The 101,097-nt window shown below is 46.3% G+C and overlaps 1 protein-coding gene across 1 annotated transcript; it reads right to left on the bottom strand.

Annotated features, from left to right (window-relative positions):
• Positions 1–23,860: 23,860 nt before the first annotated feature.
• On the bottom strand, positions 23,861–72,172 carry LOC140716541 (class I histocompatibility antigen, F10 alpha chain-like). The gene is made up of 8 exons (XM_073029358.1): positions 72,049–72,172; positions 63,882–64,142; positions 29,622–29,894; positions 27,593–27,856; positions 27,227–27,331; positions 25,242–25,286; positions 24,951–24,998; positions 23,861–24,404 (listed from the first exon to the last, which is right to left on the bottom strand). The coding sequence occupies exons 1-7, from the start codon at positions 72,098–72,100 to the stop codon at positions 24,952–24,954; spliced, it is 1,047 nt and encodes a 348-aa protein (XP_072885459.1). The 5' UTR covers positions 72,101–72,172; the 3' UTR covers positions 23,861–24,404; position 24,951.
• Between the last annotated feature and the right edge of the window lie 28,925 nt (positions 72,173–101,097).

Below are 101,097 nucleotides of genomic sequence, written 5' to 3'. Positions count from 1 at the left end.
TAAGTGTGTCAGCGAGGGCATAGAAAGTGTGTCAGGGTGGGAATACTGTAAGTGTGTCAGTGAGGGCATAGTAAGTGTGTCAGGGTGGGAATACTGTAAGTGTGTCAGTGAGGGCATAGTAAGTGTGTCAGGGTGGGAATACTGTAAGTGTGTCAGTGAGGGCATAGTAAGTGTGTCAGGGTGGGAATACTGTAAGTGTGTCAGTGAGGGCATAGTAAGTGTGTCAGTGAGGGCATAGGAAGTGTGTCAGGGTGGGAATACTGTAAGTGTGTCAGTGAGGGCATGGTAAATGTGTCAGGGTGGGAATACTGTAAGTGTGTCAGTGAGGGCATAGTAAGTGTGTCAGGGTGGGAATACTGTAAGTGTGTCAGTGAGGGCATAGTAAGTGTGTCAGGGTGGGAATACTGTAAGTGTGTCAGTGAGGGCATAGTAAGTGTGTCAGGGTGGGAATACTGTAAGTGTGTCAGTGAGGGCATAGTAAGTGTGTCAGTGAGGGCATAGGAAGTGTGTCAGGGTGGGAATACTGTAAGTGTGTCAGTGAGAACATCGTAAGTGTTTCAGGGTGGGAATACTGTAAGTGTGTCAGTGAGGGCATAGTAAGTGTGTCAGTGAGGGCATAGTAAGTGTGTCAGGTGTGGAAATGTACTTTCCTTGTCGTAACAAAATGGCATTTCTCCCCAACAAAATGGAACAACCTTTTACTCGATGACAGCAAGACCAAAGAGCTGATTATTGACTTCAGGGGAAGGAAAGCAGAAATCCACCAGCCAGTCCTCATCGGAGGGTGAGAGATGGAGAGGATCAGCAATGTCAAATTGCTTGCTGTTATTATTTTGCAGGACCAGTCTTGGGTCCCAGATATGGGTGAGCAGTTAGCGCAGTTGAGGTCTCCGTTTGCAGTATGTGGGAAGTCAGGGTGAGCACAGCTGTCCCTGATGACTAGACCTGCAAAAGGTGCATCCAGCTGTAGCTCCTGACAAACCGTGTTAGGGAACCGGAGCTGGATGAACTTTGGGTCATTCGGGAGGCAGAGGTAGAAATAAACAGGAGTTTCAGGGAGATAGTCACCCCTAGGAGTCAGGAGACAGGTAGTTGGGTGACTGTCGGGAGAGGGAAGGGGAATAGACAGGAAGAACAGAGCACCCCTGTGGCCGTTCCCATCAACAATAAGTATACCGTTTTGGATACTGTTGGTGGGGATGACCTACCAGGGACAAGTTGCAGTGGTTGCGTCTCTGGCAGCGAGACTGGACCCTCAGCTCAGAAGGGAAGGAGGGAAAAGAGGAGAGCAGTAGTGATAGGGGATTCGATAGTTAAGGGGACAGATAGGAGGTTCTGTGGAAGAGATCGAGAATCCCAGACGGTCTGTTGCCTCCCTGGTCCCAGGGTCTGCGATATCTCGGATCGAGTTCTCAGTATTCTCAAGAGGGAGGGTGAGCAGCCAGATGTCGTGGTCCATGTAGGGAGCAATGACGTCGGTAGGAAGAGTGAGGAGGTCCTGAAAGGTGAGTTTAGGGAGCTAGGTGCCAAGTTAAAGGACAGGACCTCCAGGATAGCATTCTCAGGATTGCTACCAGTGCCACGTGCAGGTGGGTTTAGTAATAGTAAGATAGTGCAGATCAACACGTGGCTGAAGACATGGTGCAGGAGGGAGGGCTTCAGAGTTATAGATAATTGGGCAGTTTTCCAGGGAAGGTGGGACCTGTTCCGGCTGGACGGTTTACATCTGAACTGGAGGGAGACAAATATTCTTGCCGGTAGGTTTGCTAGAGAGGATCCAGTGGATTTAAACTAGATATGAGGGGGGAAGGGAACCAGAGTGTAGGAACAGATGTATGGGAGAAGGAAGAAAAAGAAGACAGTAAAGTTCTTTGTACTTTTAGAGAAAAACAGAGAGGAAGAGGTGGAGAATTTCTTAAATGCATTTATTTTAATACTAGGAGCATTGTAAGAAAGGTGGATGAGCTTAGAGCATGGATTGATACATAGAAATATGATGTTGTAGCTATTAGTGAAACATGGTTGCACGACGGGTGTGATTGGCAACTAAATATTCCTGGATTTCGTTGCTTCAGGTGTGATAGAATCAGAGGGACAAGAGTGGGAGGTGTTGTGTTGCTTGTCAGAGAAAATATTACAGCGGTGCTCTGGCAGGATAGATTAGAGGGCTCGTCTAGGGAGGCTATTTGGATGGAATTGAGGAATGGGAAAGGTGTAGTAACACTTAGAGGGGTGCATTATAGACCACCTCATGGGGAGCAAGAATTGGAGGAGCAAATTTGCAAGGAGATAGCAGATATTTGTAGTAAACACAGGGTTGTGATTGTGGGAAATTCTAATTTTCCACACATAGACTGGGAAGCCCTTACTATAAAAGGGCTGAATGGTTTGGAGTTTGTAAAATGTGTGCAGGATAGTTTTTTGCAGCAATACATAGAGGTACCGACTAGAGAAGGGACAGTGTTGGATCTCCTGTTAGGGAATGAAATAGGTCAGGTGACGAAGGTACGTGTTGGGGAGCACTTCGTGTCCAGTGATCACAATGCCATTAGTTTCAATATAATTTTGGCGAAGGATAGGACTGGACCCAGGGTTGAGACTTTTGATTGGAGAAAGGCTAACTTTGAGGACATGTGAAAGGATTTAGAAGGAGTGGATTGGGACAATTTGTATTATGGGCAGGATGTAATAGAGAAATGGAGGTCATTTAAAGTTGAAATTTTGAGAGTACAGAATCTTTATGTTCCTGTTAGGTTGAAAGGAAAGGTTAAAAGTTTGAGAGAGCCATGGTTTTCAAGGGATATTGGAAACTTGGTTAGGAAAAAGAGAGATATCTACAATAAATATAGGCAGAATGGAGTAAATGAGGTGCTCGAGGAATATAAAGAATGTAAGAAGAATCTTAAGAAATTAGAAAAGCTAAAAGAAGATACGAGGTTGCTTTGGCAAGTAAGGTGAAAATAAATCCAAAGGGTTTCTACAGTCATATTAATAGCAAAAGGATAGTGAGGGATAAAATTGGTCCCTTAGAGAATCAGAGTGGACAGCTATGTGTGGAGCCGAAAGAGATGGGGGAGATTTTGAACAATTTCTTTTCTTTGGTATTCACTAAGGAGAAGGATGTTGAATTGTGTAAGGGAAGGGAAACAAGTAGGGAAGTTATGGAAACTATGACGATTAAAGAGGAGGAAGTACTGATGCTTTTAAGGAATATAAAAGTGGATAAATCTCCGGGTCCTGACAGGATATTCCCTAGGACCTTGAGGGCAGTTAGTGTAGAAATAGCAGGGGCTCTGACAGAAATATTTCAAATGTCATTAGAAACGGGGATGGTGCCGGAGGATTGGCGTATTGCTCATGTGGTTCCATGGTTTAAAAAGGGTTCTAAGAGTAAACCTAGCAATTATAGGCCAGTCAGTTTGACATCAGTGGTGGGTAAATTAATGGAAAGTATTCTTAGAGATGGTATATATAATTATCTGGATAGACAGGGTCTGATTAGGAACAGTCAGCATGGATTTGTGCATGGAAGGTTGTGTTCGACAAATCTTATTGAATATTTTGAAGAGGTTACGAGGAAAGTTGACGAGGGTAAAGCAGTGGATGTTGTCTATATGGACTTCAGTAAGGCCTTTGACAAGATTCCGCACGGAAGGTTAGTTAGGAAGGTTCAATCGTTAAGTATTAATATTGAAGTAGTAAAATGGATTCAACTGTGGCTGGATGGGAGATGCCAGAGAGTAGTGGTGGATAACTGTTTGTCAGGTTGGAGGCCGGTGACTAGTGGTGTGCCTCGGGGATCTGTATTGGGTCCAATGTTGTTTGTCATATACATTAATGATCTGGATGATGGGGCGGTAAATTGGATTAGTAAGTTTGCAAATGATACTAAGGTAGGTGGCATTGTGGATAATGAAGTAGGTGTTCGAAGTTTGCAGAGAGATTTAGGCCAGTTAGAAGAGTGGGCTGAACGATGGCAGATGGAGTTTAATACTGTGAGTGTCGTGGTTTCTCGTGCCCCACAAATGACCAGGAGACGCAGAAGATTCTTCAAGAAGGGTTAAACTTTAATTTGCAAATCAAAGCTGAGACAGTCATTGAGCTAGTCGCTGATTGCCCACCGATCCTTGGACATAGCATTTTTTATAGCAATCTCCTGGTTTAGTTGCATTAGCATATCCAATCGGTCTATAGTTGCGTATCACAAGTACATCCACCACTATTGTTTCTACCCATTGACTTAATCATGTTCTAATCTACATCTCTTAGCTACCTCTCATTAACACACCATTGTCTTCTACATTCTTAAGATTTCATTCTCCTACTAAATTGGGTACATGCATAGCAAATAGCAAGTTTCAAAGCTGACTACATAGTTTTGGTTACACAGCAAACAATTTCAACTTTTATACTCCAATATATCCCCCCTTTGAGACCCAGAGGGTCTCACACAGAGAAAAGACTAAGAGTCTGCGCACAAAAGCCCCAATAAACTCAAGCACTTATTCCCAAATCTCGGGTTAAACTATAATTTTCTGCGCCAAGACCTCAAAGTATTCTCTCCCTGTTACCCTGGGCCGCTGAGCCAAAAACCTGTCCCTTTGTACCTGAGACAGGGAAAAAGACTCAGCAGCCCTTACAATCTACTCCCACACTGTCGTTTTGCTCCTGTTCATCCTGCAGGTGTTGTAGGCTGTAACGATACATTTTCGGTGTTTCTTTCTCCACTAAGCTTGCTTCAGTAATTGCCACGAGCATTGGAAATTGTTTGGTTGCAGCACGCACTACAAGAGATTTGAGACAAGGAAGAAAACAGCACAGCAGAAGCGCACAGCTCAACAATACAATACTGACAGTTATTGCTATTTTAGTCAGCCGTGCTCCCCATCCTCCGAGTCTACTTTCCAACCAATCAAAGAACTGATGTTCAAATCCTGCATTCTGTTTGACCTCCGTCCACAGATTCTTTAATTTATTCATTGCTCTGGTGAAAGACCCTTCTGGGCTAGTATTGTTCGGTATGAAAGTGCAGCATTGTTCTCCAAACATTACACACACCCCCTTTTTTCTGCCAAAAGCCAATCCAGTACCTGTCTGTTTTGCCACGCTACCCTGCTAGTTGCATCCAGCTGTTGCCCTAAGGCCTCCAGTGCATCATCGGTGTAGTTGATGAATCTCTGTTGATTATAGTATATATAGTTTATCCATTCAACATTTTTGCTTACCCCTATCACAGGTATGATAGCTTCCCAGCCTGCATCTCATGCGGTGTCAGGCATGTCATTCGATTAGTTTGCATGCGGTAACTCATCAATGCTAACGGTAAAGCATCGACCCAATTAAGTTTAGTGTCTGCACAAATTTTGTTTAGTTTGGCTTTCAGGGTTCCATTAATTCTCTCTACCATGCCCTGCAACTGAGGGTGGTATACACATCCAAACCTCTGCTTTATCCTCAGCGCCTGTAGTACCAGTTTGACCACTTTCTGGATAAAAGCTGAACCATTGTCTGAGCTAACTTCTGTAGGTATTCCAAACCCTGGAATCACTTCATTTGTCAAAAATTTTACCACTGTCTTTGCCCCTTGATCTCTTGAAGGTACCGCCTTCACCCATCTGCTAAATCGATCAATTACTACCAGCATGTATCTTTTCCCTCTCACTGTCTTTATCATGTCTACGTAATCGATCACTAAATGTTTAAATGGTCCTTCAGGTACAGGAATGTGACCTATTGGGGTTGTAATTCCCTTCCGAACATTATTCTGTGCGCATACCTCGCACTGTGACAAGACAAAGTCCACTGAAGCCTGTAAATAAGGTGACCAAAAACCATCCTTCTTTATTTCCCTTATCACTGCCCCCCTTGCACAATGGTCCATCCCATGCGTTTCTGAAATCAGAATCGTCAGTAGAGGGATGGGCGCTACCAACAAACCGTCTTCCGTGCTCCACAAGCCTTCCGGGTTCTGCTTGGCCCCCCTTTTTCTCCACATTGTCTGTTCTGCCAAAGTTGCCTTACCTTGTATTTCAATTAGGTCCTCTACCTCAGGTTCTGGAGCTAGGCTTACCTGGGGGGCAATGACAGCTGATGTACATCCAGATGCTTTTCTGGCTGCCTCGTCCGCAGCTTGATTTCCCTTTGTTATTACATCATTTCCCTTTTTATGTGCCTGGCATTTTACTATAGCCAATGCTTTAGGTTTCATTATGGCTTTTATTAAGTCTAGAATTTGCTGACAATGTTGTATGGGATCTCCGCTACTTTTTTTAAAACCTCTCTGCTTCCACACTGCCCCGAACAAATGGCATACTCCGTGAGCATATGCTGAATCAGTATAGATGTCTACTTTCTCACCTTCCATCATTTCACACGCAGCTGTCAGAGCTTTGAGTTCTGCTAGTTGGGCGGAACACGGTTGGGGACAGGACTCCATCCTAATAATCTTATAGCTCGACTGATCCTGCTGCACTACTGAGAACCCTGCGTGATTTCCATCATAATCCCTATAACAAGAGCCATCTACAAACAGAACCTCTTTATCTGCATCCTCTAATGGTTCTGACCATAAATCTGCTCTCAATTTGGCAAATGCCATCGTCTGCCCTACACAATCATGGGGTTCTCCTTCATAGTCCAAAGGGACAAAATCGGCTATATTACTGGTAGTGCATCTCTGTATAGTTATGTCTGGAAATGTCAATAGCATCTGATACGCTGCTATCCTGGCTGGCGTCAGCACAAATTTCCCTCTTTCCAGCAATTTTGCTACTTTGTGGTGTGTGTACAGAGTCACAGGATAGCCCAGGGTTACAGATGATGCCTTTTCATATGCATAGTACAGCGCCGCCAATCCCTGATACAGGGTGGATACCCCTGAGCCACCTCACCTAGTCTCGTACTGTAGTATGCTATCGGCTGCTTTGCTTTTCCTGTGCCTGTCTCTTGTGTTAGAACCGCTGTGACATAATGCTCCTGTCAGTTGGATACATACAAATGAAAAACCTTCTCGTAGTCAGGCAAAGCTAATGCTGGTGCTGACTGCAATTCCTGCTTAATAGTATTGAAAGCTATCTCCGCCTCTCCATTCCACTGTAAGCCTTCACGTTCTTCAAATTGGTATGTCCTGCTTCTTTCATGATCTTTCTCAAAGGTGCCACAATCTCAGCATATTCTCCTATCCAATCTGAGCTGTACCCTGCCATTCCCAAAAACGTCATCATCTGCCCTACAGTCTGGGGTTTTGGGGCCTTAGTTATTGCCTCAATCTGATCTGGTGCTATCGCCTTCACTCCCTTGGATATTAACCCGCCTAAGTATTCCACTTGCTGCGTGCAAAATTGCAGTTTCTTTTTGGATACTTTATGTCCTCCGTGCGCCAGCTTCTCTAACAGAGTTATAGTGTCCTGCTCACACTGTTCCTCGCTGTGGGAGCAAATCAACAGGTCATCCACATACTGTAACAATGTACTTTCCAATGGTATGCCCTCTACGTCTGCCTTCAACACCTGATTAAAAACATGTGGTGAATGTTTAAACCCTTGCGGCATTCTGGTATAGGTATACTGAGCACCTCTGTAAGTAAATGCAAACAGATACTGACACTGGTCGGCTTGAGGAATGCTGAAGAAAGCCGAACACAAATCAATCACTGAAAAGTAACTTGCTTCTGGTGGAACATTAGTCAAAAGCGTGTGTGGGTTGGGGACTACCGCTGGCCAGTCCTCTACCACATCATTTACCGCTCGCAAATCATGCACCAATCTCCACTTAGATTTATCTGCTTTTAAGACTGGCAACAACGGGGTATTGCATGGACTGTTTGTTCTTTTAAGCACTCCTATTTCAAGCAACCCCTGCACTGTCGATGCTATTCCCTCTTCTGCTTCTGGTCTTAGAGGGTATTGTGGTCTCCTGGGTAGAATTGCTCCCCTTTTCAGCCTTATTTCCACCGGACTAGCTGTTTTTATTTTCCCTACATCCGTGTCATGCTGTGACCACAGAATAGATGGCAACTCATCTAACCTTTTATCTTTCTGCTGGCCTCTTTCCTTTCCCAGCAAGGGCAGGTGTGGTTGGGGAGTTATTTCGACCTCTCTCACTGTCCCTACCATATCTACACTTACCATTATTTTAATGCAATTGTTGGCTTCTGATATCCACACCTCTGTCGTGATTTTCCTCCACACATACGGTTTCAGCACTCTTAACTAAAGGTCCTAAGTCTTTAGACTGATATCCCTTGTTTACCAACAACGTTACGTGGGGCGCAGCCTCCGGTATCCTGTACCATTTTTCTAAAAAGGTGTTCCACTTAACTTGTAAAGCTGCCCCTTGCTTTCCAATTATCACAGCCTCCCCTTCCAGGTGCTGTTGGGTACATGCCTCCAGTTACCATCTCTCCTCTAACTCCCTGTTCTGAGTCTCGTTAGCAGGGGGCACTGCTTAGGGGTTCCTTCCTCATTATAGGGAGGGGGTCTTTCTGCTTCCTTCGCATCCGGGTGCGGAGCTGAAGCCAGCTTCTCACTGTACCTTCCTCTCTCTCTAACAGGCAGTTTCTCCAGCACCTTAGTGTCTTCCTCGTTTGTAATCAATATTCTACCTGTCCTCCTCAGCCTTTCTCCCTCCATTCTGAAGAGTTTTAGCACTTCCATTTCTCGTTCTCTTTTTTGCCCTCTTTTCTTAGATTTATCTTTTGGTTTGTAATTTTTAATTAGTCCCTCCATTTCTTTGCACAAGCTTACATCAAACGTTCCTTCTCTTGGCCACTTTGTGACCAGGTTTTTGGTTCTTTTTTCCCATTTTTCTGAAGTTTTTGTGATCTCATATTTATTTATCGGGAATTTTTTGCTCAGAATCTCTGCTGCTGTTCCTTTACCTGTCATGTTGTTCTCTCTTTTAAGGTATTTCAGAGATTCACAGTTCGTTTACTGGATAACATTATTTACTCTAATTCTATGCCTAGTCTATCGTCTATCTACCAGCGCTTTAAACTATATATTGGACTGTCCTTGTTTCCTATTTTGTTCTGCCCGTACAGACCTCTATTCAGAGCGATACCCACAGAACTTGCTCTTTGCACCTCGTCTATTCAGACCCTTATCTCTTAAGGCGGTATCCACGAGGATTTTCTCTATTTTCCCTTTCCCTGCCCGTTCAGACCTTCGTTTCATACGAAGCGGTATCCACAGGGATTTACCAACACCACGTGGAATTTTTCTTAACTTAACTTCTTATTAGCTTATTTGTACTTACCCTCACTGCAGTGTTCTTGATCAATCCTCTGAGCCTCCTGTTAACCCCCAATTCTGCCAGATGCTTTGGACCGGAGAGACCCTTCGGCAGTGGTTCCACACTTCTGAGATTCCAAGACCTCCCCAAAGCCAACAGAATTCTTAGTCCAAATTGTCGCAAAAAGCGCTTACCTTTTGTTTGGGTGCACCCTTAATTCTGTTAGCCTTGTGGGGGTCCCTAGAGGACTGGGAAGCATCCCCAATCTGCCGTTTCCTTTCCGAGGGTCTCTTTCCGGTCCTGCCGCAGTCGCCAATTTTGTCGTGGTTTCTCGTGCCCCACAAATGACCAGGAGACGCAGAAGATTCTTCAAGAAGGGTTAAACTTGGGGGGATGTCATGTGATGACGTAGGATCGAGACGCTGGAACCCAGCCCTCCCGTAAAAAATCAATAAATCAATGTTTAAATGAAGAAAAATTAGCCAATGTTTTCATAAGGTTACTTATAAACTACTCCGGATTGTTTTAAGCTATGCCTCATAAACAGAGGACGAAGAAAAATACTACCGCGAAGACAGCTCAAGTTCGAAAAGAATCAAGGCCTACTTCTACCGAAGAACCGCGGACTCAGGTACAACACATCATTGGCGAAACAGAACAGGAAACTGCCGCAACATCGGCCATTTCTAAAGGAAAAGATCAACGAGAATTGCGCAAGCGTAAAGGAGCGAGCATGCACAAACGAGAGCAACCAGAACTACAAATCCCAGCAGCGACTTCAACTGAAAGTGACAGCGATTCTGAGAGAGAGTCAGATTCTCTGGATAAATCAGACGAAGATGGAGATGAGAATTCCTCTGAAAATATAAAAAAGACTTTGAGGCAAATAATGCATAAATTAAATGCATTAAAAGTAATTAAAAGTAACCAAAAAGTAATTAAAGAAAAAATAATGAATATGGAGGCTATGTTTGATAAAATGACAAAGAAACAAGAAAAAATGGAAAAGAAAATTACAGATTTGGAAATTAAAATGGAAGACATGGATGGAAGAATGAAGGAAATGGAAGTTGATAATAATGCCTGGACATCAGAAAGAAAACAACTCGTGGAAAAAATTGATAAGCTTGAAAATTTTAGTAGACGTCACAATATTAAAATTGTTGGACTTAAAGAAGGTACCGAAGGAGAAGACCCAATAAATTTTTTTCAAAAATGGATCCCTGAAAAATTGGAAATGGGGGAAGAAATTTCAATTGAGATTGAAAGGGTGCACAGAGCTTTAAGACCAAGATCTCAAGATGAGCAAAATCCGCGATCAATTTTGATAAGATGTTTAAGATACCAGGATAAAGAAAAGATTTTGAGGGCGGCTGCCCAAGGTGCCAAAAGAAGAAAGGGTCCATTGATGATAGCAGAGAAACCAGTTCTTTTTTATCCTGATATAAGTTATAACCTTTTGAAGAGAAAGAAAGAATTTAATTCAGCAAAAAAAGTCTTATGGGACAAAGGTTATAAATTTTTAATGTGCCACCCAGCAACATTGATAATTTTTTTGGAAGAGGGAAAAAGATTTTTTCCCGATTATCAAGACGCGGAGGTGTTCGCACAAAAACTTCCATCTATTCGCTAATTAAATGTAGAGACTTATAAATGTAATGGTTAAAGACAAAGACAGAGACAGCGAATGGAACTGATGAACATTTAAGGATGATACAAGGGAGAAAAGTAAAATTTTAGAAATGTTAATTGAGAATAATATGTTTTTTTCTTTTCTTATATATATACTTTTAACGTTGTGGGGGGGATGGGGAGCTTTGAATCGGTTACTACGGGATTCACGTGTGTAATCATGGCGATTGCCATGACCCGTACAACAGAGGGGGGTAATGTTGTTTTTTTTTTCTTTCACAACATTAGTAGGGGGGTATTTTGTTTTTTTCCTTATACTCTATTTTTCTTTTATTTTTTTGCCTGGATGATTGGTGGGGACACACATAGCAACATGGAGACTTCTAAAAAGATTTCCCAGGATACCATGAAAGTTGAAAGATTAGGTATTATTATAGATTGGAGTAACATAATTAAAAATAATGACTAATTTATTGAATTTTTTAAGTTTTAATGTTAATGGGCTTAATGGACCAGTAAAAAGAAAAAGAATTTTAACATATATTAAAAAAATGAAAATAGATATAGCTTTCCTACAAGAAACTCATTTAATGGACATAGAACTTCAGAAATTAAAAAGAGACTGGGTTGGAAATGTTATTGCAGCTTCATTTAACTCAAAGGCGAGAGGAGTTGCAATTTTGGTTAATAAAAATTTACCAATTAAAATACAAAATGTATTAATTGACTCGGCAGGAAGATATTTAATTATACATTGTCAAATTTTTTCAGAACTATGGACTCTTATGAATATTTATGCACCAAACGAAAATGATGTAAAATTTATACAGGAGGTCTTTTTGAATTTGGCTAACGCACATGATAAAATATTATTAGGTGGAGATTTTAATTTTTGTCTAGATCCAGTTTTAGATAGATCAATAAAGGCTATTACAAAATCAAAAGTAGTAAAACTAACTCTATCATTGATGAAAGACCTAAATTTGATTGATATATGGAGAAGAATCAATCAAAGAAAGAGATTATTCATTTTATTCAAATAGACATAAAACATACTCAAGGATAGATTTTTTCTTATTATCAACGAATATTCAAGATAGAGTGAAAAATGTGGAATATAAAGCAAGAATGTTGTCTGATCACTCTCCTTTAATAATGACAATGATAATGATAGATAAAGAGGAATCAATTTATAGATGGAGATTTAACTCAATTTTACTAAAACGTCAAGATTTTTGTGATTTTATGAAAAAAACAGATTCAGTTCTTTTTAGATACAAATTTACATTCAGTTGATGATAAATTTATATTGTGGGAAGCAATGAAGGCATATTTGAGAGGTCAGATAATAAGTTATACTTCTAAAATTAAGAAGGAATATATGATAGAAATAGATCAATTGGAAAAAGAGATTATAAAATTAGAAAAAGAATCTCAAAGAAATATGACAGAAGAAAAACGAAGACAACTTATCAATAAGAAGTTAAAATATAATACACTCCAGACATATCGAACAGAAAAAGCAATTATGAGAACTAAACAGAGATATTATGAACTAGGTGAAAGATCACATAAGGTCCTTGCATGACAGTTAAAAACAGATCAGATTTCTAAAACAATAAATGCAATCCGAACAAAAGTGAATAAAGTTACTTATAAGCCTCTAGAAATTAATGAGGCTTTTAAGAACTTTTATTCTGAGTTGTATAAATCAGAATCAAAAAATGATGATGTTAAGATAGAAAGATTTTTAGCACAAATAACTCTTCCAAAATTAGATATGGAAGAACAGAAGGGATTAGGTATGCCTTTTACAGTGAAGGAGGTTGAAGAAGCTCTAGGATCACTTCAAAGTAATAAATCCCCAGGAGAAGATGGTTTTCCGCCTGAATTTTACAAAAAGTTTAAAGATTTATTAATTTCTCCCTTTTTGGAGTTAATACATCAAGCGGAAAGAACGCATAGACTTCCAGAATCTTTTTCAACAGCTATTTTAATAGTATTGCCAAAAAAAGATAGAGACCTTTTAAAACCAGCATCATATAGACCTATTTCTTTATTAAATACTGATTATAAAATAATAGCAAAAATCTTATCTAATAGATTATCTAAATGCTTACCAAAATTAGTGCATATGGATCAAACAGGATTTATCAAAAATAGACAATCGGCAGATAATGTAACCCGGTTATTTAGTATAATCCATTTAGCGCAAAAGAGGGAGGAAATGAGTGTGGCAGTTGCTTTAGATGCAGAGAAAGCATTTGATAGATTGGAATGGGATTTTTTATTTAAGGTATTGGAAAAATATGGATTAGGAACATCATTTATAAAATGGATTAAAACCTTAAATACTAATCCCAAAGCCAAAGTAGTGACAAATGGTCAAATTTCGACACCATTTCAGTTAACAAGATCAACTAGGCAAGGTTGTCCATTATCACCTGCTTTGTTTGTGTTGGCAATAGAGCCATTAGCTGAATTAATTAGAATGGACCCAGATATTAAGGGTTTCAGAGTTAATCAGGAAGAATACAAGATTAATTTATTTGCTGATGATGTTTTACTTTATTTAACAGATCCATTACATTCATTATGTAAATTATCTTATAGATTAGAAGAATATGGGAAAATATCAGGTTATAAAGTAAATTGGGATAAAAGTGAAATTTTACCTCTTACTAATGGAGACTATAGTCAATGCCGATTAATAAATCAATTTAGATGGTTGGCAAATGGTATAAAATATTTAGGTATAAGAGTTGACAATGACATAAAAAACTTATACAAATTAAATTATTCACCACTTTTGAAAAAAATTCAGGAAGATCTTGATAAATGGATGGCATTACCAATAACATTAGTAGGTAGAGTAAATACTATAAAAATGAATATATTCCCTAGACTACAATATTTATTTCAATCATTACCAATACAATTACCCCAGAAGTTTTTTCAAGAGATAAACAAATATGTGAGGAAATTTCTTTGGAAAGGTAAGATGTCAAGAATATCGTTGGAAAAATTGACATGGAAATTTGATCTAGGAGGGTTACAACTTCCAAATTTCAAGAATTATTATAAAGCAAATCAACTTAGATTTATTGCATCTTTTTTTGAGAAAGATAAACCGGCATGGATTAGAATAGAACTAGATAAAATAGGAGAAAACGTACCAGAAGATTTTATATATAAATGGGAATCTAAATGGATACGGGAAAAGAAAGAATCTCCTATATTAAAACATTTGATTGATTTATGGAATAAGATAAATGTTGATGATGAGACAAAAAAATCTTTATTAGCAAAGAGATCTTTAATTCAAAATAGACTTATTCCTTTTACAATGGACAATCAACTTTTATATAATTGGTTTCAAAAAGGGATTAAATACATAGGAGATTGTTTTGAAGGAGGTATATTAATGTCATTCGATCAATTAAAGAATAAATATAAAGTATCAAATAACACTTTATTTTGTTACTTTCAACTAAGGGCTTACATAAGAGAAAAACTAGGTCAAACAATGTTATTGCCGAAATCTAATGAAATAGAAATTTTAATTCAAAAAGGAAATATTAAAAAATTTATATCTTGTATGTATAATTTGATTCAAAAACAGGCAATTAAACAAGGAGTCCATAAGTCAAGACAAAAATGGGAAAGTGATTTGAATATTAAAATTGAAGAAACAAATTGGTCAAGACTATGTCTTGATAGTATGACAAATACAATAAATGTTCGGTTAAGATTAGTGCAATATAACTTTTTACATCAATTATATATTACACCACAAAAAATAAATAAATTAAATCCAAGTTTATCTGATCAGTGTTTCCGATGTAACCAAGAAACTGGTACATTTTTACATTCTACATGGTCTTGTTCTAAAATTCAACCTTTTTGGACAAATTTAAGACTTTTATTGGAACAAATTACGGGAATACAACTTCCTCATAATCGAATATTACTTTTACTAGGTGATATTGAAGGGATAAAACCAAAACTCAAACTAAATAAATATCAGAAAGAATTCATAAAAATTGCACTGGCAGTAGCCAAAAAGGCTATTGCAATTACTTGGAAATCAGATACATATTTAAGTATAGATCGTTGGAAAAAAGAAATCTATGGCTGTATTCCATTAGAAAAAATTACTTATAATTTAAGAGATAAATATGAAACATTTTTGAAAATTTGGTGCCCTTATTTACAAAAGACAGGATTAAATATATAGGTGCTCTGAAGATGAAACAATTGGTTACTTGGGGAAAGAAATAAATATATATACTAAAGTTATTAAGAACTCCATGGAGCATGTGGAGATCTTCCAACAACCAGGCACTCTTTCTTCTTTTTTCTTTCTTAATTTTTCTTTTTTTATATAGGGAAGTTAGGGGGGAGGGGTTAAGGGGAGGGGGGAAGGGATATATACTTTTTTTTCCACACTTGTAATTACTTAAAAATGCAATTAAATAAAATTTAATAAAAAAAAAGAAGGGTTAAACTTTAATTTGCAAATCAAAGCTGAGACAGTCATTGAGCTAGTCGCTGATTGCCCACCGATCCTTGGACATAGCATTTTTTATAGCAATCTCCTGGTTTAGTTGCATTAGCATATCCAATCGGTCTATAGTTGCGTATCACACGTACATCCGCCACTATTGTTTCTACCCATTGACTTAATCATGTTCTAATCTACATCTCTTAGCTACCTCTCATTAACACACCATTGTCTTCTACATTCTTAAGATTTCATTCTCCTACTAAATTGGGTACATGCATAGCAAATAGCAAGTTTCAAAACTGACTACAAAGTTTTGGTTACACAGCAAACAATTTCAACTTTTATACTCCAATATGAGGTGCTACATTTGGTAGGAATAATCTAAATAGGACATAAATGGTAAATGGTAGGGCATTGAGGAATGCAGTAGATCAGAGTGATCTAGGAATAATGGTGCAGAGTTCCCTGAAGGTGGAATTTCATGTGGATAGGGTGGTGAAGAAAGCTTTTGGTATGCTGGCCTTTATAAATCAGAGCATTGAGAACAGGAGTTGGGATATAATGTTAAAGTTGTACAAGGCATTGGTAAAGCCGAATTTGGAGTATTGTGTACAGTTCTGGTCACCGAATTATAGGAAAGACATCAACAAAATAGAGAGAGTACAGAGAAGATTTACTAGAATGTTACCTGGGTTTCAGCACCTAAGTTACAGAGAAAGGTTGAACAAGTTAGGTCTTTATCAGAATCAGAATCAGAATCAGAATCAGAATCAGAATCAGACTTTAATCACCAAGTACCTATGCACATACAAGGAATTTACTTCCGGCAGATGTTGTCTCTCTGCTCATAACAATAATAATGATAAATATAAATAAAAATATAGATTATACATACAGGTAGTGCAATCCAAGTAATAGTTAGCCGACAGTTAACCGGCAGTTAACTGTTCAGCAAAGTGACCGCAGTAGGGAAAAAACTTCTCCAGTGCCTATTAGTCTTAGTCTGGAGGGATCTGAAGCACCTACCAGACGGAAGCAGATCAAACAGTCCGTGCGCAGGATGGGAGGAGTCCTTTATGATGTTCCCCGCCCTCTTCTTCAACCTGGAAGAGTACAGGTCCACAATAGAGGGCAGGGAGGCTCCAATAATGCGCTCGGCAGTCCTCACTGTGCGCTGTAGTCTGGTTCTATCCTGCTTGGTGGCGGCTCCAAACCACACAGTGATGGAGGTGCACAGGACAGACTCAATGACTGCAGTGTAGAACTGCAGCAGCAATTCCTGAGGCAGACCGTATTTCCTCAAGAGCTGCAGGAAATACATCCGCTGCTGGGCCTTCTTCAGGATGGAGCTGATGTTCTGCTCCCGCTTCAGATCCTGAGAGATGGTGGTTTGGAGTGTAAAAGGTTGAGGGGGGACTTGATAGAGGTATTTAAAATTATGAGGGGGATAGAAAGAGTTGACGTGGATAGGCTTCTTCCATTGAGAGTAGGGGAGTTTCAAACGAGAGGACATGAGTTGAGAGTTGGGGGCAAAATTTTAAGGGTAACACAAGGGGGCATTTCTTTACTCAGAGAGTGGTAGCTGTGTGGAATGAACTTCCAGTAGAAGTGGTAGAGGCAGGTTCTGTATTATCATTTAAAGTAAAATTGGATAGGTATATGGACAGGAAAAGAATGGAGGGTTATGGGCTGAGTGCGGGTCAGTGGGACTAGGTGAGAGTAAGCGTTCGGCACGGACTAGAAGGGCCGAGATGGTCTGTTTCCCTGCTGTAATTGTTATATGGTTATATGGTAAGTCCAGGCAATGGGCGGTAAGCCTTCTGCCTCCTTATGATTTTGCGGAGATTCAGCGTGACATGTGAGACTTTGACCAGCTTCTGTGGGGGGGTGTATGTCGACAGGCTGCATATGCCCTTCGGCACAAAATCCTACGAGAAGTCCATCACGGGTAAAGCCCTGCCACCAACTAAGCACATGTACATGAAACACTGTCTCAGGAATGCTGCATCCACCATCGGGGACCCACCACTCAGGACATACTTTTCTCTTGCTGCTGCCATTGGGAAGCGAGTGCAGGAGCCTCAGGACTCACGCCACCAGGTTCAGGAGCAATTTCTGCCTCTTGGACGGAGGGTTACAACTTCACTTGCCCCATCATTGAAACGTTCCCACCAACAAATGGACTCCCTTTCGAAGACTCTTCCACTCATGATTTCAATATTTATTGCTTATTTATTTATTTATTATTATTATTATTTATTTTAGTATTTACAGTATGTTGTATGGTTCAATGTCCAAGTTGGGTGGTATTTCATTGATTCTGTTATGGTTATTATTTTATAGATATTCAGTATGCCCACAAGGAAATGAATCTCAGGGTTGTTTATGGTGACATGTATGTACATTGATAATAAATTTACTTTGAACTTTGAACCAGAAAGCTTTGCTAACCACGTTTGTACAAAATTATGCTGATGGACGTTGAGTACATGACAAACTGCAGAAAGACAAGCAGATTTGGTTACTGGAAGAATGCCAAGTCCACTGGTAAAGCAGACAATCAGAATGCACCCTGTCCCTGAACTGGCATGGGTAAATAACATTTGTGTACAAAAAAGTGACTACGTTGTTTGTTATTTCACAGCTACCGTTGTCTCCTGTGCGGGGATGCCTTCCCTTGCAGATAGTAAAATAAAGACGCTTATGATTGTCCTGCTTTGAGTTGGGTTTGTTTGTTTTCAGGTGTTACAATCATGTGCTGAACAGAACTTGGATGTTCCTCCGAGATCCCATGTTTAGGTGCGGGATCAGAACAAGGGGGGATTCTGGTGACCCCTTGCTCCCAGGGATACTCCGTCAGAGGAGTGATTACCAAAAGTAAGTTTGTTTTTCACTCTGTTTGCCCTTTCCACCCAAGGAATTACAGCTCACAGTGAATGGTCTCTGTGAACAGCGCCACCATCTGGGCAGGAGAATTACAGGACTCTGGGGAGCAGAGACACCATCTGAACTCGGAGGAAGTACAGGATGAACACGATGTTGTCTCTACATCGGCCCCATCTACTCATGTGAGAATGACAGTGATGAAACATAAAGATTGACCCAATGTCAGATGAAACTATTGCTAATTAATGTATTGACAAGCTAGTGGCAGATCAATCGGCTCTTGCTCAACTGCTCTACAATCAGCTGAAGGACAAGAAGTTGCCAGATGAGCCTGTGACTCATGAAGAACAACTGAGAGCATTTTAAACTTTAAAGGTGACATTGTGTACTAAACCTGCATTAAATATCTGGACAACTCACCTTGTATGTCATCAAGAAACACATATAGCTGTCCTAATTCAAGAGCACAGAGACCGACAGCAACCTGTTGGTTATTATTCTGCCAAAGATTTGATTCTATACACTAATGGCATCTCAATGATTGAGAGAGGGACTCAAATGGCTGTTTCTGGAAGCAAGGGTGTTGATCAGGTAACATGTCACTGCAACTGGGTGCAAGGTCCATCTCTGGGAAGCAGTAAAGGTAGATGTACGGAACTGTCAAATCTCAGTCCTCCCCGTTGGCTGAACAGCACTCATTGGCTATGTGGTTACCGGTCCTACTCCTGGCTGCCGGGAATATACCCCCAGAATGGGGGGAAGTGGAGAGAGTTGTGGCCCTGGGAGGGTTGCTGTTATCTTGCCTACCTAGTGCCCCACATGAGACACCTCACACCCTCTGGTCCAGCAGCACCAGACGCCCATAACAGAGGACGAGAGATTCTGGATGATTGCCTTTCCAGGGACTGCGAGATTGTTCTGGGAATTGATTAATATGGAAAAAGGATCTGGTGCTTTCCCCGGTGTAAATGATGAATAAACTCTTCTCCTGCTCCAGCTGGATACAGGTATCGATTTTAACTGATGTTTCAGTGACAAACTCTGCCATCTTCATCAGGGGTGTCTAGTCCGGTGGTATTTATAACCCTGTTGTCCATCCCTCCTGATTGGTTAGTCTTCATCCAATCAGGTTTCCAGTGTCCCACCTTGTTTACAACTGAATTCCCCATCTTACTTAGAGCCAAGTAAGACAACGGTCTCGCTTTAAGTAAGAACTGGAATTCGATTGTGAACATTTTGTTTTTGCCGAATGTGTTCTTTGAGGTGTGAAGTGGGGAGGTGACAGTCCGGGTGGGAGCCTCGGCTGGGGGAAAGACCACCTGTGTGTCCGACCTGCCAGACGGGATTCCCATCGAGTACGAGCACAGTATTACCACAGCAGGGTCAGAGGGGGCTGTCACACTGGGCAGTGAGGGGGCGATAACACTCCAGCTGAGGGCAGGGGGAGGAGAGGTCACACACATGGTCGTTTGGGAGAAGGGGTCAACTCGAGGCCAAAACTCTAAGGTGCAAAGGGACTTGAGAGTCCTCGTGCGGGATTCCCTAGAGGTTAATTTGCAGGTACGTGGTGAGGAAGGCAAATGCAATGTTAACATTTATTTTGAGAGGACTAGGATATAAAAGGAAGGACATAATGCTGAGGCTTTATAAGGCACTGGGCTGGTCTTACTTAGAGTATTGAGAGCAGTTTGGGTCCCTTATCTGAGAAAGATGTGCTGACATTGGAGAGGGTACAGAGGAGATTCGTTTGGAGATTGGGGCTGAAAGGGAAATGGATCAGCCATGATGAAGTGGCAGAGCAGACGGGCGATGGGCCGAATGGCCTAATTCTGTCCCTTTCTCTATGGAATGACCCAGATTCGGGTGAGGTGGTTCATCCCTCTCACTATGTACCCTGAAACATCGAGATTGTCAGAAACCCATCAGTATCTATGGGGAAAAGGATGTGATCACACTGGACAGGGTGCAGGGATCCATCATGGTAGTGTTTGTGATGGAGCAGTGTGGTTATAAAGGAGAGAATAGATAGACCCGTTCCCTTGGAGTGGAGGATGCTGAGGGGAGACCTGATAGAGGTACAATATCCTTACAGGCAAAGACAGGGTCGTCCATATTTGAAACCTACCCCATAGCAAACATGTCTGAAACTAGAGACAGGGTTTGGACAATGGTGAGGAGGTTCAGAGGGGATCTGAGGAAGAATGTTCACAGGGGGGTGTGGGGGGTTTGGAACCTGGAACACACTACTTGAGGGGGTGGTGGAGGGACAGACTCACAATGTTTAAGAAATACCTTGAGAAGCACCTGAATAACCAAGACAGAGAAGGTTATGGACCAAGTGTCAGTGAATGGGAATAATGTGGATTGGTCATTAATGGTTAGGACAGACATAGTGAGCTGGAGAGTCCATTTCGATGCTTAAAAGACCATGTCAGAGTCTTGCAGAGTCAGGACATTGTACTCATTGGCCCCAAAATAAATAAAGAAAATCATGAAGGCGTGAGGAATGTGTTGTCTATGAAAGGTGGGAAGACTTGGTTACAAGGCCTGAGAGCAGAGAGACGGGGGTAACATTTATGGAACAGATGTAGAAACCACAACAGTTATACATTCCATCTGGTTTAAAAGTACAGGAGGAAAAGCAATTCAGTCACAGCCACAGGAGAAGCTGCGGATAATGTTGGATCCATGGAGGAGTGGTGTAAGACTGCCAGGTAATGTGACAAACCTGACCCTCGGGCACACGTCAATCCCACCACATACACACTGTTCAAAAAGCAGAAAGAGAGGATCAGAGTAAAATTGAAGGGAGAATAACACTGGACTGTAGAAACTTTGATAATATGGAACAGAAACAGGCTGAGTGAAGGAACCCCATAATTAGAAATAGGACAACTTGTGAGATGGGCGAGGAATATTTCTTAATGTAATTTATAGTTGTTTTTGTGTATTGCACAAGGCTACTCAAAAAAATTTCAAAAATAAATTTATTATCAAATACAACCCCAGATTCGCTTACTTCCCAGCGTTCACAGTAAGTCTAAGAAACAGAATAGAATCAATGAAAGACTGAGTCAACAAGACAGACTAACAACGAATGTGCAAAGGAACACAAGCTGAAGAAATACTAAATAAATAAATAATAAACATGAGAATCAGGTTTATTATCACTGTCGTGAAATTTGTTGCTCTGCAACAACAACACATAAACACTGTAAATTACAGTAAATATAGTTTTAAAAGGACAACTTAAACAAGCAGCTTAATCAGTGGCAGGAGCAGGTCACAGTGACGAGGTTTCCCACAGGTCACCAATGCTGTTTAAAAGGACAGAAGGGAAAAGTGGTGTAGCTATTTTTCAGAGTAGGCCAGTGGTGACAGTCGGAGTGTCTGGCTTTGGCTCGAAAGAGATGTTGGCTCCGGGTAAGCTTTTGTTAAAGTTGCCTTTTGGTTTCTCTTACTGTAGCTAGTGCAGTAAACGGCTATTATACATTCTTCATGCTGGATGTTGGAGCCCTGGGAGACCCAGAGTCTCCCAGGGAACTACATCTGTGTGAAGTGCATCCAGCTGCAGCTCCTTGAAGACCGTGTTAGGGATCTGGAGCAGCAACTGGATGACCTTCAACTTGTACGGGAGAGTGAGGAGATAATTGATCAAAGTTACAGGGAAATAGTTATCCTGAAGTTTCAGGAAGCGAGTAGCTGGGTGACTGTCAGGAGAAATGGAAAAGTGACAAAGCAATTAGCACAGAGCATCTTGTGGTGATTCTCCTCAATAATAAGTAAACCATGTTGGATACTGTTGTGGGGGATAACCTCCTAGATGAATGCCACAGAGACTGGGTTACCGGTACTGAGCATGGGTCCATGGTGCAGAAGGGAATGAGGGAGAAGTGCGGAGCGGTAGTGATAGGGGACTCAGTATCAGAGGAACAGACAGGAGATTCTGTGAACATGACCAGGCCACCTGAATGTTATGTTGCCTCCCAGGAGCCAGGGTCAGGGCTGTCTCGGATTGCGTTCACACCATATTGGACAGGGAAGGAGGGCAGTCAGATATCTTGGTACACGTTGGTACATGACATAGGAAGGAAAAGCAAAGAGGTCCTGAAGAGAGAATTTAGACAGCCGGCAGAGAACTGAGAAGCAGATCTCCAGGGTATTAATTTCTGGATTGCTGCCTGTGCCACTAGTGAGGGTAGAAACAGGATGATTTGGCAGATTAATGCGTGGCTGAGAATCTGGTGCAGGGGACAGGGCTTTGGGTTCTTGGATCATTGGGATCTCTGCTGGTGGAGGTATGACCTGTTCAAAATTAACCGCTTCACATGAAAGGGTTGGGAACCAGAGTGAAGGGACTCAGGATAAGACAGATGGTAAATAAGCAAAGAAAGTGTTCAGTCAGACTGTCAGGAAGGACAGGCAGATTATGGGACAAAATTGCAGCCAACAGGGTGAGTATCAATGCATTGGTGATGCCAAATCAAAAAGTATAGCAAATCCAGTACTCAAAGTGTTATATCTCAATGCACGGAGCATAAGAAATAAGGTGGATGATCTTGTTTCCCTTTTACAGATTGTCAGGTATGATGTTGTGGCCATCACTGAATCGTGGCTGAAGAATGGTTGTAGTACAATATACATTCAGAAATGCTTTTTCTTTGCAAACATCCACAAAAACAGAGGAGTGCCCCAAAGTTAAATGTTAAAACCTGATTTTCCCAATCAAACTGCATGTTGAAATCTCCCATGACTGTCATAACATTGCCCTTTTGACATGACTTTCCTACTTCCCGTTGAAATCTATGGTCCACATTCCAGCTACTGTTGGGAGGCCTGTATATAACTGTCATCAGGGTCCTTTTACCCCTGCAGTTTCTCAACTCAACCCATAAGGATTCAACATCTTCGGATCTTATGTCACACTTTCTACTGATTTAATGCCATTTTTTTTACCAGCAGAGCCAAGCCACCCCCTCTGCCTACCTTTCTATCCCTCCAGTACAACATCTAACCTTGGATTGACCCCCGGCTTGTACGGGAGAGAGTGTATACATTTATCTGACATTAAATTGGACCCTTGAACCTTTGAGGTCCTATGGTCTATGAAAACCTGTACGTTTTCACCCCTGGTTCAAGAGCCGGCTAGTTGAGGGGTAACAACTGTTACTAAACCTGGTGGTGAGAGTCCTGAGGCTCCTGTACCTTCTTCCTGATGGCAGCAGCAGGAACAGAGCACAGTCTGGATGGAGCCACAGAACAACAAATTTCACGACATTGCCACTGATATTAAACCCGATTCTGAATGATGGTGCAATTACATAAATCCTTGGCTTCCAACTTTGCAGAAGGTAACTAGGAGCATCTTGGAAACATAGTCACCACTGTACCAGACACTGTTTTATTTGTCCTTGCCAGATCTCTCCCTGGTCACTGTTGCCTCAACAGGAACCTCTCCTCATGTCTTCTCCCACACACTCCCACAAATACAGATTCTCCTTGAATCCATAATACACATCATTCCCACATTGCCCAGAGTCCTAGTGGCTGCATCCTTCAAATCCCAATGTTCCCACCACCACAAACACTGCCAGACAGGGAGACGGAGTAAACATCAATTTTATTTGTATTTAGTATTAAAAAGCCTTGACAATGAAGCATGAAAGAATTTTTCCCTCCCTCCCGCCCCACCACCAGCATAAAATCACGTTTCCAGATCTCCCTGTAATCACTCCCACAGCCCATGGGTTAAAGTCTCACTTTAACTCCAGCACCTGCCACCCACTCCCCTCCCATCCCACACGGGCCAGAAGCCACTCTCGGTCAACAGTCACACTGACTGAATGAGCAAATGTATTCACCAACTGTGAGTCTCCAGATGCCGACCAGGGCTGAGCTGAGCTGTGTTCCCCACTAAGCCCCTTCCCTTCATCCCAAACATATTAAAGTGATTCAGCTTTCTTTGAAAAGCAATATTACATTCCAGCTCCTGAAGTGAATCAGCAAATTATCCATATTCCTAAGCACAAAGATCAATGCATAAATCATATTTTTCCCCGGAGAATATCGCGTTAATCACCCAGAGTCCCAGGATTACACTCTGTTCCCATAGATTTCTTCATCAATATCCTGCTGTGAACTGAATTTCCTGCAGAGGGGAGAGAGGCGAGGAGAGATGGTTATGGAGTGAGGCATCAGCAGTAAACCTCCCCAACACTGACAATGAAACCTACTAAACACCCCCCCCCCAACACTGGGAATAATGTCCAGTGATTCCAATTCCCAACAAGCAGTACAACATAATCTATAACATTAAACCCATTCCCCACCACATCACAACCATAACGCATCCCACAAAACCCATCTCCCCCCACCACCATAAATCACCCACAACACCCCCGTACCCCAAACTCTCCCTAGCCCCCCTCCCCCACCACAAAGCACTGAGCAACCCTGGAAAAGCAGCAATTCCAATGACAAACTATGAAAACTGGGCACTGGATCCCTGGAATGGAATGGAGCAGGAGGCCATTCCCAGGGTGAGGTACTGTGGGGACTGGTTACACCCCCTCCCACAGTTCCGGTTCCGGACCGGGGTTTCTCAGTGCCCAGACTGTGCTGTAATGACCAGCTCCAGCTCCAGTGACAAGAGCTGGGAAGCCCAGCGTTGACCGGTGTCCAACACGGTTCCTACCTCAGGCCGTGGCAGAGGAGTTGGAGGAGGATTCTCCTTTGTCAGAAGCTGTGAATGGAAGGACAGGCAGGAAAACATTTATTACCAATGCAGTTCAGACTCGGAGAAACAAAGACAGCCACATCACACAATACACCACCGCACAAACACAGGTATATACAGATAATCACACACATCGACAGAGACATGCACAATGGTGTCACACACACAAAACTCCCATTCTTTAGATGAGACACAGTGAACATGAACAATGTAACACAACCATCCAGCTGTGATTTACAGTGAACTTACTTTTGGTGGGATTGTAGCCTTTGTTCCCTGCTGAGAAACACGCTGCTGTAAAACACAGAGACAGTCAGTGAGAACGGTCCCACATCCCCAGCAAATAACCAGATAGATTCAGTACCTGCCCAGTGGGCTCTGAATCCCAATCAAACAGAACTCAAGCTACAATTTGTGAAAGGAGACACATCCAACAGGACCAGTGTGGCCCCAACTCATTGTAAGGCCATGAGATGGAACAAAGCTGGTGGGTGACAGAGTGGTCAGTGGGAGGTTTGGAGTGACCATTTACTCTAATACTGGCCCTGGTCAGGTCCACCAGGTATGGATGCACACGGTAATGAGAGGCTCAGGTGGGACAGGTAGGAGGAATTGATTTCCTGGAGCAGAGGCGTCCATAATCAGAGTCTGTAAGTGAGGAGCAAGAACATTGGGAGTGAGCGGAGGAAAGAATGTTTCACACACCCTGCCCCAGAAGATGGCTGGAATCGAACACACTGACAGAGCGGTGAAGACAGACTCTCACAACACTGAAGATAGATCTAGACAGGTACTTGAATCACCAAGGTAGAGAGGACAAGGAAATGGAATCAGAGTGTGCAAGTATGTGGACAGCAATGGCAGGTCGTGCCAAAGGGAGTAATTCCATACAGTCTGACCCAATGACCCTTGAACTGGGAGAAACTCGAGAACAAGGTGACCGTGTTACATACCCCGTGGGTATCTTGTGACTGCCACATGAGCATGAAGTAATTGTGTCTCTGCTGGGCGCGATGTAATGGTCTTGTGATGCTGGAGGGATGTAATTTCCCGCCAATGTGAGGTCACATGATGTAATTTCCCCCCCCCCCCCAGTGAGAGGTCATGTGATGGCCTGCTTCAACGGGTATAAAAGGGGAAAGCCTTGCTGTGACGCAGGTCAGTTCGTGGTTTAATTTGTCAGTGACTCCGTTATGCTGCGTATTCGTCTCATGACGCAGTTTTGTTATAAAGTGGAGTTTTCCTTTATGTCTTAAGTTTCAAAGGTTATTGCCGGCAGTTTCGCTACAATACTGTCAGTCTAGTCCAGTCAGAGAGTGAAGATTTATGGAAGGATGGAGACCCGAAGGATTGAGAAAAGTTGGTGTTGTTGGCAGTAATACAAGATTGACCTTATTTAATCCTCATTCAGAAGAGATAGTAACCTGCATCCAAGATAGTCCCTGCTATAAGAGCAGAAAGAGCTGGATGCAGCATTATTCGCTACAGAAAGGTCAGTGCCTTTAAGCCGTTTTATTTCCTTCGTCGTAAATCCTTCAGGCAAGGCATATTTCGGCTCGGATCAGCAGTAACGTCACATCGTCGAGGAATTCGTTACTTCGGGAAAGTCTCTCCTAATTGACTGTGTAAATCATTTGGCCTTTTGCATTTACCAGTTTTAAGAACTGTGTTCGCATTTATCGCTTTAAGAACTGTTCGAGTTGCTGTCTCGCAGTTAACTTCCGGTTAAGTTAGTTGTTTGTTTACTTTTGGTTTTTTATTGAGCAGTGTTTAATAAATGTTTCATTTGTTTATAAAAAAAAACCCTGTGTCAATTTTATGTTCACTGTATCGTAACAACCGTTACTCTATAAGATGATCAGAGGCATAGATAACGTGGACAGCCAGCTTTGGCTTTAACCAGGGAAGCAATGTCTAATACCAAATAACATCCTGGTGAGGCTGATTGAAAGGAAGTACAGTGGGAGGATGTCACAGGGGTGTGTGGGACACTGCTGGGGGTGGTGGTCGAGGCTGACACATTACGGACAGTTAAGAGGCGGAAATTGTTATAATGGGAGAAGGAAGAGAGGTGGGGAATGGGGGGGGTTGAAGACAGGCAGCATTGGATGTGCGCACCCTTGGGTGTAGAAACACAAGGGTGCTGGGATGGGATTTGCTGAGGAATGCCAGGAGGACACACCCTGCCCAAGCCCCCTTCCCCAGGGGAACAGTCCAACTCCCTCCAGTCCTACCTTTGTTTTTGTAGGCAACACCAACAGCGATGACGACTGCCACCAGGATCACCAGGACCACAACGACAGCGATGATCCAGATTGGGATGGAGTTGGACTTCGGACCTGTTGGTGATTCAGATAAACAGTGACATCACTGACAGAGACAGGGATAATCCCGATTCTCCCTTTACCAACCCCACCCACACCCTCCCATCCCATAGAGAGACCAACCATCCTGTCTTAGAATCAATGATTCCTCCCTCTGTCCAACCCTGGGTCTGTGATCAACAGTGCCCCCTCACCATCCCAGCCCTGGGCCAGTGGTCAGCCAAGACCCCTCACTCTCACTGCCCATGTACCGCCCCACTAGTGAGTGTCTCTTACCCAGGAACAAGACGAGGGGCTCGGGGAGACCTCGGTGTTCCACCCGACAGGAGAACTCTGCAGTGTCCGTGGGCTCCACCTGCACCGTCTTGGTCAGCTGGTAGGTGTTGTCGTGATTGGGCAGGTTCCCGTGGGAATGGGTCTCCTCCAGAGTCCGGCCGTCCCGCAGAATCATCACGTCGATGGACTGAGGGTAGAAGCCAGTGGCCACACAGGAGAGGTGGCGGCCATCCTTGGAGGCACTGAACGAGACTTCGGGGGGATCTGGGGGGGGAGAGGAGGCAGTGAGTGGGGGCAGAAAGGGGAGCAAGAGGAGGGGGGTGATAGGAAAGGGCAAAGGCGGAGAGAAAAAGGCGAGAGGGAGAGGAGACGGAGAGAGAGTGGAGACGGCGGGGGGAGAGGGGAGACGGCGGGGGGAGAGAGAGGAGACGGCGGGGGGAGAGAGAGGAGACGGCGGGGGGGAGTGGAGACGGTGGGGGGAGTGGAGACGGCGGGGGGAGAGAGTAGACGGCGGGGGGGAGAGAGTAGACGGCGGGGGGGAGAGGGGAGACGGCGGGGGGGAGAGGGGAGACGGCGGGGGAGAGGGGAGACAGCGGGGGAGAGGGGAGACGGCAGGGTGTCAGAGAGAGACAGGAGACGGCGGGGGGGAGAGACAGGAGACGGCGGGGGGGAGAGAGGAGACGGCGGGGGGAGAGAGGAGACGGCGGGGGGAGAGAGGAGACGGCGGGGGGAGAGAGGAGACGGCGGGGGGGAGAGAGGAGACGGCGGGGGGGAGAGAGGAGACGGCGGGGGGGAGAGAGGAGACGGCGGGGGGGAGAGAGGAGACGGCGGGGGGAGAGAGAGGAGACGGCGGGGGGGAGAGGAGACGGCGGGGGGAGAGGAGACGGCGGGGGGAGAGGAGACGGCGGGGGGAGAGGAGACGGCGGGGGGAGAGGAGACGGCGGGGGGAGAGGAGACGGCGGGGGGAGAGGAGACGGCGGGGGGGAGAAAGTAGACGGTGGGGGGAGAAAGTAGACGGCGAGGGGGAGAGGGGAGACGGCGGGGGGAGAGGGGAGACGGCGGGGGTGTCAGAGACGGGACGGCGGGGTGTAAGAGACAGGAGACGGCGGGGGGGAGAGAGGAGACGGCGGGGGGGAGAGACAGGAGACGGCGGGGGGAGAGACAGGAGACGGCGGGGGGGGAGAGAGGAGATGGCAGGGTGTCAGAGAGAGACAGGAGACGGCGGGGGGGGAGAGACAGGAGACGGCGGGGGGGAGAGACAGGAGACGGCGGGGGGGAGAGACAGGAGACGGCGGGGGGGAGAAAGTAGACGGCGGGGGGGAGAAAGTAGACGGCGGGGGGGAGAAAGTAGACGGCGGGGGGGAGAAAGTAGACGGCGGGGGGAGAAAGTAGACGGCGGGGGGAGAAAGTAGACGGCGGGGGGGGAGAGGGGAGATGGCGGGGTGGAGAGACAGGAGACGGCGGGGGGGAGAGACAGGAGACGGCGGGGGGGAGAGACAGGAGACGGCGGGGGGAGAGACAGGAGACGGCGGGGGGGAGAGAGTAGACGGCGGGGGGGAGAGAGGAGACGGCGGGGGGGAGAGAGGAGACGGCGGGGGGGAGAGAGGAGACGGCGGGGGGGAGAGAGGAGACGGCGGGGGGGAGAGAGGAGACGGCGGGGGGGAGAGAGGAGACGGCGGGGGGGAGAGAGGAGACGGCGGGGGGAGAGGAGACGGCGGAGGGGAGAGAGGAGACGGCGGAGGGGAGAGAGGAGACGGCGGGGGGAGAGAGGAGACGGCGGGGGGAGAGAGGAGACGGCGGGGGGGAGAAAGTAGACGGCGGGGGGGAGAGACAGGAGACGGCGGGGGGGAGAGACAGGAGACGGCGGGGGGGAGAGACAGGAGATGGCGGGGGGGGAGAGACAGGAGATGGCGGGGGGGGGAGAGACAGGAGACGGCGGGGGGGAGAGAGGGGACGGGTGGAAGGGGGCACGGGGCAATTGTGGGGGGTCACTCCCAGACATACATTCTGCCCCCCCCCCGCCACTCACTGGGTTGCAGGTGACTCTCCCCGGCCTTGACGTATCTCTTCACCGCATCGATGCAGATCTGCTCCAGGTATCCCTTCAAACCCTGGTTCATGGCCGTGTCCCGGTCCCACTTGGCCTTAGTGATCTGACCCCAGGGCACAGGGGTCACCCACACCATCCGGTCCTTGTCGAAGCTGATCAGGTCTGACCCGTCCCAGCCGTACTGATCAAACCCAGTGATGGTCCCGTCGTCATGGAGTTCACAGCCGTACATCTCCTGGAATGTGTGGATCCCTGGAACAACCCGGGGTGGGGGGGGGGGGGGGGGCACATCCCCATCTGTTAAACGTGGCTCAAATCACAGCCCCGCAATCCCCACGGTTACCCCGTCACCCCCAACAATCTCCAGTTACCCCGTATCCCCCAAATCCCCAGTAACCCCACAATCCTCAGTTACCCCATCCTCCACAATCTCATTTCCCCGTTCCCCCCAGTTACACCATCCCAACAATCCCCACAGATAACCCCCTCCCCTCCAATACCCACAGATACCCTGTCTCCCCACAATCCTGAATTACTCCTCCACAAACCTCACAGTTCCCCTGTACCCCACAATCCCCAGTCACCCCTACCCTGCACAATCCCCAGTGCCTCTGCAGTTTCACCCATCCCCAAACCCGTTATCCTGTACCCCCACAAACCTGTTACCCCATCCCCAGTTACCCTGTACCCCCCATAATCCCCAGTTACCCCATCACCCCACCACCCCACAATCCCCAGTTACCCCATCACCCCACAATCTACCCCACCCCCCCACAATCACCACAGATACCCTCAATGTGGATGAAAAGGGCCACTAGGAGACAGCAAAGCAAAGACGCCTGTGTGCAAACAGAGAACGTTAGGTGCTAACTCTTGTGAGATAAGGTACGAGTCAAATCTACTGCAAAGAGAGAAACACGAACTAATGTGCTGAGCTCTGCAAGATAGCTTAACTTGTAACTGCTTTTTATACTGAACTGTAACATATTTAGTGAGTGGTAATGTACCCATACAACGATTGGATATATTATAGTAAGTCTGCTGTTGCTATGTTGAACTGTACAAAAGGACACTATTGTAAAAGGAGAGCAGAGTCGGGTACTGGTGGAGACCAGCTCTCTCTCTCTCTCCTTGGTCCCAAGTAAAATAAAGAACCCAAAACGAGACTTCGGAGTCGAGTATTCTTTTCACCCAAGGTCAAATTTCCACGGCCATCTGGCGCAAGTCGGCAGGATCCCAGCGTTAATGAGATACGAACGGGGGGACAGCTGGGAAAACCCCTGTAGAAAAGGAAAGCGATCGATGGTCGCTATCCTAATGTGCACAAGACAGCTGCGACTCTTGTGTCTGGGGGATAGTCCCGGCTGCTCCAACAGTAAAACGGAGAGCCGGGACCAAACATTCACAACCTGGCAATCGAGTAGATTTGTAAGAAGTGAGAGAATTGGCAGGAGTGATTACAGCTCGAGGGACCGAACTCTGGGAGTAAGGCATTCCGAGGCCGTCCAGTGCAGAGACAACTCCGGGAGTACTTATCTCCGTCTGGAGACTCAGTTCCTGGGGGACTGAGAAAAGATGGGGGGCGAAATTGGAAGAAATCATAAAGAACCCAGTGACTCGACTCCCACTGCTCGGGAAGGGATCACGTGAACCGGTGAGAGCTCAAAAGGAAACTGGGGTTTGGGAGACGTGAAAATTAGACCGCTCTGCTGACAGGAAGAAGAGAAAAAGGCAAGAAGGATGGGGAACGGCAGCGGTCGATCAGGTAATGCTGTTCCTGCTGATAAAGGAACCTTGAAAGTAAGTAAAAAGATGGAGAAGAACATTGAGAAGGTAAGAGAGCATCGAAAATTAATTGGGAAGAGACTGTGGAAATGGGAGATGAGATCCGAATTGGGATATGGATTATATGATCAGCTGTTTTAATAAACAAGAGGAGGTAGCCAGGAGACTCTGGCCCCCTAGGAAAGATAAATGACCGCGTAAGAATAATCCCCCGGCCTCCCAACCGCCACTGGGACAGTATCTCCCATCGGCCCCGAGTGCTCCCCTGGAGACGGACACAGAGGAATTGATGTATTCTACGGGCAGGGTGCAGATCTCACCTACGATGAGCAGGCGGTCCCCTACGTTGGGAGATCTCGAGAACCGGGCCCCTTCTGTTCTTAGGCCCCAAAGGGCTGGGGGTATCAGTAGAACTAAACAACCAACAGCGAGACCGATGGAAAACAGAGGGGCTCTCTCACAGGGGACCTGTCGACCCCACATCACAGTGGCCATAAGCCCCCCCACCAGAGCAAAGCACGTTGGATCTACGGTGCACCGTCTGTCACAAATTTCACACCCAGCCCATACAATCTCTGTTCTAATCCCAGGCACGGCTATGCACACCATCGAGATCTTTGACAGGCAGACAGGAAGGATTATTCTAAAACCTATGATGTTAAAGGCATTATTCCAGTGACAGTGCCCACCCCAGACAGACCCCCTGCTCTACTCGAAAGCTCTCGCCGGACAGCTCAAGCAGAGGAGGGCATCGTGCCTGTAACACCTGATACAGGAGGTGCTGCATCACCCCCATCCTTCCCATTCCTAAACCAGGAAGGCAGAACGAATAGCGATTCGTGCAGGATCCAAGAGCAGTAAATAAGATCGTTATCCCCATTGTCCCACTGCTCCCCGATACCAACATCATCCTCACTTCTATTCGCACCTCCACCAGTACCTTCACCGTCACAGACTTATGTTCTGGATTTTTTCTATACCTCTACATGCTGACAGCCAGTATCTTATTCACTTTCATCTACAAGAACCCGCAGTGTACTTGGTCCCGATTGCCGCAGGGATACACGGAAAGATGCCCTTCGTCAGGCGCCAGCCCTGGGCCTACCTGACTCTGAGAAGCCTTTCCTGCTGTACATTAACGAGAAGCAAGGACTCGCTACCGGAGTAAAATGCCAAAAATACCAGGGTGACAAGCGACCAGCAGCCTATTACTCCGCCTCCCTACCTGCCGTAGTGAGGGGAGTGCCCTCCTCCCTCCGAGTGATGGCAGCCCCAGCGGTGATCATTGAAAAATCCATCCCCAGAGTGCTCGATCCCCCCTGTGCTGTGTTGGTACCCCGTGCCGTGACCCTGCTCCTCAATTCCACCGCCACACAGCATTTTGCCGATGAGATTGTAGAGGCTGACGCCCTGCCAAACGGAACGTCCACACAGGGAGCAGAACCTCTCGGCCTCAGGCCAGACTGTGAACATTTAAACTGATTCCTGTTATAGCTTAGAGTAGCCCATGATCCTGGACAGCTCTGGAAGAACAGAGGATTCAATACCTCCTCTGGAAAACCTATTAAACATTCTCAACTGGTTATTAACTTGTTAGAGGCCATCCAGTTGCCGCTGCCTGAGCCATAATTAAATGTGAGGCACAGAACTCGGCAGGAGACGAGTTCTCCAAAGGGAATCATTTCACTGACACAACAGTGAACACGTGGCGCCCCAGCAGCAGCCGATATTACAGCCCCCCCCACACCCCCCGGGTGGAAACAGGGGAGGGAGAGCTCCTCACTGCCATCAGTATCGACAGATTGCCACAAGCCCAAGATCTTGCCACACCACAAGTGCGCGTGGACAGAAGCTGCCACCCTGGTGGGCGTGTTGTTTGCCCCCGAAGCTTGTTTTCACCCTGGCTTGCTCGCCCCATGGCCAGACTCACATGGGCAAGGGAGGGACGCAGCGTGCGATTAGTCAGCAATGGTAAGCCCCTGGGATAACTGTCACAGTCGAAAGGGTAGCACCGACATGCTTGAAATGTCAGCAGAGCAGTAAAGGGAAGATTCCGGCAAAGTATGATCATTTGTCCCAGACAGAAATGCCGTTTGGAAACTCACAGATAGACTTTGTGCGTATCTCAGTGGAGAAAGGACACAAGTATATATTGGGGTAAGAGAGATGTTCTCTCAGTGGGTGGAGGCATTCCCGGCCAGGAAGGATGATGCCAGTACAGTAGTGGATGCCCTAATGAAGGAAATCCTACCAAGATTTGGGATTCCATTCTGCATTAATAGTGATAGGGGAACTCATTTTACTAACAGATTAGTGCAAGGGCTGAAAGTTGCCCTGGGATTTCACTGGAAGTTAAACTTCCCCTATCAATCCCAATCCTCAGGAATGATGGAAAGGGTAAACGGAGAAATAAGAAATGCGCCAGGCTAGGTGTGTCAGCAGAATGATCTTAAACGGTCAGAGGCTTTGCCTCTGGTAATGGACGCTTTGCAAAACCGGAAGAATAGGATTACGGGGTTCACCCCACACAAAATATTCATGGGTGAAACAATGACAACGGGGCTGAAGCTCCCGATGAAACCGGAGAGAGTGGCTTTGATCTGGAATGATGGAATAACCCTAAAATATGCTCAAGCACTGTGTCACGAGGTGGAAAAGCTAAACAGCCAAGTGAGGGATGCCCAGACTCCCGACCGAAGGAAATGTACACCTCTTCAAACCAGGAGATTGGGTATACGTTCGAACTATGACAAAAGAATCTTTCTCTCCCAGGTGGAGAGGACCCTATCAGTCCAGTTGGTCACTCGGACCGCAGTGAAGGGAGAAGGAAAACCCGACTGGATTCACGCCACTCGGTGCAAACGGCACTACGAGAAAGGAGAGGAACAACAGACCTGAGTGAACTGGAGTGAACAGCACCTGTTCAGCTGCCGAGTCGAGTGAAAGGAGCCACACCACCATGTGGTCCCACTCACTGTTAATAACTGGACTATTAACCATTGTAATCAGAGGAATCGGAGTTGGATCCAAGAATACCTTCCTCCAGTTGGCGTATGATTATGTGAATAGCACCACCCATACAAACTGTTGGGTCTGTATGGTGATACCAGCACACACCGGAGGAGGAGGGAAGATGCCCTTCCTGGCTATACTTTCACCAAGATAAAAAGAGGAGGGGGACTTATAGGAATTGGATGGGAGGAGCAGGCCCCATGTTGTGGAGATACAGTTTTACCCCCAGCGGTACCACCTACAACGGCCCAGAGGATGGACACCTTGCTGGCTAGACAGAGATGGCACAGGGGAATGGGGAATGGGATGCAGGGAGCCAACGGGTCTGCTAAATGGATCCTATTTCCCATGTTACCCTGACATTTCAGACTCTTGGATGGTAGTATTTAGACAGAGAGGAGACACCTGTTGGTGTAAGGAGAATGGGCTGTGGAAGGCAGGATGGAGTAAGTTCACGGAGAAAAAAGAAGAGTAATTGGACCGGCCACAATAGTACTACCTTCCCCACCCCCACCTCTGCCAAACAACACCTTTTAGATCTGTGGAGAGCGAGTTTACCCCTGGCTAAAGAATGACTGGTACCCTGGGTTTGCAGTACCCCCGGTTATAAAGTACTCCTCTTTAACAGACCACCCACATCGGGAAAAGGGCGAAAGCAGAAACAAGAAGAGGGCAATCTCCAAAACGGAGCGATTTGAGAAAGTTGAGAAACTATATCCACGACTATACCCAACCTGGGGGAGAGTGGTGGCCACTTGGAAATTGGTGGGGGACGCTGGTACATTATGGGACAATATTTGTAACTGTGGTAATTTGTTTACTGGCCACGAGATTCCTCTGTGCCCTACTACCCTCCCGAGGGTAGATCCCAATGACACTGGCCCCCATGTATGTACGAAGACCAACAGGAAGGCCTGGAACCTCTCGGGAAGGGGAGGAGGAAGAGGACAGTAGTGATAGCTATGAGGAGGAGGAATTTCTGAAATTGCACCCCTTTCCGGAGGGTTATGACGCCCCCTACTAGAGACAGACTCAATGAGAGAATATGAATGTGAACAGGGTAAACGATATGAGTGTTGAGCTAGAAGGTCAACAACGAGGGATTTGTGGAGGCAAAGCAAAAACCCTCGTGTGCAAATAGGGAACAGTACATGCTAACTCCTGTGAGATAATTTCTACTGTAAATTCCGATGTATAAGCCGAGAATTTGGCCCTAAATTTCAGTCCTAAAATTAGGGGGTCGGCTTATACAGAGGGTGCCAACTTTGGAAAGACGAATACACGGAAGGAAATCGTGTCTCAATCTTCCGCAGTCACCATATCATCATAAGGATTGTCAATTTCTGCTTCCACTTCGTCATTTGCAGCTTCACTGTCGACACATGAATTCTTTGAACGGTTTGTTTAAACTCACATCTAGTGGCTGGAGCAGGGATATCACACCACCGGGGATGACGGCAATGTCCGTATTTTCAGCTCTCAGTGCTGCTTTTGTCTCACCTGACAAGTGCGCTTTGAACATGTCCCAGACAGGTAGCGACTTTTCCGTCCGATTGACAGTGCGGTTGCCAGCAAAATCAAAGAACGTTGGTGCCTCGTCCATGTTACCAATCAGTGAGAGCGGGTAAGAATGTGCCTTTCGATGCTTGATTACAAACGATTGGAAGGCCATAATCTTATTTTCAAGGTTGTTCGGCAACTTCTGAGCAATCTTTGTTTTTTGTCTCAACACAAGATCACGTCTATTCGTAAATCGGGTGCACCACCTTCGTGTAGCTTTGAAATTTTCGCTGACCTCACGGTGTTTTTCGTCCTATTTCAACGCTTGAACTCGAATCATTTCTCTGGTAACAGTGTATCCAGACAATCGCTGGTGATTCACCCACTCTAAAACTTTTTCTTCCAGTTCTGGCCGCTGGCATGATTTCCTGCAGTTTGCACATTTTGTCTTTGGCATTTCCCTCAGCGTGTCCTCTGCCTTTCCCCACTCTCTCACTTGTTTCTCTTTTACACTAAACTTCTTAGCAGCTGCAGGATTATTCATTCCTTTAGCAAAATCAACAACCTTCAGCTTGAAGCCAGCATCATATCACATTCGTTTTAATCTTTTGTACGTGGTGGTCGCAAACTCAATACTGAGTACACGTACTGATCCCGCCACCCCGTGTTACGTTTTAACGAGATTACGATGGGCGCTAAATGGTTTCACGGGGGTTACATTTCTAAGGATTTTTTACCATTGGAGACCAAATCCAAAACTTCCCTCCCTGATTTATTTATTAAGAATTCACTTATAATGCTCTACAATGTGTGGGCCTATTTTCTTAGCAGGTACTGGTTCACAAAATTTCCAGGTTCCGGATCTGGCAAAGCTGAGTACCGGCATGAGAGATCTTGTGATTTTTTTCTGGTTAAATCAAAAACCCCTACAAAAGGGGTCGGCTTATACAAAGGTAACATGAAAAAGTCACTTTTTTAACCTTGAAAATGGGGGGGGGGGGTTTGGCTTATACACCGGAATTTACGGTGCCTTCCCCACAATCACCAGTTACCCAGTCCCCCCACAATCCCCAGTTACCTCTGCCTTCACAACAATCCCCAGTTACTCCATCACCCAACAATAACCCACACCCCCCCACACAGTCACCACCCCCTCCACAATCCCTACAGTTACCCTCCATGTGGAGGAAAAGGGTTAATAAGCTACGTGACAAGGGTCGAGGAGACAGCAAAGCAAAGACCCTCCTGTGCAAATACAGAACATTACGTGCAAGCTCTTGCGGGATAAGGTACGAGTCAAATCTGCTGCAACCAGAGAAACAAGAGCTAATGTGCTGAGCTCTGCAAGATAGTTTAACTTGTAACTTCACTTTTCCCTGTTTTCTTTAGTGAATGGTAACATATTGACAGAGTGATAACATTTCTATACAATGATTGGACGTGTTATAATAAGTCTGCTGTTGCTATGCTGAACAGTATGAAAGGACGCTATTGTAACAGGTGAGTACAGTCGGGTCTGGTGGAGACCAGCTCTCTCTCTCCTTGGTCCCAAGTAAAATAAAGGTCCCGAAACGAGACACTAGAGTCGAGCATTCCTTTCACCCTACGAAGGTCAAATTTCCACGGCCATCTGGCGCAAGTCGGCAGGATCCCAGCGTTAATGAGATACGAACGGGGGGACAGCTGGGAAAACCCCAGTAGAAAAGGAAAGCGATCGATGGTCGCTATCCTAACGTGCACAAGATAGCTGCGACTCTTGTGCCCGGGGGATAGTCCCGGCTGCTCCAACGGTAAAAGGGAGAGCCGGGACCAAACATTCACAATCTGGCAATTGAGAAGATTTGTAAGAAGTGAGAGAATTGGCAGGAGTGATTACAGCTCAAGGGACCGAACTCTGGGAGTAAGGCATTCCGAGGCCGTCCAGTGCAGAGACAACTCCAGGAGTACTTACCTCCGTCTGGAGACTCAGTTCCTGGGGGACTGAGAAAAGATAGGGGGCGAAATTGGAAGAAATCATAAAGAACGTAGCGACTCGACTCCCACTGCTTGGGAAGGGATCACGTGAACCGGTGAGAACTCAAATGGAAACTGGGGTTTGGGGGATGTGAAGATTAAACTGCTCTGCTGACAGGAAGAGGAGAAAAAGGCAAAAAGGATGGGGAACGGCAGCGATCGATCAGGTAATGCTGGTCCTGCTGATAAAGGAACCTTGAGAGTAAGTAAAAAGATGGAGAAGAACATCGAGAAGGTAAGAGAGCACCGAATATTAATTGGGGACCCCCTGGTACCACCCGGATCGCCAGCCGATACAGTAATACGTGAAACGGGATGATCGATATGGGGCAACGTTTAGTAGTGAACTGTATGGGTGGTCGCAAGGAGATTGGCCCTACGTCGGAAAATTTAACTTGCATTAGATAAGGGACTGGAAAGAGACTGTGGAAATGGGAGATGGGATCCGAATTGGGATATGGATAATTTCATCAGCTGTTTTAATAAATGGGAGGAGGTGGCCAAGAGACTCTGGTCCCCTAAGCCCCCTGGGAAAGATAAATGACTGCATAAGAATAATCCCCCGGCCTCCCAACCGCCGCTGGGACAGTAGCTCTGGTCAGCCCCGAGTGCTCCCCGGAGGGGTCACAGAGGAATTGACACAGATGACCACCGCCTATGGGCGAGGCCAGAGGCAGAGGTAGCCAGGCCTCCTGCCACAGCATCAGCCCCCTCCCTATAAGGACAGGGCCGTGACGGCTCCAGGAGGCGCGAGGGCTGCCGGAGATGAGACCGAAGTGATCAGCACCACAGGAGCTGTGGGAGGCCGCGTGACTCGACAGCGAACACAGGGACGAAGACAGAAAGAAGGGAAGGAGGGGGCAAACCACACAATTCATGATAGGTGACATCCCTGTATTAAAACCCCAGACAACAACCGAAGTACGTGTCACAGTCACTGAGGCGCCTGACCCCTAAAGGATCCAAACACTTCCCACAATTGGTTGGCCAGATGCTATACACTCACCCCTCCCGGGGGGATGTGCAGATGTACTCGCCCCTCCCAGGGGAATGTACAGATGCCATTAAAACGTGTCCATGGGTCCTCCGGGCCATTGCTAAAGGAGGCTTTAGTGATACCCCGGGGGAAGGAGTCGTCTGGAGACAGGACGAGACGGTGCCGGGTAATCAGACAATGACACACTGGTTGGAGGATGGATGAAAACTGCTATAATGGGGGGAGCACAGAAACGTGAGGAAAGGGGAGGTGACACAGTGCTTGCAGAGGAAGAGTGAACCTTTCTTTTTCAATCTTTTTATTAATATCAACATTTTAAAATAACAAATTTATACATAATTATTGGGATTACAAAATTAAAAGTTAACGTAGATAGATATATAGACAATAGGTACAAAAGGATTAAGTCTCCCAAAATCATACAGGATATAAATATAGTGTGTACAACACAAAAAACTAGGTGTAACAACATGGAAAAAAACAGAAAAAGAAAAAGAATTATATACCCCAAACAACACAAAAAGAAACTACTCTAACAAGCTAACCACTGACTAAAAAAAATTAAAATAAAAAGAATCATAAGTGTCATCAACTCCGATCCTCTCTACATGTATATAATCAGAAGCAGAAAGAAATGGGTTTGGAAAAGGGTCAAATTACATCATATGAAAATGTTGAATAAATGGCCTCCAAGTCTTTTCAAATTTAATAGAAGGATCATATATGATGCTTCTAATTTTTTTCCAAATTTAAATATAACATAGTTTGAGAAAACCAATGAAATGTGGTAGGGGGATTAATCTCTTTCCAATTCAACAAAATAGATCTTTTAGCCGTTAATGTAAGAAATGCAATCATCCAACAAGCAGAAGGAGATAAATGAATAGACTCCATCATTGGTAAACCAAAAATTGCGGTGATAGGATAAGGTTGTAAATAAATACTCAATACCGTAGAAATAATATCGAAGATACCTTTCCATTATTTTTTCAAAGACAGACATGACCAAAACATGAGTTAGAGAGGCTGTCTCAGAATAATATGTCACATACAGGATTTATATGGGAATAAAAATGAGCTAATTTATCCTTGGACATATGAGCCCTGTGCACAACTTTAAACTGTATCAATGAATGTTTGGAACATATAGAGGATGAATTAACTCATTGAAGATCGCTGGTGATTCACCCACTCTAGAACTTTTTTCTTCCAGTTCTGGCCGCTGGCATGATTTCCTGCAGTTTGCACATTTCGTCTTTGGCATTTCCCTCAGCGTGTCCTCTGCCTTTCCCCACTCTCTCACTTGTTTCTCGTTTACACTAAACTTCTTAGCAGCTGCAGGATTATTCATTCCTTTAGCAAAATCAACAACCTTCAGCTTGAAGCCAGCATCATATCCCATTCGTTTTAATCTTTTGTACATGGTGGTCGCAAACTCAAGATTGAGTTCACGTACTGATCCCGCCACCCCGTGTTACGTTTTAACGAGATTACGATGGGCGCTAAATGGTTTCACGGGGGTTACATTTCTAAGGATTTTTTACCATTGGAGACCAAATCCAAAACTTCCCTCCCTGATTTATTTATTAAGAATTCACTTATAATGCTCTACAATGTGTGGGCCTATTTTCTTAGCAGGTACTGGTTCACAAAATTTCCAGGTTCCGGATCTGGCAAAGCTGAGTACCGGCATGAGAGATCTTGTGATTTTTTTCTGGTTAAATCAAAAACCACTTCAAAAGGGGTCGGCTTATACAAAGGTAACATGAAAAAGTCACTTTTTTAACCTTGAAAATGGGGGGGGGGGGGGGTTGGCTTATAGACTGGAATTCCCCACAATCACCAGTTACCCAGTCCCCCCACAATCCCCAGTTACCTCTGCCTTCACCACAATCCCCAGTTACTCCATCACCCCACATTAACCCACACCCCCCCCTCCACAATCCCTACAGTTACCCTCCATGTGGAGGAAAAGGGTTAATAAGCTACGTGACAAGGGTCGAGGAGACAGCAAAGCAAAGACCCTCCTGTGCAAATACAGAACATTACGTGCAAGCTCTTGCGGGATAAGGTACGAGTCAAATCTGCTGCAACCAGAGAAACAAGAGCTAATGTGCTGAGCTCTGCAAGATAGTTTAACTAGTAACTTCACTTCTCCCTGTTTTCTTTAGTGAATGGTAACATATTGACAGAGTGATAATATTTCTATACAATGATTGGACGTGTTATAATAAGTCTGCTGTTGCTATGCTGAACAGTATGAAAGGACACTATTGTAACAGGTGAGTACAGTCGGGTGCTGGAGGAGACCAGCTCTCTCTCTCTCTCCTTGGTCCCAAGTAAAATAAAGGTCCTGAAACGAGACACTGGAGTCGAGCATTCCTTTCACCCTACGAAGGTCAAATTTCCACGGCCATCTGGCGCAAGTCGGCAGGATCCCAGCGTTAATGAGATACAAACGGGGGGACAGCTGGGAAAACCCCAGTAGAAAAGGAAAGCGATCGATGGTCGCTATCCTAACGTGCACAAGACAGCTGCGACTCTTGTGCCCGGGGGATAGTCCCGGCTGCTCCAACGGTAAAAGGGAGAGCCGGGACCAAACATTCACAATCTGGCAATTGAGAAGATTTGTAAGAAGTGAGAGAATTGGCAGGAGTGATTACAGCTCGAGGGACCGAACTCTGGGAGTAAGGCATTACGAGGCCGTCCAGTGCAGAGACAACTCCAGGAGTACTTATCTCCGTCTGGAGACTCAGTTCCTGGGGGACTGAGAAAAGATAGGGGGGGAAATTGGAAGAAATCATAAAAAACGCAGCGACTCGACTTCCACTGCTCGGGAAGGGATCACGTGAACCGGTGAGAACTCAAAGGGAAACTGGGGTTTGGGGGACGTGAAGATTAAACCGCCCTGCTGACAGGAAGAAGAGAGAAAGGCAAGAAGGATGGGGAATGGCAGCGGTCGATCAAGTGATGCTGGTCCTGCTGATAAAGGAACCTTGAGAGTAAGTAAAAAGATGGAGAAGAACATTGAGAAGGTAAGAGAGCATCGAAAATTAATTGGGGACCTCTGGTACCGCCCGGATCGCCGGCCGATACAGTAATACGTGAAACGGGATGATCGATACGGGGTAACATTTAGTAGTGACCTGTACGGGTGGTCGCAAGGAGATTGGCCCTATGTCGGAACATTTAACTTGTGTTAGATAAGGGACTGGAAAGAGACTGTGGAAATGGGAGATGGGATCCGAATTGGGATAAAATGGGAGGAGGTAGCCAGGAGACTTCGGTCCCCTAGGAAAGATAAATGACTGCATAAGAATAATCCCCCGGCCTCCCAACCGCCACTGGGACAGAATCTCAGGTCGGCCCCAAGTGCTCCCCGGAGGGGACACACAGGAATTGATACAGATGACCACCGTCTGTGGGCGAGGCCAGGGGCAAATGCAGCCAGGCCTCCTGCCACAGCATCAGCCCCTCTCTATGAGGACGGGGCCACAACAGCTCCAGGAGGTATGAGGGCTGCCGGAGACCGAAGTGAACAGCACCACAGGTTCTGTGGGAGGCCGCGTGACTCGACAGCAAACACGGGGACGAAGAGAGAAAGAAGAAAAGGAGGGGCCAAACCCCAGAACTCAGGCCCCAAAATCATGATGGGTGACGTCCCTGTAATAAACCCTGGACCCCAACCGAAGTAGGTGCCATGGTCACAGAGGCACCTGACCTCTTAAAGACGCCTTCCACAATTGGTTGGTCCAGATGCTATTTACTCGCCCCTCCCTGGGGGATGTGCAGATACTATATACTCACCCCTCCCCGGGATGAGGAGAATGTGCAGATGCTATATACTCACCCCTGGAGACTGGGGACAGGATGACACGGTGCCCGGTAATGAGACGTTAAACAGTCGACCCAAAACTGTCTGTACCCCCCCCCCCCCCGTGCCGTCCCCCTCCCCGGGCTTCAGAGGATCGACAGTCGCCCACTTTCCCTTTCACTCATCCCTTGCCTCAGCAATAGGGGTGGCCGGAGAACCGGTGGTGCAGGCAGCAGCTATCAGACTATCCAGAAGTATGAGAGTAGAGCCCATGAGGGTTGTAAAAATAGGAGATAGTGAGGTGGCTTGTCTGATTGATATGGAGCTACTCTGTCTTCTGTGTCCCCTCCACGGACGTGCAAACTAACGGACAGTAGACTATCACCATCAAGATAGCCAGTTTACTGATGACGGAACCCCTTTCGACCCCTCCCTCACTAACACCCGTCCCGTCCCCTCCCCTTGTTCGGCAGACAGACTCTCTGTAAGTTAGGTGCGACCTTGTACTGTCGATCTGATGCCATTTATGTGGATCTCCCACGGATGTTAAAGCTCAGTGGAAGAGTGGATGGTTGTCATGATACTGCAGTATTGTACTGCTGCCAACTGGATTACAACCCTTACTCCCCGCTCGTACAAACACCGTGTACAGCACTGAGGGATTCCCCTGACTTGCAAGGACAGTATTTGCAACACCTCCTCGAAACCAGCCGGGAAAGCAAGGTGCTTCACTGCATCGCTTTCTACAGGCAGGGCTCAGATCCCTCCTACGATGAGCAGGCAGCCCCCTGTGTTGGAGGCACGGGGACCTTGAGTACTGGGCCCTTTCTGTTCCTCAGCCCCGAAGGGCTGGGAGTAGCAGTAGAACTAAACAACAGTGAGACAGATGGAAAACAGAGGGGCTCTCTCACAGGGGTCCTGTGGACCCCACATCACAGTGGCTGTAAGCTCCCCCCACCGCTAAACCAAAGCACATTGGACCTATGGTGCACCGTCTGTCACAAATTTCACACCCAGCCCATACAATCTCTGTTCTAATCCCAGGTGCAGCTACGCTCACCATCGAGATCTTTGACAGTCAGACAGGAAGGATTACTGTTAAATGCATTATTCCAGCGACAGTGTCCGCCCCAGACAGGGCCGCTGCCCTACCCGAAAGCTCTCGCCGGCGTTAACACGGGACTGTGGGCCCGACACGAGAACCACGTCGGTCTGGTGCGCACGGCTCCAGAACAACAGGTGACCCTCAAGAAGGGATCCCTCCTGCCCTGTGTGAAACAATATCACCTGACAGTTCAGGCAGAGGAAGGCATCGTGCCTGTAACACCTGCTACAGATGTTACATCCTTCCGATTCCAAAACCAGGGAGGGAGAGCGAATGGCGATTCATGCAGGACCCAATTAGATCATTATCCCCATTGCCCCACTGGTCCCCGATACCAACATCATCCTCACTTCTATACGTACCTCCACCAGTACCTTCACCGTCAGAGACTTATGTTGGGGGGTTTTTCTACACCTCTACATGCTGACAGCCGGTAACTTTTCACTTTCACCTACATGAACCAGCAGTGTACTTGGTCCCGATTGCCCCAGGGATACACGGAAAGATGCCCTTCGTCAGGCGCCAGCCCTGGGCCTACCTGACTCTGAGAAGCCGTTCCTGCTGTACATTAACGAGAAGCAAGGATTCACTACCGGAGTAAAATGCCAAAAATACCAGGGTGACAAGCGACCAGCGGCCTATTACTCCACCTCGCTACCTGATGAGGTGAGGTGAGTGCCCTCCTCCCTCCGAGATATGGCAGCCCCAGCGGTGATGATTGAAAAATCCATCCCCAGAGTGCTCGATCCCCCCTGTGCTGTGTTGGTACCCCGTGCCCTGACCCTGCTCCTCAATTCCACCGCCACACAGCATTTTGCCGATGAGGTTGTAGAGGCTGACGCCCTGCCAAACGGAACGTCCACACAGGGAGCAGAATCTCTCGGCCTCAGGCCAGACTGTGAACATTTACACTGATTCCTGTTATAGCTTAGAGTAGCCCATGATTTTGGACAGCTCTGGAATAACAGAGGATTCAATACCTCCTCCGGAAAACCTATTAAAAATTCTCAACTGGTTATTAACTTGTTAGAGGCCATCCAGTTGCCGCGGCCTGAGCCAAAATTAAATGTGAGGCACAGACCTCGGCAGGAGACGAGTTCTCCAAAGGGAATCATTTCACTGACACAACAGTGAACACGTGGCGCCCCAGCAGCAGCCGATATTACAGCCCCCCCCACACCCCCCGGGTGGAAACAGGGGAGGGAGAGCTCCTCACTGCCATCAGTATCGACAGATTGCAACAAGCCCAAGATCTTGCCACACCACAAGTGCGCGTGGACAGAAGCTGCCACCCTGGTGGGCGTGTTGTTTGCCCCCGAAGCTTGTTTTCACCCTGGCTTGCTCGCCCCATGGCCAGACTCACATGGGCAAGGGAGGGATGCAGCGTGCGATTAGTCAGCAATGGTAAGCCCCTGGGATAACTGTCACAGTCGAAAGGGTAGCACGGACATGCTTGAAATGTCAGCAGAACAATAAAGAGAAGACTCCAGCAAAGTATGATCATTTGCCCCAGTCAGAAATGCCGTTTGGAAACTCACAGATAGACTTTGTGCATATCTCAGTGCAGAAAGGGCACAAGTATATATTGGGGTAAGAGAGATGTTCTCTCAGTGGGTGGAGGCATTCCCGGCCAGGAAGGATGATGCCAGCACAGTAGTGAATGCCCTAATGAAGGAAATCCTACCAAGATTTGGGATTCCATTGTGCATTAATAGTGATAGGGGAACTCATTTTACTAACAGATTAGTGCAAGGGCTGAAAGTCACCCTGGGATTTCAGTGGAAGTTACACATTCCCTATCAATCCCAATCCTCAGGAATGATGGAAAGGGTAAACGGAGAAATAAGAAATGCACCAGGCTAGGTGTGTCAGCAGAATGACCTTAAATGGTCAGAGGCTTTGCCTCTGGTAATGTATGCTTTGCAAAACCGGAAGAATAGGATTACGGGGTTCACCCCACACAAAATATTCATGGGTAGACCAATGACAACTGGGCTGAAGCTCCCGATGACACCGGAGAGAGTGGCTTTGATCTGGAACGATGAAAAACCCTAAAATATGCACAAGCACTGTGTCACGAGGTGGAAAAGCTTCATGGCCAAGTGAGGAATGCCCAGACTCCCGACCGAAGGAAATGTGCACCTCTTCAAACCAGGAGATTGGGTATATGTTCGAACTATGACAAAAGAATCTTTCTCTCCCAGGTGGAGAGGACCCTATCAGTCCGGTTGGTCCCTCGGACCGCAGTGAAGGGAGAAGGAAAACCCGACTGGATTCACGCCACTCGGTGCAAACGACACTACGAGAAAGGAGAGGAACAACAGACCTGAGTGAACTGGAGTGAACAGCACCTGTTCAGCTGCCGAGTCGAGTGAAAGGAGCCACACCACCTCGTGGTCCCACTCACTGTTAATAACTGGATCATTAACCATTGTAATCAGAGGAATCGGAGTTGAATCCAAGAATACCTTCCTCCAGTTGGCGTATGATTATGTGAATAGCACCACCCACACAAACTGTTGGGTCTGTATGGTGATACCAGCACACACCGGAGGAGGAGGGAAAATGCCCTTTGTCCCTATACCCTTTGCCAAGATAAAAAGAGGAGGGGACTTATAGGAATTGGATGGGAGGAGCAGGCCCCATGTTGTGGAGATACAGTTTTACCCCCAGCGGTACCATCTACAACGGCCCAGAGGATGGACACCTTGCTGGCTAGACAGAGATGGCACAGGGGAACGGGGAATGGGACTGAGGGGGCCAACGGGTCTGCTAAATGGATCCTATTTCCCATGTTACCCTGACATTTCAGACTCTTGGATGGTAGTATGTAGACAGAGAGGAGACACCTGTTGGTGTAAGGAGAATGGGCTGTGGAAGGCAGGATGGAGTAAGTTCACGGAGAAAAAAGAAGAGTAATTGGACCGGCCACAATAGTACTACCTTCCCCACCCCCACCTCTGCCAAACAACACCTTTTAGATCTGTGGAGAGTGAGTTTACCCCTGGCTAAAGAATGACTGGTACCCTGGGTTTGCAGTACCCCCGGTTATAAAGTACTCCTCTTTAACAGACCACCCACATTGGGAAAAGGGCGAAAGCAGAAACCAGAAGAGGGCAATCTCCGAAACGGAGCGATTTGAGAAAGTTGAGAAACTATATCCACGACTATACCCAACCTGGGGGAGAGTGGAGGCCGCTTGGAAATTGGTGGGGGATGCTGGTGTATTATGGGACAATATTTGTAACTGTGGTCATTTGTTCACTGGCCACGAGATTCCTCTGTGCCCTACTACCCTCCCGAGGGTAGATCCCGATGACTCTGGTCCCCATGTATGTACGAAGACCAACTGGAAGGCCTGGAACCTCTAGAGAAGGGGAGGAGGAAGAGGACAGTAGTGATATCTATGAGGAGGAGGAATTTCTGAAATTGCACCCCTTTCCGGAGGGTTATGAGGCCCCCTCCTAGAGACAGACTCAATGAGAGAATACGAATGTGAACAGGGTAAACGATATGAGTGTTGAGCTAGAAGGTCAACAACGAGGGATTTGTGGAGGCAAAGCAAAAACCCTCGTGTGCAAATAGGGAACAGTACATGCTAACTCCTGTGAGATCATTTCTACTGTAAATTCCGATGTATAAGCCGAGAATTTGGCCCTAAATTTTGGTCCTAAAATTAGGGGGTCGGCTTATACAGAGGGTGCCAACTTTGGAAAAACGAATACACGGAAGGAAATCGCGTCTCATTCTTCCGCAGTCACCATATCATCATAATGATTGTCAATTTCTGCTTCCACTTCGTCATTTGCAGCTTCACTGTCGATGCATGAATTCTTTGAACGGTTTGTTTAAACTCACATCTAGTGGCTGGAGCACGGATGTCACACCACCGGGGATGACGGCAATGTCCTTATTTTCAGCTTTCAGGGCTGCTTTTGTCTCACCTGACAAGTGCGTTTTGAACATGTCCCAGACAGGTAGCGACTTTTCCGTCCGATTGACAGTGCGGTTGCCAGCAAGATCAAAGAACATTGGTGCCTCGTCCATGTTACCAATCAGTGAGAGCGGGTAAGAATGCGCCTTTCGATGCTTGATTACAAACGATTGGAAAGCCATAATCTTATTCTCAAGGCCGTTCGGCAACTTCTGAGCAACCTTTGTTTTTTGTCTCAACACAAGATCACGTCTATTCATAAATCGGGTGCACCACCTTCGTGTAGCTTTGAAATTTTCGCTGACCTCACGGTGTTTTTCGTCCTATTTCAACGCTTGAACTCGAATCATTTCTCTGGTAACAATGTATCCAGACGATCGCTGGTGATTCACCCGCTCTAAAACGTTTTCTTCCAGTTCTGGCCACTGGCATGTTTTCCCGCAGTTTGCACATTTTGTCTTTGGCATTTCCCTCAGCGTGTCCTCTGCCTTTCCCCACTCTCTCACTTGTTTCTCTTTTACACTAAACTTCTTAGCAGCTGCAGGATTATTCATTCCTTTAGCAAAATCAACAACCTTCAGCTTGAAGCCAGCATCATATCCCATTCGTTTTAATCTTTTGTACGTGGTGGTCGCAAACTCAATACTGAGTACACGTACTGATCCCGCCACCCCGTGTTACGTTTTAATGAGATTACGATGGGCGCTAAATGGTTTCACGGGGGTTACATTTCTAAGGATTTTTTACCATTGGAGACCAAATCCAAAACTTCCCTCCCTGATTTATTTATTAAGAATTCACTTATAATGCTCTACAATGTGTGGGCCTATTTTTTTAGAAGGTACTGGTTCACAAAATTTCCAGGTTCCGGATCTGGCGAAGCTGAGTACCAGCATGAGAGATCTTGTGATTTTTTTCTGGTTAAATCAAAAACCCCTACAAAAGGGGTCGGCTTATACAAAGGTAACATGAAAAAGTCACTTTTTTAACCTTGAAAATGGGGGGGGAGGGGGGGTGGTTGGCTTATAGACTGGAATTCCCCACAATCACCAGTTACCCAGTCCCCCCACAATCCCCAGTTACCTCTGCCTTCACAACAACCCCCAGTTACTCCATCACCCAACAATAACCCACACCCCCCCCACAGTCACCACCCCTCCACAATCCCTACAGTTACCCTCCATGTGGAGGAAAAGGGTTAATAAGCTACGTGACAAGGGTCGAGGAGACAGCAAAGCAAAGACCCTCCTGTGCAAATACAGAACATTACGTGCAAGCTCTTGCGGGATAAGGTACGAGTCAAATCTGCTGCAACCAGAGAAACAAGAGCTAATGTGCTGAGCTCTGCAAGATAGTTTAACTTGTAACTTCACTTTTCCCTGTTTTCTTTAGTGAATGGTAACATATTGACAGAGTGATAATATTTCTATACAATGATTGGACGTATTATAATAAGTCTGCTGTTACTATGCTGAACAGTATGAAAGGACACTATTGTAACAGGTGAGTACAGTCGGGTGCTGGAGGAGACCAGCTCTCTCTCTCTCCTTGGTCTCAAGTAAAATAAAGGTCCCGAAACGAGACACTGGAGTCGAGCATTCCTTTCACCCTACGAAGGTCAAATTTCCACGACCATCTGGCGCAAGTCGGCAGGATCCCAGCGTTAATGAGATACGAACGGGGGGAACAGCTGGGAAAACCCCAGTCGAAAAGGGAAGCGATCGATGGTCGCTATCCTAACGTGCACAAGACGGCTGCGACTCTTGTGCCTGGGGGATAGTCCCGGCTGCTCCAACGGTAAAAGGGAGAGCCGGGACCAAACATTCACAATCTGGCAATTGAGAAGATTTGTAAGAAGTGAGAGAATTGGCAGGAGTGATTACAGCTCAAGGGACCGAACTCTGGGAGTAAGGCATTACGAGGCCGTCCAGTGCAGAGACAACTCCAGGAGTACTTATCTCCGTCTGGAGACTCAGTTCCTGGGGGACTGAGAAAAGATAGGGGGCGAAATTGGAAGAAATCATAAAAAACGCAGTGACTCGACTCCCACTGCTCGGGAAGGGATCACGTGAACCGGTGAGTACTCAAAGGGAAACTGGGGTTTGGGGGACGTGAAGATTAAACCGCTCTGCTGACAGGAAGAAGAGAGAAAGGCAGGAAGGATGGGGAACGGCAGCGGTCAATCAGGTAATGCTGTTCCTGCTGATAAAGGAACCTTGAGAGTAAGTAAAAAGATGGAGAAGAACATCGAGAAGGTAAGAGAGCACCGAATATTAATTGGGGACCCCCGGTACTGCCCAGATCGCCGGCCGATACAGTAATACGTGAAACGGGATGATCGATATGGGGTAACGTTTAGTAGTGACCTGTACGGGTGGTCGCAAGGAGATTGGCCCTATGTCGGAACATTTAACGTGTTAGATAAGGGACTGGAAAGAGACTGTGGAAATGGGAGATGGGATCCGAATTGGGATATGGATAATTTCATCGGCTGTTTTAATAAATGGGAGGAGGTGGCCAAGAGACTCTGGTCCCCTAAGCCCCCTGGGAAAGATAAATGACTGCATAAGAATAATCCCCCGGCCTCCCAACCGCCACTGGGACAGTAGCTCTGGTCGGCCCCGAGTGCTCCCTGGAGGGGACACAGAGGAATTGACACAGATGACCACTGTCTGTGGGCGAGGCCAGAGGCAGAGGCAGCCAGGCCCCCTGCCACAGCATCAGCCCCTCCCTATGAGGACGGGGCCGCAACGGCTCCAGGAGACGCGAGGGCTGCCGGAGATGAGACCGAAGTGAACAGCACCACAGGAGCTGTGGGAGGCCGCGTGACTCGACAGCAAACACGGGGACGAAGAGAGAAAGAAGGGAAGGAGGGGGCAAACCGCACAATTCATGATAGGTGACATCCCTGTATTAAAACCCCAGACAACAACCGAAGTACGTGTCACAGTCACTGAGGCGCCCGACCCCTAAAGGATCCAAACCCCTTCCACAATTGGTTGGCCAGATGCTATACACTCACTCCACCCGGGGGGATGTGCAGATGTACTCGCCCCTCCCAGGGGAATAAAACGTGTCCATGGGTCCTCCGGGCCATTGCTAAAGGAGGCTTTTGTGATACCCCGGGGGAAGGAGTCTGGGGACAGGACGAGACGGTGCCGGGTAATCAGACAATGACACACTGGTTGGAGGATGGATGAAAACTGCTATAATGGGGGGAGCACAGAAACGTGAGGAAAGGGGAGGTGACACGGTGCTTGCAGAGGAAGAGTGAACCTTTCTTTTTCAATCTTTTTATTAATATCAACATTTTAAAATAACAAATTTATACATAATTATTGGGATTACAAAATTAAAAGTTAACGTAGATAGATATATAGACAATAGGTACAAAAGGATTAAGTCTCCCAAAACCATACAGGATATAAATATAGTGTGTACAACACAAAAAACTAGGTGTAACAACATGGAAAAAAACAGAAAAAGAAAAAGAATTATATACCCCAAACAACACAAAAAGAAACTACTCTAACAAGCTAACCACTAACTAAAAAAGAATTAAAATAAAAAGAATCATAAGTGTCATCAACTCCGATCCTCTCTACATGTATATAATCAGAAGCAGAAAGAAATGGGTTTGGAAAAGGGTCAAATTACATCATATGAAAATGTTGAATAAATGGCCTCCAAGTCTTTTCAAATTTAATAGAAGGATCATATATGATGCTTCTAATTTTTTTCCAAATTTAAATATAACATAGTTTGAGAAAACCAATGAAATGTGGTAGGGGGATTAATCTCTTTCCAATTCAACAAAATAGATCTTTTAGCCGTTAATGTAAGAAATGCAATCATCCAACAAGCAGAAGGAGATAAATGAATAGACTCCATCATTGGTAAACCAAAAATTGCGGTGATAGGATAAGGTTGTAAATAAATACTCAATACCGTAGAAATAATATCGAAGATATCTTTCCATTATTTTTTCAAAGACAGACATGACCAAAACATGAGTTAGAGAGGCTGTCTCAGAATAATATGTCACATATAGGATTTATATGGGAATAAAAATGAGCTAATTTATCCTTGGACATATGAGCCCTGTGCACAACTTTAAACTGTATCAATGAATGTTTGGAACATATAGAGGATGAATTAACTAATTGAAGAATTTCTTCCCATTTCTCAATAGGAATACAGTCAGCCCTCCTTATCCGCGGGGGATTGGTTCCGGGACCCCTCACAGATACCAAAATTCGCGGATGCTCAAGTCCCTTATTCATCCTGTCTCAATACGGTGGACCTTAGGACCCTGCGGAGCCCCAGACCTTATTTAACCTGTCTCAGTGCGGTGGACATTAGGACCTGGCGCCAGAGCTCTGAATGCACAGTGTTTCTGTTCACGAAAATTATCACGATCATGATTGACAATAAAGTGGAAATAATAAAGCGATCGGAAAGAGATGAAACGCCATCGATCACTGGAAAAGCGCTAGGCTACGTCGGTCAATGATCGGAACAATTTTAAAGGATAAAGTGAGAAAGGCTCTGCCCCAAAGAAAGCTACAATTATTACAAAGCAACGCAGTGGTTTAATTATTGGGTTTTGGAGTATTGAGATTTTGATCCTCAACATCAACCCGGCACGGTGGAAAGCGCACTTGGGAACAATCTGTCCCGAGTCCCGAGAACTTCTGTTCCCGAGCCGGCGCTGGAACATACATTCTTAAGTGTTTTATATGCATAGAAAGGTAAAATATATACTATATACTAAGACAAACGTTTGACTAACCGACGCTAAATAATACTGGATGTACCTGTTCCGATTTTTTCAATCCCGATGCACGATATAACCCACGCACATCCTCCCATATACTTTAAATCATCTCTAGATTACTTATACCTAATACAACATAAAAGCTATGTAAAATGGTTTTTACACTGCATTGTTTAGGGAATAACGACAAGAAAAAAAAGTCTGTACGTGCTCGAACAACAAGTGCTGGAAGAGCACTTCCGGGTTTTCGCGATTCGCGGTTGGTTGCATTCGCACATGCGGAATCCGCGGATAAGCAGGGCCGACGGTAGTAAACTTAAGTTCCCTTTCCCGATTATTCTTAATTTTATAAGAAGCCTCTGAACGCATTTTCATAATTATATTGTAAACGTTTGCTATTACCCCTTTCTGAAAAGCATTTAATTCTAAAATTAATTGATTTTCGATCGAGGATGTAAGTGATAAGCTGTGTTCCATTTGGAGCTCAACTCTTTGTTTATAGAGCTCCTTACTAGGAGCAATAGAATATTTATCATCAATTTCTTTGATCTTATCAACCAATAAAAGAGTTTCATTCTTAATACGTTTTCTCAAACCAACAGAATAGGAGATAATCTGTCCATGTGTATATGCTTTAAAAGTGTCCCAAAGTGCTCTGCAGGAAATTTCTTCTGTGGTATTAGTTGAAAAGAAGAAATCAATCTGTTCCTTCACAAATTTGATGAAATCCGGATCTTGAAGCAAAGTAGAATCAAATCGCCACTGTCTAATACTAGGAGCTGTGTCCATTAATTTAATAGAAAGTTTCAATGGAGCATGATCAGAAATGGCTCTAATGTCATAATTACAACCAATTACAGATGAAATAAAATGAGAGTCAATAAAAAAAGTAGTCAATTCTTGAGTAAGAATGATAAATGTGTGAGAAAAATGAACACTCATTGTCCTTAGGGTGTAGAAATCTCCAAATATCTAAAATTCCAGAGTCAGTCAAAAAGGAATTGATAAAAGCAGCCGACTTATTTGGTAAAGTCTGAGTGGATACAGATCACGGAGATCTCGAGAACCGGACCCCTTCTGTTCTTCGGCCCCAAAGGGCTGGGGGTATCAGTAGAATTAAACAACCAACAGCGAGACAGATGGAAAACAGAGGGGTTCTCTCACAGGGAACCTGCGGACCCCCACCTCACAGTGGCCATAAGCCCCCCCCCCCAAAACCAAAGTGCATTGAATCTATAGTGCACCATCTATCACAAATTTCACACCCAGACCATACAATCTCTGTTCTAATCCCGGGCGTGGCTACGCTCACCATCGAGATCTTTGACAGGCAGACAGGAAGGATTACTGTAAAACCTATGATGTTCAAGGTGTTATTCCAGTGACAGTGCCCGCCCCCGCAAGACCCCCTGCTCTACCCGAAAGCTCTCACCGGCATTATCGCCGAACAGCTCAGGCAGAGGGGGGCATCGTGCCTGTAACACCTGATACAGGAGGTGCTGCATCACCCCCATCCTTCCCATTCCTAAACCAGGAAGGCAGAACGAATGGCGATTCGTGCAGGACCCAAGAGCAGTAAATAAGATCGTTATCCCCATTGCCCCACTGGTCCCCGATACCAACATCATCCTCACTTCTATACGCACCTCCGTCAGTACCTTCACCATCCCAGACTCACGTTCGGTGCTTTTTCTACATCTCTACATGCTGCCAGCCAGTATCTATTCACTTTCACCGACGATGTACTTGGTCCCGATTGCCGCAAGGATACACGGAAAGGGAGACCGCCTTTGTCTTTTGATGGAGTAGCAGTAATTCTGTGCTGCTCTTAGTTTTCTCCCTCTCCCCCCCCAACTTAAATTTTGAATTTATAATTTTTAATTGCTGATTCTTGAAGGGGAGCAATATGTCTACGAGAAGTGGGAAGAATTTGCATGAATCTACTGACAAAGGGAATGGGAAAGGAAAGATGCCGAAGGAAAGATCTGATGAAATGCCAGCATGGGCTGAGGACATCGTTCGGACATTGAACTTAATTCAAGAACAGAATACGGTAATTAAAGATCAACTGGAAAAGAATAATAATGAAATGAAGTTATTTCTGGGAAATCTTAAAAGATGTGGAGACTCAAGTTACTAAACATGAAGAGGAATTGAAGTTAACCAAGCAGAAATTGTCAGAAACTACAACCCGTTTGCAAAAATATCATAAGATTATAGATTTAGAAACCAAGTCTCGCCGAAACAACATACGATTCGTTGGATTGCAAGAAGAAGCTGAAAATGGAGATTTAACAGTTTACTTTGGTAAGCTCTTTCATACTTTATTTCCGACTATTTTATCAAAGCCGCCTGCTAATGAAAGAGCACACAGTCTTTCGAAATTTAAAATCTCAAGCAGACCAAGAGTTATTTTGGTTTGTTTTCATCACTTTAAAATTAAAGATCAAATAATGCGACAGGCAAGAAAACAGAGCTTTCAGATTCAACGAGTCTGAGCTCCGTTTTTATGGAGATTACCCGAAAGCAGTAATGGAACAAAGATCAAGATTTGCTTCAGTAATGAAACAAGCATATGATAAGAAATTATTTCCAACTCTGAGATATCCGACAAGAATGGAAGTTTTTCCTCCTAATTCTTCTCCACGTACTTTCTTCGACCCCAAAGCCGTGCTAGATTTTGTTCAGGCTATACCTGTCACCGTCACTGATGTTACTACCGAATGAACTATCTGAAAAACTGTTTGATTATTTGTATATTCTTCATAGTTTAAAAGATATATGAAGACTAATTAGATATTTTATTGAGAGATTAATAAAAGAAGATAATAAAACCTGCTTATTACTATATCCTATTGGATTTTTTTGGAAAGAAGATTTACGGCTCAAGTTTGACTGTTTAAATGGCTAATTAGATATCTGACTGAGAAAAGAGGATAAAGGGATTTGTTCCTTTCATCTAATATTTGGTTTTGATGTTTCTTTTTGTTGTTTCTTAATTTACTAATTGGTAGTTTTCTTTCCTATTAATAGGGTTTCTTTTTATATATATATCCGGGTGGGTTTAGTTACATATGATATTACTAATTAATATTTCTGTAAATTTAGTTTGGTTAAATATACTATTAACCCTTCTTTATAATCTGTTTTATTGTAGCATTATATAACTGAATTTAATCGTTTTCTTAGAGATTTAAAGCTTAATTTTAAGATGGTGCTGGTTTTTCTCTTTAAGAGATATTATTTTGGTTCTTTTTTGTTTAATACATAATGGCATGTAAACACTCGCCTTTGCTGAGACATTACTGTCTTTCCTGCAAAGTCACCTGATGTTTTTGTGTACAGGCACTCGCTGGGGTGGGGTGGGGGGAAGAGAAGGGAGGGACGAGACTGACAGAGCGGCCCATGGCTTCGCATCTATCTTAGCTCACTTGCCTTTTTTCGGGCTTTTGGGAGGGTGGGCGGGTTTAGAGTTAGGAGTTCTTTCCCATTGGGTGGTTCCGGAGCATGTGCGTTTTCTATATGGTCATCACCGCCATCTTTGATAATCCCGTATTGGTATGTGCTCTGCGCATGTACAAAGTAAATTAGAATAAAATTATACTAAGGCAGTCAAACGGATTAATGTAATAAGTTGGAATGTACGTGGTTGGAATCATCCTATCAAATGAAAAAAGACTTTTAAAATTATTAATCGATTCCAACCTAATTTTTGCTCAGGAGACACATATCAAGGCGGGAGATCAAAATAGGTTTTTTAGATGGTGGAATGGCCTGCAGTTCCATGCTACTTCGCAAAGTAAAACTAAGGGCGTATCTATCTTTATTAAATCTAATATATTTACTCAAGAGGATATTGAATCAGATTCTAATGGTAGATTTTTAATTGTTAAAGGAGTGATTTGTAATAGAAAGGTTGTTTTGGTTAATTTGTATGGTCCTAATTTAGATGATCCTGCTTTTTTTTTTTAAAAAAAGTATTTGCTTTATTGCCAGATTTAAATGAGTATATGTTAATAATGTGTGGGGATTTCAACTGTTGTTTAAATCCTATGATTGATAAGAGTTCAACTAATCAGAGACTTCCAAACCGCTCTGCATCAGTTATCTCTTTTTGATCTATTTTGGGTTGACCGAACTATGAAGGCATTTACACCCTGATAATAGAGAATATTCCTTCTTTTCGCATGTCTACAAAAAATATTCGAGGATTGATTATATTATAATTGATCCCCGCCTTTTGCCTAATGTTAAAAACTGTGAATATGACGCTATTGCTATATCCGATCATGCGCCTTTGAGTTTGTCCTTTGAATTTGATTATGTCATTTTTGCCCGTCCACCATGGCGCATGTCTCAGACTTTATTGCAAAACTCTGATTTTATCAGTTTTATCGAAAGCCAGATAAAAGATTTTTTTCTTTTTAATGATATAGGTGGTATGTCCAAATTAATTATATGGGATGCATTCAAAGCATTTTTACGTGGTCAGATTATTGCTTATTCAGCTAAACTCAAAAAACAGACAAAAAAGCAGAATTAGATAAAATTTCAAAACAAATTAAAGATTTAGATAATGTCTATGCGGTTTCCCCTAATATTGACTTATTTAAAAAAAGGGTTGAACTTCAATCACAATATAATCTATTATTAACTCATCCAATCGAAGGTTATCTACTTTAAAGTTAAAGAGCCAATTTTATATGTTTGGAGATAAAAATAATAAATTACTTGCATTTCACTTAAAATCGGCTGGAACCAAAAGGCAAATTTTGAAAATTCGTAGAAAGGATGGTACCTCAGCTCGGGAATATGAAGAAATCAATAAGATTTTTCAAGATTTTTATACTGAACTTTATAAATCTCAATCTTCAGTAGATTCTTCTGAAATGAATGCTTTTTAACGAAAGATTGTTTTCCCTAAAATTTCTGCTGAGGATCAAAAAACTCTTGATGCCCAAATTACTGAATCTGAAATCCATAAAGGTATTTTTTCAATGCAATCTGGTCAGGCCTCGGGACTTGATGGTTATCCTGTAGAATTTTATTAAACATTTGGAAAACTGCTTTCTCCATATATGTTGGAGATGTTTAAAGATTCTTCTGTGAAAAGTGACTTACCCTCTACTTTCTATGAAACTTCTATTTCTTTAATCCTCAAAAAGGATAAAGATCCTACTGATTGTGCCTCATACAGACCTATTTCATTACTGAATGTTGATGCTAAGATTCTCTCAAAGATAATGGCCAATCAGCTGGAGACTATTATGGGTAAAATCATTTTTAAAGATCAAACAGGCTTTATAAAGGGTCGTTACTCTTTTTCAAATGTTCGGAGATTATTTAACATTATATATTCGCCCTCTTCTAAAACTCCACGATGTGTTATATCTTTGGATGCTGAAAAAGCATTTGATCGAGTCGAATGGAAATACTTACTTAATGTTTTAGAAAAATTTGGTTTTGGTATTAATTTTAATAATTGGATTAAAATGATATATAAAGCTCCTGTTGTCACCAATAACTGTAGGTCTCCCTAATAGAACCCCTTGCTATTGCTCTTCGTGAAGCTAGAAATATTCATGGATTTTTTATGAATGGGACCATGCACAAGATCTCTCTTTATGCTGATGATTTACTGGTATATATTTCTAAGCCTGAAGAATCTATTCCTGCTTTGCTAAAATTATTTGACAAACTTGGGAGATTTTTCAGAATATAAAATAAATTTTAGTAAAAGTGAATTACTTCCTTTAAATGAATTTGTCTCTATATATGATAATATTCCTTCCAAAGTTACGGATTCTTTTAGATATTTAGATGTCAGAATTACAAAAAAAATAAGGACATTTATAAAGCTAATTTTCCTCCTTTAGTGGACTCTATGAAGTACTCATTTAGTAGATGGAGCCCACTTACATTTTCACTTGTTGGTCGTATTCATATAGTTAAAATGATGATTTTACCAAAATTTTTATATTTATTTCAGAATATTCCTGTTTTATTGACTAAGAAGTTTTTTGATCGGATTGACTCTATTATTCTATCTTTTATTTGGGATAATAAAAGACCAAGGATCAGTAAAAATCATTTACAGAAGTTGAAAAAGGACGGAGGTCTCGCTTTGCCTAATCTAACAATTTATTATTGGGTTGTTAATTTGCAGTATATGTCCTTTTGGTTATACTGAGGTGATAGGAATGACCAGCTAATATGGGTAGACCTGGAACTGAGAGCTGTGAAACAGTTGTATTTAACTTCGTTATTAGGAGTTGCTCTACCTATACAATTAGCTAAAGTTGCTAATTTAAATTTATATCCTGTGATTAAGCACTCTTTACAAATTTGGCTCCAGTTCCGCAGTTTTTTTAATCTTAAAAAATTTAAACTTTGTAGTACAATTTATCGTAATTACTTTTTTAAACCTTCCTGGAATGATACAATTTTTTGTTTACTTTGGAAAAATGAAGGTATTAAGTCTTTTTTGGATTTATTTAAAGAAGGCAGACTGACGTCTTTTGAACAATTAGTCAACAGATATTCTCTTTCATATTCACACTTTTTACAATATCTCCAAGTTAGACATTTTTTACAAAAATATTTAAGTAATTTTCCTTATATATTGGAGGCTGACTTGTTAGACACTATTATGAATATGAACCCCTTGTTGAAAGGTTCTACTGGAAGAATTTATAATTATTACAATGGGATAAGCGTCCTTTACTTAAGATTAAACAGGATTGGGAGAAAGAACTCAATTTGACTTTTATATGGACGCGGTTTCTGAAGCTGGTTAACTCTTCCCCGGTCTGTGCTAGTCATTCACTGATTCAATTTAAACTTGTACATCGTTACCATTGGACAAAAGAGAGACTTTCTAAAATATTTTCCAATGTTGACAAGTATTGTGATAGATGTAAAACTGAGATAGCCACACTGACACATATGTTCTGGTCATATTTTATATTAAAACCGTTCTGGAAGTCAGTCTTTTCGACAATTTCTAAAGCACTTAGAATCAATTTACAACCTAATAAATTGACTGCTTTTTGAAATAATTCCTCAAAATATTAATGGTATTTCTCTGTCTGACCAACACGTTATTGCGTTTGTTACATTGATAGCTAGGAGGGCCATCTTGTTGAAATGGAAGGATATATCTGCTCCTACTTTGTCACAATGGTTCTCTCAAGTGATGATGTGTCTCAGTTTGGAAAAAATTAGAAGTCGAACCTTTGAACCTTTATTTGATTTTGAGAAAAGATGGGGCTCATTTGCTCGTTACCATCATTTCAGTTAACTGATAGATTTCTTCCACGATCTAAGAGTAAATTTTTCTTTGAGATATTTTTTCTTCTTGTTGGCAGTTTGATGTTTATTTTTAGAAGCTTTCTCTATGACACCTGGCTCCGGGGTTGTGCCCTCAATGGGTTTCTTTTTTTTTCTCACTTTTCTTGCTTAGTAGGGTTTCTTTTTAATTCACAAAAATTTTCAATCTTTAAGATAATTTTTTTTGAGGCATTGTAAGTGTTGTTACTTCGATGTACCTGTGTACTTTTGAATAATAATAAAAAGACTTGAGAAGGATACACAGAAAGATGCCCTTCACAAGGCATCAGCCCTGGGCCTACCTGACTCTGAGAAGCCTTTCCTGCTGTACATTAACGAGAAGCAAGGATTCACTACCGGAGTAAAATGCCAAAAATACGGGGGTGGCAAGCGACCAGCAGCCTATTACTCCACCTCCCTACCTGCTGTAGTGAGGTGAGTGCCCTCCTCCCTCCGAGTGATGGCAGCCCCACCCGTGATCAATGAAAAATCCATCCCCAGAGTGCTCGATCCCCCCTGTGCTGTGTTGGCACCCCGTGCCGTGACCCTGCTCCTCAATTCCACCACCACACAGCATTTTGCCGATGAGATTGTAGAGGCTGACGCCCTGCCAAACGGAACGTCCACACAGGGAGCAGAATCTCTCGGCCTCAGGCCAGACTGTGAACATTTACACTGATTCCTGTTATAGATTAGAGTAGCCCATGATCCTGGACAGCTCTGGAAGAACAGAGGATTCATTACCTCCTCTGGAAAACCTATAAAACATTCTCAACTGGTTATTAACTTGTTAGAGGCCATCCAGTTGCCGCAGCCTGAGACATAATTAAATGTGAGGCACAGACCTCGGCAGGAGACGAGTTCTCCAAAGGGAATCATTTCGCTGACACAACAGTGAACACGTGGCGCCCCAGCAGCAGCCGATATTACAGCCCCCCCCACACCCCCCGGGTGGAAACAGGAGAGGGAGAGCTCCTCACTGCCATCAGTATCGACAGATTGCGACAAGCTCAAGATCTTGCCACACCACAAGTGCGTGTGGACAGAAGCTGCCACCCTGGTGGGCGTGTTGTTTGCCCCCGAAGCTTGTTTTCACCCTGGCTTGCTCGCCCCATGGCCAGACTCACATGGGCAAGGGAGGGACGCAGCGTGCGATTAGTCAGCAATGGTAAACCCCTGGGATAACTGTCACAGTCGAAAGGGTAGCACGGACATGCTTGAAATGTCAGCAGAACAGTAAAGGGAAGATTCCGGCAAAGTATGATCATTTGCCCCAGTCAGAAATGCCGTTTGGAAACTCACAGATAGACTTTGTGCGTATCTCAGTACAGAAAGGCTACAAGTATATATTGGGGGTAAGAGAGATGTTCTCTCAGTGGGTGGAGGCATTCCCGGCCAGGAAGGATGATGCCAGCACAGTAGTGGATGCCCTAATGAAGGAAATCCTACCAAGATTTGGGATTCCATTCTGCATTAATAGTGATAGGGGAACTCATTTTACTAACAGATTAGTGCAAGGGCTGAAAGTCAGCCTGGGATTTCACTGGAAGTTAAACTTCCCCTATCAATCCCAATCCTTGGGAATAAACGGAGAACAAAGAAATGCACCAGGCTAGGTGTGTCAGCAGAATGATTTTAAATGGTCAGAGGATTTGCCTCTGGTAATGGATGCTTTGCAAAACCGGAAGAATAGGATTACGGGGTGAATCCCACACAAAATATTCATGGGTGGACCAATGACAACGGGGCTGAAGCCCCCCCCCCCCCCCCCCGCCAATGACACCAGAAGGAGTGGCTTTGATCTGGAACGATGAAAAACCATAAAATATGCACAAGCACTGTGTCACGAGGTGGAAAAGCTAAACAGCCAAGTGAGGGAGGCTCAAATTGCCCTGACTGAAGGAAATGTGCACCTCTTCAAACCAGGAGACTGGGTATATGTTCGAACTATGACAAAAGAATCTTTCTCTCCGAGGTGGAGAGGACCCTATCAATCCGGTTGGACACTCGGACCGCAGTGAAGGGAGAAGGAAAACCCGACTGGATTCACGCCACTCGGTGCAAACGACACTACGAGAAAGGAGAGGAACAACAGACCTGAGTGAACTGGAGTGAACAGCACCTGTTCAGCTGCTGAGTCGAGTGAAAGGAGGCCTTCACCAAAAAAAAAAGAGGAGGGGGGACTTGGAATTGGATGGGGGTAGCAGGTCCTATGTCGTGGGGAACAATTTTACCTGCAGCGGTACCACCTACAACGGCCCAGAGGATGGACACCTTGCTGGCTAGACAGAGATGCCACAGGGGAATGGGGAATGGGTCTGAGGGGGCCAACGGGTCTGCTAAAGGGATCCTATTTCCCATGTTACCCTGACATTTCAGACTCACCCCCCCCCCCCCCCCGGATGATAGTATATGGACAGAGAGGAGACACCTGTTGGTGTAAGGAGAATGGACGATGGAAGGCAGGATGGAGTAAAAGTTCACAGAGAAAAGAAGAGTAATTGGACCGGCCACTATAGTACTACCTTCCCCCTCACCACCTCTACCAAACAACACCTTTTAGATTTGTGGGGAGTGAGTTTGCCCCTGGCTAAAGAATGACTGGTACCCTAGGTTTGCAGTAGCCCGGTTAGAAAGTATTCCTCTTTAAGAGACCACCCACATTGGGAAAAGGGGGAAATCAGAAACAAGACGAGGGCCATCTCTGAAACGGAGCAATTTTGGATGATAACGGTTCCCTCTTATGGGGTCACGAAGACGGCCACAGAATTGATGAATATTGCCGCTGCCCTTGAGAAACTGGTGAATGCCACAGCAGAGGGGCTCAATACAACCCGACAGACTCGAGAGGCTGTCACTGCGGAGACCGAGCCCGGAGAAAGGGGGCTCTTCAGAACAAAATTGCCCTTGATTTCTATTACATGTATGTACAAAGACGAGCTGGAAGGCCTGGAACCTCTCGGGAAGGGGAGGAGGATGAGGACAGTAGTGATAGCTATGAGGAGGAGGAATGCATGAAATTGCGCCCCTTTCCTGTGGGTTATGAGGCCCCTCTCCTAGAGAGAGACTCAATGAGAGAATACGAATGTGAACAGGGTAAACGATATGAGTGTTGATCTAGAAAATCAACAACGGGTTTGTGGAGGAAAAGCAAAGACCACTGTGTGCAAATAGAGACATTACGTGCTTACTCTTGCAAGAGTCTACGAGTCTAATCTGCTGTGACCAGAGAAACAGAAACCAATGTGCTGAGCTCTGCAAGATAGTTTAACTTGGAACTACTCTTTTTTTTAATTGAACAGTAACATATTGTTAGTGTGATAATTTTCCTATACAATGATTGGATATATTAAGTCTGTTGTTACTACGCTGAACTGTATAAAACGACGCTATTGTAACAGGAGAGTAGAGTCCGGTATGGTGGAGACCAGCTCTCTCTCTCTCTCTCTCTCCTTAGCACCAAGTAAAATAAAGGTCCTGAAACGAGACTCGGGAGTCGAGTATTCTTTTCACCCAAGGTCAAATTTCCACAACACTCCACAATCCCCAGATATCACCACCCCCCCTCAATCCCCATTTACCCCATCCCCACCACCATCAACCCCCATCCTCCACAATCACTTACCCTCCACAATTCCCAGTTACCCTCAAGCCCCACAATCCCATTACCCCCTCCCCAATTACCCCCATCCCCCCACCCCACCCTACAATCCTGTTAACTGCCAGTCCTCCCAGTTACCCAATTCCCCACACACCCCATTCCCCCTAACAGTCACCCGGTCCCCCCCACACTACCCACAGTCCCCCTACAATTCCCAGTTAATCCCCAACCCTCACAATTCCATTACCCTTTTGCCTGACACAATCCATACAGTTACCCCCCCACAATCCCTACCACTGTTCCCTGTTACACCCCCCCCCCCATGCCCAGTCCATCCCGTCAACCCCTCACTCCACGTTGTTCACCACTCACCTCCTGTCTGGTTAGTCCGTTTCATGGCAATCTGGATGTTGGCCTTGAATGTCTGCTCATGTCCTCGTAAGATCTGTGTCAACCGTTCCCAGTATTCGGGTCCCTGACTCTCCTCCATCCATTGCTGACGGGGCTTGTCTCGGCGTATGACACTGTCGTAGTAATTTGTCTGCTCTTCATCCACATACCCAGATCTCATAAACTCAGGGACCCCCGACCCCGGGGTCACCCCCGTGTAGAAATAACGGAGAGAGTGAGAGCCTGGAACCGGAGCAGAGAGTTAGAGGGGCTGGGAGTTCACATTGCAAGGAGAACCTATACCTGAAACCAGCACCCTGAGATCTAAGATGCTGGGGTCCACCCCAACCCCCCCCCCCCCCCCAAGAGGATCAGACTCCCAAAACTGGAGAATCAGGACTGACCCCTCACACCAAGAGCCACATTCAAAGCAGAGACAGGATCTAAGTGCAGGACGTATCCTCCACTGATGGACAGGACATCAGTCGACAGAACCAGAGGCAACAGAATTTGTGGGATCACTGGTAGAGGAAAGCAATAGGAAGGGTAGGAAAAGAGGGTGCGGCCATTCTGTGAGGAAAAGCAATTTGCCCTTTGATAGAGGACTGTTTCGGTTCTATAGTGTGAGTGATCTGCGTTCAATTCCAGCCAAAATAAGGAGTTTGTACATTCTCCCCATGAATGTTTGAGTTTCATCCAGGAGCTCTGGTTTCCTCCCACATGACACAGACGTACGGGTTATATGTTTGGGCATGGTATGCTGGCACAAAATGTTCCCTCTGAGGTCTGATTTTGTTACTTGTGCACAAAGGAATTTAAACTGTGCATAAAAGGTTGTCCCCCTCTACCTCACTGGCATACCAAGTATATTTCACAATTGTACACAATCACATTTCCTTTTCCAGTTTCTACAGTGGTTAGTGTTGAGAGCTTGGAGTTTGTGATGATCTGTCTGCAGATTTTAGAACTAACTATTGTATATGAGAAATAAAACTCATTGATACCTATCATTTTATTTATTTTAAACAACAAACAGAACTTGGTAATGTATCCTCAGAATAGCTCCAGGTTTACTTCCACTGAAAAATTCAGTGTCATTGTCATGGGGCGGAAACTTGCCCAGCACAAGATTTTTGAGCACACAGGTCATTACAGATCAGAGGAGACACTGACCAAAAGCAAAGCAACACTTGAGGGCTTCCCCCAAAACATCCTCAGATTGTGTTGGTCAATGATACAAATGACACATCTCAGATGTTTCAATGGACTGTAATGTGACAACTGGAGCAAACAATCACCCTTTCTTTCAGGTGACTATTTTCTCTCCACAGAGAGGAGACCGGGGAGGTGAGGACATTGGTCTGTCCCTCCTGAAGGATGTGTGATTATAGATACATTTCCACTCACCACTAACTAACACTGTGGGACATGCGTCCAGCCACAGCTCTGGCAGAACACACAAAGCTACTGGACTCCGGGGCATTTTAGATGCAGAGAATCTGGAAAAGGTCCACTTAGTGATCTGGTCACATCACAGGTCCAGGAGGAGAAGATGGGTGACCACCAGGAAGGGTGGCAAGGACAGGGAGATAGTACCTGGAACATTCAGTGGTCACTGCCCTTTCAAACATGTATACCATATCAGACACTGCTGAGGGAGTAACCTCTCATAGGGAAACAGTGACAACTGCCGAGATTGTGGTACCACTGCTGGCTATGACCCACAGCAGAGAAGAAAAAAATCATGGTAAGAGCTAGTGGTGGAGGAATCGTTACAGAGGGGTAAAGACAAGTGCTTCTCAAGCTGAGCCCAGGAAGGTGAGATGCCTCCCTGGAGCCAGGGTCAGGGAAGAGTCAGAATGGTACAGAGGTTCTGGAGGGGGAGCTTGAAAAGTGAGAGGTCATGGTAGGTGTTGGTACCAAAGGAATAGGCAGAGAGGAGTGGTCCTGCAGAGAGTATTTATGGGGGTCTGGCAGAAGACAAAAAGCAGGAACTCTACAGTTGTAGTGAATTACTCTGTGCAAGTGAGTGTAGAAATCGGAATACGTGTGGCTGAAGAGTCATAGAGTCGCACATCTCAGAAACAGGCCCTTCAGTCCAACTAAAATTCCTATCCAAGTGTCCCATTCATCAGTCTTTTCCATCTCCCCCTAAAGAAAATGATGCCAGTGAACAACTCGACCGAGGGCAACATCCTCTAGATGGTTCACAAAACTACTTCTTTCACGTTGAACTTTTCCAATCCACGTATCTATCAAAGTACCTTTTAAAATTTGTTAATGTACCTGCCTCAACCACTTTATCTGGGACCATCTTCGGTAATAACGAACCACCAACTGGGGGACATTGGTGCCCTTTGGCAACTTCTCTTCACTCCCACCTTAAACTTTTGCCCTCAGGTTGTAATTACCCAACCCTAGGAAAAAGACAGTGGGTATTAACACCTAAGATGTCACCATAAGACACAGAAGCAGAATTGGGCCCCAAGTCTGCTCCGCCATTTCATCACTCTTGTGAATCTCCTCTGAACCTTCTCCAATGTCATTACATCCTTTCTTAAATAAGGGGTCGAAAATTGCTCACAGCACTCTAAATAAGGCCTCACCTGTGCTTCATAAAGGCTCAGCATTATATCCTTGTCTCTATGTTGTAGTCCTCTTGAAATGGACGCTGACTTTACAGTTGCCTTCTCACCATTGACTCAACCTGCAAATTAACCCTTACGGAATCCTGCACAAGGACTCTCAAGTCTCTTTCCATCTCAGATTTTTGAATTTTGTCTCCATTTAGAAAATAGTCTAAGCTTTTATTCCTTCTACCAAAGTGCATGACCATACACTTCCCAACACTATATTCCATCTGTCACTTTGTTGTCCATTCTCCTCAGCAAAGTCCTTCCGCAGCCTCCCTGCTTCCTCAACACTACCTGCCCCTCCACTTATCTTTGTATTGTCTGCAAACTTGACCACAAAGCCATCAATTCCATTAATAAAATCACTGACATACAATGTAACAAGAAGCAGTCCAAACACCAACCCCTACAGAACAACACTAGTCACCAGTAGCCAATAAGGAAAGGCTCCCTTTATTCCCACTCCTAGCCTCCTGTCAATCAACCATTGCGTGATCCATGTGATATCTTTCCTGTAATACCATGGGCTCTTGTTAAACAGCCTCATGTGAGGCACCTTGTCAATGGTCTTCTGAAAATCCATGTACACAGCATCCAATTCTCTATCTTGTTACACACTTTGACAAGATCACCCCTCATTCTCCTAATCTCCAATGACAATAGTCCCAAGCCGCTCAACCACTCTCCGTAACAGTCCTTCCAGCCCAAGGAACAAGCTCATAACTCACTTTTGGTGCATTACAACTTAATGGCTTCTTTCCTGAAGCAGATTGACCAAAACAGACAATTCTCCAAATGAAACTGCACTAATGTCCTGCAAATAATAAATCAACTTGCATACTCAGAGCCTTGACTGATGAAGGTGACTGATGCCAAAACCCTTCTTTGCTGCCCTATCTACCTGTGATGTCACTTTCAGAGAATCATGTAGCTGAAGATCTGGGTATCTCTTCTACAACACTCCCAACCATTCATCTTGAAAGTCGTGCCAGGATTGGACTTTGTAAATTGCCTATCTGAACTAATTTACAGTCCATGAACCACTTAGCCAGCTGATCAAGATCCCTCTGTAATTTTTGATTATCTCCTTCACTATTTATTTATAGATACTGCGCAAATAGCCCTTTGAGCCACACCATCAGCAACCCTTAATTTTAACACTGACCTAAACCTAATCACTGGACAATTTACAATGACCAATTGATCCACTAAACAGCATATCTTTGGACTGTGGGAGGAAACCGGAGCACCCGGAGAAAACTCAGGCATTCCATGAGGAGGGTGTATAAACTTGAAAAGGATGCTAGGATTTAAATCCAAACTCTGATGCTCTGAGCTGTGATAATGTCATGTTAACTGCCACACAACCACAGCACCCAACACCTTTAGATCAGTGTGTAACATGCTACGAAGCTGGAGATTTAAAGAAAGAAGTTGTGTTAGGTCTCTCTAAGAACATGAAAGAGAATGAGTCCATGGGGCCTGTTGGGATATACCCAGGTTGTTGAGAGAGGCAAGAGATAAGATTGATGGGACCGAGACAAAGATCTTTGTATGTTTGCAAACTACAAATGTGGTCCTAAAGAATTGTTCTTTTGTTCAAGAAAGGAAATAGGGAGATTCATGGTAACTAAAGGCAGCCAGTCTCACATCAGTAGTAGGAAGCTCCTGACAAAAAAAAGGACAGGAATTATGTAAAGTCAGAGACTGATCAGGAATCATCAACATGGCTCTGTGTGGAAGAAGTTCTACATCACTAACTTCAATATTTTTCAGACGGTTTTTGAAGACTAGTAAGGTGTTGACAATATAACCTGAATACGGCATTTACCAAGGGCTCCATGGTGGTCTGGACCAGAACAACATGGCACGTGAGATCCAGGAAACTGGCTACACGAGTCCAAACTGTCTGGGTCATGGCAGGCAGAAGGTGAAGGTAGGAGGATGCTGTTCAGATTGGAACTCTGTAACTAGTGATGTACCATAGATCAGTGCTGTGACCTCTCTTATTTGCAATGTACAATAAAGTCACCCCTCAGTCTCCTTCGCTCCTTGGAAAAGTCACTCCAATCCCTCCTGTTCTGGTAACTACATGTGAACCTTTTCTGCATCATTTCTAAAAAAATTGCATCCTTCCTGTACCTGTGTGACCAAAACTGCACAGAATATTTACAAGTGCATTCTCATCAATGTCTTGTACGACTGTAACATGACATCTCAAGTCTTGTACTCAGTAACATGACCAATGAAAGTAACTCTGACGGTGGGGTCTGAAAAGAGGATGCTGTCCAAGTTACATGCCATCTTGGACAATGACTCCCATCCACTCCATAATGTACTGGTTAGGCACAGGAGTACGTTCAGCCAGAGACTCATTCCACCGAGATGCAACACTGAGTGTCATAGGAAGTCATTCCTGCCTGTGGCCATCAAACTTTACAACTCCTCCCTCCGAGTGTCAGACACCCTGAGCCAATAGGCTGGTCCGGGACTTATTTCCACTTGGAATAATTTACTTATTATTATTTATTTATGGTTTTACATTGCTATATTTCTACACTATTCTTGGTTGGTGCCACAGTAACCAAACCCAATTTCCCTCGGGATCAATAAAGTATATCTGTTTGTATGCCAATCTCTTTATTCACTACCTGTCATGCTTCAATCAGAGCACCAGGGGGCAGCAGAACCCTCCAAGCTCTACTGCTGCTCCTCCCCTAATTACTGATTATTTTCACTTATTTCAGTTTATCAGTGCACCCATGCCTTGTTCTGTTTCTTTAGTTAAGTTGTTGTCATTTGCAAACTTCCAAAAATGACATCCACATTCTCATCCAAATCATAAACACAAATAACAAGCAACAGGAGTCCCAGAACCGATGCCTGCAACACAACACCAATCACTAGATTCCAATCTGAAAAATCCACCGTCCACTGTCACACTCTAACTCCAATCACTGAGCCAATTATGTATCAATTTGGCTAGCTTACCCTGGGTCCCATGTGATCTCACTTTCTGGATCTGTCTACCATGTAGGATGTTATCAAAAGCCTTTCCAGAGTCCATGTTGACAACATATACCGCCCATCCCTTGTCAATCCTCTTGGTCTCCTCTTCAAAGACTTCAATCAGATTTGTGAGAAACAGTTTCTCAGATCTGCCTTTGTAAATACAGGTAGATCCAGTTTCTCGGAATCCCAGGTGGCAAATTTTCCAGCACTAACATTAGGCTCAACAGCTTGTAGTTCCCTAACTTGGGAGTGTGGAGGAGCAGAGGGATCTGGGGGTACATGTCCACAGATCCCTGAAAGTTGCCTCACAGGTAGATAGGGTAATTAAGAAAGCTTATGGGGTGTTAGCTTTCATAAGTCGAGGGATAGAGTTTAAGAGTCGCAGGGTAATGGTGCAGCTTGAGAAAACTCTGGTTAGGCCACACTTGGGAGTAGTGTGTCCATTTCTGGTCGCCTCAGTATAGGAAGGATGTGGAAGCATTGGAAAGGGTACAGAGGAGATTTACCAGGCTGCTGCCTGGTTTAGAGAGTATGGATTATGATCAGAGATTAAGGGAGCTAGGGCTTTACTCTCTGGAGAGAAGGAGGATGAGAGGAGACATGATAGAGGTGTACAAGATATTCAGAGGAATAGACAGAGTGGACAGCCAGCGCCTCTTCCCCAGGGCACCACTGCTCAGTACAAGTGGACGTGGCTTTAAGGTAAGGGGAGGGAAGTTCAAGGGGGATATTAAAGGAAGGATTTTCACTCACAGAGTGGCTGGTACGTGGAATGCCCTTCCTGAGTCAGTGGTGGAGGCAGATACACTAGTGAAGTTTAAGAGACTACTGGACAGGTATATGGAGGAATTTAAGGTGGGGGGATATATGGGAGGCAGGGTTTAAGGGTCAGCACAACATTGTGGGCCAAAGGGCCTGTACTGTGCTGTACTATTCTATGTAACTTGCCCATGCACTCTTTCTTACATAAAAGGACATCATCAGATATCTTCCAGTCTCTGATACCATACCCTTGTCTACTGAAGCAACAGATCTCCCAGGGCCCTACCAATTTTTGCCTTCATTTCCATAATATCCTTGGATACTCTCATTCAAACCCATGGATTTATCCATTTTTACACACCTCAAGAACACCAACACCTCATTTATAATACTGAAATGTTTCAGGATGTCTCTGTAGTCTTTCCTGAATCCCCAGCTTGGGCATGACCTTCTCCCCAGTAAGTGGAGATGAGTATTTATTTGAGACCTCTGGCTCCACATATATACAGCCACATTGATCCTTCAGGGACCTCTGCTCTTACCCCTTTGTTCTTGATATATAGATAATTTTCAGATTATCCTTCACAGAGAAGGTAAAGAAAATCCCATTCTCAGTAATATGGAACTGAATAAAACGGTGGTGAGTCTGCACTGAGTACTGTCAGCATTTCTGCTCAGTACGATATGGGAGGCCAAGGGGTGACCCGATATGTAAGAGGTACAGAACGGATGGACGGTCAAAGTCCTTTTCCCATCATAGGGGTATTAAAACACGGGGTCATAGGTTAAGGCGAGAGGAAGGAGTTTTACAGGAGATCTGGTGTTTTTACACGGAGAGTGGCTGATATCTGGAACTCACTGCCAGGGGATGTGGTGCAATCGGATACTAACATTACACTAAAGAGGCATTTGGACTCTTCAATCTGAAAAACTCAGCCACGGACGGTTCCGAGACCGGCTGGGAAAGGAGGAGGGTTGGGCACGAGGCAAGCAAGCCGATCCCGTAAAAACACAGAGCTACAAACTCCAAAGATTTCATCCCTGGGAAAGGAAGGAAGACACAAAATGGGCTGCACCATAAAACTGGAAACTCTGAAAAGCCCACCACAGTTAATGTTTCAGGTCCAGAACTGGGAAAGTGAGGAAACGAGTGGGTGGAGAGGAGGGAGTGATTGGACAATACAGTCTCTGATAAAGTAGGGTGGTCAGCGCTGGCCAGTACATAGACCCGTCTGGTTAACAGATAAATAACCTCTCCTTCACAACACGAAGATGACTCACCTCCTTACCCTACCGTAACACATTTAACCTGCTTCCCACAACCCAGTCCAAACCCCTCTCTGTCCTGTGTAAATGCCCCTACACACACTTACCTCACATTAACGTGATGGAAGGAAGCAGTACTCCAGCACAGATCTACAGGACTGAATTGGCTCTTCCCGCGCCATCCTCTAAACCCCAGTGCTAACCAGTCATCTGGTGTCCCACTGTCCACTTGTCCAGTTCCTGCCCAGCTCAGTGAAGGTGTCGGAATTAACCCATCCCTCCTCATCTCGCCTCCCGTGTGCAGTCTCTTCAGGGGCTCCCACCACACAGCACTCCCAAACCGATCGCCACTGACCTCAGGCTGGGTGGTGTGGGACCCTCCCTCACATCTGGACTGGGGACGGTTACCCTGTGTCCATCCGCTCACTCACTGACCGGGGGCTGAATGTCCCGCTGACCATTGACTTTTCACTCACCTGCGGAGATCCCTCCACATAGGAGGGCCAGCAGTAGTAGACGCAGCATCATTATACCCCCTCTATCCGAACTGTTTCGAGTTTCCAAGTCCTTCGCCACTGCACGGTACAATACCAACAGCACTCAACTCTCCGCTCCCCAAGGTCTGCGGATTCTGTGCGATGCCCGTCAGGGTCATTCCCAAACTGCACGCTGATTGGTCCGCGCGAAAGTGCAGCCCAATCATAATCTGTTTCTGTTCAGCATCATTGGTCTCTGGGCAGAAGTGGTCACTGAAGTTTGAGTCGCTTGGAAATAAAATTACAAATATCTGTATCCATCCAATCAGAAAAAGAGCTACTGTGTGAGTCATCGGTTGCCGGGAAGGGTGGAGTGAGCGGAGTTGGGAATCAAAATCGAAAGTATGGGAACGGGAGGGAGAGGCAGTGTGTCCTGACGTCACAGATCCCGGGAACAAACCCTGGGGGAAAGTGACACAGGAGGAGAAAGATAACCTGCTAAGGAGATTCAGCATGCCGAGAATCATTTGTAGAATTAAAGTGATCGTCAGTGCCGAGGGATTGAGGCTGCGAAGTAGATCAGAGAGGTGAAGGTGAGGGGTGAGGTCAGGGGTGGTAGGTGATGGGTAGAACCAGGTGAGGGCCGAGGGAGTTCAGAGACAGACTCTGTGGGTAATAGGTAGAATCAGAGGGGGAGTTGGTGGGGTTGATCCAGAAGAGACGGGAGGAGAACCTCGGGGAAGTCGGTGCATTTAAACCTATTTATTATCGAATGGGCAGGTGGGATCAGAGTGAGTGTTGGGGAGGGAAGCAAACTGGATAAAGGGGTGGGGAGTAAGCTAGAGAGAACACAAAAAGTGCTAATAACCCGAATTTGAAAGTAGAATGTGCAGACCAATGGGTTGTATAAGGTGAAAGGTCGTGTTATTGGCCGGGACAGGACACAAGACTGCTAAATGGCTACCACTTGATCTCGCTGATGTAAATCAGGCTGGAGTACTGAAAACAGTGGTGGAGTTTGGAAGTGGTGCACCTGGAAGGGGTGTTTAGGTCCCTAAATGGTGCTGGTAGAGAGGGCATAGGGACACCTCCTGTGGAACAGGAAGCCAAAAGTGAAGTATAAGGAGAAGCTGTGATGAGGTGGTTTTCCACCGCGGCTGATGGAAATGCTGGATATGGAAGCTGTTGTAGAGGGAGATACTGACCATGAGGTCACATACCCTGGGATAAGGACCCTGATGGTGGCCCTGTGGGTAAAGACCTTGGAGGCACAGAAACTGTATTCCAGGCTTTGGGACACAGAGCTGGATGCTGTCACTGTTTCCCAAGCCTGGATCCACTCCTGGTCTCTGTTCCAGGCCTGCAGACACTCAGCTGTGGCCTGTCACCATTCTCTGACACCAGATACATTCCTGATCTGTATTCCAGGCCTGGAGACACAGAGATTGGACTGTCCCTGTTTCTTGATACCAGATCCATTACCGGTCTCTTTTCTGGGCCTGGAGACCCAGAGCTGTGGCCTGCACATTTCCCTGATCCTAAATGCAATCCTGATCTGTATTCCAGGCCTGGGATACACAACTGTGGCCTGTCACCATTTCCTGACACCGGATACATTCCTGGTCTGTAATCCAGGCCTCGGGACACAGAGCTGGATGCTGTCACTGTTCCCTGAGCCTGGATCCATTCCTGGTCTCTGTTCCAGGCCTGGCAACACAGAGTTCTATCCTGTCACTGTTCCCTAACATTGGATACATTCCTGGTCGCTATTCCAAATGTGTAGACACAGAGCTGTGGACAGTCACTGTTTCCTCACGTTGATTGCAAACCTGGTCTGTATTCCAGGCCTGTGGACAGTTACTGTTCCCTAATACCGTACACATTTCTGTTTTTTATTCCAGACCTGGAGACCCAAGCTGTGAACTGTCCCTGTTCTTTGAGTCCGGATCCATTCCTGATCTGTATTCCAGGCCAAGGGATACAGGGCTCTGAAGTGTCATTGTTCCCTGACGCCGGATCTGTTCCTGGTCTGGATTCCAGGCCCTGGGACACAGAGCTAGACCCTGTCACAGTTTTGTGAGCCAGGATCCATTATTGCTTTGTATTCTTGGCCTGGGGACACAGAACTGTGGCCTGTCACTCCTACCTGAGCCTGAAAGCAATCCTGGTCTGTATTCCAGGCCTGGGGACACAGAGCTGTGGACTGTCCCTGTTCTTTGAGACTGAATCAATTCCTGGGCCGTATTCCAGGCCTAAGAATACAGACTCTGACCTGTCCCTGTTTCCTCACATAGGATCAATTACCAGTCTGTATTCCAGGCCTGGAGACACTGAGCTGTGGACCATCCCTACTCCCTGAATTAGGATGCAAATTTGGTTTGTATTCCAGGCCTGGGGACACAGAGCTGGTTACTGTTATTGTTCTCTGACACCCGATCTATTCCTAGTTTGTATTCCAAGCTGGGGACACAGAGCTGTGTCCTGTGGCTGTTTCCCAAGCCTGGATCCATTCCTCGTCTCTGTTCCAGGCCTGGGACACCAGGCTCTGGCCTGTCAATGTTCTCTAACACTGGATCCATATATGGTCTGTATTCCAGGCCGGGAGACATAGAGCTGTGGGCTGTCCCTTTTTCCTGACACTGGATCCATTACTGGTCTCTTTTCCGGGCCTAGAGACCCAGAGCTGTGGCCTCCACATTTCCCTGATCCTGAATGCAATCTTCGTCTGAATTCCAAGACTAGGAACACGGAGCTGTGGACCATCGCTATTCCCTGAGACTGGATGAAATCCTTGTCTGTATTCCTGGCCTGCAGATACAGAGCTGTGGCCTGTCACCATTTTCTGACACCGGATCCATTCCCAGTCTGTAATCCAGGCCTTGGGACAAAGAACTTGTGGTGAACTACATATACCTGTCTGGACACACCCCCCTGCTGACAGCTCCTGTGGCTCCTCCCACAGACCCCTGTATAAAGGTGATGGACGTCTGAGCCCGGCCTCTCAGTCTCCAGGATGTAGTATGGTGGTCAACCACTGCTTGTTCATTCTTCCAGTCAATAAAAGCCGATATCTCGCCTTTACGTCTCAGAGAGTTATTGATGGTGCATCATTTTTATTGACTGGAAGTTTTAAAACATGGAAACCGTTTTACGTCCGGAAAGATTGGATTTGGACCCCCAAGACTCAGAAGCAGCTCTTACCTTTGAACTCTGGCTTGCATGCTTCCAATCATACTTGGAGGAGATTCGTGCAACTGACCCCGCTGTTATGCACAGAATTCTCCTCTCGAGGGTCACCCCAAAAGTTTATTCATTTATCAGAGGCCTGCCGACCTACGAAGGGGCACTGGACGCCCTCAAAAGACAGTACCTGCGGCCAGTGAACACCGTCTATGCAAGACATCGCTTAGCTACACGCCGACAGCGGCCTGGAGAGTCGTGCGCCCAGTTTCTCTGAGCCCTACAGACGCTCGTCCGAACTTGTGACTGCAAAATGCTCACAGCGGAACAGCATGCGGAACTGCTAGTACGAGACGCCTTTGTGACAGGAATGAGGTCAGTGTACGTACGGCAACGGCTGCTGGAAAATGCCGATCTTACCTTACACTCGGCAATCGAGACGGGGGACACGATGGAGGCTGCTCTGCACAACGCTGACGCTGTCCAGCCGTGCGATCCCCCGCCGGTTCCGTGGACACCTCAGACCCTGCTGCCGCCGGTTCCCATGAGCGAATTCGCCAACGCCGCTACCAGTCGCGATTCCACGAACTCCCCAAACCCGACCACGGCGGCGGCCAGACGAAAGCCCGAGCTGTGTTACTTCTGTGGACTCGAAAAGCACCCCCGAAAATGCTGCCCAGCTCGAGAAGCGACCTGCTCCAGCTGCGGGAAAAAGGGCCATTTCGCCAGGGTCTGTAAGTCTAAACCACGAGCAGGGTCGAACAGCGCTGCGTCTGAGACGTGGAAGCTGCCATCTTGCATGTCCGGATGGGGGCGGCCATCTTTGTCGGCGTCAACATGCCCCGCCCCCGACTCACGGGTGCTTACCGGGCACAAGACGGCGATGCAACTCTGGCCACCGTAACCCTCGACCAAAGCACCCCACACCAGCTTGCAAGGTCAATGATGGACATCCTGGTGGAGAGGCACAGGACTAGCTGCCTGTTTGACATGGGCAGCACTGAGAGTTTTATTGACCCGGACACAGTGCAACGCTGCGGACTCGTGACACGGCCGGTAAGTCAGAGGGTCGCCATGGCTTCTGGGTCGCATTCCAGAGACATCCGGGTGGGTTGTGTAGCGACATTGGTGGTGCAGGGCACAGAATATCGGAACTTTGCGCTACTGGTCATGCCTCAACTGTGCGCGCCTGTGCTATTGGGGCTGGTCTTCCAGAGCCACCTCAAAAGTGTGACTATGGCATATGACGGGCCCCTCCCACCACTCACTGTCAGGAATCCTCAGTTTTGTGGGACTTCGCCATATACCCCACTACTGACCACACACACACACCGACCCACACATCCCACCCAGCACCATGCCGACAGCTGCGCTACTGACACCACTTGCAGCCTCTCCACCCTCAAGATCCCTCCCCCATCGCTGTTCACCAACCTGACCCTCGACTGTAAACCTGTGGCAACTAAAAGCAGGAGGTACAGCGCGGGGGACAGGGCCTTCATTCAGTCAGAGGTGCAGCGGCTGCTCAGGGAGGGGATCATTGAGCCAAGCACAAGTCCTTGGAGGGCCCAGGTGGTTGTTGTTTGGACCAGGCAGAAAAATAGGATGGTCGTGGACTATAGCCAGACCATCAATAGGTTCACGCAGCTTGACGCGTACCCCCTACCCCGCATCGCGGATATCGTCAACCAGATAGCTCAGTACAAGGTGTACTCGACCATAGATCTGAAATCCGCTTATCACCAGCTCCCCATCCGCCCGGAGGACCGCCCCTACACCGCCTTCGAGGCGGGCGGCAGGCTCTATCACTTCCTGCGCGTCCCATTTGGTGTCACAAATGGTGTCTCGGTCTTCCAGAGGGAAATGGACCAGATGGTGGACCAGTACCAACTGAAGGCCACATTTCCCTATCTGGATAATATCACCATCTGTGGTCGTGACTGGTCGGATCACGACGCCAACCTCCAACGATTTTTCCAAGTGGCCGAAGCTCTGAACCTTACTTATAACAGGGACAAGTGTGTGTTCGGAACCACCCGACTCGCTATCCTTGGGTATGTCGTGGAAAACAGGGTCATTGGCCCTGATCCCGACCGTATGCGCCCCCTGTTAGAACTCCCTCTTCCCACCACTCTCAAAGCCCTCAGACGGTGCCTGGATTTTTTTTCCCTATTACGCCCAATGGGTCCCTCACTACGTAGACAAGGCCCGCCCCCTGGTCAAGTCTACCACATTTCCCCTCTCTGCCGAGGCCTGCGCGGCCTTCAGCCGCATTAAAGGGGACATTGCCAAAGCAACGATGCATGCGGTGGACGAGACCATTCCCTTCCAAGTAGAGAGTGACGCCTCCGATTTCGCGCTTGCCGCTACCCTCGATCAGGCAGGCAGGCCAGTAGCATTCTTTTCTCGTACCCTTCAAGGCTCTGAAATTCGGCACTCCACGGTGGAGAAAGAAGCCCAGGCCATAGTGGAAGCTATTAGGCACTGGAGGCACTATCTCGCCAGCAAAAGGTTCACCTTGCTGACCGACCAGCACTCGGTTGCGTTCATGTTCAGCAGCCAACAGCGGGGCAAAATCAAAAATGATAAAATTTTGCGGTGGAGAATAGAACTCTCCACCTACAACTATGATATCCTGTACCAGCCTGGCAGACTCAATGAGCCCCCTGATGCCCTATCCCGGGGAATGTGTGCTAGCGCACAGCTCGACCAGCTATATGCCCTTCATGCACATCTTTGCCATCCGGAGGTCACCCGATTTTACCATTTCGTTAAAGCCCGGAACCTGCTGTACTCCCTTGAGGACATCAGGACGATAACCAGGGACTGCCAGATCTGCGCTGAGTGCAAACCGCACTTCTACCGTCCTGACACGGCGCAACTTATCAAGGCCACCCACCCCTTTGAGCGACTGAGTGTTGACTTTAAGGGCCCCCTTCCCTCCACCGACCGCAATGTCTACTTTCTCAACATTATCGACGAGTACTCGCGGTTCCCCTTTGCCATTCCCTGCCCCGACACCACTACCACGTCCGTCATAAAAGCCCTGCACCAGCTCTTCACTCTGTTCGGATATCCCTGCTATATCCACAGTGGTAGAGGGTCCTCCTTTATGAGTGACGAGCTGCGCCGGTAACTGCTAGCTAGGGGCATTGCTACTAGTCGGACCACGAGTTACAATCCTGTTATGTACGTCCACCAATGCCACCCCTCATTAACGCCTATTCTCTTTTCCCAGGAAGTCTGTCACTGGGACCACCCTACCAGTTTGGCTGACATTCCCAGGGCCAGTCCTGCTCCGGAAACATGTGAGGAGCAATAAATACTCCCCGCTGGTCGAGAGGGTTCACCTTCTACATGCGAACCCCCAGTATGCTTACGTGGTCTTACCTGATGGGCGGGAGGACACGGTCTCCGTCCGCGACCTGGTGCCCGCAGGAGCAGCAGACCCCTACCCCGAACACTCCACGGTAACTATGAACCCTGTACCCGAGGTGACACCGCGCGCACCGAGCCCTACACAGACTCCTCACGACACTCATATACCAGACATCTCGTACGCGTATATTCCGGGCGCCTCGCACACACGTGAGGGATCACTGACACCTCCAGTTAGGCTGGAACCAGCACAACCACCGTCTCCGGTGCAATCACCACCGGCATCTGTGCGATCACAGCCGGAGCTACGTAGATCGCAGCGACAGATTCGATCACCTGATAGACTTAACCTGTAAATATACTTGTAAGAAACTTCGCCACCTGGGGACTCTTTTTAAAACAAAGGGGGGGTGAATGTGGTGAACTACATATACCTGTCTGGACACGCCCCCTGCTGACTGCTCCTGTGGCTCCTCCCACAGACCCCTGTATAAAGGCGATTGAGGCCTGGGCCCGGCCTCTCTGTCTCCAGGATGTAGTATGGTGGTCAACCACTGCTTGCTCATTCTTCCAGTCAATAAAAGCCGATATCTCGCTTTTACGTCTCAGAGAGAGTTATTGATGGTGCATCAGAGCTGGATGCTGTCACTGTTCCCCGAGCCTGGATCCATTCTTGGTCTCTGCTCCTGCCCTAGTGACACAGAGTTCTGGCCTGTCACTGTACCCTGACATTTAATCCGTTCTTGGTCTGTATTCTAGGCCTGGGGACGCAGAGCTGTGGCCTGTCACAATTCCCTCAGCCTGGATGAAACTCTGTTATGCATTCCAGGCCTGGGGACCCAGAGGTGTCGACTGTCACTTTTCCCCAAGTCTGGATCCATTCCTGGTCTTGTATTCCAGGCCCTGGGACACAGAGCTGGAGCCTGTCACTGTCTCCAGATACCAGATCCATTACTGGTTTGTATTCCAGGCCTGAAGATCCAGAGCTGGATTCTGTCACTGTTTGCCAGCCTGGATCTAATCCTGGCCTGTATTCTAAGCCTGGGGATGTAGAGCTGGAAACAGTCCTTGTTCCCTGAGTTTAGATGCAATCCTGGTCTGATTCCAAGACCGGGGAAACAGAGCAGCGGCCAGACACTGTTCCCTGAGCCCGGATGCAATTCTGGTCTTTATTCCAGGCCTGGGGACCCAAGCTGTGGACTGTCACTGCTTTCTGACACCAAATCTATTCCAGATCTGTATTCCCAGCTTTGGGACACAGAGCTCTGACCTGTCTCTGTTTCTGGACACTGGAATCATTCTTGGTAAATATTGCAGGCCTGGGGTCACAGAGCTTGTGGTAAACCATGTATACCTGTCTGGACACGCCCCTCTGCTGACTGCTCCTGTGGCTCCTCCCACAGACCCCTGAATAAAGGTGATTGTGTCACTGCTCCTCCCACAGTCCAGGGCGGTCATCCATCATGGAGGTGGTCCATTTTACTGCTAATAAAAGCCTTCGCTATTTACTCTACTTCCAGTCTTTTGGAGTAATTGATAGTGCATCAATTTTATTAGCAGAAATTTGAAGGCATGGAGCACGTTTTGAGGCCCAACAAATTGGACATCAACCCGCAAACACCTGAGGCCAGCAATGCTTTCAAACTCTGGCGAGCCTGCTTCAAATCATACCTGGAGTAGATTGAAGTGACCGAGTCTGCCGCGAAGTGCAGCGTTCTCCTCTCCAGGGTCAGTCCACAGGTCTACTCGATGATTAGAGACCAGCCGAGTTACAATGGCGCGATGAGCCCCATAGAAGACAATACCTGCAGCTGGTAAACACCATCGATGCGCAACATCATTTAGCGACGCGGCAGCAGCGGGCAGGAGAGTCGAGCGCTGAGTTTGTCCAGGCCCTACAGACACTCGTGCGGGCCTGCGACTGCAGGGGACTGATGACAGAACAGCATGCGGAGCTCCTAGTAAGAGATACCTTTGTCACAGGGATCAGGTCAGTGTACGTGCACCAGCAGCTGCTGGAACACACCAATCTTACCTTACATTCGGCGATTGAGCTGGCCGACACACTGGAGGCCGCTCTGCACAACTCTGACGCTCTCTAGGCGCGCGATCTCCCGCTGGCCTCATGTACGCTGCAGACCCCACAACCCGCCAGCGAATCGACCACAGCTGCTACCAGTTGCAAGTCCACGAAGTGTTACTTCTGCGGACTCGAGAAGCACTCCCGGAAATGCTGCCCGGCCCGAGAAGCGACCTGCTCCAGCTGCGGAAAGAAGGGCCATTTCGCCAAGGTCTGTAAATCCAAACCGCGAGTGGGATCAAGCAGCGCCCTAACCCTGTAAGTGTTGAGGACCCGCCCCTAGGTTCCAAGATCTATCCCGCATGCGCGACCACTCGCAGCATGTCGAGAAAGGCAGCTGAGAAAGAGACCAGTTTAAATGAGTCCTGTGTTGATTTGGCTGAGACGTTTTTACCGACCCTGTACCAAGAGGGGTTAGAGGATGGTAAAACGGAGAATAGGAAGGTGAAAGAGAGTAAAGGAGAGGAGGTAGACCTACTCTTAGCCAGGAGGAAATTTATAGAGGCACGGAGTACAAATGAGAAACAGATAAGGCTGTTAGAAGGTCCAGGGTTGGACATGGATGATCTGACTGGCTTGACAGAACTGTTTGAAGAAGTTGAATTTAAAGGTGTTCCTGATAATGAAATAAGGGCAGTCCTAGATGAAAAGGATGCCGTTACATTGAAGGAGTCTGCTGGGTTAGCAGATGAGGTTGTTTTAGCCCGCAGGGTTGAGTTTACTCCGGAAGGGAGTTGCCCAGAGAGTAACTGGGAGGATCAGGGGAATTTAGAATTTGAAAAAGGGACTGGTATTGAAAGCCTGGAAGAGGCAGATGTCCCGTTTGAGTGTGTTCAAGATGTGGATGCACGTGGTACTGAACCTAGTAAGGGAACTCAGAAAAAGTCTGAGGTATTTGATTCAGTTGAAAAGGAATGCAGTCCTTGTGGGTCAGATGGACTTGGTTCAGTGAAGAAAGGGTTAACCTTGGTAATAGTGGGAAGTGAGAGTTCCCAGGTGTTTGTGCTCGAAGGTGTGTTAAAAGATAGTGAGGAGATAACAGACGGTGAGGTGAATATTATTATTGAAGGAAAAGGGAAAAGTGTAGTTCCTAAGTTGAATGAAGAAAATTTAAAGTCTGGATTGATGTCAGAAGCAGTAACCAGGCTGAAGGAACAATGGTTTGTTAACAAGGTGCCTGTGAATCAATTACAGTTTGATTTGGAATGTAAAGGTACCCCACTCGCTAATGTTATTCAAGGGTGTGCTGTGAAGACGCAGAATTTGAAATGTTGTTTGGACAAAGAGGGATCGCTTGCAGATGTTAAACTGAAAACTAATAGAATGAAGGGTCCTGAAGATAAAACTAACGACTTGCTTAAAAATAAAGAATTGTGTGGAAGTTCAGAAGATGGGCTAAGTTTGGAAACCATTGTTGATAAAATAACTCCTATGAAAGGAGTATGCAAAAGCCTATTCCACACTGGTGAGCAAGCTAACCACGTGAGAGTTAAGTGGAAAAGGGGCGAAGGTTGAAAAATGCCACTTTAAATAACAGAATCTGGTTTTAAGGGATTTTGACAAAGCATGTAAATAATAAAGACAACACCCTGGAAGACTGACTGTTAAGTTTGAAAGTAAAATAAAGATTAGTATTTGCATAAACTATTGCAATGTACTACAGAATAATCACACATGTATTGGTTCACATTTTGTATTATATACATAAGATCACAACCCTTTAGTTTTGTTTTGCTGAAGAAAAGGAATTTTAAAAAAGTGGTTATTAAGTTGGAGTCTGATGCTGCAAGAATTTGATATTAAGATACAGCATATTAAAGGAAGTGATAATGTGCTCGCTGACTGTTTATCTAAATGCTGAATTGAATGTATAATTGTATTACTCTGTAGTGAAAAAAACTCTTTTGTATTGTGTTAGATTCTGAAATTCTGTAAGACTCTGTATTAGTTAATTTTTCCCAGTGGTAAAAATCCTTAGAAGGATGGGGATGTTATGAATGAGGAGCAACTCTGATGGGCAGAAGGGTACAGAATCGCCAATGCCCGCCCCCTCCTTTTTGAGAATCACAAGATCGCTATTATTTCGGGTCTGATACCCAGGAAATGAGAGAGATACACAGCATGTCAGGAAATGAGAGAGAGACAACGCCAGAATACACAAGGTGGAATGTCTCCTGTTGACAAAGAGAGAGATTACTGCTATTGTCTCTTGAAGGAGGAATTGTGTATTGAGTACTGTACTATTCATTGAAACCCCTCAGGGGGCAGCCAGAGTGGTCTGGTTGAGGGATTGCATCATCCCAACCTAATTGACATCTGAGACCCCGTGAGTGGGGATAAAAGTAGGGTCTGGGGAACACCCCTCAGACGCACCAAGAGAGACGCTACGAGACCGGTGGGGGCTCGTGTGTGTGTCCACCCTTGCCTGGGTGACGAGTCCTCCACGGAACGGTCTAGCTAAAGGACGGAGATGGATCAAGATCGAAAAGGAAAGTCAGCAAGTTTTTCTCTCTCTCTCTCTCCAACAATTGCAACACAGTGATCAACAACGACTGCAGCCTGTATGAACGGAACTGAACTTTATATTTCCATCGGACAATTCATTATCCCCTAGACAACGATAGAGCTTATTTCTTATTGATTATTATTATACCCGCACTTTTAGGTTTAGTATTGATGACGTATATTATCTGTATATTTGCATTGATATTATTTTTGTGTATTTTTACTATAAATACTGTTAAAAATAGTATCATCAGACTTCAACGGCTACTCCTATCTTTGCTGGTAAGACACCCAGTTACGGGGTTCATTACAATGGTTCCACCACCCAGGCCACACGAGGTACCTGGAAGCCTCTGTCTTGTAAATATCATTTGCCGTCCCAGATAAAGATGCTCCTTTGGCTGTCTACTTGTCGAGTGGTCTTTTGTAAAATAGAAGTTACCACATATTTTTGGTGACCAGGTAAACTGGTTTTGTGGATGGGTCAGTCCCGTTTTCGATCAGGAGCTGTGAGTGGGCGAGGAGCCTCGTGTTCGGATGGCTGTGTTCGACGAGCAAATCGAGGAGTGGCCGGAGTATGAGGAAAGGTTAGACCACTTTTTCTGTGCTAATGGAATTACTGAGGAGGCTAAGAAACGCTCTATTCTCCTGAGTGTGTGTGGGACAAGGACGTACAAGCCGATAAGGAACTTGGCTACACCGCGGAAACCGGGAGAAATTCCATATGACGAACTGGTCAAGCTCGTGGGGAACCACCACAATCCGAAGCCTTCGGTGATAGTTCGACAGTTCAACTTTCACAGCCATGTCCGGAAGCCAGGTCAGTCTGTGGGAGATTTTGTGGCCGAGCTTCGGCAGCAATCAGAGCATTGCGATTTCGGAGTCATGTTGGATGACATGCTCCGTGATGGATTAGTATGCGGCATTAATAATGCCGCTGTACAACGCCGCTTGTTGGGGGAAAGCCCACCGTTGACTTTCAAGACAGCCGTAGAGATTGCTCAAGGCATGGAGATGGCTGTTGATAATGCCAAGGATATACAGAAAGGACATGGGGGGGGGGGGGGTCACAGTCGACGTTAGTGTTCCAAGTCAGGAGGGAGACTGGTAGACAGGAAATGCAGGTGGAATGTTTTCGGTGTGGAGGAACACACTATGTAAATGTTTGTAAATTCAAAGATACTGTCTGTCCTGCTTGTAGCAAGAAGGAACATTTAGCTAAAAAGTGCAGGAGCGTAAAGGGTAAGGTTAAGCCTGGGCAGGGGAAAGCTCAACAGGCCCAGGCAGCCACACACCACCTAGGAGAAGCAGACAGAGAGGCAGCGTGTGCCTACAACATGTTTGGGGTGGAAACGGATGGGGGACCACCTGAACCATATTATGCCACAGTCACTGTCAAGGGAAAGGACATTAAGTTCGAGATTGATTCAGGGGCTACTGCATCGGTCATTAGTGAAGAGACCTACAGGAGGACATGAGGATCCAACCTGCCTCCCATCAGACCATCTAAGCAGAGTGGTCCAGTCTCCTATGTTGTTAAGCTGACTGATGGGCGTGTTTTCCACAGACATCAGGACCACGTGCGCCTGCGTCATGATACAAGCTCAGAGGTAAACAGTTCCATGGAGTTTCCAATGGTGAGACAGACAACTGGGGAAGCATGTCCACCAGTGACTTTGCCAGAGGGAGAGACGCTGGTAGAGGGAGCAGAGTCCCCTGAAGATGATGGACATTCTCACACGGTCACACAGACCTCTCTCATGTCCCCAACACCAGATCCACCCAAAACATCCTCACCAGCAGTGCCTACAGGGTCACCAGGGATAGTGCGTAGATCACAACACCCTTGCAAACCTCCTGACAGACTGAATCTTTGATTGGATAGTTTCTTTTGTTGTCAGATTGAACATTGAATTTGTCATGTTTTTTTTAGGTGTTTTTGTATTGGTAACCTGTTGCTAATGATACCACTGTTTTTATTTCCCAGTTCTTCTATATTTGGGGAATGTTGGATTTTAAAGGGGAAGAAGTGTTGTAATGTAAGTATTATTAAAAGTAAGTTAATAATATCGGGAAGCTGTGGTAGCAAGAGGCGGGATCCGGGGCTGGCGTGGTTTTACTCCCAGTCTGCATTGTATATAGTTCCTCCACCCAGGCCGCACGAGGTACCTGGAAGCCTCTGTATTGTAAATATCATTTGCCGTCCCAGATAAAGATGCTCTTTTGGCCATCAAGTTGTCAAGTGTTCTTTTTGTAAAGTAGAAGTTACCACAATGCCTATTCCCTGAGTTAGGATGCAAATCTGGTTTGTATTCCCGGCCTGGGGACACAGAACTGTAGCCTGTCCCTTCTCCCTGAGCCTGGATGCAATCCTGGTCTGTATTCCAGGCCTGCAGACACAGAGCCGTGGCCTGTCACTGTTCCCTGAGCCCGGTTGAAATCCTTTTCTGTATTCCAGGCCGGGGGTCCCAGAGCAGTTGGCTGTCACTCTTTCCTGAGTCTGGATACATTCCTGATCTGTATTCCAGTCCTGGGGACACAGAGCTGCAGCTGGCCGCTGTTCTGTGACACCGGATCCATTACTGGTCTGTATTCCCAGCCAGGGGACACAGAGCTGTGGGCTGTCACAGTTCCCTGAGCCCGGTTACATTCCTGGTTTGTATTTCAGTCCTCAGAGTCAGAGAACAGTGACCGTCACTGTTCTCAGTGGCCTGGGGACACAGAGCAGGATCCTGTCACTGCTCCCAGATCCATTACCGTTCTCTTTTCCGGCCCTGAATATCCAGAGCTATGGCCTGCACATTTCCCTGATCCTGGACCTGGGGACACAGAGCTGTGGACTGTCACTGTTCCCTGAGCCTGGTTGAAATCCTGTTCTATATTCCAGGCTGGGAGTCCCAGAGCAGTCGACTGTCACTTCTTCCTGAGTCTGGATCCATTCCTGGTCTGATTCCAGGCCTGGGGACACAGAGCTGTGGGCTTTCACAGTTCCTTGACCTCGGCTGCTGCTAGTCGTGAGTCCATGCAGTGTTACTTCTGCGGACTCGAAAAGCACCCCCGAAAATACTGCCCGGCCCAAGAAGCAACCTGCTCCAGCTGCGGGAAGAAGGGCCATTTCGCCAAGGTCTGTAAGTCTGAACCACGAGTGGGGTCGAGCAGCGCCGCGTGCAAGGCATGGGGGCCACCATCTTGCCTGCCCGTCTCATGCGACCAAAGTGCCCCACACCAGCTTGCAAGATCAATGATGGACATCCTGGTGGAGGGGCACAGGACTAGCTGCCTGTTTGACACGGACAGCACTGAGAGTTTTATTCACCGACACAGTGCAATGCTGTGGACTCGTGACACGGCCGGTAAGCCAGAGGGTCACCATGGCTTCTGGGTCGCATTCCACAGACATCCGGGGGGGTTGTGTAGCGACATTGGTGGTGCAGGGCACAGAATATCGGGACTTTGCGCTACTGGTCATGCCTCAACTGTGCGCGCCTGTGCTATTGGGGCTGGACTTCCAGAGCCACCTTGAAAGTGTGACTATGGCATATGACGGGCCCCTCCCACCACTCACTGTCAGGAATCCTGAGTTTTGTGGGACTTCGCCATATACCCCGCTACTGACCACACACACACACCGACCCACACATCCCACCCAGCACCATGCCGACAGCTGCGCTACTGACACCACTTGCAGCCTCTCCACCCTCAAGATCCCTCCCCCACCACTGTTCGCCAACCTGACCCCTGACTGTAAACCTGTGGCAACTAAAAGCAGGAGGTACAGCGCGGGGGACAGGGCCTTCATTCAGTCGGAGGTGCAGCGGCTGCTCAGGGAGGGGATCATTGAGCCAAGCACAAGTCCTTGGAGGGCCCAGGTGGTTGTTGTTCAGACCGGGCAGAAAAATAGGATGGTCGTGGACTATAGCCAGACCATCAATAGGTTCACGCAGCTTGACGCGTACCCCCTACCCTGCATCGCGGATATGGTCAACCAGATAGCTCAGTACAAGGTGTACTCCACCGACCGCAATGTCTACTTTCTCAACATAATCAACGAGTACTCGCGGTTCCCCTTTGCCATCCCCTGCCCTGACACCACCACCACGTCCGTCATAAAAGCCCTGCGCCAGCTCTTCACTCTGTTCGGATATCCCTGCTATATCCACAGTGATAGAGGGTCCTCGTTTATGAGTGATGAGCTGCGCCAGTACCTGCTGGCTAGGGGCATTGCTACTAGTAGGACCACGAGCTATAATCCCCGGGGGAATGGACAGGTGGAGAGGGAGAATGCCACGGTGTGGAAGGCCACACTTTTAGCCCTTAAGTCAAAGGGACTGCCGGTCTCTCGCTGGCAGGAGGTCCTCCCCGAGGCACTCCACTCCATCCGCTCCCTGTTATACACGTCCACCAATGCCACCCCTCATGAGCGACTCTTTTCTTTTCCCAGGAAGTCTGCCACCAGGACCACCCTACCGGCTTGGCTGACGTCCCCAGGGCCAGTGCTGCTCTGGAAACATGCAAGGAGCAATAAATACTCCCCGATGGTCGAGAGGGTTCACCTACTTCATGTGAACACCCAGTATGCCTACGTGGTCTTACCTGATGGGTGGGAGGACACGGTCTCCGTCCGTGACCTGGCGCCCGCAGGAGCAGCAGACCACTACCCCGAACACTCCACGGTAACTATGAACCCCGTACCCACTGAGGTGTATATCTACCTGACACTGCGCACACCGAGCCCTACACAGACTCCTCACAACACTCCCATACTGGGTACCTCGCACACGCATGAGGGATCACTGACGCCTAATGGGCTGACACCTCCAGTCAGGCCGGAACCAGCACAACCACCGTCTCCGGTGCAATCACCACCGGCACCTGTGCAATCACAGCCGGTGCTACGTAGATCGCAGTGACAGATTCGACCACCTGATAGACTTAACCTGTAAATATACTTGTAAGAAACTTCGCCCCGTGGGGACTCTCTTTTAAAACAAAGGGGGGGGGGTGAATGTGGTGAACTACATATACCTGTCTGGACATGTCCCCCTGCTGACTGCTCCTGTGGCTCCTCTCACAGACCGCTGTATAAAGGCGATTGGAGGCACTGCTCCTCCCTCAGTCTCCAGGATGCTATGTGGTGGTCTCTTGCTGCTGACGGTGCTTTCTTCCAGCTAATAAAAGCCTACCTTGACTCACATCTCCGAGAGTTATTGATGGTGCATCACTGAGCCTGGTTGCAATCCTGGTTTGTATTCCGGGCCTAGTGACACAGAATTATGGCCTGTCAATGTTCCCTGTCACCGGATCCATTTCTGGTTTGTAATCCAGGCTTCAGGACAAAGAACTGGATGCTGTCACTGTTCCCCAAGCCTGGATCCATTCCTGGTCTCTGCTCCTGGCCTAGTGACACAGAGCTCTGGCCTGTCACTGTTTCCTGACACCAGAACCATTCCTGGATTTTTATTCCAGGCCTGGGAACACAGAGCTGGATCCTGTCACAATTCCCTCAGCCTGGATGAAGCCTTGTTATGCATTCCAGGCCTGGGGACACACAGGCATCGACTGTCACTTTTTCCCCAAGTCTGGATCCATTCCGGGTCTGGAGATCCAGAGCTGGATTCTGTCACTGTTTGCCAGCCTGGATCTAATCCTGGCCTGTATTCCAGTCCTGGGGACACAGAGCTGTGGCCTGTCACTGTTCCCTGAGCCCGGTTGAAATCCTGTTCTATAGTCCAGGCCGGGGGTCCCAGAGCAGTTGACTGTCACTCCTTCCTGAGTCTGGATCCATTCCTGATCTGTATTCCAGTGCTGGGGACACAGAGCTGTGGGCTGTCACAGTTCCCTGAGACCAGTTACAATCCTGGTCTGTATTCCAGGCCTAGTGACATAGAATTATGGCCTGTCAATGCAGACATTCCACCTCTCCCAGAAGTTCCGGGAGTCTCCCGCATATTGATAGCGCCTCCCTGACGCCTGCAAATTATATACAATATCCCGGAAATCGATTTTTTTGAGTGCGAGCGAGTGAGAGAGCGCACCATGGCAGAGTGTTGCAAAAAAAAAGAAAATATAAAATGTACTTCACCCCAGACTACACTAAAGTGTACCCCTGCCTAATAGGGGTTAAAAATAGTGACAGTGTTGCTCGCTGCACTGTTTGCAACAGTGACTTTTCTAATGCCCATGGTGGGCAATAACTGTAAAAGACACGTTGAAGTGAGTTTAACAGGTGTCATTCATTCATTAACATAGCTAACGTTATTTAAACTGTCACTGTTCTCTGACACCGGATCCATTCCTGGTCTGTAATCCAGGCCTCGGGACAAAGAGCTGGATGCTGTCACTGTTCCCCGAGGCTGGATCCATTCCTGGTCTCTGTTCCTGGCCTAGTGACACAGAGCTCTATCCTGTCACCATTTCCTGACACCAGAACCATTCCTGGATTTTTATTCCAGGCCTGGGAACACAGAGCTGGATCCTGTCACAGTTTCCCAAGCCTGAATCCATTCCTGGTTTGTATTCCAGGCATGTTCCAAAGCTGTGGACTGTCACTGTTCCTCACATTGCATCGATTCCTGGTTTGTATTCCAGGCTTTGGGACACAGAGATCTGACCCATCTCTGTTTCCTGACACCAGATCTATTACCGGTCTGTATTCCAGGCTTGGGGAGACAAAGCTGTGGCCTGTCACTCTTCAGTGAGCTTGGCTACAATCCTGCTCTGTATTCCAGGCCTGGGGCACAGAGCTGGAGACTGTCACTGTTCTTTGACACTGGATCCATTCCTGCTCTGTATTCCAGGCCTCTGATGCAGAGCTGGTTACTCTCACTCTCTTAGGCAGGTGAGTCTTACATCAGTGGTCTGCAAACTATTGGAAAGGATTCGTAAGGATAGGATCTATAAGCATTTGGAGAAGTACAGTCTACTCAAGGATAGTCAACATGGCTTTGTGAAGGGAAAGTCGTGCCTCACGAGGCTAACTGAGTTTTTTGAAGAGGTAACAAAAGAAATTGATGAGGGTAGAGCGGTGGATGTGGTCTACGTGGATTTTAGCAAGGCACTTGACAAGGTCCCCAATGAGAGACTCATCCAGAAAGTCATGAGACATGGGATCAGTGTTTGGCTGTTTGGATAAAAAATTAGCTTATAGGAAGAAAGCAGAGGGTAGTAGTGGAAGGAAAGTATTCTGCCTGGAGGTGGGTGAATAGTGGAGTGCCGCAGGGATCTGTCCTGGGACCTCTGCTCTTTGTGATTTTTATAAATGACCTGGATGTAGACATGGAAGGATGGGTGAGTAAGTTTGTGGATGACACGAAGATTGGAGGAGTTGTGGATGGAGCTGTAGGTTGTCAAAGGTTACAAGAGGATATGGACAGGATGCAGAGCTGGGCAGAAAAGTGGCAGATGGAGTTCAATCCGGATAAGCAATCATGAGGAAATCTGTAGATGCTGGAAACTCAAGCAACACACACAAAATGCTGGTGGAACACAGCAGGCCAGGCAGCATCTATAGGACGAAGGGTCTTGGCCCAAAACGTCGACTGTACTTCTTCCTATAGATGCTGCCTGGCCTGCTGCGTTCCACCAGCATTTTGTGTGTGTTGCTTCAATCCGGACAAGTGTGAGGTGATGCATTTTGGAAGGACAAACCAGAAGACTGAGTACAGGATTAATGGTCAGTTACTTAAGAGTGTAGATGAACAAAGGGACCTTGGGGTTCAAATTCATACATCCCTCAAGGTCGCTTCACAGGTTGATAGGGTAGTTAAGAAGGTCTGTGGGATGCTAGGTTTCATTAAGAAGGGGGTTGAGATCAAGAGTAGAGAGGTCATATTGCAACTCCACAAATCTCTGGTGAGACCGCACTTAGAGTATTGTGTTCAGTTCTGGTCACCTCATTATAGGAAAATGTGGAAGCTATGGAGAGGGTGCAGAGGAGGTTTACCAGGATGTTGCCTGGATTGGAAAACAAGTCATATGAGACAAGGTTAGCAGAGCTGGGACTTTTCTCTTTGGAGCGTAGAAGGATGAGAGGGGATTTGATAGAGGTCTATAAGATTATGAGAGGCATAGGTAGGGTGGATAGTCAGTACCTGTTTCCCAGGGCACTAATAGCAAACACCAGAGGGCACATGTACAAAGTTAAGGGAGAGTTTAGGGGAGACAGTTTAGGGGTGTTTTTTTTACACAGAGGGTTGTGGGTGCCTGGAATGACTTGCCAGGGATGGTGGTGGAGGCTGAAACATTAGGGGTATTTAAGAGCATCTTGGACAGGCACATGGATGAAAGAAAAATAGAGGGTTATGGGGTAGTGTGGGTTTAGTACTTTTTTTAAGGAATATGTGGGTCGGCACAACATCGAGGGCCGAAGGGCCTGTACTGTGCTGTAGTGTTCTAGTGTCTAGTGTCCAGTGTCTAGCTCAGCCTATTCCTGGTTTGTATTCCAGGCCTGGGGACACAGAACTGTGGCCTGTCCCTGTTTCCTGAGCTTGGATGCAATCCTGGTCTGTATTCCAGGTCTCGGGTCACAGGCCTGTGGCCTGTCACTCCTCCCTGAGCCCAGGTGCAATTCTGATCTGTATTCCAGGCCTGGGGACACAGAGCTGAGGCCTGTCACTGTTCCCTGGTAATCTTGTTTTATCCTGAGCCCCAGCATTTGAGATACATAGTGGATTGGGCAAACTGTCTGCAGGAGAAAGTTTTGGAACCAGCCAGAGGCTGTGAGACTGGAATGGGATCTGTGCCCACGTGTGTTTGAGAGAAGCAGCTCCTGGGAAGAGGTTGGAGAGTAGCCGGGGAGCAGGTTGTACTGTGGATGGTGACCGGGAATTTCCAGGGAGTCTAACAGCAGTGTGCTGCCATCTTCACTCAGCAGCCTATTGCTGTTCCCATCTCCACGGTATCAGGTTCACATTACCCCATCCGTGACCCGTGAATGTGTTCTGTTACAGGGGGAAAGCCAAGGGGTGCTGGGGGTGGGGGCAGGATAGTGAAATGTTCTTACTACTGGGAGATTGGCAGAGGTGATGCACTGTAGTGTGAGTCAAAACCAAAAAAATGATAGTTGCTGTATTCCGGAAATAAACTGAGACCATCTCAGCAGGTCAGGCAGCATCTGTAAAGGGAGAGAGACTAAAGTTAATGTTTCGGGTATCAGTCCATTCATTAGACATTGAGAAGTATTTCAGCCATCCCACCACCCCATCCTCCCCTCCCAACCCTCTCCCCCAGCACTGTCCCACTCTCTCCCTTCCCATCTCCAGCCTCCCCTTCCCAATCACATCTAACCACTCCCCCCTGCATCATAGTCCCCAGCCCTTCCCCACTCCCACACCATTAACATCCCCTTCCTCCCTTCCCCGTCACCACCCCCACCCTCCCTCTGCCCATCCATTGTCTCAGTCCCTCTGCTCCCCGTCACTGCCCGAACTCTCTTCCCGTCACCTCCCTCTAAACATCCACACTCCATCCCCAGCCCCTCTCGTTGCTATGGCGATGAGATAAATACATCACAGACATTCAGATAAACTCGCTGACAGGGCTTCAGCATATCTCTGCTGGAGAGATTTCCAAACATCCATCACCTTCCCAGTATGGAAGTTTCTCCTCCTCCAGCCCAGCCCACCCCAATTCTTATTGTGACTGCCGCCCGATCTAGACCACTCAGCCACGGGAATCCTCGTCCCTGCATCCAGCCAGTCGAGCCCTGCTGGAACTTTCTTCGGGAGATCTCCGCTCATGCTCCGGAGAATACAGCCCGAGTCAGCTCGATCTCCCCTCATTCGGCAAACCCGCTGTCTCTGGGAGCAGCCTCCTGAAACTCTGAACTCCTTCTGTGCCCAGTACATCCTTTCTGAGGTCAGGAGACTCAGTCTGCACTTTGACCCTACAGCCCTGTGACCTCTGACACTAAAAACAAGGTCAAGGTCAGGTTTATTGTCACATACACAATTTTAGACTAAAGTGGTCTCAGTGTTGTTAAACTGTAGCAAGATAAGATAAAACTTTATTTTATGATTGGAATGCTGTAAAACTCAGTGCTCAGGCAGTCTCTATGGATCTGAAAGATGTATGTGGATGCTTTGGGACAAGAGACTGTAGGTCCCTGACGCAGAGTCTCCACCTGAGACAGATGCTGCCTGACCCACTGTGTTGTTCCAGTGATTGCTTTTTCACTCCAGGTTCCAGTTTCAGCCGTCTCTCACGTCTTCACCCTCACACTGAGCGTCATCCAGGCCCTTTCACCCCATGTTCTGGTCACGAAGTTTGACTCTCCCTCACTCTGCAGTGGCGATACCTCACCAGCTCTGTCTGTTTCAGGTTCCAGTTCCAGCTTCACTTTCCATGTCAGGTGGCATGACTCAGCCTCTCGCTCAGTCACAGGGAGTTTCCCAGGGGTGGGGCTGTCAAATGGCACTGACCAATGAGACATGGTCTGGGATCACTGACAGTGGTCAGACAAAGGTTAAACCCAATTGTAAACTCTGTGTGTGTGTGTGTGTGTGTGTGTGTGTGTGTGTTGGTGTGTGTGTGTGTGTGTGTGTGTGTGTGTGTGTGGTGTGTGTGTGTGTGTGTGGGTGTGTGTGTGAGAGAGAGAGCACTACAGAGTAAAGGACAGAAAGAGGTACAGTAGTAGAGAGAAAGAGGGAGACAGACACAATGAAAGAGACATTGATGGGCATAGAGTAAAGGGCAGACAGATCAAAGAGTAAGAGTTAAACAGAAAAAGGCAGAGAGAGAGAGATACAAGACGGACAATGATGGGGAATGTAGAGAGAAAGAGGGGATGACAGAGAGATGGAGAGGGTGGGAGAGAGATGAACAGAAACAGAGAAAGAAATTAATTATGGGGGCAGGAAAGAGAGAGATCAACATAGAGAGGGAGTGAAACTAAGGGGGGTGTCAACAGAGAAAGGGACAGGCAGAGTGAGAGAAAGAGAGCAAACTGAGTGATGCACCATCAATAACTCACTCTGAGACATAAGAAGCCAGATATCGGCTTTTATTGACTGGAAGAATGAATAACACTACATCCTGGGGAATGAGGCTGGGCAACAGGCCTCAGTCGCCTTTATACAGGGGTCTGTGGGAGGAGCCACAGGAGCAGTCCAGACAGGTATATGTAGTTCACCACACTGAGTGAGTGAGTGAGTGAGAGAAAGACACAAAGAGCTGGAGAGAAAAACAGATAGAGGGAGAGGGAGAGGGAGGAGAGAGGGAGGGAAAGAGAGAGTAAGGGAGGGAGGGGGAGAGAAAGATCACTTTACACTTTCTGAACATAACATTTTTTGTTCTCTTTTTCAATGCCACTCTGCACTAACATTCTCAGTAGTCCACAGTGAGTCACTGGTCACTCCGACATTATTAAAGGAGGGTATCCCTTGATCTGACTCTATGTCACCCACCCTCTCTCTCCATCCCCACCCCCTCCACCTGCTAACAATGACCAGGAAGCTCAGAAATTTGTGCTCTGTCCAACTGAACACCAAAATGAGGAAGAGATGGTGTGGTAAATGGGAGAGATAAACTCACCACAGCCTGCCAGTAAGGAGGTCCCTCAACTCCCTCATCACCTCCTCAACCACTCTTCCTGGAGGTTGGTCCATCTCTACTGGAAACCCTCATGAAGAATATTTCTCATCTACTAGGGCCCATCACCTGAAAGGATCAATCACACGTGTTTTAAACCCTCCCAGTTCAGACAAAGATGATCAGATGGTCCTCCACTGGATACTGACCTTTCCAGCCCACACGTACAATGGAGGGACTCTGACTGTTCCCTGATCCAAGGCTGCAGCCCCAAGATACAAGATTATGTCCTCTTCTTCCTCACCCCCCTGTTTTCAAACAGGCTGCTTCATCAGTAAAGCAGGAGCTGGTCACGGACTTTAGAAAGCAGGTCAGTGCATACAGTCCCGTCTGTGTGAATGGTGCTGAGGTTGGAGCTGGTCATGGACTTTCGAAAGGAGGTCAGTGTATATAGTCCCGTCTGTGTCAATGGTGCTGAGGTTGGAGCTGGTCATGGACTTTCGAAAGGAGGTCAGTGTATATAGTCCCGTCTGTGTCAATGGTGCTGAGGTTGGAGCTGGTCACGGACTTTAGAAAGGAGGTCAGTGCATACAGTCCCGTCTGTGTCAATGGTGCTGAGGTTGGAGCTGGTCACGGACTTTAGAAAGGAGGTCAGTGCATACAGTCCCGTCTGTGTCAATGGTGCTGAGGTTGGAGCTGGTCATGGACTTTAGAAAGGAGGTCAGTGCATACAGTCCCGTCTGTGTCAATGGTGTTGAGGTTGGGATGGTTGAAATGTACAAGGTTCCGAGAACTGAACATCACCAACAGCCTTTCATGGTCGTGGCCACTTCACTCACCAATGCCTCTACTTCCCCAAAAGGATAAGGAAGTTCGGCAGGTCCCCTTTGACCCTCACCAACTTCTAGTGCTGCACCATGGGAAGGAGTATATCTCGATATATCAGAGGCACTCTAAATGTTCAAGTTTAATTGTTGTTCAACCATACATGAATACCCCTGAATACAGCCCAATGAAACAGCGTTACTCTGGGGCCAAGCAGCAAACAGAGTACAACCGTCATACACACCACAAGGCACACAGGGCACATTTATATACAAAAGCAGTAAAATATAGTCACAGTGAAAAAATACAGTCCAAGACCCTGTCAAATGATGCAGTCATCTACAGCTGATCTCCATACGTATTGTCTTCTGCTGAATGAACATGAGAGGACAACACAGATTTCCAGATGTTCACTGTGCCACATTCTAGTGGAATGCACCAACTGCTGGGCAGCTGCAAGCAGCTGACACCTCGGCTTGAGGCCCAGTCCGGCTGCAACCGAGGCCGGACAGCTCCCCGCCACACGTCCCGCTGTTTGCCAATAGACCAGTGAATTGGACTCGCAGCTTTCCACATTAACAATGTCTAAAGGGGTCTTGTGATCACAAGCAAAGACAAATGACTAAGTCTGCACCAAATCCAACTCCGTCAGTTTCTCCACCAACAAGCAAATTACTGATGGGGGCAGTCTGCAATACTCTACGTTTGTAATATCCAGAAGGGTCTTGTGATTGTAGAAAATATGTTGAAAAAAGACAATAACACCCTTGCACGTTAGCCCCATAGAAGTTGCTGTGTCCGAGCGCCCGCCATCTTATCACTGCTTGGTATGGCTACTGTTCAGCCCATGACCACATGAAACTACTGACAGTTGTGGACACAGCTCAGCACATCAGGGAAACTATTCTCCACTCTACGGACTCAGTCCACACTTCCTACTGCCTCAGTAAAGCAGTCAGCAGAATCAAAGACCTCACCCACCGAGGACATTCTCTCTTCTCCCCTCCCATCGGGCAGGAGTTATAAAACCTGAAAAGCTGCCCTTCCAGCAGGCAGAACAACAGCGACTGTGCCACTGTTTTAGACAATTGACCGTCCCCTGGTACGACAGGTGGACTCTTGACCTCACAATCTACCTCCTTATGACCCTGCACCTTGTCTGTCTTCACTGCCCTTTCTCAGTAATTGTAACAATTTATTCTGCTTTCTTGTTGTTTTACCTCGTACTACCTCAGTGCACTATCGTAAGAAATTAATATTTATAAACTGCATGTAAGACAGGATTTTCACTGTACTTTGCATTCTACAGGGGTTGTATTGAGAGCATCCTGAGCAGCTGCATCACTGCCTGGTTCAGAAATTGCACCATCTTGGATGGTAAGACCCTGCAGCGGATAGTGAGGTCAGCTGAGAAGATTATCGGGGTCTCTCTTCCCGCCATCACAGACATTTACACTACATGCTGCATCCGCAAAGGAAACAGCATTATGAAGGACCCCATGCACCCTCATACAATCACTTCTCCCTCCTGCCGTCTGGGAAAAGGCACCGAAGCACTCGGGCTCTCACGACCAGACTATGTAACAGTTACTTCCCCCCAGCTATCAGACTCCTCAATACCCGAAGCCTGGACTGACACCTTGCCCTACTGTCCTGTTTATTATTTATTGTAATGCCTGCACTGTTTTGTGCACTTTATGCAGTCCTGTGTAGGTCTGTAGTCTAGTGTAGCTTTCTCTGTGTTTTTTTTTACATAGTTCAGTCTAGTTTTTGTACTGTGTCATGGTCCTGAAAAACGTTGTCTCATTTTTACTATGTACTGTACCAGCAGTTGTGGTCGAAATGACAATAAAAGTGATTTGACTTGACTTGAATTGACTTAAATGTGATAATAATAGACAGTTTACCAATTAACAGAGGAGTGCAGAGGAAGAGGACGAGGTAGGGGATGGGAGGAAGAACCGGGGAAGGGCAAAGTTTGTGACTCAGTGTGGGTGAATTTTGTCCTTTCTGACCCCCACTGGCTTAGAGGAGAGCAGTATAATTAAATAAACATTTTTTGATACATTTTTCTCTTTTTAAAGTATACAGAATACAACTCAGAGATTCGTCCTCCCGCAGACAGCCACGAAACAAGAAACACCGTGGAATCTGTTCAAAGGAAACACCAAACACCCAACCTGTGGAAAAAAGAACAAATTCTGCAAACGGTAAAAAGCGAGTGAACAACACACAGAATATCAACATCAATCCACCAGACCAGACCAGATCAGTTTAGTTCAGTTCAGCGCAACTACCTGGCTGCAGACTGCAAAGCCAATCTTCACCGAAACACCCCAGTCTGCACTGTTCACCCCAAACCACTCAAAATCAGCAAAAAATAGAGTAACCCCAATCCAGAAATACATTCAATGTGGACCTTAGAGTCTCCCAAAATGAGCTTACAGCCATAAGCCTCGCTGACCAATCCTTGCAACTTGGAACCCAAAACTCCTGCACTTTCCTCCAACAGCACCGAGCGAGAGGGAGGGGAAGGTGGGTCAAACACAGTCAAGTGGCACCAAACACCCGGCCATCCTTCACTCTCATCTTCATCGACTTCAACCTTGCTCGATGCCTCAACCAGAGAGAAGCAATGGAGTCAATCATGAGCTCACAACCTGAATCCAGGCTGCCGGGCCTCTCCAAATCTAACTGAACCCTCTCAGAGACAGCAAAGTGCCAGATCACTCAATCAGACAATAAACACACCACCATAATGTAAATCACAGGTTCCAATCACACACAGCTTTGTAGTAGAATCACAATTTGAAAGAGAAAGAAGCTGTTTCATGAACTCTCTGCCGGACGTTGCCATTGGCTGTGTGGTTTGACGGTGTCATCTTGGAGAAACTCTTGTCACTAGGATTCCTGTTTACTGTTACCTGTGCTCTGCACTACATGCATTTTAGAAAGTTCAAAGTAAACTTATTATCAAAGTACAAACATGTCATCATATACAAACCTGAGATTCATTTTCTTGCTGACGTACTCACTATGTCCGTAATGGAATAATAATCATAATACAATCAATGAAAGACAGCACCAACTTGGGCGTTCAACCAGAGTGCTAAAGACAACAGACAGAGCAAACACAAAAAATCACAACAAAAAATGTATTAGCAATAAATATTAATTACATGAGGTGAACAGTCCTTGAAAGCAAGTACTGTAGATTCTGGATTATAAGCCGCTACTTTTTTCCCCACGCTTTGAACAGCTTTGAACACTGCGGCCTTTACTATGGTGCGGCTAATGCATGGTTTTTTTTCATGCCGCCAAAAACATTTTGCCTCGTAACAGTAGACCAATAAAATTGATGAGTAGTTCACAGAGGTCCAATGAAATTGTACGATAAATCAAGCGCACTTTCACAATTAAATTATTGTAAATCAGTCATTTGTACTCACCCTCATCAACATGGAAAACACTCGAAGAAAAGCATTGTGCTGCCTTTATGGCAGTTATTTAGTTTATAATATTTTCGCTTAGTAATTCATTTGTTAGTATTTTCTAGTTAAAGTTAGAAGTGTTTTAAGTATATTTGCTTTCTGTACTACATCCCGGGATGCTATGACGTCACATCCGGTTTTGCCGCTTCTTGTGGGAAAATACCAGTTTGTGATAAACGGAAAGGAGGGGGGCGAGCGCATTAGACCCGCGCGAGAACGCTGCTTTTAAGTTAAAGGCGATCAATAACTTTTCCTGGTAGGCTGCAGTATATATTTTTTTACCAGTCGTTAGGAGATATTGGAATATTGTTCGTGCACTGTTCAGTAAAAAAGTATACGCAACGTAATTTGTGTGTTACCGATACGTATGTATATTTAAAAGTAGCCGTGTTACAGGCACGGTTCGAAACAAAGCATTTGCAATATGTATTTGTTTATGTTACCATACGGATTTAATTAAAAGTTAAAAAATCCTCACGTGTAATATCTTTCTGTGTAAATATCTCATATTACAACGTGGGACACCTGCAGCTTAAAATCCGGTGCGGCTTGTACAAGTACAAAATTGATTTTCTTTCTAAAATTAGAGCCTGCGGCTTTTAATCAGGTGCGCTCTGTAGTCCGGAATCTACGGTACATAGGTTGTGGGAACATTTCAATGATGGGATAAGTGAAGTTACCCCTGGTTCAAGAGCCTGATGATTGAGGGGTAATAACTGTTCCTGAACCTGGTGTGAGTCCTGCTGCTCCCGTACCTTCTTCCTGATGGCAGCAGTGAGAAAAGAGGATGACCTGGGTGATTGGGGCAAGGGGGGGTCCCTGATAATGGATGCTGGTTTCCTGCAACAACATTTCATATAGATGTGCTCAATGGTGGGGAGGGTTTTACCCGTGATGGGACTGGGCCGTATCCATTACTCTTTTATAGGATTTTGCCGTTCAAGGGCATTGGTGTTTCCGTATCACCAGTCAATATACTCCACCACAAATCTATAGTTTGTTAAAGTTTTGGATGTCATGCCAAATCTTCACAAACTTCTCAGGAAGTAGAAGGCACTGCCATGCTTTCTTCATGTTGTACTTCCATGCTGGGCCCAGGGCAGGTTCTCCAAAGTAATAACGGAGGGATTTTATACTGTGATACTCTCCACCTCTGATCCTCCATGAGGACTGGCTCATGAACCTCTGATATCCTCTTGAACTGTATTTTTTTAATTTATATTAATATTTTGTCTTAAGTGTTGTGTGTAATAGTGGTCCAGAAGAAGGTTGTTTTGTCAGTCAGATGACAATAAAATTGACCTGGAACTTTGAACATAGTCTGTCCCTTCGCTGACACAGGTCATGGCTCTGTTCTGTTCATTGTTACAGAGCAATCTCCCTGCTCCTTCACTGACATAGGGCATCTCCTCCGTCCTTTCAATGATACAGGGCGCTCCTCTATTACTAAGGATCTCCGCTCCTCCTGTTGCTAAGGCACCTCCGCTGACTGGCACAGGGCGCCTCCTCTGCCCTTTCAATGACAGGGCGGCCCCCGTTACTGCGGATCTCCGCTCACCGGTACTGGGTACGGGGTACGGGACACGGGACATTGTCACTGTGACCTTTAGGGGGCAGCAGCGGCTCCGATGCGCGTCAGAGAGAGAAACAAACCTCGGCAGCCTCACTCTGCCCAGCAACTGATGACTCAGCGCTGAGCTCTACTCTCATTGGACATTCCCGGGGTTCCAGCGGGGCTCTGCTGCAGTTTTGGGGCTGAAGGTGAGTTACGGCGGTAAATTAACCTGACAATTCCTGAACAGGCTGGAATGGTGTGTCCTTCCCGAGATTCCCGGTGTGTGTGAGGGGGAGGGGGGCAGGAGTGACAGAGGGGAAATAGGCAGGGAGAGGAGGAGCTGTAGCAGAATGGAGTGAAAGTGTAAGAAGGGAGAGGATGAAGGGGAATGGGGGAGCGGGACAGGGAGGAGTGAGAAGGGGAGAGGGAGAGACATGGGACTGAGAAGGGGAGAGGGAGGGATTGTGATGAGGGACAGATGATAGAGTATGAGATCAAATGGATACTGA

The sequence above is a fragment of the Hemitrygon akajei genome, chromosome 2 (genome assembly GCF_048418815.1).
Source record: "Hemitrygon akajei chromosome 2, sHemAka1.3, whole genome shotgun sequence".
NCBI classification, from domain to species: Eukaryota; Metazoa; Chordata; class Chondrichthyes; order Myliobatiformes; family Dasyatidae; genus Hemitrygon; species Hemitrygon akajei.
Note: the sequence above shows the minus strand (reverse complement) of the source record. Positions and strands in the feature narration are given on the sequence as shown.

Coding starts and splice junctions, on each gene's coding strand:
- LOC140716541 (XM_073029358.1), bottom strand. CDS start 72,100: ATGATGCTGCGTCTACTACTGCTGGCCCTCCTATGTGGAGGGATCTCC. Junction 64,143..72,048: donor ATGTGGAGGGATCTCCGCAG/GTGAGTGAAAAG, acceptor CTCCGGTTCCAG/GCTCTCACTCTCTCCGTTAT. Junction 25,287..27,226: donor TGTTGCCTACAAAAACAAAG/GTAGGACTGGAG, acceptor TGTGTTTTACAG/CAGCGTGTTTCTCAGCAGGG.